The 144,179-nt window shown below is 42.0% G+C and overlaps 1 protein-coding gene and 2 long non-coding RNA genes across 3 annotated transcripts; 2 read left to right on the top strand and 1 right to left on the bottom strand.

Annotated features, from left to right (window-relative positions):
- Positions 1-66,277: 66,277 nt before the first annotated feature.
- On the bottom strand, positions 66,278-98,491 carry IRS2 (insulin receptor substrate 2). The gene is given in 5 exon segments (XM_076361137.1): positions 66,278-68,709; positions 94,712-94,942; positions 94,945-95,310; positions 95,313-97,315; positions 97,317-98,491. Coding segments are annotated over 5 exon segments (3,519 nt in total). The 5' UTR covers positions 98,231-98,491; the 3' UTR covers positions 66,278-68,704.
- A 2,418-nt stretch (positions 98,492-100,909) lies between these two features.
- Positions 100,910-116,865, top strand: LOC143155962 (uncharacterized). The gene is made up of 3 exons (XR_012994524.1): positions 100,910-100,956; positions 112,504-112,571; positions 116,709-116,865. It is a non-coding gene; the product is annotated as an uncharacterized LOC143155962 (long non-coding RNA).
- Positions 116,866-118,087: 1,222 nt separating this feature from the next.
- Positions 118,088-129,647, top strand: LOC143155961 (uncharacterized). The gene is made up of 3 exons (XR_012994523.1): positions 118,088-118,464; positions 122,654-122,771; positions 129,186-129,647. It is a non-coding gene; the product is annotated as an uncharacterized LOC143155961 (long non-coding RNA).
- The last annotated feature ends 14,532 nt before the right edge of the window (positions 129,648-144,179 follow it).

Raw genomic sequence — 144,179 nt, 5'->3', positions numbered from 1 at the left:
CCCTGTTTCTGCTCCGTTCTGCTACAGCTGGAGAGAGGCCAAGGCAATACGCAGTCAGGTGGGGGACGTGGAGGAAAGGAGAGAAGGGGGGAGAGAGAGAGAATCTGCATGTGTATCTGTGTGTATCTGGTTCTGTTCTCCACAGAGTTAATTTTGTATCCCAATAGCAGGCTTTTCCAGCCTCATTCCCCTGCTCAGGTTGAACCACATCTGCCCCTCATTTGTCTTGTCCCTTAGCAAAAGACAAGAGAAATGGTACTGTTCTTTTCCTGATACCTGCTTCTTGGCTTGTATTGTATTGCAATTCTGTCTTCATATATGCAGTTAATTTTCTTTGCTCTTTTCTAAAGTGAAGATTGAAAGCAGTAAGTGTACTAGGTCAAACACAGTTGGGAGCAAACAGCAGTGCAGATATGGGTGGCATCCGGAAAAGCTGCAGAAATCATACTCAGACCACCTACCTACCTTATGCGTCAAGATTGCTGCAACATATAAATTCAGACAGCAGTGTGCATTCCTACAGCCTGCTATCCAGAGCTGCCTACTGTAGGTCACTCTTGTATATAATTCTAGGCTAGGCTTAATACAGCTAGGTTTCATACAGCCCTCTGAATTTTTACTGGTGTGGAATTTGTCTTCACTTGTATACAAGATAAAACACACTAAGCCTCTCTTTCTTTGCTCCACTTTATCTTTTCATTTTATTGCTTTAATTCTTCTGACAGTGATGAAATGAAAAACACCCTTTAGCTTGCTTTGTTGCAAAGAAAACTAAGATATGATCAGTTTTCTTTTTTCTTTTTTTTTTCTGTTAGCTAAAGTTTCAGCTTAAGTGTCTCTTTAACTTTTTTAATAGTAATTATTTAATTAAGCCACTTGGTTTTACTTGAAGAGCTTTACTGGTTCAGTTTTAGAAGTGTGACCGTGTCTACCAGTAGTTTATTTTAGGAACGCTAAAGCACGCGTCTCTTTAGTGAATCCTGCTGCCTTTGCAGTCAAATGGCTTAAAAAGCTTAATTTTAGCTGTCTAAAAGCTAGGCATTTAATCTAAGCTAGTTGAATCATCTCCCTTTACAGTCAATGAAAAAAAAATAAGCATGTCCAAGAGACAATTCACATCTCTCTACTGATTACAGAAATAGTAGAAGATTCTCTACTAGACTATAAACAAAATTTTTAGCTGGCTAAAAGAGATCCCTCACTTCATAAAAATGAGGTAGTGCAGCCATTTTGAGAATGAAGATGAGGAAAAAGGAGGTTGTTTTCTGAAGAAAGGCTTTGATTTAAAACGGTTGCACAGGATCTGACTGCAATATTACTACTCATGCATATACATTTCATTAGAAATAAGTGATTTTGTAAGAAGAAAGAGTTTCAGGGAAGAGTTATGTGCACAAGTCCTATGAAGCTCTCTTGTATTCCTGAGATATTTGACTACACACAGAGTAGTTTCTCCTGAAATATGACCCTCATGTTCCATTTCCTCACACAGTACAAGATAGCAGTCCTAAATGGGATCGTGGCAGTTTGGAAGGTAGCAAGATTGACACGGGATGTTTCATCCAACAGTTATCCTGGGATGTGGAGGTCATGCCAGATGATCAGTTTTCTGGTGTGTGTCCCTACCAGAAATATTTCAGAATTGCTAGAGCAGTTTATTACCCCCATGAGCAGTACGATCAGACTGAGAGAGACTTTTCACAGAGCAAAAGTCTGTGCAGCAAGTGCAAGAGTTTGTTTACTGTTATTATTGTCTTGCTGTCCACCTGGTTTTGACCCTACCTTCCTTCATAACCTTCCCTCTCCAGTCTTGCCATAGATATTGGGTCCCTGACTATAAAGCTTTTGTGCCTAGCCCCTGAGCACTGTGGTGAGAAGATCTCTCCGTGCCACCTTCTAGCCCTTCCCGTCTCTGTGCTGTCTGTGCTGCATCTTTCATTGTGCAAAGAACTGTGAACTAGAAATGACAAATGATGCTTCAGGAAAAACCCAGCACCCAAAAACCTGCCTATTTATTTATACTCAGTTCAAGGTTAATTCTTGGACTATTCTTGCCTACTCCGCCATCGTGTCTTCTGACCCCAGAAGCCCTAAACATACTGAAGCGTTATTAACCGTTCTTAAACCCAGATCTACACAATAGCAACATAATCTGTTCCGGAAGTGCCATGGGATGCACCTCATTCACAATACTTTCCTTCACATACCACGTTAAGCATAAATAAGGGGACAGTGTCCTTAAATACCAGTTAGTGAACGTCCTAGAGTAAAATAAACAGAAATTGCCAAAAGAAATCATATAAAGGGTACATGCTTTTGTATTTGAATGTTAATTAGTTCATTTCCAGTAGAGGAATTGATTCTGCAGATTTGATTTATTGTTAGCTCAATTTAGATATTGAGCATGATATGTGCCACTGCAGTTATTGTTTCCCTGAAATAATTTGTTTTGATATATATACATTGATTAAATTTTTACTATTTTAATAGTAGCAGTCATTATGGTACTGGCATGACACATGCAAGCACAATATACTGGTCTTTATTTCCTGAGCTAGTGATATGATATGGGTCAGGCTTACCAGAAGCTGTGCTTTTTACTGTTCTGTATCATGGCAGTCAGCAGTCAGCACCCACTGCTACACTGACTTCTTATTATTTTTGAAAATCAAATGGAAATCACACATTCATTACCACCTGATACATCCAGTTAATACCACCTGATAGAGCAGGGAAGACAGCTTGACAGTCTCAAAAAGGAAAGTGTTCTCTCCCTCTTGCAGTACACATCAGGTAACTAATGCTTCAAAATCCCAGGTCTCCTCTGGTCTTCTTCTGAAAATGTCCCCCTCCCCAGCCTGACTACTGCCAGGGGATCTGTCCCCCTGGACCTGCACGTGTTGTTTGTTCATGTCCCTTTACCTTCTCAGGGACTGTGGAGGGAGGTGTGATTTTCAGAGGCGCTTGCATGGCGTTCTGGACAGTACCAACAAATTCTCAACTTTGGTATCTTTTCATTGTCTTCTCATTATCGTATCTGTGAAAGGAGAATACACAGCAGTTATACACATTTTTGGTACAACTGAGAGAGGTATTACCTTAGATTGCCAATTACTCTGTCTTTAAAAACTAGTATTGTTTCTAGATGATCTAGAACTATTAGTTCTAGCATGAAGGGCAACCAGCTTGTCCAGATGTTCCTTGACTCCTGATTTCCTCACATCACCGGCTTTTGCAGCCACTTTCCTCACAGGGTAGGGAATCATCAGATACTTTCTCTTTTCAGACAACAAGTCTCTGAAACTATGACCTTTGTGATATTCTGTGTATGGCTTTCTGGTAATTTGCTATGTCTTTTCCTTTTTTAAATTAAGAGTCTGCAGGGTTTGCTTGGGACTTGCTGGTTTTTGCTTTGCAAAATTTCAGGTTTTATTCAAAATGGAGTCACTTCCCCTTGACGGTGTTGTGCACCTGCCCTCACATTTGCTGCAAGCGGGTATTTGCCCTTGTTATCTGACTCTTTTTCTTTGTGTATAGTTTTCATTAGCTGCACCTTAACTGTTCTTAAACACTTTCACTTTAAAGAATACAATCTTCACTGTAAATCTTCACTTCTACCTGTTCTGAGCAACATCATGTCCATTTGTCTCAGGGAATGCTTTGCTTTGATCTTATTGCCAGTTCTAATGCTTTTAATTTGATCTCTAATTATTCCCTGTAACAACTGTTTCAGTTCATGTGTCTCAGCTTTAATATAAGGGTGATTAAGCACCCAGTGATCCTGCTTGGCAGCCACCTTCTAGTAAAGAAACATACCATTCCCTGACAACATTCCTACAGGAGTCCAAGTGCTCTTAAATTTTATAATGATTTTAGGAATATATATCCTTCTTCATGTTCCCAGGGCCTAAGGTATAGCTCAGCACTGTGCTGAGCCCGCCATAAATACCCATGTGAAATACTGCTGGGCTTTATAATTGCACTTGCTCTGCAGTGTAACCACTTTTTCTTGATCTGCCTTTCTGAATTGTTTTTAAACATTAAGGAATGATTGTGTAATGCGTAAGAGTGCTCATTTAGGGAGAACTTTATATCCTGTTTTTCCCAACCTTCTATGGACCAAGATTGCAAAAGGTTATGGCCTTCTCACCTGGCATGAAAAACTCTACTGACTATTGTAATACTATGAAACATTGAACTACATACATTGTTATAGATGGGAATACCATAAAGAACTGAATTAATTATAGCTTGCTAACTTTGTCAGTGCATGTTTCTAGAGCTGTAGCTAATACTTTATTTTTGACATAGAATAAGCAATTGTAAGTTGCAAACGGGAATTGAATTTATGCAGCTGTTAGAAGGCACGGAGCTGTAATTTAGAGACAAAACTGACTCTCCTTTTTCTTTTCTTTTCATCTGGAAAGTGGTTTCATCTTTCAAAAACAGAGAGAGACTTTCACCTTAAGGATGTTTTCCCTTGCAAGTTTCAAGAAAATATAAAATTCTTTTACTTTAAATTATAAATTAGAATCACATAAGTCAATCAAATACATTTATGCAAATCAGAGGTACCTTTAAGCAGAGCTATGCCGAAGATATAGATAAGGGTATCGATATATATTTTTTAAGAAATCATTTTGTCTTTATAATCAAAGACAGATGTAACTGGATTCTTATTGACTCTATACTGTTTACAAAGAAATATTTTTTCCAAAAGCTGCAAACCTATCCATAAACATTTTCAAACACCATCAAGGGAAAAAGTTACACATTCCAACTTTGATACACTCTTTTTTTTCCCAGTTCAGCTGCAGCTTTTAATTCCTTCTGTGGATAAATCCTTTTGTCAAACATATCCAATGGGAATTTAAAACAGACACTTATTTCAATACAGGTTTATGAGGATGTGATAGGTCAAGGCAAATAGATTATAACAAGAAATAATATTGGATTAATGACACCTGTTCTCATAGATTAATTCCATGTTTGCCTCTCAGGGAACAAGATAGATTAATCACCTCTCATACATTCTAGACATTTCTACTTGTTCTTTTCAAGCGAAGACAAGAGTCAACATTTGTCGATATTTAATTGTTTCATTGTTGCTGGATATTTCCCTCTGTGAAGACTGTACAGCAGGAGAGTTGTAAGTACGGCAATAAGCACCTGCGCCTGCTGCTTTACCAAAACTCTTTGTTACCATTTATTCCTGGAGCCACAGGCAACAGACACTGTGCCCTTGTGGGGCTTCTGTCTGTCATCCCTCTCCATAGCCAGGTAATCTTCTCCTCATAAGGCAGTGTACCCTTCCCCACACCCCACCGCACTCAAGAGATCAGTCAGAAGTGTCGGCACTGGGTACGTACTCTTGACTCAAAGACATGGGGTGCTTTACAACTTGCAGCAAATCCTGACCCTCTTTTCCAAGCCTCTGTCAGAGGGAAGCTACATCCCAAAGAACAAATACAGCTTTTAGTCTCTTGTCAAGAAAAACAAAACACTGAAATTCAGAATCAGAGCCCAGTTCAGCAATCGGTGAAATACTGGAACACATATGTGCTTTTAAGAGGCATTTAGATTATAACTGCCGTGCTACAAGGACAATCTCTTTCTTCTGTGTTCGTAAGGCTCTCAGCACTGCAAAGTCCTGTAGATGTACAGTCTGTTGCGATAGAAAGGTAATTATCGTCTTAATGGCAAGTGCCCGAATTGTCCCATTGACCTTCTTCAGAGCAAATACGCAGATAATATGCTGCTCCAGTCTTTTGGAAAGGATGGGGTCAAGGGCAGTCAGCACTTAAGAAAGGAAGTCCAAAACTAGTCCATGAGGAAAAAGAGGTGAATAAAAGGAGATGCACAGGCCAATTAAAAGAGCAGGTAAAGATCATATCTGGCCTTGTTTTTTACAAGCCTGTTTTACATGTAAGAGCAGGTACTGATGACCACAGAGTTAGCACAGTATTGTAGAAGAGTGGCACGCATGTAAATGTTTCTAGAGAAGAGCTCACAGACCTTGCAATGGCTGTTACTTAAAGCAATCCTCAGTTAGTCTTTAAATTCCACCTTTGCGGTAGCTGACTGGAAATGTTCTCATATCCATCTCTCTGATGAATGTCTGGATTTACAAAAGCAAACTTGCACTTTCTTGGGAACTTCCTGGTTGGGCAGGAAACTTTCAGACCCATCACGTTGGGATATGTCTATTATTTTGAGTAATTTTTCTCTTTGTGTTTATCTCTCTGCCATTCTTCTGCCTTCAGCTCTTTTATAAGCTTTATAGAGTGTATCTTCTCTCCAATGGAAGAGAAAGGAATTTCAGTTCTCTCTCACGGCTTTTGTGCTTCTGCAATCATTTTGTCCCAGACCTTTGCACCTCACCTTCCCATTTATGTCCTGTTGCTAGTGTCATAGAGGAGCCTATTTGCTTATTTTCTGTACTAACGTGCAGGTTGATTTCCCAAACTTTTCATAACCTTCCTTCATTCCGCATCAGATTCAGGTTCCTTGCTTCTGTCTTTGAGGTCATATCATTCTGTCCTGTGGCAAGCCTGGTTTTATTTTTTTTCTCTCCCTTTCCCACTATTTCACTTTCTTAGCCTCCTTCCAGTCTGCTTTTCAGCTTGTTCATGTTATTTTCCCATGTGTTGCAATTTATTTTAAATTCAGCTGGATAGGAATTTTTTCTTCCTATTTTTGTAAACGGCTCTTTACAGATGGAGATATAAGCAGTGCAAATATTTATTAATACTAGCTGTTAGTTATTCATCACCTGCATGACCAAAGTCTTCTGCATTAGCAATACCAGTAGGTCCTTTTCCTCTTACAAGCTGCAAATAAAACTAGCTCATGATCAAAATTTTTGTTCTACAAGTCTTGAAAATTTTAACTTCTGATTTCATCCTAAAATGGCACCTTACCTTTTGATACTAGCTTTGCAAAGGTCAAACCACAATTGCATTCATATGCAACCTGACTCAGGTTTCACTTGTCATGACTATTTTTGTGTCCTAAATTCATCCAAAGAATGTGGCTTTTCTGAGCAACCCAGCAACAGATATCTTTCAAGTGATCCCTAATTGCTGATCAAATAAAAATTCCCAAATCCTTTTTTACAGTGTCTGTCTAATGTCAATGCATTAAATTTAAAAGAGATAGGTATGAGAAACAGCTACCTCTATTTAAAAAGACGGTAAATTGTTTGTTTACAATGGCTTTTTTTTGAAAAGGAGTTTTCCCCAAGTCTGCACCAGTCTGTCAGAGAAAAATGAAGAGGTAGACATTTTCTAGTTAATAATATTTGTTTACCTTTGTATATATGTGTATGAAGCTTACAGTGTGCCTGCAAGGCTTATTCTGAAATGTATGGACCCAGTCTGGGATTGCTTAACAGCAAGAGGAATAGTCTTGCAGTTAAAATGACATCTCTAGCATTTTGCTAGCTATCTTTCTAAATCTATATTTGGTTGATACCTATGCCCTCTTGAAACTGGCAGAGAATTTTCTGAGTGGGCATAGTGCCACCCCAACAGATGGTCATAGGCAAAGGCATGCCAGAGAACCAGTATGTGCATCACGTTTGAGTATTAAGTGATGGATTTCCATCCAAGAATGTCAAAACAGCGGTCAATGCAGAACATCTGAGCCTACGGCTAAGGGGATATGCTGACTACTCCTGCTCAGAGCTGGATTAACTTCTAAAATGATGATTTTTTAAAAAAAGAAGAAGAAGAAGAGAGAAAACTTTCTCCAGCTGTGAGATTTTGACACTAACAAATCAAAAGTAGAAGGAAAGAGAAGTATTTAATGAAATACCCAGCTTTAACAGCTCCCTACACATCAGGCGCCTGAAATCTCTCCAGGTAAATAAAAATAGGCTTCCATGGCATGGCTCAATTTCCTGGTGAATAGTCTGACTGATGGCAGAAATTAGACCTGCAGGTTACACATCATGGTATCTCGCGTCTGCTTTCCGTTAAACACAGCTCAGTCCTGTTCAGGGTATGTCACACATCATGTCAATTCAAATTGGCATACGCTGGTGAATAATACTGTGTTCGTGCCAAGAAGGTTTAGTGCATCTATAACCGACAACACTCTTTGCACTGGGAAAATTAAAATACTAGTGTAAAAAGATTAATTCTAAATTACATATTCTCCATCTTTCTGTTCATTTCTTATACTGATCTATTGTAGAAGTAAAGCCCTGAAAGAAAAGAAAGGAACACATTGGGTAGTTTCAGTTGGATCAGGGTTAACATTTATTTTCAGAAAATAAAGACATTGCTAATCAACAAGTTGTACAGTTCTAAGGATTATATTGTGAAGGTAAAAGCTGATGCTGTTTGGAGAGAGAAATATTAAGAAAGTTGGCATATGCTTCTTCCAGGACTTGAAAACGAAATTATTTTTGGAATTTATTTTAAAGTCAAATCAAATTTGTGGATAAGAGAAGACGCTGAGTACCAGGATGAGAATAAGCTTCCATAACTACTACGGAGGCCTACAGCCACTGGGAAAGGGGGACTACTGTGCATCCGCTTAAGCTACCAACCCTGCACCTTGCCTGGCTCGTTTTGCCTGGTATCTCTGACATTTTAGGCTAAATCTACACAGGAATATCATGCTGATCTATTTATTTCAATCTAGTTGTGGCAGCTCAACTCTAATAAACTGTTCATTTCACTTTGCTATCTAACTTGATCTAATTTCCTCATTAATCACAGTGTCAGTGAAGCTTTGTGATTGTGCTTCTTAATTGCAAGGCCTTTGCTAAAAAAAACAACAGTGAAACTATTTGGTTCTGCCAAAAATCACTGTTCTGATTTTTCTTGCCATTAGCCGTAGCATGGGTACCTAAAATTATGCAAAACCTGAGGTAGGAAGTTAGGCTAACAAACTGCCTGATTGCTTTTATTTTTGCCAATATCATTTCTGAACTACTAAAGCCTAGTGGAAAACAACACTCTGCTGAATGTCATCATCAGCATAATCATTGTTAAGAACTGGATAGAGCATTTAGGTCTGCTGAAAGCAGATTTTTTTGCTAACAAAAAGCAGAGGTAAAGTATTGCTTTTTCAATGCTAGCCTAAACAATTAAACAAGAACAGGCTTCAAGGTTTAAAGCATAGGAGGACTATGGGGAAAAAAAAAAAAGAGCACTTGCAAACTCCTATATGTAATATATCTTTCCCATTACCCACAGGGTTAATGTTTGGGTTGATCCTAAAATAGACATCCTATAGGATAATTCTATAAGGTGCGATCTCTGTCCCATGCAGGTTAAGGGAAAATTGACATTAGGTTTTGTCCCATGCAAGAAAAGGTGCTCCAAACCAACTGTTTACATCAGTCTCTTCTGCCTCCAGAGCGATGCAGGCATTTTTCACCTTTTCCAAATTCACTGGAAAAGTACCCCTTCACAACTCTGCTTTCACAGTTGTCTGCAAACATGGCCACCTAAGTTCCTAAAACAGCTCTTCGGCTGCTTTTCTTCCATCCTTCCTTCTCTCCCCTACAGTTCATGATGTTTTAGATGCTCTCTACATGACGACTCTCCTCTTGCACTGGTTGAGGAATGGCAAGTAAAATGAGTGGCAAGGAAACTGGAAAAACAAGTACCCATTCTAACTCCTGTTCCTAGGAAACATTTGCATTACAGTTTAAAGATGCATTTGCAGAAACACATGAAAGTAGTTAACACAGGTACCAATTTCATTCAAACATTTCATCTCAGCAGCCACTGTAGGAAGGAGACTGACTTTTAGCCAGGGTGCAGATGAGGTTTTCAGCTGAGCTCTGTCCTGCAGCACAGCATACTGTTAGCTGTGCCTGCGTTAGCTGGGTTACACAAGCGGCTCCAGTGCAGGCATCTCCCTTGTCTTTTTGCTGTGAGGACAGTTTTCATTTCTATAGATTTGGAATTCTATTTCCAACTACTCCAGATGTGATAATTTCCATGTTAATTCTCCCAGGATAGATTAAACGTTTGGGAAATTCTGTTGATTTTAGGCAGATGAGATAGCTGCGAAGCAGCAAGACAGTAAGTGCATACATAAACTCGTAAGTTGTCTTTCTGCAGGGAGATATTTATTACCCAGAAAACATAAAAAGATTCAAACAAGGCTTTCAACTCTCCCCAAAATAGTCTGAATGCTTAACAGAAATAGTTCTCCTTGCAGTTATACCGTGAAATAGCACATAAATAATGTTCCAAGTTTTCCTTTGCAGCAGTTCCTGCAGAAACTTGAATTTTCATATTCACATTATATGAAAACCAGGGGCCAGGTAGCATTTGTCCAGTGGCCTACTGTTGAAGAGAAGGGTGAGAACTGCTGTGTTATAAATGTCTTCTAGAAGAAGAGAATGAAAGAAGCGAGATGAATATGAAGCCATGGGAACTGAGCTGCAAGGAGAAGGAGAACACTACTCTGGGTTGAGTGAGATTGCCTGTATGCAATATTTCTGTACCATCCAGAGTTGCTGGGGATGTAGTTTTTGATTGCCCTGACAAATTCTCTCCTGTTAGATCTCCATATCAAATAAACAACGTTGAGAAAGCTCTGGGCAGCTTGTTGAAGGCAGGCATTTTGCATGGGCTGCTGACTACAGCCTCTGTGTCCCTATCACAGCACTCTGCTTTGCAGATGGCAGCGTTTGCTAAAGAAAGGTCTCCAGTTCCTCATAACAGGCATATTGTCAGAGCTCCTTTTCTGCCCTCTTCTTTCCTAATACTCTTTTAGCCTTTCCTTGCTCTCCTTTCAAGCAGTGCCTAGCTCCAGGGGTGCTTCTGCATCTAGATATGCTTTGATATACCAGCATCCACATCCTACTGACTCTGGCCTAGATAGGACTGAATGAACAATTCTCAGAAGCCCAGTACTTCCAAAATAGCCTAGGTCAAAACACATGGGAATTCATTAATGCATTATATCAAAAAAAAGGGGTTTCTGGGAAGAAGTTGGCAGTTGTACACTGTCATCTGTGAGTCCTTCTGAGTTCTTTTCTTTTTCACCAGTTGGTACATTGTGCAGTTTTTTCACATTTCTACTCAAAACTGAGCACCCTGAAGTAAGAAGACACTTGAAAAAGCAAACCTTGAAGGTTCAAGAGCTGGTATTAGGCTTCTGAAGCTCTTCCCAAAGATTTGACTTTTGATAAGGACATTGTCCTCAAATCAGGTACCACTCATCATTTGTCCAGTGTCCTAACGTTGAAAAGACAAGAGCTACTCCAGAGAAGTGCCTCTTTCTGGAGGAAAAGACTGAAAGAACAAAAATGAATATGAAAGAGAATGCACTGAGCTGCAAAAGGGCAATTTCAGGATGCGTGTTTATGTTCCTGAGGAGCTCAGAAAACTGGGGAAAGGAGTAATTGAGTAAATGTAACTGCTCTCTTACTTGGAATAATGGTGGTTCATTTTTTCCATAAAGAATAAAAAGATCTGATACAATGGAAGCACACATCTGTTTATCTTACTTTCATGTGCTAGATAGAAAATGAACCTGACTCCCCACTGCAGAGCTCCAGTTTTACAATAATATACCTCCGCTGATTTTTCAAGCAGTTGGTAACACCCTTGAGTAAAATGGTTGTGGAACAGATCCAGAATATGTATTATTTATTATCCATAAGGGACTGTAAATGGCAGCAGGCAGCATATACAACCTTTAAGAGAGTGGAGCTGTGTAAAGATTTGAATAGTTTTCATAACATTTTCCCAGTTTTGTTTCTCACCTTTCAGGATTTTCGTATTTCAGCAAACATTCACAAAACAGTAAACTGCCTGCAAATCCCTGCAAAGTCAAAAAGATCAGTTATAATGATTTAACTTGAAAGCTGACACACCTCTACTGGAAATGATCCACTTTTAAGATGAAAACTATGCAAAAGTGGAATTCATTCGCAATTTGCAACAAATGCCAGTATTCTCTATGTTTGAGGATTTTGAAACTGAATCTGAGCAAGGACTTTCCTGTAAAATATGCATGTTTACTGATCAAACTGTTTACATGATTTCCCTACTCCTTCCTTGCACCTACTAACACTTTTTTTTCACTACAAAAATAAGAAAAAAACGTTGTATCTCTGCTTTATTTATAGAAAAAATAATATAAAAGCAGGTGTGAATCTCTACTGACTACTTTTTGGTTTTTTCCCAAGATTTTGGTTGCTAGTTTCTGAGCCATTTATAGTGTAACCTATTCACAGCACAGAATCACAATTTCGAAATCCTGATATGTGAAAAAAATTCACTTCTAAAGGCTTAAAGTACCAGCATGCCTGAGGGTCAGGAAAACAGTATGGGTCCAGTGATTTAAGGGATAAGAAAGGTTTTTCTGGATTAATATGTAGTGTATGTTTTTTCTTCCAACATTATATGCCACTTGCCAGAACTGTTTGATGCTGTGAATTAGTTGGGATTTTTAATTTCATGAATAATTCACAACTCACTGCAGTGATTCCAGAAAGTCATAACACCTTATCATACATTCATATCAGTGCTCAACACTGAAGGGAATATTGTTTTGTTTCTAGAAAGTGTTGTGATATCTTGGAGAGTAAGTGTAGTTCAGCTAAACATTAATAAAAATTCTTGTGTGCTCACATGCATTTTCTTCCTTCTACTCTTCTGTATAACCCACAGGTAAACATCTTTTTTAACCACGGCACTCAGTCGAAAGCTACTCCATGGCCTGCACCCAGGATTTCATCACCTGTTGTGCCTTTCAATGGCATTTCATCCATTTTCTTGAGTTACCAGAATTTTGTCTTCAGGGCACCAAATCATCAGGTACTGTAGTAGCTAAAGTAGATTTTGCAGATCCCATCTGAAACTAAATTTAACTTCAAAAAATACTGCTGTCACCTTTCCTTGCAGACATCTACAGAGAACAAGACACCCAAGTAAGAAGGCAGCATAAATCAGGAGAGAAAATGATCCTGAAGTGCAGGTTTTACCACTGAGAGCGCCAAAATTTTATCTCTGATAATGACGGTCTGAGCTAGTACGGAACAGATCTTCAAATACTCGAACAATGTTTCTAAGCCTTCTTTTGTGAGATACAGAAAATCCATGCTGTTCCAGGGCAAGGGCTGATTAGATTAATGCAGGACAGGACAGGAAGCATCGTCACAGAGCATGTGTGAAATGAAAGCTTAATAAATGCAGTTACGGACCAAAGAGAGAACCCTAGAAATGTGCAGCCTCGCAATTCTTATTTATCCAATTATCTTGGACAACTCCCAGAGCAGGGAAGCACAAATGTACTAACTTAGAGCAACTCCAAACTGATGGCTTCAGGGAGTACAGATGGGGCTTATCCTCATGTGTTGTGACAGATCAGTTCCCCACCAAAGACGACTTGCTAAGTTCACAGTAGGTCTCAGAAGTCTGAAAGTGAGAGAGTCAGCTTTCAGCATTCAAAGAAAGACTTGTTTTTAACTGCATAGAGAGGAAGAAACATGTATCTGTCCTTCTGCCACAGTACGTGCAAATCAGGGTCAATGGGAAAAGTACAGAGGCCAGATTATCTGCATTTTGCTGAATCATGTACAACTCAGCAAAAGGAGGATAAAATGCAACTAAATTGGAATGGCAGCATTTCATGCTCTTTTTGCACTGGTGCCAAAACAAAGTACAAAAAAATAAAGGTTTTAGTCCAAGATACCTAGCTAAATACCTGAAATCATTAGTACAGAGCCTAAGAACTTCTTAGTTATTCTTAACTCACTGTTATGAATAGCCTTTTGACTGTTTTCCATGTTAATGGAATTATTTGCCATCGATGACTATGAATAAATTAGGCGCTATTTGGAGTAATAAATATCCATACTGGTGGGTAAATGGTAGTGAGTTTCAGGGTCCATGTAAATTATTCGATGAGTAATCAGGAGTTAGATCACATTTTTAGTCAAAGCAGACACAGGTTTGCTTAAGAAATTCAGAAATGCTAGAAGAAATCTACCTATAGCACTGCAAAACTGTTCATTGGAGCTAATAAGATTGACTCAAACCAGCAGATAATTGAACTATTATTCCTTTGAAAATAAAGGATTAGAAACTCGTGCACCCAGATGTGGTTTCAGATGAAACAGAGAGACAGAATTTGGTTTGATAGACAGGGAAGGGAGTGCCTCTCTGTTCCTGACTCTAAGAAGTTAAATAAGCCCCTAGAATAGCATGCACGGCAGGTTTTCTCTGTGTCTAAGACAGTGATAATGATGAGAATAATACATTTCCCTGGTAGGGTTCCACTTAGAACACAGTGTTCTGTTCTTGTCAATTCAGATTAAACAAGATATTGCAGAATTTGAAAAGTATAGAGGGAAAGTGCAGTGAAGTATAAAGACGGAATTGTACAAAAACAAGTAAACGTGTGTCTTAGAGGTTCAGGGAAACCTAAATAGTTAACATCTTGAACATGTGTACAATAAATCCGACAGGTGTGACGATACAGCTCCTGTAGCCATGTGCGAATGTACCCATCCATAACAGTATTCTTTAAATATTATACACAGAAAATGAATACAAATTATGTTTAAGGTTGCCCAAATACCCATTACAAGATAATGTTTTCAGGGAATTACTAAATGATCCATTCAGATATACAGTTTTATGGTTTTTATTTTTCAGATATACATTATACACTTGCCCCACGAAAGTATCAGGGCACATTTCTGCTAAGGGTTTGACAGTTTCCAAGACGGACTGAAGAGTCCATTTTCACTGAGCGTTTCATCACAGGTCCTCCACACGGTCAAACTGTGTTTGCACTTTTTCGCAGAGCAATGTAACCCCTGGGTTCACTACTAGACTTTCACCTGCAAGGAGGGTTGCTGCACTCAGCTGCAAGAGGCAGTCCCTGGTACAGAGAGCAAGCTCCCATTCCTTCTTCTCTTGGCGGCCTCCAAGTGTGGGGGAAGATGGTGCCGGATGAGGGGTAGACGAGCAGCAAGTGGGAGTCGCAGACAGGGAGAAGATCTGCACCTGGAGATGTGAGCTGGGGGTTGGGAAACAGAGCTGGGGAGAGAGGCAGGGAGGAAGAGTGGAAGAAGGTGGCAAAAGGTGGGCCAACAGGTAGTCTGATTTGGAGAGAAGGAAACAGGTGGAGAACAGGAGCTGTGTTGAACGGCCACTGGGCAGGAGGAGAACAGGGATGGAGACATGCTGTTTGCACAGGGAAGATTGCCTAAAGCGTGCTCTTTTTCAGAACTAGAAACTGAGCCCAGAGGACATGTCTGTGCAGCGTGTGGCAAAATACGTTGTCTTATTCCATGCTAGTCTAATCAGCTGCCTAAACAGCCATTAACGGCTCACAGTTGCCACCGGCTTTTTCATTAGATGATACAACAGAAACCTAGGGAGCCAGGAGTCCGAACCCCACTTAGTAAATCCTAGATCAGAACCCAGTATTATTTTGTCTAATTAGGTATCTATGGGAAAGGGGCTGCTTTTTCCTGTGGGTGTATTATCTGCTCATTTTTAGGTAAAAAAAGGTTACGCCTTTTAAAGAATATTAAGCTCGCAAAGTCAATTCAAAGGTTGAGAAAGACCAGAACTAACACTGCTTGTGCAGTCTGATTTTTACAATATATTTAATCACAGGATCACATATCATCTTCTGCAGAGCCCTTGTCTCAGTCAGGATGGACACGATATGTGGATGAACCAGGCTGTGTGGGGATTGAGTTATGGTGCCATTAGTGTCTGAGTGTGGATTCAGGCCACCCTGATTGCAAAGCAAAGTACATGCATTTAAGACACTTGCTCTGGAAGCTTAAAGATACTCAGCAATGAAGGTTAAAGGGTGAAGATTAAGCCAGCAATGTATAGTAGATACCTTTACTTAACAGCAAATATTCCCATATTTGAATTAAATTAATGGTGTATGTTTCAGTTTTATCTACAGGCCACCTTCCTAACCATCATTAACTGTCTCATTTCCAGAGTCATGCCAGCAATTGTTCTTGTGGAGAGTTTTTAAGAGGATATCCCATTATACGCAATAGCAAATGTCCATTAAGTCAGTAATTGAGGAGACCTCTGTCCAAATTGCTCATTTCTCTTGAATGAACTGTTTTACCTAACAGATCCAGAAACCTTTACCCAAGACCTGCATGTATAAAACACATTTTCTTTTCATTTGAAACAGAATACTGAACTCCAGGAGCTGAGTTCAGCTTCCAGTTACCTTTTTAAATTAAAAGAAATCACAAATTGAAAGAAGACCCAGAAAAAACATAGAAATTCATTTCTATTTTCTGTGCCTTTCTATCCACCCAGCTGTATTCACAACTACAGCTGGTACAGAGCCCAAATAAATGTTGCTGCAGAGAAATGTATCCTTTTTAGTGGAGTAGCTTGTGTGATTTCTCATAAATGCTTTACAATAATGACAGCCACAGCTCGGAAGCTATCATGGTCTTTTTCTCTGGAGAGCAATATGTGAACCATACTTAGTGTTTAACCTTTTCTGAGAGGGCAAATGAAACAGGAGTCAGGCATAATCAAGAACTAGAGGGGGGAAACTATATAATCAAACATGTTTTTCAAAAATGTCATTCAAATAATTTGTTCTGGTTTGTTTCAGTGGGTCCTTTTCTTGGTTTTGGTGGGGGGCAGCGGGGGTGGAGAGACGGGCGCTACTTGTAAAAACACTTCATGACAGATCCAAAAAAATAAAGCTTTTCCACATTAATTTCCATATTGACCAGACAGTTACCTCACTCAACTGAATCAGGGACCTCCCTTCGGAAGGTCTTTTCCCCACACGGGGCAAAGTGAGAATATTAGTTTTGTACAGGCACATGCCCTCCACCTGCATGTGTCCGCAGTGCTACCGCACATTGGGGATCTGCTTGCGCATTTGGCCTTGCAACAGCGAAGTCTTCGGCAGCTCTTGCAACTGATTTCAGTGCATGCAAGATGAGATCACTCGTAAGTATGCAAAATACCCATGGACAGCTCTAAACTTGAAAGAAAGAGCTCAGCCCCTAAATAAGTGATCCTAGATTCATTTGCAGTATACTGTAGTATACTATGTTAATAGTAGTCTGTCTTTAATGCTAAAGAGCACATGCGAGTTTCTAATCTGAATACAGATCCTTTATTAACTCACTACTGAGCATGAGCCTTTGTGTCTGGAACAAAGTGTTGCTGCGGCAGCCAGATACATATGAAAGACCTTTGTGCGATAATGGCCACTGCTAGTGTGTTTTACCCTCTCAAAAATCAGAGCTAGTGCTATATATTTAGCATGTTACAAATACATATCTCACATCTAATTTGACATTAAAATTGTTGCAGTCGTCGTACTGGGGGGCGGGGGGATTTATTTGGGGTTTTTTCCTTAAGTGCTAGGGAGGTAAATGAGAACATAATTACATTGTCAAAGTCAATAATAGCAAGCAGCCTCTGTCAGGTCTTGCTGTGCTCAGCACTGTTTCACAGGAACTGCTGGGGAGATCTTCCGCCACCAATCCATTTGGCTCCATTTAAGAACTGAGCACAGGAAGGTAGTTATTGTACAAGATTAGTTTCCTGTATGCTGCAAATTGGCAGTAGCAGAAAAATACAGGATGAATTTATTAGCTTGCAAGGTCAGCTAATAAAAAGAAAACTATGTAACTCGGACTGTTGTTTACTTTATGCCGGATCGCTTATTAGACTTCATGCAAAATTTAAACTAGCTAACTCCTGCATTTCCAGCTTGCAAAATCATCACAGAAAAAAAGCAAAAAAAAGCTTTAATACAAAACCTAGTCTGGATGTTTATATTCAAGGAATTTAGCAGGGTTAGAATGCCCTGCTCTTTAAAAAAACTGTACTAAATATACAGACCTTGAGATCCACAGGCAACTGTATCATCAGTTGTGTTTTGTCACTACTACAGAAAGAATATGATGATAAAGATGATCCTATAATATTTCATTTGTGCAATGAGCACTAGTATCGAGTTTTGGGAGAGATTGCTGTTGCTAATGAGACTGAGATTTTGGCCTAAAAAACATTTTTTTAATTGAAGTTCAAGGGAAAAAAAACATAATTTTTGGACAAAAGATAGTATTTGAAGATCATAATAACATTGTGATGTTCCTGGGGAACAATATATGATGTAAATTTGATTTATCGGTGCCTTTTCTTGCCACAGACTGCAAATGGACTGATAAAACAGTACCACCATTTCAGAAAAAAGTAACTCTATGCTTCAAACAGCAGATAATTGGGGTCAGTTCAGCTTGAGTTTTCTCCAGAATCTGGACACACACACGCACTCTTACTCACACAAGTGGAAACCTGGATAAAAAGAGGGTTTTTGAACTCTGTTGTAATACCTGTACAATAAACTTACTCCAGATTAGCAGTTAGAAATTCCAAGTACTTAAATTGTTTAACTGGATTTTTTTAAAGCTCCTAAATATGTTAGGTAGTCATAGCAGTTAAGTAAGTGCCCAACTTACTTTGAAGCACTTTGAAGTATATGAGGCACCCATTCACATCACTCGTTTCCTAGGGGAAAGATTTAGGCTGAAGCCTTTAGGCACACTAATGTGGGCACTTTTCAGCAGCCCAGCCCGCCTAACCTGTGCTCCTCACTGAGGCACAGTTTCACCTGCTCTTTGGGCAGGAGGACACCAGGACTTGAACTTTCCATACAGCCAAGGAAGGATCAGCAAGTGCTTCTGAAGAGCACCAAAGGGAGAAACGATCTGCCTATGTTAACCACTGACTTCTTGCCGCTGGTTATAAGGTGGAACAATGGGACACGTTACCTGCCTCCCTTTACGGAGTCCTCCTCATCTTATCCAGGGATCAGCACTCAGATCTGTCCCTTTTAAATAAGCAGGTCGGTGTCTCTGCCTCCTCCGCCTAGTACAGGCATATATCCCTCTGCGTGTCATGGATGCGTCCCTGGAAAGTGCAGTGGTTAGAGTTTTGACAGATAGCAAACCATTATTATTTTTTAAATAAGAATTAATGTAATACAGGGGATGCATGCAGGAACTTCATACACAGTTTAAATACACATGTGGTGGAGCAGCAGGATCAGGATCATCAAGACCATCAACTGCCAACTCAACATCTGATAACAACACATGAGCTGTTGGAGATGCTGGTTCGTGGTGACCGGCTTTGTGGTGGTCAGAGGCACTGACTGCTTTTTAAATGAAAAGACAAGGAATGACTGCTTGCAGGCCTAAAATGTTGACTGGTAGAAGTCTTAACAGCATGAAAGCAAATTTTGCTGTGCCATGGTGATCTTGGTCAACTGGTCTTGCATCAGATGGTTATTCTGAAAGGTCTCCTGAGCCACTGCATCTGTGACACCAAGCACCCAAAGTCAGTCTTCAAGAGCAAGCATTTTCTCTGTCTCTTTCTAAAGAGAAACATCCAAACAGTTCATCGTCTACCCCAGAAGCCCACTGCTCATCATATTCAATTAAGTCAATGAAGGGTGAAGGATGGAAAAATAGGGTTATGATGACAGCAGATCAGAGTACTAAATGAAAGCAGTAGATACTGTGGGTTACTGTGCTTAGAATACTCTTTAGCACTGTGGGAGACTAAGCTTTCCTCTTCTTGGGGCCCCATGTCCCAGCAGGGTGTTATAACAAGACCCAGAGCACACTGATCTGTCTTTGGGAATGAAAAGCTGGGCCACACTGTAGCCAAGAAAGTGAGATCCAAGGCAGAGCAGGCAAAGACGAGGCTGACTTTCAGTGGGAAAGGGTAAAACCAGGCTACGAGCCTCTGCTTTTTGGATGTTAACATCAAAGTAGTACAGAAAAACAAACCCAGACATTTTCCTGGGCGTAGGAATGACCTCCCTTTCTGGCTGAGGAAAGCTGGTGCTTCAGTTGCCTACACTGCTGTCTGCCTTTCTGTTGGGTGCCTACTCTTGGGAAAAAAAAAACAGTTAGTGTCGTGAAATGCAAGAGGACAAAGGCACAAATTCCTCTGTCCTGTTTAAACACACTCCTTCTAGGCTGACTTCCCACAGCTGATGAAGGTACATAGTCTGCCTCTAAGGTAAATGTGCAGCTCCATTGCTCAGGCAGCCTCATTCAGCTTTACTGTCCAGCCACACGCAAAGGACCTTCTGTGTGCCCAGGTGTCGGGGCATGCCTTGGCTGTGCCCTGACCTCGCACCTGAATAATGCCCACCTCGCAGTGACACCAGCCTGCACTCAGGGAAAGGAAACCCAGGTGGGAGCCGCATCATCAGGGAAACAGGACTTTGACATTCACTGTGGTGCAGCCAAGCAAGTAAATCGGGGCTTACCCTCAGGAACCCCACTAACCCTGCAGAGACCCTCCCTGCTCGCCACCACTGCGCTTCGGTGGTGAGGCTTCCCTGCCTCACTTAGAGGTGCTCTGAATCACCCTCCCTACCTGAGCCAGCCCCAGGGTGGGATCCAGCCCTCTTAAACTGGGACTGGAATCAACTTCATCTTTGTCCCAACACTGCCCGCTTCCCCATAGACCCCCCCACACTCCCATGGAGGAAAGGCAAGGGGACAGTTATTTTCCATCCATCCATGCTGAGTACCCAGCAATGCGAGTGGTAGGGGGCAGTGAGAGAGTAAACAAGGCACTGTTCCCGGCACTGCTTATGCGTTTCTTAATTAAATGTCATCAGATAAAGAGCATCAGGAGCAGGGGCAAGAACCCAGTCCCTCCTTTCTCCCAGAGGAGCACCTTCATGGCTACAGTCTCAGATGCCTTCTTGTTTATTAATCTCTCCCTTCAGCTCCTACAGTCCCGGGCTGCCTCAATCCTGAAGCCCCAGCCATGCCTCATGCACTTTGCGTGCCCACCCTGTATGATTTATTCGTGAAGACTTTGCCAGGCAGTTTCAGATTTGCTGATCTCCTGCGGCAAATGAATCAGAGCCGGAGTGGAATGCGAATCTGTGGAAATAAGTCACCTAAAATGCAGTTTTCTGAAATGTCTCAAGCCACCTCTAAAAAAGGCAAGGAAGACAAATGTAAACTCTTTTGAGAGTAAGGAGTGTAATGTACAGCATCAGATAGGGGGGCTAGAGCAATTTGCAGCACACAAGACTTCAGTGCTCAGTCTCTATTATCTGTAGTGAGCAGAGGCAAATGCTGTGCCCTTAGCACTATCACGCTGTAAAACTAGAGATTAAATGTAATGGTGTCAGAACCAAACACTGACCCAGGGTTTCAAACTGTTCCACAGACCAAAAGCACCAGCCAGCCAGGGTTTCTCATGGGGAATCAGCAACTACCTTAATTCAGGATCCAAAGATTACAGTCTTCAGCAAAATGCAGCTTTTCCTTGTCCAAGTCATTTCTAGGAAAGGGGAAAAAAAAGAAAAAAGGAGGGAAATACTGTTTGGTGGCACATGGTTACCACAGATCAGATGCAAATTCACTGATGTAATAAAATTATTCACCAATGTCAGTTCATACTACCTGATGATCTGGACTTGGTTCCTGGGATGTCCAACGCCTTCTGGAAGATCTTGAGTGAGTCACAACGTGTCAAGAAGATTTCATCGAAATGGATTTTGGGGGCTACATTTTTAATGTAAACTAAGCAGATTTAGGGGCTTTGGTAAGTGAGGGCAGTCAAGAAATCAGAGGTAACTTTCATTTTCACATGGGTCACACTGGGAGGAATATTGAAGAGTGTTTTGCAAATGCTGGTCCTGAGCCAGAAATCTTTCACTTACATACATAGCCCTGCTCACTGAGGTTCCCCACCAAAAGAAATGAAAACACTCATTTGAGAGTTACCTCTCAGAACGAGAGTTGCCCACAGCCTGCTGTCCGACAGAGCCACATGGCTGTAACCTGCAAGGCAGGAGGGCAGCTGCCTCTGCCTGCTCCTCTCCATCCCGCAAAGTGGGAGCCCTGGAGCAGGATGGGAGTGAGCAAGTGTGCCCTTCCTTCCCCAGTTCTGTCCCAGAGGGAAGTGAGATGGCATCTTGAAACCCTACTGTAGTGACCCACTAAGGCATTTAGGATTTCAACCTGTAATTTAATCTGGGTAAGGCTTAACAATGTAGCTGAGCTGGTCTATGGCAGGAAGTAAGGCAGGTCTTCCCTTGAGCCATGGTGTGCAACAAAGCGATTCCCTGTTCGGGTGAGAGGAATTGCTGTAAGTCTGCCTTCGTCGGAGAGGAGAGTCACAAAAGAAGAGGTCTTGCCTGGTCTCCAGGATGGTCAAGTAATTGTGAGCAAGCCATGACATGATGCTGAGCAAGTAAGATAAGCAGGAAAGGGTTTGTGTTCTCCTGAATGAGGATTGCATAAAACTTCCTTTCTACTCTTTAGTTATTTTGGTCCTTACAACTAAAGTAAGTGAAAACGCCAGCTCTGAGGGAGCAAGAATTTGATTCAGTTTTTAATCCTAACACAACCTGCCTTTTAAATTACAAACTAAATCCAAGTTTTATCAATCTCTGCCCCACAGTCTTGCTGAGATATTTCACATTCCTTTGCCAGCCAGTTTAATTAGAATTTTAAGGCTTTCATGTTCAAAGTGTCCACTTTGAACTGATGGGGTCAGCAGAGTTCAAAGGAAAGGATGAAAAACTCCAAAGTCTGAAAGAGGAACAAGCCCCAAGCCTTATCCCAGCTTCACAAATGCTGAGAAAGTTTGGATTTGGAGGCAGAGATTGCAATTTGAGTTTGTAGGCAGAAGGGAAAGTTACATTTTTCACACCAAGGGGCATCTCCACATGTTGTGAAGCTGATAACCTTTCCACAAATCCTGAGCCGACAGAGCTGCTCCAAAGATACTTAGTCTGGAAAAGAGAATATAGCTACTTCTCTTGCTTGCTTAGTCCACCACTAGGCTGAAGATTTACACCTGGAGAATTTTCGTTAGCACTACTGAGGTATACATATTTATGAGGGGGCGCTTGAATATAGGGGGTCACGCCAGGCATCGTATGTGAGAAATATTAGTGCTATCTTCTTGTTTGTAATTATGACATCACATTTCCCACAAAAAATGAAAGATAATATTAAAAAGTATAAGAAATCATTAAAAAACAGAATATAAATACAAAAATTAGCTTTTACAATGTAGTGCAAGTTGAGTGACCTGTTTGCACATACATACCCAAATTGTTACTAGTTACATGTCTGGTTTTGAAATTCCTTATGTTTATAGAGTAATAAGGGACATGATAAACTCAGGTGGCAGCATTTCTAGTATTATTCAACAAATACAATATAAAGATTTATTCCTACCCACTAGTGCAGAAACACAGAGCTAAATGAATAAAAGAATGAATACATACACTGTAAAAAACACTCTTCCCGCCAGGCGAGATTAGATGTCTGGTTAAACTGTTCTGCATGAAGTCCATCATGCGTAGCCGTGCACACTCTGCATATAAAGAAAACACTCTCCCCGTCCCAGCAAAGAGGGGGCTGAACCGTACCTACAGGGTGTGAATCACCACCCAAGACAGTCAGGTTTGAGAGGTTTTTACCCATTCCCCATTTACAATTCCCTGCCAACTAGAAGTGGATATACCTCGTGTTTGCCCTAAACCAAAGTACATGAAGCAAAGTACAAAGTGCCATTGGTACATAAAGACCAATATGTTACATCAATATACACTTTCTGTAAACACTGGTGTAGCAGCAAACGTTACAGTGGAACAGCAGAGCTACATCCCGCAGCTGGGGTCAGAGCAAGTTTAGCCAGGATCATTGTGCATATACCAAGGCTTTTCGACTTTTGCTGGCAGAGCTGTATCGGTCAGATAACTCACTTGTTGCTGCCACAGGTGTTTATTTGGGTGGAGTCTATAGCGTTACCTGGCTTAAGAACAGGAGAACAGCCACAGTAAGGTCATCTATCTGGAGATGGAGAAGACCCAGAAAGTTGCAGTACAATTACTGTCATCCCAGTTTTCCTGATCAAAAGGCGTATAAACTCTCCCAGCTTGTGAGGAGGACACTCAGAGGAATGCATCTTTTGGCCCTGAAAACATACACAGCAGCCAAAGCCCAAGAAAAGGAATCAAAAGGCTAAGGAAAGATGTTGATGGAAAGAGATATTGAGGAATATTTGGAGCAGAGGAAGACTGGCAGAAAGGGAAGTAGAAAAACTCTTGTCACAGTCCGGACTAGTCACATAAGAGCAGTAAAAGGGATGAGGAAAAGATGTAAATGGTATCGGGGAAAGGGATATGGTTTTCTCCCTTTGGATCTATTACTCTCCTCTTCCTTCCTGTGTCCCTTTTTTTCCCCTTTTTTTTTCAATAGATTGTTCTATGGATGTAATGTCACAGATGTAAACTTAAATAAAAAGCCAAAACAAGGTTTCAGTAACTGTAAAGCTGATCTGTCCTGCTCTGTGAATAACTCTACAGCAAGCTGGCCCCTAAAAATACTACAGAGAGCTGTGACTCATGCTCACAAGCATTGGCTGATCAATGGAAACTTTGAGGAGTCTTTTGTAGGTATTTGTGTATGAGAACATGCACGTAAGAGAGACAAAGAGCAGGAATGTGTTGCTATTAGATACCTCACTGTGTCCTGATGAATCCAATGTGTGAAGGTAGCACTTATTCTCCACTCCAGAAGGCATGCTGTGTTATTCCTCTGGCACAATTGGCTTGGTCCTCTTATCAGAGCATATGTTAATAGCTTTATGCTACTTACACTGAGAGCTGGAAATTGCTGAGAATTTCAAAGCTCCATCAGGGAGGAAGTAAGAATGGTAGATGCCCCAGAAACACCCTACAGAGAGATTTAGCTCCTAGCTGCATTTTTACCTTGAGACTGTTTTTTCAGGCACTTACTATTTTCCCTCAACCTGCAGAGACACCTATTTTCAGTAACATCTCCCAGTGCAGGAAAAAAATGCTATTCATGTTCACCTATATTAATTAACTGAGAGTAAAATCTGCTTCTGAAATAACATCAAATTAGTAGAGCAGAATAGCATATTAGCTTGAACACATCAAAGTGCTGAATGAAGCTGCTCAGCTTCTGTAGTAAAGCATCTTATATGCTTGCTTTGTAAATCACAATAAAGAAAAAAGTGATTTGTACAGTACTTTTGGCAGCTTTTGTGCTTTCTGTCATATATTTCACCTCTTTATTCCTGTCACAGAATACTGTATTTATATTATTAAAGCCTTTAGAATAATGAACAATGTATCAGGAAATATCAGTAAATACAATTAAACACTACACAGTTGCATTAGAGCACTTTCTCAGAGAATTAATGAAATAATGTGATCCACAATGGCATATTTCTTTCCGCCTTTTCTTTTCAGCATTTCATGCTTCTTGATCACCCACTGCAAAAGTCATCCCTGGGAGGAAAAGAAAAAAATAAAAAGCTTCTTCAAAAAGTGATGAATCTGTGAGACATTATAACCCCTCTGAGAGATTTCACAGTCGTGTGTTTAGAAACACAGTACAGGCTAACAATGTCAGCTGATGCGATATGGAAAAAAAATAGTTAATGATCCCAATTCTGTCAGGTTTTAGGAAAAACTGGGAGGCATATGAATGCTGTGCAAAAGCATTATCTGTGACTGCAGTGGATAGAATGCCCTCACATGCAGCTTCCTTGCATGGATCACTTCTCAGTGCAGCGTAGACTTCGTTAGATCAGGAAAACGGTTCTCTTCTCAGGCAGCCTGTATCCCTGTTTCCTTAGTTGACCTTCACAATCTCCTGGTTAGGCTTTGTTTTTGAGGGCATGGTGGGGTGGAAATCCACCCTGCCGAAACGCAAGAAATGGGGTGAATTGCTATCTCTGCTGAGGTCATGCTATCTTACCAGAAATCTTCTTTGACGAGGGTCAGCAGCAGGAGCAATTTGCTCTCTTTTAGGAAATGCCTACATAAACTATCAAATGAACCCTACTGGGGCCAGGTTCAGACAGTTGTGGTTTTGATTCACTGTCCATATTATTTGACGCAAGAGAGCAAACGCCACATCAGGAAGTGCTACAGCAGAGGGATGGGTAGTAAGTGAAAAGAAAGGGGTTGCAGACATGCCCCCAAGTAAATCTGCACCTGATATTTGATCTCCACCTATAAAAATCTGTATGTCCTCCATGCTCAATAGCATAAATCCATGACACCACTGCATTTTGGAAGCTCCATGCAATTCCAGGCCATCGCCCTGAGAAATGATGAGGTGGCCCAGGAAAGGCTCGCAGAAGGGAGACAGGGACTGGCAAGGGTGTGGAAGAGCTGCTCTGCCAGAGGGAATTAAGTTGCCTGTGACCTCTCAGCCTGGGAAGGAGGCAGAAGAATACGACAGGGGTCTTAGGAGACAAGAGTGGCATAGAGGATTGAAGAGGGAATGTTATAGTACAAAAGCTATTGTTTCTTCAAAACAAGTGAGGGGTTTTTTTTTCAGGTAGCACGTCATTAAACTATGGGACTTCTGGCTGCTGCAGGATGGTAGAAAGACAAAAATATACATAGCTTTAAAACTAGCTTTGCAGACTCACAGAAGGAAAATCTATTGTGAGCTACTAAAAGGCAAGATATCACCTTTGTGCCAGGTGGACTCTAGCCCAGTGCTGATGAAAGGCATAGCTAAGGAGTATTCATCATACTCTGCTTGTTCTTATACCCTCCCCTCATCACCAGTCGCTGGACTGTGTCAGAGAGAGGATAGGGAGCCTATCAGATCCCTATGGTCTGTATCAGTACAGCTTGTTCCTTACATCCTTACATTAACTATATTTACAATGCAGGAGCTCAGATCCAGCCAGCTCCTGTATCCGTAAAGACTGGCTGTTGCTTGCACAGTAAATGACCAGGAGGCATGGTTATACCTAAAGAGCCAGTTCTTTGGCTGCCATAGCCTCAGAAATTTCTGGTAATGAGAAATATCTGTGTATATAGCACATATATTCGGTATATATCTATATACCAGTTACACCTTTGGCTCGGAGCAGCCAATCAGTGTGCAGGTAGCTCCAGGCCAAGCACTGATGCCTCTAGTCCACCAAGCAGCAAGCTACATCATGTAAGTGAGCAATGAGAATGAGAAGACAGTTGGTGATGTAGTCACAGCAAAGCAAGGGAAAGGATGTGTAGGAGCTATGGAACTGCACTTTGAGGAAGGCAGATGTTTGATGAGAGTTTGAGGTTTTGTGGTAGAAGAAGGAGCTACAGCTTGGAGCTTGTAAATCATTTCATTAACTAATCCCTTTTCGCGAGTTGGAGAGTTCAGTTTGTTGAATTAGTATATTTTCAATCAGTATTGATATTACTATCACTAAGAAAACAGGACCAAATCCTAAGGACATGGGATTTATCACCAAAACATTGGCTAATTTAAGTCCATTTAAAATCTATCTTCATCAATTACCCCATCTGCAAAAATGAAAGAATTATTATACCTCACTGTGATACCATTCTGCTCAGCTCCTATCTGTTTTAAATAATTTGGAGATTTATTGTGTTTATTGCCATTGAAAGGAGCTTCATGCAAGTGTAAAATAACGAAGAAAGAAGAGAGTTCAGAACTTTAGAAAGGAGTATGTATTTTATTTTGTCCAAATAAATTTTTTGATAGATTTCACATAAAAAATAGCTTAGTAATTTCCCTGTTCAGCTCAATTTTCTCTGAAATTAAAAAGGACCAGAATACAGCTGAGAAAATAAGCTCTGGCTAGTTGTACTTTGTTTACATTTTATTTATGTGGATCAGCTGCAAAACAGAGTGTTAATGCCATCCATCTTTAATGAACCTTTGTACTAAGGAAAGGGAGTTTATGAGGACTAAACCCTGCAAATAATATTGGACTTCATAACTAAGTCAGCACAGTAGGACTAAAATGCTTTATTGGATCTTATTCACAAGAGGTTTATACTATACTGCTGGTATCTTCCATTTCACTTAATCACTTTTATGAACACAAGCCGAGCCCCTACTGCAAACTGCCACCAGAGAGCTTAGCAGTCTAAATGATACTTCACTGAAGCTTCAGAAAGTCTCTTTGTTCTGGAGAAAACATACTAAATCACAGCAACCTAACCCTCTTGGTTTCTTATTTGCTTTAGAAGGTATTTGCCTCCACTCTTCTTTGGTGGGATCATATGCATGAACAGAGACATTATTGAAATGTATCTGTCATTCCTCTGTACTGCCACAGCCTGCATTGTCTTTAGGTAACTCAGTAAGCGCAAGGTCATTTATTTGCATTTCCTGAGGGCAAGAAGTTTAGTAACAAGGTTTTGTAACCTAGGTGACTTTATATTAGTAATATTATTACCTCACTTTTATATTCTGTAGACACCATTATGGCACTTGTCATTGTCACAAGTGTCAATAGTTATCTCCCAATTTATGACAGTAGTTGGACCTTTAAAGTACTTTTTACTTACCCAAGCACCCCTTTACTTGAATCCTTGTGTGAGCAGGGGTCTGAAGGATTTGACAGGACACCATGTTTATACTAGGGAATTAAACATGCCATGAACTGTACTCTGGTATCAAGACCAACCGGCCTACAACTGATCGTGTTCATCCACCTGAATGCTCTTGGCCTCCAGAAGACCTTGCTCACACCCAGACTGCCTATGGGAAATGATCCTATCCCCATAAAGCTCCCAAACCATTCCCAGAGACTGGGAGAGTGCCAGCTGATTTAGGCCAGAACCAGGGCATGAAGCACCCTAGCAATTCACCAGGACAAGCAGGCTCCAGACTACTAATAAAGACATGGACTTCGGTTGCTCTGAGCTTGCACCTCAGTTCTCTGTCAGGGGTCGTGGTACTTCACTGGAACATTTTGAACCTCCAGATAATGAAGATCATAAGGTGCTCAAACACAATAGTAATGGGGAGGGGCAGCAGGGCCATACAGGTACCAAAAAAATAAGACACTCTTTCCCTACTGACAATAGACGCACCGTGCCTTGTAAAAGTAATTGAGAATAGCAATACTGTCAGCTTAGCGCTTCTTGGTAGTATAGTGAAAAGCATCAGCATGCTTTAACTTGCACGAGGGTGTAGGAATGCATCTCTAAGGAGCTACAGTGCATTCAGATCACAAAGGGAATACCCCGTGCAGTGCACCACTAAAGAGATTCCATTCCCTGTTGAAGGGCAAGGAGAAAAAAATGCGTACGCTATCGTGAAGAGAACCTTCTTCACAGAAGTATTCATTTTAGTTGGCTTTTCGTAGTCATCCTCTTCAAACAACAGTGAAAGTGTCTTCTGACAGTAGCAAAACTGCTCCTGCATTTATTAATTGATGACAGTGTAAAAGAAAGTAATTAAAAATTCCATGAAGCTATTCATTCTGACTGTCCCACATGTAGCAAGACATTCTTTCCCACTGTGCTAAAATTAACTGTTTCAGAGAAACGTATAAACAACATGAACTACAATCAATAACATCCTCATCTGCCAGCAGCATTACCAAGTGACAGCCAATCTAGCCAGCGCTGGGACTGACTGCTCGGATAACTTTCATCAGATTGAGTGCTGGTGATCAATACCAAATATTTAACACTTGTACCTCCTGCTTTGCTCAAGCACTAAGAGGAAAGACTGAAACCAGTTTGCTGTACGGTGCTCTCTCATCACTGGATTTATTTAGTCACGAGCATACCTTATTGGTTCCCAAGAACTTCCCAAGTTTGATATCCACATTCCACAGATTTTACAGGGAAATAGCTGGTGAAATCTCTAAAAAACAATCTGTGTGAGGATTCTTAACATATATTCCTAAACCCTTATGTCTGCTTTTGCATGCTCTGTGAGTAGCGTGTGCTTTTTATTTATTTATTTTTCGGTAGTAATCCCATTACCTTTTCTACTGATCAGGGCAGTCTGAATCTGCCCAGCTGATTAGCTATTATTATGTCAAAATACTTTGTAATCCTCTCTGATCTCTTCTTAGCAGCTATGCCAGGGCAGTGATACTCTCGTTTGAATGTGCTTAAACATGCAATCATGGGGACAACGCAGCATGTTTACCAGTTTCCTGTTTTGATTTCTTTACGTCCAGAATCACGGGGCAGTCTAGGAAACAGTATTCATTGCTTCTGACTTTCCACAGGGGCGAGACAGACTGGGAGGCTGCTCCAGAGCTCCCTGGGGCAGGGGGAGAGGGGACTCAGAGCTGCCTAAGTGTCTGGTCCTCAGCTGCCCACGTGTTTCCTTTCCTCGGTTAACAACGTGTGGGAGATGCGACACACCCATGTCTTCCCTTGGTGCGGAGCTGGGATCCTGCTCTTGGATCGGGGACGTGGGAAGCAAGCTCTGATTCCCTAATCCTCAGTGTTTATATTTCTTGTGTTTCTGTGCCTCAGAATAAGTAAATCAGCAGCTGTCCTGCCTGGAAGTTACTGCTGGGTAGCTGCATCCTGGGTCTTAGCCACAACAGACAAAAGATGTAACACAAGGGGAAGAAAACAAACAAAAATTAATATTAAATCTAGGAAGACAAGAACACTGCAGTGCCAAATTCTCCTTTGGTAAATCAGCACAGATTCATTGTTGTTTACATCAGCTAAGCAGAATGGAAACTGCTGACAGAATGGGAGCTCAGAGGCACATGAGTCACCACCCATTGAATTTCCATACTCTCGTGACCTAGTAATGTTGTCGGGGCATTCAGCAGAAGATGCTGCTTAAGATATTTTTTCTTCCCAATAAATGAATTTTTGCATTCATGGTACATACGGGAGGTTTCCAGAAAGCTTTCTAATAGTGAAGAAACAATTCAGACTATCAGCTTGAAATCAGTCAGCCTGCATCTCAGGCAAAAACTACTTGCCGGGGAGATCTGCTAGGGTAAAACAGTCTCCTAAGGGAAGCGGTGGAAATTTCGTATCTTGACACATCACAAGCTACCCTGGATAAAGCACTAGTACATGCATAAGAAGCAACAATCTTGCTTTTCACAGGGAGATAAGTTCAAACATTGAGCTGCTGAGATACTTCAGAGACAAGTGTGATGTGAGGTCTAAAATAAACAGAGTACTTCATCGCGCTATCAGTAATGAACTGTAGAGAACTATCCTGGTTGTTGTACTCTGCCAATAGGGTTCCGTCCTGTAAAATACTGAGCACTGTAAATTCTTGTTAGAGAGAACATACAGAATTTTTTAGGGGAAAAGAAGAAAAATCCCTGCAATAAAAAAAGCACCAAAAATAATTACTTAGGTAATCACACTTCTGAAAAGTAACTAAAGAGCAAACACATGAATTGAAAATCCACCACCAAAACAATGTGTTATTTTAAAAGACACTCCTCTTTAGTGTACGTTTCTGTTGCCTTCATATATACAATCCAATTACCCATAGTTTCAGCATGTTTTTTCAAATGGGATTTATGGTCAGTATGAATACATTTCAATACCTCACTTTAACCGATTCATAAAAATGCCTTCAATGTGCAAAATGTTTGCTCTAATTTGGGTTCAGCGTGCACCATTTTTAGTAGGTCTGACTCTAAGTACCTCAAAAAAAATTTCTTCTGCTGCAGAAGAAGTTGGAATAAACATTCCAGCTGTTTCAAAAAATTAAGTGAATAGAATATGAAGGTAGAATATTGGACTGGCTCCTGAAGCACTTACACATAGTTTGCGGAATTTCTCAATATAAAACATTTATCCTAAAATCCCGAAATCCATACCACGTCCTCTGTTATTTTCCAATCCTTCAGTAATGTTTATGGTTGCCTGAAAAGCCTTTCAAGGAACATGGGCAAGACAGAATAACATAACTTTTGCTGTAATTAAATGTGAAATCAGGAACTTAAGAGTTAATATACACACAGGAGAGAAATCCCTTTCCATTTCTTCTGCTTTGTCATCATTTTTCTTCAGGTAAGAGCAACCTTTCTTACCAAATAATTTATCAATAATTCTTTACTTAAACTTATACTTTCTGTCATAGACTTTGGCACATACAGAGCATATTGTTCCAACTTAAAGTTATAACGCAATAACTTCAAGCATTTTATGAAATAAATAGAAGTAGCAGTTAGACTTCTCCTTTGCATCATTCGTAAAGAACAGAGAACTTGGCAATTCTCTGCTAAGGAACAAGAGACTGAAATGGAAAATACTTCTGAGATCCTTTCAGCTGCAGCATATATGGGTACAAGCCTTAACATTTCTGTGCAAACATGATGACAAGTTGAAATAGCCCCTGAAATCTTTCAGCCTTGCTTAAGCAGTTCCTGCCTTCCCCATCCCAGACCATAGCTTTGCACTAACGCTCATTATTCCCCTGGTTGTGTCTACACCACTGTTTCTGTCATGACACGGTACTGCAGCAGTGTCAGTAGCATAAGGACAAGAACTATCAGTAACAGTCGTGTATTTCCATGGCTTGAGACATCCATGACCACAGAAAAAAAAATATTCTCTCAAGTAAATCTTTAATTATTTTTTTTAATTGAGAGAACGCTAATATCATGTTTGCAATATGTAAAGCCTCGTCCCAAAAAGATGCATCATTCTAGCTATACATGAGGCTGGGAAGCTAGTGCTTCTTATTTCCTGTCACAGTCAAGTGATCTATTGGCATGACAGTGGATGAAAATATTTTTGGTTTTTGCAGAAAAAAACACGTTATTTACTGTATTTTCACATTTCTTACTATAAATTTTTTCTCAACTTTTTTTTTTTTGAGTCACATTAGATTCATTTTAATCATCTGCTCCATTTGTATGCAGGCCTCCATCTGACAGTCTGCTGTAACCAACAGAGACGCTTCTGTATATATTGTGATATGTCTTACGGTAATCACTGCTATCTGACCCATGCAAAATCATTCCTCTGCTGCTTCCACGAAGTGACAGTTTCTGCCTTTCAGTTGGTATACCCCAGCTTCTCGTCAGAACATGGCCACTGAGTCAGTGGTCAGTCACAGTCCACAAGAGACTATAAGAAGTCAGCCAACCGAAAACACAGAAATTGTGCCTCAGCCCAGTCTCAGATCCCTGTCACTTCTATCTGTTTTGCATTGCACAAGACCGATTTATCCCAGACACTACATATACAGCAAGCAGCGAGTATTGTTCCCATACAGCCAGTTTTTAGCCTGTGTTAGACATATGGAAAGTGGCAATCTCCATGTACCAGAAGAAGTAGAGCATAGAGGGGAATCTAGTTACAGTTCTCCTGGGCAATACATTTCTAGTTTAGCTTTTCAGGTTTCAGCAATGATTTCATCATTTCTGTATAAAGTCTGCAAAGAAATATAACAATTTTTGGTTTTAAAGGAGTTACATAAAATGTAAACTGCTGTTGGCTGTTATCAAGTATCTAGACCTTGATTTCAAGCCATAATGTGGCTTTGATAAATGAAATGGCATTCAGCAAAGGTAGCTTAGATCAAATCACTCAAATGTTGCTCTGAGTGAGCAAGCACTCCTGCTACCTCCCTGGCTTACCCCCCGTTCCCCACCTCGCTCTAGCCAGATCCTTCAGCCTTCGAGCAGCATGTCAGCATGGAAACTGAGAGACTCCGACCACATATTTTTTTACAGAGAATATTTTACCCCTGTCCTCTGCCACCCTCCCCATGTCATTGCCCGGAGATGCAGGGGAGCCAATTTCTCTCTCCAGCTGCACCCCAAGCTTCAGACCCCACAAGGAGCTGCAGTTCTGCTCTAGCCATGAGCTACTGAGCCAGGTGGTGATTCCAGGGAGCTCCAGTAAAGATCCTCTCTTAAAACATCCCGGTTCTGACAAAAGAAGCTGTCTGGACACCACATGTCAAAACTCTACCTTGCATACAGTACTCACTCACTTCACAACTGACCCTCAGCTACCTGGGTATGTCAACCATTTGCTCTTTATATAGCTGTTAACAATTTTTTTTCAGCAGTTTCCTTGCTTGCATGAAATTTCTTGTATGGATTACAAAGCAGAACTGTGAAGCAATACTGCGTTTTAAGCAGCAATCTGAAACATGAAGCCAAATCCATGATTTTTTTTTTTTCCAAAGCATTCAATTCAGTGTAATCTTCAGACAACATAAAAAGAAGAACCGTATTTCTTCTGAGCTTGGTAGTTACTTTTTGTTAAAGAATATCTCCAGGCTGAATTTTGCACTAAGAGCAACATTTAATCAACACTTATATTGCTTAGCATTGCACTGTGAATGTCTGATCATTTGACTGACTAATCCGATCTTCTCTTTCCCTGTGCAACACTCAAATGAGGGACATCTTTTAAAATGGGGGAAGGCTAGTCCCCTGAAGGGCCCAGTTCAGTAGAAAAGGCCAGCCTCTTAGCGTACAAGACTGGCAGCCACCCTAAGTGACTCAGCTGGAGTTCTGGAGGGCACCCCACCTGAAGAAGGCACAACATCCTCCATACCATAAGCAGACAGCTACAGCAGCAGCACAGAAGATGTGCTGGTTCTGTTCCTTGGCAGCCTACAAACCTCTGCTGGTGGTCGGGAGGAGAGGTAGTGGGAGAGACCTCTTACTCTGCCTTCTCACTCTTCTCTCAAAGTTGCTAGCATCTACTGCAGCAAAAGACCCTATTGTGGCTTGCACTTTGCACAGAGGCACATAAGACAAGATTCTGCCTTCTCCTTCTGTCTTCTCGTCTGTACGCTGTGGCATCCCCGCTGACCTAGCCTAACCTTCCTACTTCTGCAGCCCTGGCTCAGTCATGCAGCCACGTGGCGCTTCTCCTTACCTGTCTCTGCAAACAAGACACTTCCCTTCCCCACAGAATGACTGTGAGACTCATTTAACATCTGCAAATCACTTTGAGTTCATGAGGAGCAAGGTATAGTTTAAGCATAACGATATATCTACACAAAGCTCTATCTAACACTGCATATTGACTTATTTAGATTTTCCATTTAATGCTAGTGTTCACGTAATTTACAATTAAACAATTCAGTTTTGTCTGCCTGTGGAATTTCTTTCACCCAGGTGATGAATCAGACATACACTATAAAGTGTTTTGAAAAACCGGCAGACTCCCATATGCACACCTCTGTACAGGCACATACAATCACAGAATCGCACGTGCAGGAAGGGATTTCTGCAGATCATCCAGTCCAAACCCCTGAGTTTTGAATATCTCCAAGGACAGATTTTCCAGTCATCAGGAACCTCCCCCAGCTGTGATGATCTCTCAAAGGTGACAGAGAGGGACCTCACAATGACACCAAACAGCTCCACGAGCACCTTTGGGTGCTTCCCATCTGGTCCCATGGACTTGTTCATGTTCAATTGGCTAAAAGGCTCCCCGTCTACATCCTCCTTTGTGTTTCACTCCTGCAGACTCTGCAGAGAAAGGAAACAAATGTTTCTTCACTGTTCCTTCTAACGAAAAATTGGGAGGACAGAGCTCTGAATGGGTTCATAAAGCAATTAAACCAAGACATGGAATAAAAATCCACCAGGACTCTTCCATGCTGAGATGCTGATACCACCACCTGATACCAGGCAGTCCTTATTTCAAAGATTGCCAGACAGTCAGATGCCAAGCACGGGAAACCTCATAATATGGTAACAGTATTGCTTTTCTTTTCCCTGTGCACCTGTGCCCGGTCACCATTCTGGCTGGCTTACACTGAAGAAGAACAGATCTGAAAGACTTCCCCACCACCAGACAAGGTCCTGGACTACAGGACTTTCGGTCCAACCCAGTAAATTCTCACCCAGTATGTTTAATGCTTTTTCTCTGCAATTTAAAGCGTAAGTTTTAAAGCTTCCACTTCTGGTGAAGAGTAGTATATTACAAGTACTCCAGTGATACAGGCCTAGATGTGAAAGCCTGGTCACTCAAATGAGCAACGCTGTTAAAAAATGCTTTTATTGCTGTAGCTGTTCACCAACACAAGCTACATGCTAACTAGACTATAGCAGCAGAAAACCAAAAACATTTTAAAAATAGGTTTTAAACAGCCAATGTAAACTGCACTTGCAGCACCTACAAACACTGAAGCTGATCATGGTTAGCTGTAGCCTCTTCCACCACTTTCTCCTACCCCAGCAAGGCTTCTCAGGTAACTGTTGTCAGCCATTTGAGTGCTAGGTAATTGCAGAGGGACCTTGAGCCTTTACAGCTATTTGTTGATTCCTGACCTCGGCAAAACCACACAAGATTTAAATCCATCTCCACTTTAAAATATTGTCATACCCTCAAGCAACAAGTGGGGAAGTCTTCTCTTCTCAAAGCTAGTGGTTTCATAAGGATGGCAGAAAGTGGAATATGAGGTTGTGGTTCATACAGATAATTATCTGAAGTCATAGTGACCTTTGTTGAAAGCTGCACTGAAGAATAAAGAAGTATTATATAAACTGTGCATCCTTAAGAGAAGGCGAAGGTACATAATGGCATCAAAGTCCATTAATTCCTAATAGATCCCGTCACAAAGGGGACTTTTGCTATTAAATGACTAATTCAGTCCACTGAGTTATTTTTATCTCTAAAACTCTACTACTACTTTCGCAGTCATTTTCACACAAAAACACCTATTACTTCTGATTTTCAGGATTTTTTTAATGTCTATATTTAAAATCTCATTAATATTCTGAGGGCTTCACATGTGGAGGTCAGCAAGGGACTGTGCTAGCACTGCCCTCTTTAATATGTATATTAGCCACTGGTGGTTGGAGAGATTGCTAAGTGTACAGCATAAGCAATTTGCTGAAGCCACAACTCTCTGCTTCCCTGCCATCGAGTGTAGATGAAACAGGGTTTTTCTTTACCCTGCAAAACAGACTGTCTCCGAGACTGGAAGTAAATCCAGCTAAGGAACAGATATTAGAAAGCTGCAAAGAAAATGAGAGTGAAAGAAGTACAATGAAAAATAGAAAAACAGTATTAGTGTTAGCCAGTTAGCTATATGTTATTTATTCTCTTCAGTATAGGTTTCATTACAACATTGACGGAATACAAATTGACACAAAATTCATGTAAATTTATGTAAATGCATATATAAATGAGTTGCAGCCCTCAGGCTCCTGGCAAGTTGCCACAGTGGCTCTGAGCAGAGCGGAGACTTTGCACCACTGTAGTACTCTGAGAGGTGTTATTGTGAATTAGAGTGTGGTTTTCTGAGAAACATTAGTAGCTTTATCAGTTTCTACATGGAGCTTGCCAGGGGCGAAAGAAATACCACTTTGTGAACTTTTGGCTTCTTATCTGAGTTAGTAATAGCACTGAGCCTAGAAATAGCTCATGTGTGACCATTACAAACTCTTTCACTTTCTCAGCAGAGTTTATAGTTACTGTGAGACAGAAACACCCAGCTCATGAACATTATAAACTTCACTGGCATTTCTTTGGAACCTGTAATAGCCATGAACTCAGAAATAGCTGGTTCATGACCATTAGAAACTCCTTTGGCTTCTCAGTGGAGACTTCCTAATAGCCATGAGCACAGAAATAGCTGGTTCACAATCATTAAGATCTTTGTCAACATGTCCATGGGGAATATAATGGTTGTAAGCCCAGAACAGCTAGCTCACAATTTTTACACATTTTTTTTTACTTCGCCATACTGAAACACTGCTGTGTAGCCAATAATTTGCCGGTAACAAATAATGCCATCATACGGGCTTACTTAGCCATTCAGGGATAATGCAACAGAATAAAATATAATACATTAAGGTAAATGGCAGGACTAGATTTGGGTAGCTTTCCAAAGCTTGTGGCTTATATCTGATGATTTTCTATCTGTCATGGTATTTAGACCCACTGGATTGGCATTCACAGAATCTAATCCCATCTCCATTCACAAGGGGAAAGGACAGCTCACGGGAGGTGTCACAGACAATGCCAAGAGCAAGAATGGGGTACCAGCCTGAAAGTGTGATGGGCTGTTCAGTGGGGCAGCTGTTCTTATTTTTCCATATAAAGGATCTCAGGATGAACATGACACTTCTATGGCCTGTCTACAAAAACACCTGTGGCCAGGTCTATAGAGGTACTTGCTGGATTTTTTTTAACTGAAGATTTATTGAGTCAAGCTGGTTGTTTGTTGACCATATAGGCAGACTGAGATAGCTGACGTGATAGCTGATAGTCTGCATGCAAACCCCCACCTCGGCCCTTAACAACCTACACACATAGCCTATGCTCAGCCATGGCATAACTGGAAGGGAATCTGCTCACATCCCTCTTGAATCTCCGCAAAACACCTGGTTTTTGCAAAAGAACCTCCTCCCCTTCAGAAGTCTTCTAGAGCAAGTGTGGGAGGCCTTCGGGGTCCTCACAGGTCCTTGGCTAGAAACTCTGCATATTTACAGGTGTCTACATGACAACTGAGTATCATTTGCAGGTTTCTACCAAAGGAACAAAAATACGACAAGACCTAAGTTCTAAATTTCGAAACAGAAAGGAAGCATTGAAGCACTTTTCCTTTGTGACCCTCCCCACAGCCTCTGGCTCCACACCTTTTCCTTCAAATTGCCCTATGTGGCCCCTTGTCACTGATCTCCCAGGGTTCCCATCTGAAAACACCTCTCTTATCAGAGAGAGAAGATTTTCTGGGGGCTGAAAGTCTCTCCTTTTGAAAGGACTGAGTGGGGGCAACAAGGCATAAAGGTACTGGTGGCACAGGGGGAAGCATTTAAGTATTTATATGCTCTTCTCCTTACTACTTTGGGGAATGTATTATTTCTTCTAATAAGAAGTGTTTGTGTAAATCAGCCCCTCTGAGGCCATGGGGTTGTAGTCTTGGGACCTAATTCTGTTCCCACTGGAGTCAGTGGCCAAATCTCTACTGATTTCAAATGAAGCAGCCCTGGGCTCCTTGGTGTTTTCTCTGTATTTCCCACTAAGAAATTGTTTTCTTTAAAGCTCTGACATCACCTGATGCAACCCACTGTAAAAATAAAGCTCTTGGTGTGTACAGATGTACAGAAACGGAGGAGTGATTTTTCAGTGATAATGATAATTCTCTGTGGCACAGCGAGCATGGGAGCTGAATCACTGCAGGATAGAAAGCCTCTGGAGGAAGCATGTACTAACACACCAGGCTTCAGTGAATAAATCATGTTCCAGCAATTAAACATAACAGGAATCTACCATTTTAATTAATTTTACCTGAGTTTTCACTGTTTAAAAATGCCCAGCCTTTGGGAAGGAAAAGGACAGATGGGGCTTTCAAGGAAGTTAAGGGATGAAATAAAAGATTGAATGGGCAAACTGGCAGGAAAACAATAAGAGAAAGAGATGCCAAAGAGTGTTGTTATGGTGGTGCTGGGAAAGGACATTAGTCCCGAGAGAAGAGAGGAGGCGAACAAGTGCCTGATCCTAGAAATCTTTATTTGCTTATGTGAATGATCTCATTGATCTTAGCTGGACTCTCTGCCTGGGAAACTATTTGTGGAATCAGATCACAGAGTGTTAGAGAGCAAATCCTACCTCATTCATTGCCTAACCTGTAAACATTTAGCCAGAGGGACAGATCAGGGGGTGGAGGGAGGAGGAGGAGGAGGAGGAGGAGGAGGAGGGGGTGTCGGAGTAAGAAGAGAAAGTAACACAGCAGGAGAGATTTTGCTCTGGTGTCAGCAGAGCGATGTCATTGATGCCACCTTGTCACCCCTCGATCTAAAAGAAAAGGGAGATCCAGGTACTTAAGAATGCATTTTAAAAATTACATGCAGTTCCTGGGTTGAGGTTTACTTCACCCAAGGCTTAGCCCAAGGAAAGTTCTGACACTAAAGTTGTAAAAACCATCAAAAAAATAAGAAATGTTGACAGAAATTTATCTAGTCTGGTGTAAAAGCCATATCCTACTGATATATCATGCTAGGCTATGATGTATGATGCAACTGCTAAAAAATAAATATCTACTGAAGAAATAAACCTGTCAAAGTAGAAATTTTGTGTTACATATTCATTTATTGCATTTCCCTTGCACTCACTACAGTACCTGCACAGTCCCAAATTCTAAAAATGTATTTGAATGCTTGATTCCTGCTGAAACCAGTAGGAGTTAAGCACTTAAATGTCTTTGAGGGCTTGAGTTCTAGTTCACTAGTATTATAAATTTAACGGTGCTCTGCCTATTTTCCCCTAATGATGCTTCATCCAGTTTCTGATTGTTTATTTTGTTTCACAGCACTGGTAGCACATTAATAATAGATATCAAGAGCTATCAAGAATGTTTTCCAGTGAAAAAGATTTTCACTTCCAAAAGCTTTGGACTGAGTAATAAGTTACATACACATTAGTTACTGCAAAAATATGGTATTTATGGCAATTGTATTTTCTCTAGATCACAGATCTATACTTGTTATTAGGTGCTAAGGTGCTCCTGTCCTTGATGACATAAAAAGTTACTTTACCAGACCTTAGAGAAAAAGCAAAATGGTAGATGCAATGTCTTCTATTCTGTTGCATAACCTGCTGCTAATCGCAGAGCAGCTTAATTGCCACAGTGAGAAAGCTGATGCTTTTAGCTCTAGCATTATAGACACTGGTGTTTTTCAGAAAAGGCTAGGGAAAGGATTTCTAGAAATTTAAAACAAGAATAAAACTATACAGAGGTTTTTCTTAACAAAAAAATGCAAGTTGTTTAATTTGACTATAGGATCTACTGTGCGAAAATACATCTATGCTGAAACAATTGCAATCACTTGCTGATGTGCAATCAGAAGAAAGGCAGACAGAACAAAACTGTATCATCTATTTATAAGTCTGGGAAATAAAGAATATTCACTTCTAATCCTTTCCGTGTTGTGGGCAGGTTGGAAGGTGGACAGAAAAACAGGAAAACACCGGTAGGTGACAACAGTGATTTCTTTTAATGTCCTGAGCAGTACAAAATAAATCTTTTTTTTTCTGCATGCAAGTTTAGTTTCAGAGAGAAATAGCTCAATAATGACATCATGCCAGAGAAGTCTGTCCTTTCACCACCTGAAGCATAGTTTAATCTGTCTAAGGCCATAAGGATCAGATCTATTTTTAGTAAACATAATGCTAAATAACTTTCTTTGCTTTAATTGAGCTCATTGGACTAATCACTAGAGATAGGAGATCAAGGCACAGTTCCTTAAGAACTACAACTGTAGTAAATATTGACAATATTGGTAATCTTTTCTAAAATAGAAAAGTGTAATATTATTGATTCTGATCTCTCCCTGGTTTTGCATGAATGTAAACGTAATTCCATGGCCTCACTAGAGTTTCTCCACATTTACCCCAGCATCCGTAAGATCAGAAACAGACTCATTTATTCACCATTCTGAGGAAAATATCTGGCTTTTCATAATGGCAGATTTTTTTTTTTTTACCCGATATTTTTGTGACCAAACTTCTTTCATGAAATATTTAGGTCATACCGGAGAATCATATAATTTCCTGTTATTAATGTGAATAATTATTTGGATTTCCTTTCCGTTATAAGGTTTTGACTATTCAGACTCTAGATTGCCTAAATGCGTGAAGCCTGAAAAAAGCACGAATCAATACAGGGTACAGGGTAAAGAGATTGTAAGGGATAAGGTAAAGTCACGGTAAGAGGGCAGCTTTCTGTTTACTTTCTGTGAAGGTGTATCCTGGCATTCAAAGGGAGACGTGGCTCCGGGAACCCTATCCGTGGTCAGTTCAGCACCACGTTCAGCACCAGCTGGTGGCACAGAGCAGAGCTCCACATTACTGCCACCAGAAGTAGGCAGACCAGTAGCACCTCTTTCTTTTCCATTGCGTAAAAGGCAGGACACAAAATGACAAAAATAGTGAGTTACGCATATGCAGAACAGTTGCCTGTTGCCAGTCATATTGCAGGTGAGGCGAAGTACAAAATAGCAGATTAGGCCTAAAAAGCAAGTAAGAAAGTTGCACTTTGATGGTCAATATAGGACCCACTGTGCACCTAAGACAAGCGCTGAGAACATCCGCATTTGCTGGTAAAAGCTTATTCAGATACCTGAAATGTTGCTGTTCCGTATGTCTAGAGGGGCCACCATTGTGGTGGTGACTGGCACCCTCTCAAAGGCTGTTTGGAGATCACTTGACTAAGCACCGAAGTCGTCTCTGGGACCCAATCCAACCCCTCCCCACATATCCCTCCTTGACTACTCAGAGGAAGAAATGATGGTCTGTCCCCAGGCGTTTGTTTTTTTTTTTAACAGCCGAGCAGTTAGACCACTCAGTCTTGTGGCAGGAAATCTGGTATTCTTAGACCTTACTTAATCAATACAGTTATCCGTACTTCTTAAAAGCAGCTCATTGTGATGAAATGACAGGGAAAGACTTATGATGAGCAGGAGTCTCCACCTCGAATTAAAAATGTCTCATTCTCTCTGTGTGCTGTATAAATCTGGCGTGTATTTTGGAAATACCTAATATGTGTCAGTTTCAGCTGAAGCTTCTAATGTAAATAAGCATAAGAACATTTGGCAGATAACCCAAATTACAGCTTCGCCACTGCAATTTCATTAGAAAACAGATATATTAGAAAACTAATCTGCTAGGAGGTGCGTAACAAACTGACACTTGCCTTTAAGCTCTTACAATGCCTGAATTATAGAATTTATTATTATTATTATCTTAATGTATTTAAATTAAAGTCAATCAAGTATGTATCTGAACTCTAGAATGAATTATTATCACTGTGACACTGCCTTGAAATCTGTTAATTATCTAGGAAGAATCCATTTGGAGACTTGCTGCACAGATAGATATGTACCATATGCCTGATCTGAAGACTTTTCACCTGTCATTTAAAATAAGATTAATCTCTTGAATATCAATACATGAGTGCAGGGTCATGAATCTGAATGAAATGATTCTAAGGCAAACTCATAATAAAATTAAATGCCAGTTTCTTTTTCTGGAGCCTAAAATGATAAATAGACTTTGCTGTCAGGTCTGATGTTTGATTTAATCAGTAATAAATAAACAGCCCCTATCACAAGGAGACCAACTGGCTGCCAGCTCAGACTCTGCGTCAGTCTAACACCTGTGTGCAGAGTACACTTATTTTCAAAGTAGTTTTCAAAGAAAGTAGCTTAAAGGACATGTGACAAAGAGGGATAGGGAATTAAAGTCTTGCAGGGATCTACAAGATCTGGGGACATTAGCCACTAGAGAAAAACTGGAAGCATCTGCTCTGTAGTGCAATTTAGGACATCCAACAGGCTAAATATTCAAGGTGAAATCCTGACTCCAGTCAAGTCAGCAGCAAAAGTCCCTTAGACTTTTAAAAGCCAAGATTCTTCCTTATCTCACTTATAAGTATCTTTGAGCCCAACTTTTTAAGATGATGAACACCCAGAAGTAATGACTATTCACAGTGACTGCCGGAGTTATGACTTGATTTCAGTTCAGGCATATCTGATACATTTCTTCATACCTTATAGGAGAGGAGATGCTCTGTACATGTGGGAACAGGTCCTTCATAAACTAGCAGTAAAGCCTGTCTTCCTTATCAGGGTATTGTTTAGGTATCCAGAGAGAGGAACAAAGCCTCAAAGGACGGAAAATCCCCTGCACTCATTTCTTCCATCCACCCTCTTCTGCCCAGGAGCAATGAAAGAAGTTCCTTTTGTTACCTGCACAGAACAATTTTCCTAAGAACCTGTATTTTGAATTTTCCTTTGACTAAGAGGAAAGGGAACAAACAAGACAATTTACGTGGTTGGTTACTAGTCTCCTAATTAAAAAAGAAAACAAAAAAAAAATCATAGGACAGGAGCACAGTAAGGAACAAGGAAATAAAGCAGCCCTGCAAGGAATAACAAGCAATAAAACGTTCCTATTGATTTCGTAAAACCGTTCCAATTGTTCTTGGAACCTCATTCAGGGTCGATTGTGAGTTATGGGAAAGGGAAAATGGATAAAGTCCTAGTAACAGATAGAAAACTCTTTCAAATATGGTCTTTACACCCTGGGAGAAAAAAAAAAAGCAAAGGATACTGTGCAAGCTGAGAAATCATGCTTTTTATTTAAAGGAGAAATATGATGGATCGATTTCATTCATTGTTTACTTCCCTGGATTAATCCACCAGGATTCCATAGATGTTAATTCAAAACCACACAGAATCCAGTTTCAAAATCTATTAATTTTTTTGACTGGTATAAAAAAATTCCTAGTAATGTTGTAATTTCCTGCTAACTCTCTCCTGAACAACTTCTTCAAGAAGATGTCCAAATGGGGTACGTTTTCTGCGTTCCTACTCTCACGTCTTCGCCTGCTCTTATTTCTTGAATGTTCAGTCTTATCTCTATTTGTTAAATCTTTTTATCCCTATCTCATCTGGGGATTTATATTCACAAACACAAAAGCTTTCCCTTATAACAAGGTGTCTAATGTGGAATATTTATAAACACAGGAAGATCTGAGCTAGAACGGACCAGAAAGCAGTAGTAGAACCTGTTTTGACCAGCCATCAGCAAACCATGTCTCCCAGTCACCACTAGACTGGCTTTCTAGCACCTCCTCCCCTACAAAATTACCTCCAGTTACAGAGCTCGCTCAAATCCTACAGTAAACTAGGTATCACCCAAAGTAACTAGGCGATATCCCTGTGTCTCCACATGGTTAATATCTCATTTGTCTTAGGACAAAATGTTGATTCTATTATGTTTCTGCATGGGGTTGGCTAATGTGACCTGGTAATTCTGTAGTAAAAACACACCTCTGTCAGCGGCGACAGCCTTAGTGTTCTATGCCATTTCCCATCACGGCAGCATCTAAGCGCTCTCCTTGTCAAATCAGTCGCATTAGGAAAATAAATCTCCTGTGAACCACACAGCTGCAGCCGCTTTTTTTTCTCCTCGCTTTGAAGTTTTGATAGCACATACTTTATATCTTTGCTAGCTTTTAGTGATGACTTGCATGTTTCTTGGGGCTTGAAAAATAAGTCTTCATAGCCCAAGAATGCCTACAATAGTTCAAAGCGGCAGATCATACACATTTTTGGAAATAGCCAAAGAAATTCTTCCAAGAACTTCTAAGATAGATGAAATAACCTTGCAGACACTGTTTTTTCTGAATTCCACCTAGATAACAGTCATCCTAAAGCATTAGGGTGTGTGTCTTTGATGTTTTTTAGCCTTTACAATGCCACTACCGTGGTTCTATTATTCATAAAAACTACAAACCTTATTATGACTCCTTGGAAGCTCTTGGTTTCTACAAGAAAGTGCTAGACAGACCTGTTCAAACAGAGAGAAAATTAGTTCTAACCTCCACAGAAGCTTTCCAAAAGGATTTTGCTAAGGTTCAGGTACAGATCAAAAATTTAATCTTAACTCTTTTAATAGACCTTAGTATAGTGAATAGTGTAAGATAGCATTAGAAATAGTCTGAGATAACAATATCAGTACCAGTTTAGCAAAGCATGAGTAGCAATTGTAAACAGTGTGTGCCTAGCTTAGCTTTAGTCATGGTAACAAGAAATAAGATGTCTGGAAAGCATCAGCAGTGAGAACATTCAGATTTTTAAAGCTGAATGAGAGCTTTCAATGGGTGAAGGTCAGAAAGCAGCTCCGATAGTAAACAAAGGCGAGTTCTGTCCCCTCTGGCACTGAACCTGTATTCCTGATTAGATTCCCATCTGCACAGGCCCTAAAACCGCCTTGAAACTCAAATGCTGAACTGAGGTTAAGTTAGGTAGAATGCGTCCTAAATGTCATAAACCTGCAGCAATTTCTGGAATAAATACTCTTCTTTTTTGTTTCTTATTCACACAATTACAGATCTAATACGTTCCATATTACTGTTACATATGCTAAGAACAACTAGCCTGCACTGCATTGCTCTTTATTTGCTTATTTAATCATGCGTTTGAGATTTTAAACAAATTTATTTTAATCTCTTACTATAAGAATATGGTTCATCTACGACCAGTTCTTTGAAACTTCTTTGTTTCCAGTTATATCTAGGGTTCAGCACAAGCGCTCTCTTGTACCAGTGCAAGACTTTGAGACTCTGGCTAACACTGCTTATTGAAAAGAGATTTTATTTGCAGTCATGTTCTATATTTCAAATAATTTCAATAAATTAGAGAAGGAACACTAACTCTTCAGTCCTCCAAAACACGTTCACTGTGGTGATGGCACAGAAAAGTGATAAACAATCCAAGATTTAAGGGTCACCACATCCAGAGGAAAAAATGCCTTGGTGTTTGAGTTACCCTCACATCAACTTTATCCCAAGACAGACATTAAGAAATAGGTACAGAAGTAGATGCAGAAACAGTTATGGTTACAAATAGTTACAGACCGATTACTTGGTTTAAATTCAAATTTAAAGGAATAAAAGGGAATAATGATTATATATGTCTGTACTTTAGATCCACTCAAAGTCTTCTTTTCCCTTGCCTCAAATACTGCTAAGATGCTCCCATGCAAACTATTCTTAGGATGAAACTCTTATCTTTCAATCTCAGAAGAAAATCTTGTTGAAGACAAAGACTCCTGTTGAGGTCATATTCAAACTCAAACCTTTACCCCACCACAGACACCTGTGATCTGCAATTTAATCAGAGCGATAATTTTGACACTTCTCCTGAAGGGTTATTGGCCCTCCCCATCTAACTTTAAGACTTACTAACGTCCCTTTCAGAGAGCAAGGTGGAGTCATCTTCCCGTAAACAGAAACTTGCTGGGGACTATTTCTGTATTTAATGTAAACAAGTCATTAACTCCCTGGGGAGGCAATGTTCCCTCCTGCCTGGTGTTCAAAGAATTCAGCTCTCTGTATATATTCGTTACAAACAAAAATCTGTATCACATGTAAACATCTAAGCTGACAATTGTATTTTATACAAGCATATAAACTACAGCATGAGGTGGCTTATTACGTGTTGTTGATTGAGGGTGGACGTAACACTAGACAAAGAACTATTAGGAGATAGCAGGTTTGAAGGTTTCCTTAATCTGGACTTTGGAGAATATCATACTGTACTTCACGTTCTCCTATGCCAAGCAATCACGGCTATGATGATGAGCACTTCTTTCATTCCAAGCCTAGAAAATGTTCTTTATTATATATTTTCTAAGTACAGGTCAGTCAGGTGTAACAAATAAGGCCCACAAGCTCCCACAGCAAAATTGCTTCTTTGTTAAAGTTGGATCCCAGGAAAGGCTGAACTGTTCCCAGCTGGCACCAGTTCTCAATTTATATGATCAAAGCTGAAAACATAGCTGTCGCCTTGATGTCCTCAGCCTTTTGTTGTCACTGTAAAAATTTGTACTTACATCAGTGCTTAGAAGTTCTGCTTCATCTGTTGCTGAACATTACCCAGTTGTGTTCACTGCAGCCTTTACTGAAAACAAAAGTGAAATCCACGTAACTTAGACATTCGTTTTCTCTAATGGCAAAGCAGTGTAAAACAGTTTGTCGCTTCCCTGTCCCCGGGCACTTGGTTCCCTTCTTTGCAAACTCACCTGGCTTACAGCTGCAGCTCAGCGCCCTCTCAGCTCTGCCGACTGGAAGGGCTGTAGGGCTGCTTTGGGCTGCTTTGGGCTGTGCTCTGATCACAATCACCAGAAGGATCAGAGGGCTTTTTATTTTTTAAAACTACTTTTGAAGGGGGATTTTGATCATCTCAATGATCCGTTTTACAACACGTCTACAAATAGTTGTAACAGTACAGCTAAGAAAGTAGTAGGAGAAACATGGCAGAGAATGGGAACAGGTAGGGGAATAGGAAAAATCAGAACCTCTTAAACTGGCTTTGCTGATGGGAAAAATGTTACTGGGATGAAGTTTTCGGGGTACGGCTTTGCTCAGCAGGATGAGCCAAATAACTGTTTTGCTGCAGGAAAAGAGAAAGCCTGCACTCCCTCGCATGTCTGGACACCCACACCTGTCACTTAGTTTGTGCCAGCTGTGCTGTTTGTCCGGTGGCACGGAGGGACAACCAAGAAGTTTAGTGAATTCAGTTCACTGAAATGATACTCAAACTCAGTGAAACAAAATAGGTAGGGTTGTTGTGTTTGGTTTTGTTTTTTTCCCCAACTGAGGGAGTTAGCTTAAAGAGGAAGAGAAGGGAATTACGCTTATGAGTGGGAAAAGAAATGAGAAGAAGTGGGAAAGAGTCAGGGCAGGAAAAGAAAGAAGTGGAGGAGGAAAAGGGTGAAATGAGGTCTGCCCCTGCAGGGGTAGCAGTTATTCATTTGGCTCAGCTGTATCAGGAAAATTTGCCATTACTCTTTGAAAAAATAGCAGCACTAATAAGAAGATAACCATTGCAACCAATAAAAATTATTCACTTGCAGTCAGGCTTCCTGTTATAAAGACAGAAATGGAGCATCGTTACTAAACAAAACTCCTCTGTCTGATGTTGTTTTCACAGACGTGTGTGTTCACACTGCTGGCACTTCAGCAGGTGGAGACGAGGGGCTGCACCCCAACCTGACCAGGCTGGACTTTAGAGCACGGGGAGCAACAAAGCTGTAAATGTGTCCATCGTCTGACATAATTTTTAAATCTGTCTGATTTAAAAGGCAACTTGTCATAAAGGCAACTTTATGACATTGAGCCATCCTTCAGGGACCCATTTTCCTTCCAGAACTTCCCAGCATACAACCTGCATTGCCTTCAACTCCTCCTAACCTTCATTTAAGCCAGCAGTATTTGTTGCACGTGGCTCCGAAGCCAGAGCAAATAGCAGGATGCCATTGCCAGAAATCACTGCAATGCTGCTCTTCAGACAGGTTTTGTCTCCTTTGCATTACCTACATGATTCAAAATAAGGATAGACCAGGCTCTTTCCTTTGCAACAGTAAGAGCCTTGCATAGGAAAAAGCAGTAAGAAGCCTAAAATCACTGACTTCTCACTGATAAGATGATGTTATCATTGCTAAGTTACTAAAATTCCTGTCTGATACATACCTGCCCTTACATGAAAATACAGCTCTTTCTGATTTTTGCCATTTTCATAGAAGAGACTTTTTTTCTCATTGGCATGCTCCATTTTTGTACTGTGTTGCATTGGAGTTAACCCCTGATGGAGCAAACAGTAGTCAAACACACAATAATTTAGCATGGGGTTAAGAAACCCAAAACGGATGACAGAATCCAGGCAGCCTGAGAAATGAAATGGAAGCTTTTTTTCCACAAAGAAGCAAGATAAACAACAGCAGGGCCAGCAAATTACTGTGTCCTTTAGTATGACTCTGCAAAATAGCTTTACCTATTGGCAAAATTGTGCATGGGTCTGGAGTTCCTCGCCTACAGCTTATTAATGATAAATCCGGGAGTCATTGCCTAAAGCACCGCCTCATCCTGCTATTGGGCTTGATTCTGAGAGCATCATCTAATTTTCTACTGATCTCTTTGAACTTGGGGTGCTCAGCACTTTTCCGAGCAGGGCCATAAGCTGGATAATGTCCAATGGTTTTACTGCAAACAAGTCTGCCTTCTGGTGGATTATTGTTATTATTATTGTTGTTGTTGTTGTTGCTGTTGTTGTTGTTGTTGTTAAGATCAGCCTGCATCCTTTAAAAAGATCATTTTCTTCCTGGAAAAAGTAAACAAAGCCCAGTAATTTCCTCTGTTAGGAAAAATTTCTTCACTCTCTTCCTTTTGTCAGCACACACCTGGCTGCTGCTGTGGCTGACACCGATAGCCTTTGCTCTGTTTACTTTAAAGAATAAGCCACTGCTGTTTGATTTAGTTTTTCATTTTTAATGCATAAGCGCTCTCTTGATTCTGCATTCCAGAAAAAAGGAACCAGAGTTCCTTTAAATATCATGCAGGGTGCCTCTGAAGCCAGAGTTGTAGATGTAAATCTCCCTAGCAAATTTATATAAGTGAGATTTGGGGGGGGGGGGACACACCAAACATGTGAGCACCAAGTTCCCCTGGCAGCATTAATGTGACAGGTGTACCTCTGCCCAGCCAGTCACTTTTCATTTAACTGTCAGTACGCTTGTTTAATGCTTCTAGCTGCATTGAACCAGTACAGCTTTTTATTCTAAAGGTCGGCCACCCACACCAAAGTTCAAAAAGACATTTAATGCAAACAAAAAATTAAATCAAAGGTGGCTTTCATTAGACCTGACTTGAACTAGCTAGGCAAGATGAGGTTCATTAATACACAGGTTCCAAATTTTAAAGAAAAAATTCTTGTCAGGGCCGTACGAATTGCAAAATGAGTAAGATATAAAGAGCTATGTTCTTCCTTACACTTGTATCTGTTTAAAGTACTCAGGCTATCAGAATTACACAAGGAGGGATTTGTATATTCATATATGGAAAGAAAAAACACTGAAGAATGGGACTTAACATTTCATTCTTAAGGGAGAAATAAGGACCCTGATCTTCCCTCAGGAAACTCAGTGCAGTTGATTAGGGTGGCCAGAAACTGCTTTTAAATTATCGATTATGAACGTCCAATCCCAGGTCCCTGATCTCAAAAGTATTCTCCAAGTCATCGTACTGGAGGTGCCTAATAAAGCTGTGACGGCCAGTCCGGCATTTAATATCAAGAGAGTGGTGATCAATCCAGAGCCCTGCTGTCCGAGGCTGCCAGATCCTTCCCCCGTATCTCTGAGAGAGGCAGAAAATGAGCTGCAATGACTAAGTCAGACGTCAGCAGAAGATGTCTCTATACGACTCACATAAAGCCAGTCTAGAAGGAAAAAATATCCCTTCCCCTTCTCTTTTCTCTCCTTTCTCATCTCTGGAAGGAGGTGGCAGAGGAAGTACAACAGCACTTCCCAAAACGTGGGGATCCCGCTAGGTGGGAATATTCCTTCTCTGGCCAAATTGCCTGGTTTTTATGCTGCCAGATGAACAAAGCAGCCACTATGTCCAAGAGGATTTGAAACAGGGTAACAAATGTGAAATTAAATAGGTTTTTGTTTTGGTTTGGTTTGGTACAGGACCAAAATGCAGCAACAGCTGCTCGAGATGTAAACACAGTCCTCTTTAGCATGGAAACCACTTATACAAGTTGTTTGAATTGGCTGATCCTCAGCAAGGGAAAGATGATGTTTATATAAATCCTACACTTCATCCCAGATACCAACATAGAGACATCTTAATCCAAATGACGGCGGGCCTGATCTTTCAGACTCTTTGTGTGAAGACTTCCTGATGAATTCCCTGCATCAGAAACAGGTTACTCTTCTATTTCTAAGTGCATTCGTCTGATGCAAATATTTACAATTCTTCATTGGGCAGCTCCAGACCTTGGGCCTCTTAACCCATTTCATGATACTCTGCCCGCACAGTGATCCTGGACACACCTCTAGGGGTGTACAGCAACCCCTGACACCTATCTGACTATGCTAAGGTAGAAGAAACAGATTTTCAGGTGGACTTTAAAGCTTATGCTGTCATTTACAGTTCCAGAAAGCAGGCATTGCAAACCGTCCTTCTAAAGAAGAGAAGAACACTCTGAAGAAACCTGAATTATCTAACACAGCCACTCCGAACGTGGGGAATTGGACTCTGTCTCAGGAGTCACCATATCTGATCTTCAAACCTTTCAGGCTCTTTTATATAGAACAAAGCAGGAAAAACAAACGAACAAAAACTCAACAGACTTTTTTTTCCTCTTCATTTTCATGTCATTTTTTAGTTTAGAACCAGGGTTAGTGGTCATCTTTTTTTTTTTTTCCTGGGGAAAAAAAGAGTTCAGCTGCAATTTGCTTAATTTTTCATGTTTTGTGAGAATTAAAAAAAAAATAGATTCCAGTTGGAAGCTTGGCTTTGGGGAGATTATTGTTTTTCTTCTTGTGGAATGTTGAATGATGTGAAATTTTGCTATCAACTGAAAAGCCATTTCAAGTGAAAAGCAACTTTTAGTGCAAAAATTTCGTCAGTTCCCTTTTGAATGCAAATCTTCAGAACATTTATACAAAAATTCTGTGCATTTCAAGGTACATTCATACTTCTTCACCTCCCTCAATAAGGCTATGCAGAGGCTTAACTTTAAGTGTTTGTTCAAGTGTTTTGCTGCAGAGGAGCCTCTGAGACCTTGATGGCAGAAGGCATTGTTGTGGTGATTTCAGACCTGGAGGCAGGAAGCAAATTGCACATGTGGCATCTTGCGAAGGACAGAAAATAACACTGGCTTTTTTGGAAAATATAAAAGCGGGCTTCTCCTTGGATTCTAAACGGACAAATTAGTGGTCATCAGCAAAGGCAAGGAGGGAACAAGAAAAATGATAGAGAAAGCGAATAACGGAAGAATAGATGTCTTTCTTCCTACAGGCTTTACTGAAATGCTTTCAAACAATTGCCTTTGGATCGAGAAGAATTCCTGAATGATTTTGCAAAACAAAGTAGAACTGCAAATGAAAGCAACACTCTGACAATCAAAGGAGATGTTTCCCAACTAAAATATAGTAAAACAAAAGGTCAGGGGGCTGGGAGCAGGGGGAATGCGTGACTGTATAAAAGAAAAGAAATAGAAAGAGGGTTTTAGATGGCTGGAAATGGCTGTAAAGATGGGAAAGTACTTTCATTCCCTGACGTTTCAGTGGTACATCTATATTCTCAGAGTTTCACAACCCTAACATTGACTGGTGTGGTTTGTAAGAGAATTTGTGTTTTCATCCTACTGCCACTATCTTGCATATCAATAGAAGCGTTTTCCTCCAACCTAAGATATCCATATGCTCATCTTATTGAGCAAAGCCAGAGGACGAAACCAGTCTCCCATCGCTGTGCGGTCCACCTAGAGCTGTCTACAGAAACCCAAGACCGTTTGCAATGCCTTCAAACATATCCCCTCCACACACCTGAGATGCCTGCACTTCAGCTGAGCAGCACTGGGCTACCCTTCTACCCATCGCTCAGCCTGTTTTCGTTAGGGGCTGTCTGCCACCTATGCTACGTGCTCTCGTGAACAGGGATTCACTTCTTTGTCACTTTCTTAAGCCCTTACCCAGCCCGTAAAACCAATGGTCCATCCCTACATGTGGGGCATCTGGATTGGTTTTTTATTTGGGATTTCTGAGTGAGCGATTGTGCAACGTTTGGAAGACTTTCATTTTTGTGCCGAACTGCACATATTTCCACTGAGGACTGTCCATCCTGGACCTTGCCTCATACGCGGTTACCTCACTCAGACGCATTGTGCAAATAGCTCTAGTCTAACAGTGTGGGGCAAAAGCTGTGCTTACCCGCGCATAAATGCCACTAGTAAAGCCAGCGAGTGTCTGAATCATAACCATCCAAGTACCTGACAAAACGTCTTTTACTGCAGACCCTTACATTAACCTCATTTTCCTTTCGGAGTGGAAGACCATGGGAAGAACCACTCAGAGAAGGGCAGCAACCAGAGCACCTTTCAGAAGGGCAGTAATTTCTGCTGCTCTCCGCTTGTCTCCTGCCCACTACACACACGCAAGCACACCACGCCGTAGGCTTCGTGCTGGGAAATACCCATGACCCCAACAGTGACCACTGCAGGGCACTGTAGATTCATGGGGACAATGAAGGACCCCAAAAATGTGCCAAAATGTATGTGTCAGTCCCTAAGATCTCAGTTTGGAGTGCAAGAAAAGGGAGTGCTGCCTGACTCAGACTGGAAAAGACTTGCTGCAGTCAAGCATTATTATACAAACTTCCACAAAAACAATAAAAAAGAAATATATTTATTGACTGTATTCCAAGAACCTGACTGAATAAGCAATGGATGTTGCTTACTGTAGGACAGAGAAAGTTCTCTGCCAGAATAAGATTTTATTCATGGTTTAACTACATTAATTCAAGAGATCCAGACCTGGCACTGGGAGGCTTTAGTTCCACAAACATTTTGGTCCGGCACTGAGGCCAAAAGAAGCAGTCCCATTCTCCCATCGCCTTCATTTTTTTCTGACTCAACATTGCCCTCTCCCTTATTCTGGCATCAGAAGGTGGGTGTCGATGCAGTGGACCAGAGCAGGTAACGGACCCACGTTTCATCTAGCCAAGCCCCTTTTCCTGGCAAAGCTTTGTCCTGGACGGGTCTCCCTGCCCAGCACACTGTGCAGCTGCACGAAACCTCGCGGTGGCACCAAGGATGGCATGGCATAGGGTCGAGGGGGAAATATGCACGGGGCAAGGAGAAAGCAGGACTGCTTATTCCAGTGGCAGTGGTGTCTGCTAGCTTAACTTGGCTGTGAATGACTCTGTGGTGTCAGAGTCATTCTTTCTTGCTGTAGCCTCCAAATTCACTGACCTGTTTTGGAAGTGCATCCTCCACAGTGCCTTGCTGTAAATGGGTAAGAAGATGTTACTTATACAGGATATTTATTAAAGCGACTGCATACAGCTTACACAAAGAAAATATACAGAACATGCGGAGTATGCAGCATACATATTACACAGGTTTATAAATGTTTTTAACTATGTTAATGCTGAATATCCAAATCTGGAACTCAAAAGGCTGCATTTTACAAACACTGGCATAACAATGTGTGATCCAGAATGGGAAATGGACCTAGGTTACGGCTGATCATTTAGTTCTCCCAAAATCTATGGCTACCAACAGATACAGCAGAACTGCTGCTGAAGACAACAGTGAAAAATACATGCCAAAATAATTCATCTGATTTTAACAAACAGTTTAAATAAAGAATATTTGTTTTTCTCAGCTAACTTCTGGATAGTCTTTAATAAGGCGGAGGGGGGGAGCAATATTTTTCTGGGACCAAAAAGCAGCAGTTCAGCTGCTGGCAAGAGTCCCTGTAGAGTACACGGAAGAAGAGTGAGGCATTAGGCTGTGCTATTTTAAAAGGCTGCTTTCATTGACTGGAACTTTATTCACTGGACTGCAGCGCATTAACACCAGGAGAGTATTTGACTTTTTTTTTACAGTTCTTAGAACTTTCATATTTCCTAGTACTAGTCAGACTAAATATTAAGTATTTCCTCTGTGACACCGATTGTTCTTCTGTGCTTCTTCCTCTGCCCAGGACGGACTGATCTGTTGACAACCAACTACCTGGGCATACACTTAGGCTTACACATTGCCATTTGAATCTTTCATGATAGAGATAACTACCAAATGCCATGGTGCAGGTGGCTCCGGGTGAGAACAAGAGTTTGGTTTCTCCTCATTAACACCTCTGTTTTCCAGACAATGTCACTTTCCTGGTGGACTTCACTCTGGAGTAGAGACTGCAGGGAAGTAACACCATGAGACCTGCACCTCCAGCGCTTTCTCTTCTTTCTGTCTCCTTCTCTTTTCTCCCCACACCTCTTTCTTTCTCTCTCTCAGCCCATGCCTTACTGAACTCCCCTCTTCCAACCTGGCCACCTGCTTTTCTCCTTCTTCTGGAAACATGGCCCACCTTACCCCTACCAGTCCCTCTGTCCCTACAGCCCAGGTCCCCATCAGGACTCACCCTAGTCCCCCACAACACCCTCCTGGAGAGTGGACCAGTGACGTGGTTGGGGGACAAGCAAGGGCACCCACTTCCAGTAGATCCCCATCATGCTGAGGAGGCAGAGGACTGTGCAGGGTACATCTTACAGATTCAAAGGTGTAAGACCAAGGGGGATAAGGGTGGGGAGAAAGGCACTGAGGGCGGACCATGTGGCTAGCACACCACAGAGCAGCAGACTGGTGTTGCAAAGGCTACACAAGCATCAGCACCTAATAATTTCGGTACTATTTGATGCCATGTATGTTTAGACCTGCAGCATGCTGCCTAACACTTCTGGAAATAGGGGAGGGGGAGAGAATTGTTGCTATTTGGGATTTTTACTGTCTTCTAACTGTTATTTTCCCTTGTAGTAAGCAAATAGAGTGGTTACTGTACAACATAAGGCTGACTATTAACTGACAAGTAGGCACGCTAAATCTGCTGCTTGTCCCCTCAGGCAGTGGTCCCTAACTCCTGGCTCAGAGACAACATGTTGAGCACCAGATTCCTCAGCATTACTTGCAGCCATGAGGGAAAGCAGAGTACAGCATCAGACATCACTTGCGGTGCATTGCGTCTTCAGTACATTACCCCAGGCTAGTGGAAGTTGGGGATTAGACATCGGACAAAAGACATCAGAAAGAGAAAATAACAGAAGATGGAAGAGGAGTTGGGTGATCACAAAAATAATCTTGCCCAGTACCTGAAAGCTCATCTTTTCACTGCAGCAAACCCCAAAAAGAAGACTGGGCAATTCTTCACTTTCAGTGCCTTCCATAAACTCCTTCCTCAGGTTCATGAGAAGAGAGAGATCATCTCTGCACTAGTTACAGGCTCCTGGTGCCACGCTTCATTTCATGGGGTAGCTAGGAAAGCCACGTCTTTGTTTATAACAAAAAAAACCCCAACCAACCAAACAAAAAAAGGCTGGAAATATAACAAAGTAATTCAGATCACACAGAGCTATTCACCTGGTTTGGGATGATAGTTTTCTTCGGTTTATAAAGAATTATTTAAAACATTCTGGAGTTCGGACTGGCCCTACACATCTATTTATGTTTTAAGTTTGAGCAGAAAAGAAAATTATCCACTAAATACTAGTTAGGTTGCAGTGTACTGCTGATCCATAGCCACTGATATGGCAAATTCCCACTGACCAACTCTGAAGGTATTTCTCTCCTATATTCAAGTATAATAATGATGATGGAAACAGGCTACCTGCTCCCCTGGTGTAAAGGGCAGCAGCGGTAATGCCTATTCAGCAGAAATGAAGGGCTGTCCAAGCAAAGAAGACAGATACACAAGTTAGCCTCACAGATAAAATAATCCTAGTCAGCCAGACTTGAAGCGAAACATACATTTATGGATGGTATTGCGAGCATGCATGTGCCTGACACTCTCCAGATTTGGACTGTAAAGGTTACACACAGATGAGTTAATCCTCTTCACTGCACAACCCGATTGTGGCTAAGAGAGAGATGATCTATCTTAAGGGATCTTATCTTTGAATCCCTACTCTGCATTCAGGAACACTCCCCAGGCAGGGCTAACAATCTTGTATAAATCTCCTACACGGAAGAGGAGGAGAAATACCTTTACTGGCCTCTTGCAGCTATCTCACTTGGGTCAATGGCTCTCTTCTCAAGTGTAATGGGCTCCCTCAGGTTCACCCTAGTACACTGATGACATGCTCTCCTTCCTACCGAGTAACTTTTTAATACCCAGCAAGCTCCACGCGTCTCTTGGTTGTGCTGCGAGCCGAGTACCTGCACCAGCACAGCTTGCCTTGCAAGTTGCCAAGGCTACCCTGAAAACTCTTCCCTCCTTCTCTCTGCTTCATGTATCCTTTTCTTGGTACACAAATGTCAGCAGTTGTAACCTACTGTAGGGAGGCATCTGGCAGCGATGGCTGCCACAAAGGAGGAGGCTCTTGCCGAAGATACTCTGCCAGCAGCGTTATGCAGACTCCCCTTCTCAATTCACATTTTCTTGGCACCTACACCCCTGTCTGACTGACTTTTAAACGGGCGAAGAGTCAACCCAACAGATGGGCTGGGTGGCAGGCAACCAAGAGGGTATGAATGTACGTTGTCTGGGTGTGGAGAGTCAAATTGCCAGTCAGGAATATGCAAGTAGCTGCCCGTCACACAGCTATGTGACGACAGCGCAGAGATATGCCATGAATAGCCAACTTTGAACGTCTGCCGTAACAGCAGCATTCGTAGACAGAAAATGTACAGTAAAGTGGTGTTGCAGCTGACCATACATACTTGGGAGGAATCCAGGAAGGAATTGCGATGGACAAGAGGCGAGTCCAGCGGAAGAGCAACTTTCCTCTTGCAAAGGGCTGTCACCATCCCCCGTCACGATACCTTCCGGCATCACAGAAGAATATTTTTATACAGGGCAAGGCAAGCAGCACAGAAAGTTTATCTTTTGTCTCTCAGGAGCCCTTTAAAATTAGTACAAAAATCTAATGCATTAAACGTTTTTGCTAAACGGCTCAATAAGCTTTGGACGGTATGTGGTGGCCTCTGCATGCATGGTGTGAGCAGACTAGCCTAGCAAGTCTAGTTACCAAGGAAACAGGTTTTAAACTTGAAACATAGGTAGTCAGGATGACAAAGAGATCTTACACTTTTTTGGAGCGTGTCTCTCTTCTGAGGAGAGAATGTGGAAGCTGGCTTTCAAAATCCTCCTCGCTGTGGTCACGGGGCCGGTGGAAAATGCTGTTGCATTGCCGACCCTGACTCACTGATCTAGCAGAAGAGGAAACAGAATATATAACAAAAGATCATTGCACAGCATCTCCTAACACTTTACCTTGAAAGAAAGCAAATGGGGGTGTTAATTAGACAAGGACTTCCTTTCTTTGAGGGAGCCGATCAATCACATTTTGCCTGTCCTGAAATGAGGATTTTTTTTTTTTAACATAAATCTTTTAAGCCCCAGTGCTATGGCTTTATAGGAATAGGAAATTGATCTGAGCCATTCCCTGACAGAGTGGCACTGAACGTAAAGTGTCTTTCTTCCAGAATGTATTCATTAGTTCCTTCTCTCAACCTGACCTTGAATGCATTTGATTAAATGATTAAAATAATTTCATCCCAAAATGACAGTTTGTAGGACAAACTTAATTAAGCTCCGGGACTGAAGAATGGAAAAGCACGTGCTCCGCTTCTTGCTTTGCATGAACTCCTATGCTTAAATAACCACGGGAGGGCCATTGTAAGCCCCTGCAATATGTCGGGCATCTGGCCTCCCTGATTCCCTCCACCTGAGGGGCTCTCCAAGCCCAGGCAGCGACAGGTTACTGCTCACTGCCTGCCGCGCTGCCCCAGCCACCGCTCCCTTCCCTAAAAAGCAGCAACTCTACCTGCACTGTGAGCAGGGTCACTCGTTAGCATCTTCTCATTTCACAGCCCCTCCAGAATACACAAACTGGCTACGGGGAGCTTGAAAAATCATTTGGTGCTTGTAACAAAAGGGAAGGAATTCTGCTAACTTCATTGTCATCTCATCATTTAAAAATACAAAAAAGTTACACCCTCTGTAGGATAGTGCAGTGAAAGTTGTGAAATTATTACTTTCTTGCCACTTTGTTTGAGCAGCCTGTCTGCACCGTCAAAAACCTGAATCTGATTTCTCTGCTAAAATAGCACCACCGCTTTTGGCAGCAGTGTAATATTAATGCAGATTGAGATCTTCAGCATTGTTTCTTTTAAATTTCTCAGGTTATCTTATCCTGGCAGTTTAGAAATACGGGGCTTCATTTGCTAACGTTCACACTGCATCTAGTCCTTTTGCGGGGCCATCAGTGCTAGCAGTGGTGGATATATGACATAAATACACCCTTTTAAACAAGGCTTGAGAGAAAATTACAGTGGGCCTTAATACGATGCTCACTCATAACTAAGCAATTCTATTGACTTCAGTGGGGCTGCATAAAAATAACTGTTAGCAAAACTTGGCTCAGAAACTTAAAAAAAAAAAAAAAGAAATCCTTAAACCACAAACAGTACGTGGTTCATTTTGCAAACAATTACTTAACTCACCAACATATCAACGATAAAAACAAACCTCCCCCATTCCCCAGCCAACAACAAAAAAAAAGGACTAGGAAAGCAAAATTGCCTACGCAGGGTAAATGACACACAAATAAACCAGAACAGGGAAAACATATTAATGAATCTTCTTTTAAGAGGTAAACAAAATGCTGGCTTCTCGCCAAGGAGGCATGCATCGAAATCAAGCAGGGGATCCCAGAAAGCGCGGCAGAGCAGCCGATAAAGCCTCTTTAGTGCTGTAAATGAGGCAGACACAATCCGAGCGATGGCTGCACCACACACACAGTGGAGGGGCGAGTGGAGGGGCGAGTGGCCCGCCTCGGCGCGGGGAAGCTGTGCGTGCGGCCCGGCCGGGGGGGCTGCCAGGGGCCGGGTTCCTCCAGCAGCCGCCTCCGAGGAAGGGGCTAAAATACCTCGAGGGTCCCGCTCTTGCCCTCTCAGTGGGGAGAGCACAATGGCAGAAAGAATCGGCAGAGGCTGGGTTTGATGTTTTGTGACATTCCCCACTGGCGCGTCTGGTTGGAGCGGGAGCAGCTTGAGCGGAGCCCGGCAGATGATGCATCCATCCCATTAGCTCCCCCCGTCCCAGCAGCCGGGGGGGAGGTCGGCGTCCATTTCCACCCTGCTTCTGTACCCACCACCGTAAAGGCTACGGGGTTTCCTGTATGATGATGCACGTCGCTCTGTGCTTAGATGGAGGTTTTTATTTCTTCCCTTGAACGGCTCCTGAAAAGCCTGAAATGCAGAAGGAAATACAAAAAGTCTCACTTTTCCTCAAGTCAGTCATCTTCCAGAGCCACCTTGCAGACTAATGCAGTGAGACAGGGGCTCAAAAAGAGCTTTTCAGAGCCCGAGCCCTCACTACGTCTCAGTCACACGGATTAATGTGACGATTTAAATGGATGTGCTAAGAGGTGCACAGCTGGCAGTTCAAGCTCTGAGGCAGGAAGATGAAGTCTTTGGTGGCTGACAAAAGTTGGAGGTCGTTTGAAATTTCTGTTTTCGTTCAGGGGACAACAGATTTTTGCCTTGTGGATCTTCTGTGCTAGAGGACAAGTAAAGTAGTCGTTCACTCATTAGCTAAACAAAACAAACAAACAACATCCTCCAAATACATGTCAATTGGTAACACTGACATCTGTCAGGCTATATTTGAATGCACATGAAATGTGAGATTTCTTGTGTAGTAACAAGTATAATTAGGCCTTTATCACAGCATCCGTCGATAAAAATGGAGTGCTGCTTCTGCAGAAGAGGAGAACCGGAGCATTTCGCTGAACAGCATGGGAGAACTTCACCCAGAGAGTGATGATGCACCTCACACACCGAGAAAGTGCATCGCTGCCTTACACATCGAATTGAGGACAATCACAGTGTAAAACGGCAAAATTGCTGGAGCTTATAGTTTGTAGCAGGACAGACAGTTCAATGGCTGGAGAGTCTAAAGGCAAGTCCAAACATAAATGAGGTTCTTCTGACCATGACCTCTGGATGTTTCTCCTAATCTGCATGTCTGTAAATGAAGAGCGAAGATCACAGATACAACCAATGGAGTTCTCCAGGTACATCACATAACAGGTGTGCTTGTTAAACAGTAAATGAGCAGGTTTCCAAAATGAAAACTATGCTGTCTTGAATTTTTTTGCAGTACAGAATTTCTGATTTTGAAGGCATTGGGCTACAGCTGCTCAATTAGAAATCTCATTTTCTTCATTCCTTTAGCACAGAAAAAAACTGGGGTCTGTTACCTTCTGAGAAATACAGACAAAGTCAATAAAGTAATGAAATGTTTATATTGTCCAACTATTTCCTGTGAAATAGTAGAACCATTATTTGATTAAAATAATATAGAATCCAGCACTGGGATATTAATCATGCTGCATCAAAGGCAGAGAAGGAAAATATTATTCCTCTTTTGTCCAGTCTGTTACTAAGAAAATACTCTACTCAAAGTAGAAACACTTCAATATTTGTTCTTTAGATAAATAAGATTAAATTTTAACCTTTACTCTTCCGAAACCCTTAGAGAAACATTCATTTATCTGCAGCTGAAATTAATATTGGATTGCTTTATTGATTCATTGGCTAAAGGCACAGACTAGCTGTGAAAATTCCTCTCTGCTTGCACTGACACATTGAACAGAAACAAAAAAAATGTCATTTAAAAGCAGTTTAGCCTTGAGAAAATGGGCAGTCATTGTGAGGTTTGGCATTCTAGAAAAAAAAAATGTTCTTCGTGTATCCCACTTAAGAATCAAGACATTTAAGTGGAACAGCTTGACAGACATGATAAATAACTGACTATAATTACATTTCTTGAGGTACTGCTCAAAGGCAATCTTATACCACAACACAGAAAAGCCTTCAGAGGACATAAGGTTTAAAAAACAAAATTTCAAAAATATATAAACAACCTCCCAAACGACTCTGAGTCAGAGCTTCAATTGCAGTAAATCACCATGAATGCAATGGTGGCATATTCCTAATCTGCGGCCACCGAGACCGGGGCCCCAGCGTTTATCTTTGTGCAACAGCTTGTGATACTTAGACTGCAAATTGGCAGCAGTAAAAGGGCAATCGGTGGGTATGTTCTAGGTGATCCGGGTGACCCTACTAAGGGCGAGCTCGGTGTGAACTTACTTCCCAGTCTCTGTGTTTATACCCTGATCCCATGGTAAGTGCAAGGTAATTTGAGGTAATCACTGCTCCGTAGGGAAGGGGTAAACACCTCACAGTTACCTCTGGGTCAGATTAAGTAAAATGATAGATACGGTGGTGTAGTTGCTGTATCCCTTAATTCTCCCCTATCTCCGTAGCTTGTTTAAGTATATACGCATTTGCATGAACCATGACAGCTAGGTTTATCACACAGCTGAAGTAATGGCATAATACACCACCGCCCGCACTTTCTGGTCCTTTCGCAGGATGGCAACGCTCATCTGAAAAGTTTGATGAGAACAGGCTGCTTTGTCACGCCGACCAGCTTCACCCCTAATGCCCGGGAGCGGTGGGAGCCCTGCGTGGAGGACTCGCTCTGCCCTGAGCCTCCTCAGCACGGGGGAGTTGCCAGTCTTCTGTAACACGCGGGACGGTTCCTCTCCTGATACGTGGAAAGCATTCGTGTCTCCTGGTAGGAAATTATACTGCCCACAACTGTCAGAGAAGACGACCATGGTGTTGCTTTGTTTTTTTGGATTCATCGTGTTGAATAAGGAGTTTCATCTGCAGTCGGATAAGAGCACTCTTGAGCAAATGATCTGAGTTTTAATTGAGAGTAACCAGTCTCACCAGTTCCTTTCCGTCAACATCTGCATCTAAACCAGATCAATTGCCAGTAAAGGGCCAATGTTACAGAAATGATCATTATTCTTTTCCCGGAGTAACTGCTCTGTCAAATAGGGTCGTAATGTATTATAGCACCACAAATTTAGACTATGCCTTGGAGACCTCATAGGGGATACCTGGGAGACCTTTCCACAGTCATTTAGTGTACAAATTTGTCCAAAAAGCGATTATGCCTGGGTGAAAGGAAACTTTTTAAAGGAATTAGGAGCATATATTAACTCTACTGTTTTAAGGTGAGAGTTTTCACACAAAAATATTCTAGTGGAGATGTAGTAAATTCATCCCTTTATACACAAGTTTCATCATTTGATCTGATATTTTGAATTAAGGGTACACTTCAGTTCACTTTTTTTTGGAAAATCTAAGTCGTATTACAAGATCTACGTCTGGACCCTTTTGCTGGGGCATAATTTCCACGTCAGAGTTTGTCTGAGGTAGAATGGTAGGCCTGGATGTTCACCTCTGCAATAGACCTTACTCAGGCTAATGAATGAATGGGAAGTAATAACCGCATTGTTGGGTACACCCACATTTTCAGACAGGATCCCTACTTAATGAGAAGGAAAACTATTTTTAGGAGAAGTGGCAGAAATTTCAAAGGTTCAGACAGAATAATATATTAACGTTTAATTCCTGTCAAATGTGGGAGTTCAATTTGACTGGTCCATCTGCAGCAAGCATGTTTCCAGGTAAGGGAATCTTGTTCCTTTATCTACACCCTCCTCGTATTCATATTAATGGATGTTTCAAGGTGTGTCTAATTCCATTTTCCGCCTCCTCCATTTACAATGTGTAAACATAGCCTGATGTTTATATCCTCTTCCTTGTGTAAGAGCTAGTATTTTGGCAGTAGTGCTCCTCACCTTCTAGACACACCTTCTACATTCAGTTTAGCACTTACTGATGCATTTTTATGATTGTGTTTATTACTCACTTTAAGCAGAGGGGAAAAGACAAGATGCAAAGAGGCCCTGTAAAGAAATACTGAGGATCAAGTAGACTTTTCAAAAACTTTTGGCAGCCACACATTCAACACATGACACTATGTTGCCTAATAATACGAAAAAAATTATGAGGCCATGGCTCATATGAAGCAATATTATGTGTCATATCCACCCCGCAGGCCATAGTTTCCCCATCCCTAGCTTGAACATTGTAAAACATATATTTAGTCTGATACATAGATTGGACACCTCACAATAATAAATAAAAAATTTTTAAAAAACCCAGGGTTCTATATTTTCAGAAGTAAATGGTGACATCTTCTGTCTCTATTACTTTGGTAGGCCATTGAGATACTTCAGAAAAGTCCTGTTTTCAGAAGTCAGATTCCCACTAAATGTCACAAAATCGTACCCTTAAATAAGAAATACCTATCATCGATGGAAAGTTAAATATTTAGGGCTCCTAAAAAGCAAAAACCCCAGTCATTAAATATAATCCCTGTTTGCAGACCCTTTCGGAGACTCTTGTCACCCAGGAAAAGCCATGTCTCTGCAAGAGCTGGCTGAAGTTCCTCAAGGTGGAAAAGCCATCTGGGAATGACTGAAGCAGTAGTAATACACTGAAAGATTTGGTAGGCGATTTGCCTCGCACAGAGCATGAAGGCTCGCACCTCTGGCCAAATCTGTTCCCTTTTGTCGTGGTTTAACCCCAGCCAGCAACCTCTATTAGACCTTACCTATTAAACCTTTGCACTGTTCAGCAATGGCTCTCCCAAGAGCAGACTCCAAGTTGCATTTCCTCACTCAGAATACTCGCAAATGAGTTCAGAATTAGCATAGCAAAGACCTGAACCCTTTCTTCTTCCCATCCTCTTTGAGAACGGAAAGCAAGTTGAACGGTAGGAATAGGTGTTGAAGAAGGCAACTTGCTTGTCTTAAAGGCTATTGAAAGATGATGCCTTTTATAGTGGTCTCCAGGGCCACTCTGAACTGGAGAATTTGGGAATGCTTCTAACCTCCAGGGCACAGGTAAGCGCTCAACCTCATTCCATGCTGGGGTGACACCTGGACATGTATCAACCCTTCCCTGAACCCTGTACCACAAAAAGTAAACCAAGGTTCCCAAGGAGGCTGGGAGCCATGGACTGCTTTGAGGTCCTTGAGAAGGATAGTCACTGGACAAGGACTTAAGAGCACCACTCTCACGTCAGTGCAAATATTGCTCTGTTTGGAAGCAGCCTACATCACACCAAACTGTGCTGTGGGTGGGCTGAGTATCCAAAGGTTTCCTTTATGCTCCGATGATCAGAAATTGAATCCACCAGAGAATCTGACACTGGATTTCCAGATGTCTTATCAAACACATTCTTCTTCTATGGTATCGTAAGGTACCACTCACGTACGCTGTTGACAGCAGAGAAGGAGAAGATACTTTTTGATAGTTGTATTTCTCCAGAGCGATTTCAAAGACTAAAGCAATTGCTCTTTCTCTTCAAGGATGCAGGCACCATAAGATCCACAATGTCCCATTTTGTCTCCCATAGCTAAGCCAGCAGCTAAGACGGTCAGGACAGATGAGAGAAGGAACTGAATGTTCTCTCTTGGGCAGCATATACATTGTCTGTGATTTATGTCTGCAGTCTGTGGCTTACATGGACACTCCAGCAGCCACAGGATGATCCTACTGCAGCGACAGAATTGCTCTTTTTGATTCAAGCCACTTTCAGAGAAAGAACCTGAGCTTGCCCCAGTGAGCCAGGTTTTATCCTTTTAAGACAAAGTTGTATAAGTATGGTCCTTCAACCATCCCTAAAACATAAGGTAACCATGAAAGTACCAGCCCACTTAGTGGTAGATGTGGCCAGGAGAATGTAACGTGTCCCAAGACAGGATTTCACTCCAACTGACTTTAAATGTGGTACATAGAGAGATGATGTCTCCTTCTGCATCAGAAGGCCTTTCGTGTGATTAACAAAGATGTGTCACTTAGACACTCCTCAGCTTAAGCAAAGGAGATCTCAGCAAGACTCTGCTGTGAAATGGACATCAAGCTTTTTATGAATGTACTGTTCTTGTCCCCTGCCCCTCATCACCACAATCCCCGTCATGAGTCAGTGACACTCACACAGGTCATTTACCTGGGTGCAAGAAACATTGAAAAAGGGTCATTTACACAGGTATAAGGGACATTCCTACTGCCCAGGAGCAGATGAGGCTATGGTGACCCCATGGTGTCTATGACTGTGCCCCAGAGCCCCTGCACACAAGCCAGCAGATGAAGATACCTACGTAGTGCGTTAGGTTCCCGTCCACCTTGTACCAGTGTGACTATACAGCATGCATAGGGCAAGTCTGTTCCCACTAAATAGACTCCCATAGTCTTCCACTCACTTTTAAAACTGGAATTAAAAATTAAGACCAAATTCTGTTCCTAGTTAGTTCCTCAAATATACAAACTTTGCCTTTATAATACTGATTTTTTTATTCTTAAACAAGATTTAAAATTATTTCATTATTTTTCAGGAGTGTTACATGCATTAAAAGGAAAGCAGGTAAGCATGTGCAGAGCAGTAAGATTTATTCAAAGAAAGTGTGTTTCCGTTTAAAAGAGAATAAACTGATTTTATGTAAACAACCAGAAAAACCACGCCTCCCCTAGAGAAAACAGGCACACAAATACTTCACTCCTTTCATAAATAATGTATTTTATTGCATATGGCTATTAAGGAGAGCATCCATGATCAATACAGACTAAATACAATACACTACTCTAGTTCCATTTATTCTGGTCTCCAGCAGCATCACATTTATCCTTATATACAGCGTGTACATTGGAAGACACAGCAAGATAAGTTAAGTCTCTTGTCATATCACAATAGCAAGAAATATATTTAACATCTTGATATCCAGAAACAATACGTACCCAAAAAGAAAACACTGCTTAATAACTGTTAAGGTTATATAGCAAAAAATATTTTAAATTTAAGGTAAGTCAGGCAAAATGTACAAAGACCCAATATACATTGTGAAGTTTTAGCAAACATAACATTTATACATTTTGGTTCCATTCTGTAAACTAAATTAAGAATGTAAGTATTGCATATGCCTTTGTGAAATATACAGGATAGAGAAGAATTGACTATATTGTCAAGTTTTTGTTTTGAAGTTGCTGTATGCGTTTTAGCCATTTGTTTTAGTGGCATGATTTCTTAATTGGTACAGAGGGCTACTTCAAAATAGAAATTCAAAACATTGAATTCAGCAGGTACCACACTCAGTGCTATGGGGGGGGTCAGCCAGAAAATGTCAAAGGTGTTTCTTTTTTCTAGTTCCAGACTTGAACAAGCAGCATTTTAGAATGTCTTAGAACCATTTATAGTATTATTATTAAAAAAAAAACCTCAAACAGATAGATTAGATATTTAAATTTATTTTAGATCTAATATTGTATTAGCCTATGCATTGCTGTGATTTAAGACCCCAAAAATAACACAGAAAAATAAAGCGTGTCATGGGGTAGGGAAGGAATTAGTTTACATTCATCTTTGTCTTGTAATACAATCCTCAGTTCTAAAAATTCAGCATGTAAGCAGGAAGACCGCATTGCCATTCGTTATATTTGTAAGACGTTGACTCTCTCGTCTTCCTCAGAAAAAAAATCCCAAGAGATAATGCATCGTTAATAGTGAAGTACAGGTTCCACCAGCACAATGATTTAAAAAAAAAAAAAAAAAAAAAAAAAGTCTCACGTAACTCAAATAACTTAGTAATACTTACATGTCTATCAGAGCAGGCACGTGGGAGGTACCCTTAAAATGTATACGAACTCTTCAACAAATTTATCGAAGGAGAAACAAGGTGGCGTGACATTCTGCTAGTCTGGTGCAACAGTTGTATGTGACATTTATGACAGTAGCCGCCACATCACTCGGATTTTCAGGCTACTGGAAATGTGATGAATGGGTAGCCTTGAAAAGAACTCAGGATAAGTGACTGCAATGGTTCTTCTTCCCTGTAATAATGCCTGCAGCTGCAATGGTGCTTTCCTGGAAAAAGGCAAATATCAGGACTTTCTAGATGGCAAGATAATACTGTGTTAATATTAGCGCTTGAATCTGCCCGATACCCATTATCATCCCTGCATTCCTAGCATGCCTATGTGGATTTTTGGTTACAAGAAACGCAGCTAAGAAGAGGGTTAGCTGACAGAAGTGAGCTTGTAAATAGGAGAAAAGGCTTTTGCAATCTGAAGTACCTACATAAACACCTACATAGAGAGGATTAAACAAGTGTGTCAAAGGTAAAGAGAGATACCCCCAATACAGTTTGATGTTTTTAACCTACGTTGCTTCAGTTATACTGTTTGTTTGTTTGTTTGTTTTAACTACTCTGAATCCTCCGTCCACGTCCGATTCACAGAGTTTCATCCCATTTTAGACTTTTCAGGGCCCTGGTTCGGCTCTGTCTGAGAAGTAAACCCTGCGGCTAGTGATTCACAACCCAGCAGCAGCAGCAGCTGTACGCGTTGCAAGTTCAGTAAGGCTGACGACCGTTCTTGAGAGAGACTCAGCATAGAGATAAAGGAGGTCCTGTCGTACACCAACACCGCAAATCCGGCTTTACTTTGAACTGAGGTAGTACTGTGGTAGGCTTGAAATTATGCCAGTAAATACCAGATCTTACTGCTTCAGCAGGTGTTACAGAATCCCCTAATATGCCAAAGAATAAATACAGTTTGTCTTTGCAGAAAAAGGAAATGAAGGCATTGGCCGTTAGTTAAAGAGGCCGGCAGAAAAAGTTCTTACGATCTAAAGAGCATCTCCAACTTCTGTCGAAACAGCAGCAAAATGATACCGTAGATGCTATGGACAGGTAATGAGTTAGGCAGGTTGCTTTCCCTTCCTCCCAGATTTGTTGCACAGTTTAGTCCACAACAGTTAAGTAACTGTCCGGACCAACAATAACAACAACAACAAAAAGTAAACCTTAAGCAGCTTCAGTTACAAAAAAAACCCAACAAAAAAAAACAAAACAAAAAAAAAGTGTATGCCGAGCAGCTTCTTTGAATGTTGTACTCTGTTGTTTGAGGTCATGGTGAGAAAACTAACTCCTTCACTCTGAAAAGAAAAATGAAAGAAAGTCAATAAAAGCTGCAAAAAAAAAAAAAACATAGCTATTATTCAGAATGGGTTTTCATGGGAAAAAAGCTATGCAATAACTGCTTTTTATATATGTATACATCATAAGGTATTGCAGAGGCAATGAAGGGAGTACTCCCCAAACCAATACCACCTCCTTTTTTTTTTTTTTTTTAGAGCTTTTCGTCTGTGGGTCTTCAGGCCAGCACACCACGGGAGACAGAACTGGTTAGAAAACCCGACACAAAATCCCCCCAGTTCAAGTTGTGACCATCACTGTTTGTATCAGTGGAAAGGAAAAGGGGTTGCAGAAAGCAGGTACAAACTCAACTGTTTTTTTCAGTCAGATGGGTGTTATCAAAAGCTGTCCATTTCCAGACATTAAAAACAGGTTTCTTGGGACTACATTGTCCTTAGGGAAAGAATCTTCTAAAAACATCAGCAAAGTATAAAAGAACCTTCTTCTAATTTAGTTATTTGATTTACTAAATAACTGTTATTCCAGAAGTAAAAGTGGGTAGGTATGCAAATGAAAGGAATCTTCTCCAGATTACTGACTACAAAGCTGCTTTAAACAGTCAAGGTGAATTATGCAGTAACATAGAAACTGATTACAAAGTGACCGATCTTATTTTAAAGAATGCAGCTGACTCCCTTCGTGGTTTTTTCACCGCAAAGAATTAATGGATAGTATGTGCCACCACCGTAAAGGGACATTATTATATTGATTAACTCACAACATTAAGACGATTTGTTAACACGGTCATTTAAAAAAAAAAAAAATCAAAATTTCCTTAGTATGTTGCTTATTGTGTAGATTTTTCCTGTTTGCTCTAATATTTGGAGAGCAGCAATGCACAAACAGTAGTGATTAAAACACCAAGACTGTAAATTTTACATGACAAAACACTGACACCTCATTTCGAAAGGTGCCAGCTAAGTGGTAAATCCTGATACAACATCAGGCTGCAACATTACATTCTCGCTAAGTGCTATTAATAGTGTCTAGTTCATTTAATAGTTTTGTTCTATGTTGTCCCCAAGTTTACATGTTAGATGGAAATTTTAGTGAAGATGTATTACACAAGTTTTCCTAAAAATTGAAGTTATTTGGAACACTTCGGGAACTAACATTGTTACTTAGAACTAAGTCTATAAAAGGACATAACCCATTAATTTTGACTGTATTGATACAAGAAGTCAGTATTCCTGTATATTTTTAATTCCTTTGGGACCATAAAACCAAAATAAATTATATATGAAACCTGGATGTCCAAGTAAGCATAGTGCTTATCTGTGCAAGTTTCAATCCATACAGGCCTCTGATAAGCCAATACAAAGGCTTTTCCTTCAAGTCTACACAAAAACAAAGGTTGACATATCTTGGCATATATGTGAGAATTGCTAAATTGCTATTGAATCTCTCAGAGCTAAGGTTTACTTAAGGAATTAGTCCTGCTGGAGTCAATTGGAGCCGCTATGTGATCAGATACTTAGGATATTACTCAGGATTTTGTTTCATGACACAGCTTGAGATGAATTAATAGCTTGCCAAGACCAAAAGGAGAACATCCCATTGCCCCCACCCATTGCCATTTATTTGCTGCCACTTTTCTGATCAGAAACTAAGTCAAATCTACCCATTCAACCTTCAGAAAATGAGCTTGCTTTCTTTGGGCTGGGAGAGTGTTTCAAATTAAGAACTTGAATTGACTTACAATGCAATCAAGGGAGCCCCAAAACTGCCATCACCATCCAGTAAGGCTGTGTGGGAGAACGTGTGGCAGGATGGATGGCTCTCAGAAGGGAGCAGAGATCCCTCATTTGAGGAAGAGCTGCCTAACAAACCAATTTGTTCCGACTTTTGTTCAGGGGAGCAGGATAAACACATCATGTAGGCAAACAAATGAGTGTTTAAAGATACATGCTGACTCTGTGTTATTGCTTTCCTCCTCCAAATGGAAACCAACCTGACAACTAAATTTAGATTCCCGAAAGTGGCCACATGATAGTGAAAGCCAAATAAAGTTAAAAAAAAAAAAAAGATTCATGTGTTCAGATAGGGAAATCAGAGGAAGGTATTTTTGTACATGCAAGAACCACAAACGAGTATGTTTCCAGAAGTATGCCAGCCTAAGGCGGTCATCGGGGAGGATTATTAGCAACTGAGTAAACCTGCCATTGTTCTTACAGTACATCAGGTACTTTCCAGCCAGAATTAAACTGGAGCAGGTGAAGTGGCCGATGCTTCAAAGCACTTCCAAACTTGGTTCACAGGGTTTTGTAGGTGGACGATGGGACTGTGGGCACAAGCCTAAGAGCCTATCAGCAATAAACACGTCATCCAATGAACCTATAATGCTGACCTATAGCTCAAAAACTAACCCAAACGTAGTCTTCAATAATGAAACAATTTCCTCTGACTTCAAGAAGCTTTGAATGCGGTTTCGAATAAGCTTTTCAATCAAGAAAGGAAAAATAACTACTGCTACCACTTGCTCCACATAATGGCAAATGACAGCTTCAGAAGAAGCCTACTTGCAAGAAATAAGTTGCAAGTTCCATGCTAAAGTAAAAAAAAAAAAGAAATTACATCAATATCACTATTAATTTTTACTTCAGTGATTAGTATCTTTTACTTATTTCCAGTCACAGGTCAACATTCCACTTAGACAGCAAGTGACACCAGTATACATTGTCTTTATCCAGGAACTAAACAAAATTCCTACAGAACACGAATATATTCTTTGATAACCTCATTCCCCGTGGACACGCACAAATCAAAATACAAAGTCCAGCTCTGTGTCAATACTGAAGCTTCCTCTTCGTTTTGGGCTTTATTAAGAAAAGCATCCACGATCACTGCTGAGTTCCCAAAACTACTTAAAGTCATCCGATTCCACCAGTGCTTCTTGGGGAATAAATCAGATAATAAACACACACACACAAATTGCTAGGAAACTACCAAATACTCAAAGACTTGTTAAATATACTGTGAAGAGAATACAATGGTTAGTCAATTAAAGAAGATCTAGTCTGCTTATTAATTTTCAAAGTCAATAAGCAATGAATAAAAATTTTCTTAATTCCTAAAAAGAATTCTCATCTGCTAACAAGCATGCAGACAGAAACAGCTATTCGTGTGGCTCACGGCAAAACACACTGCTGGTTATTCATAACCAGTAAATTTATTCCACTGGCAGCGCGACTGCCAGGGCGGATCAGGCATCGGATGCAGAACCCCCAGCTCTGCCACGGGCTTCTGCCCTGACTCTAGGCAAATCACTCGGTGGCTTTGTCCCTTTGTTTCCCCTCCCCACGCTGCCTGCCAAATCGATTAAGGCTCTGATCCCGCTAACTAACTTTTACTGGAAGAGCAATCCTACTGATACAACCGAATCTGGAGGTTAACACCACATATGTCTGCGGGCATCAGGCCAGGCCATTAGACGGCACAGCCCAAGGAACCGAATCCCACCCGCAGGGAGAGGTCTTTGGCCGCCCCGACACCCGGGAGGAGATGCGTGGGTGAGGCAGCTGGCCGGTCAGAAAAGGCAAGTGTCCGTCCCCCCCCCCAGCAAGCTGCACTGCCCTCCCTACCCTCCAGCACCGTGCACTGTACCTGGCCAGGCACCCCGCAGGAGAGGGGCTTGCAGGCACCTGCACGGGCTGTAGCCTTGCGCCTCAGCAGCACCTTCCCTACGCCCAGAGCAGTCAGTGTCAGGAAGCAAGCGGAGCAGGGAGGCAGGCGGCAGGGGCTGAGGGTGGGGAGGGACAGCATGGGTCCTGATGGCGATAAACCTGTGCCGCCCTGGCACCGACGGCAACGGGAGATGGTCTGAACTGCAGTCTCCCAGGGCTTCTTTACGGCAGGGATTGTAGGATGCACACCCACACATGGTAAGGTCACAAATTTGGCCAGGCATCCCAATGCGAATGCAGCCTGCCTGCTCCCTGGGATGCTACCGGGGAGGTGCACAGTAGGAGCCAAATCCTGACCCGGCTCTGACTCTCATTAAGCACTTTAATGAATACTATACTTAAGCACATCGGTAACCCTGCTAAAGATAACAGAACGACTCACGTGCTGAGCTACGGCTCTCCACAAGTAATTCCAGGGAATCTGAGCTCCGCTCAGGGGGACCGCTCATACCAAATAAAGCCAAGCTCGGCCCTCGTCACAGGAAAAGGTTTCAATCAGAGCGTAAACATTTGTCTTACCAACACTTTGCAGGAAAACATAAAGTAGTATGCTCTAACAGTTTACAAAGCCCATGAATAACATCCATCCAAAGTAAAATGTTTCCACATTTGATGGGAAAAACAAGTTAAGCCATGAAATGAAAAAGTCATGTTGTTGTTATGTTTTTTTAAACAAGTCATGGTTGGTCATAATTGGGAGACATGCTGCCCCAAGTAACTAGGCTCTTTTGTTATGTTATGCCACTAAGAAACAGTACGTAATGTTATTTAGATATGTCTCTGTTGTTTTATGAATTTAGAAAAGCAAGCATCGGGTCAACATAGATTCTTCATGACTGATAATAAAAAAAATCACTGAATTTCTTTAAAGTAGTAAAGTAGGGATTTTGCAGCCACAGTTATCTATATTAAAGTGAGCTTTATAGTACTTTTAACTCTCGTGTCAAATAGTTAAAAATCGTAACATCTTGAACTGCATTAAGATAACCATGGGGAAAGATATTATCTTCTAAAGTGGGAAACAAACCACTAGATTATCTGGAAAAAGATGCTGCATGTCAGCACCCGCAAGTACTTTTTTTTCTTTGTCCTAGCATACACACGAGAGGCTAAAATGTTAATCTGATGGCATGGACAAATCCCCACAATTTATAATGTCAACTTTTATCCAAAGGTACTAAAAATCAAAGTAATCTGTGTTTGATACCATATATTTACACGACTAACATTTTACCTGCAATCTTACACTAGAGTTTAAGCAGCTGAGTCTACAGTAGAAGTACAGATGACGATGAGGGCTATGCTTAGTTGATTTCAGAATTTGATATAATTTGTGTTTCATATCATTTTGTCAACGTTCTTATAGATTTTGTAGTATGAATAACTAAACATTAAAATGTAATTATGTGGAAAATAAAGGATTAAAAACTTACAAATGTCATTATAACGAATTTATAGCTAAAGTGCTGGTCCAGAAATACATTTCCAATATCAATTATAATAAAAATAGGCACTTCAAATTTAAAATTAAGAAACTAGACAGGCTCATTTTTCCAGGATTAATTTAATACAGTTGCTATTATATCTCTTAATTTCAGAGCTACAGCCACTGTGAACTATTAAACAAGTTTGTATAGATGTGATTTAATGCCATGATTAGGGATAAAATAAATTAGACAAAAAGCCCTCAACATAGTACTATCTGAAATTTGTTCAATTATCCTCTCCATTGCAAGTTGGGTATACAACCGTTCAAAAATGTTACATGAAATTAAACAAAATCAAGCTGCTTTCTCTGAGCAAACAAAATGCTAGGGGGAAAAAAAATGTTTAGGCCTTTTGGCCTTCCATTGGGAGTTAGTAAGAGGGACAGAAACACACACGCAGAAGCAAATGTGGAAACTATATAGAAAAATTGCCATTGAAAAGATTAGTCTGTGGCAGCCAGCCAAAGAGCCACTCGACAGTTCACGTGCACAGGATGTGAACATGGAACAAGTCGTCACATTCTTAGTTGATGACCATTATCATGCAACTGGAATTGCCTCCCACCTTACAACCATCACACCATTCCTTTATCAGTGCAGCTTCGAAACCCAACACTGCAAATGTGGCCTCAATTAGGTGGTTGGCTTGATTTTTACAGCTCCTTCCACCACACCAAGAAGAGCACAGAGCTCTTCCCAGGAACAGACTGACAGCAATATGCAAACTCCAGAGACACCACTTTGCATACAAAGTGAGGCTGGAAGTTTCTTAAGAGACAGAATTTTTGCAAAACAACTTGCTCACCTTACAAGCAATGAAGGCCAAGGGAGGACGGGATTGGTGACTAATACAGTGAACCACCTACCAACCCCACCTTCGGAGACGCAACAAAAACAGCTGAATTAGCATGTCTGCCCCTACAGCTTACACCAGGCAATACCCAGCTAACTTCTGCCATCCCCAATGTGTACCTCTACATCCCTGACCTACTCGCCCAAGGAGGAGCTAGTCATTCTAGCTCCTTATAGTCAAGGAGAAGAAACAGGCACTTCTAAGCAACAATTCTCTGCCCTATTTCGTTAGGCTCAGATGAATAAGAGTTATGAAAGATCTCCAAGGCTGTGAGGTGTATGACTTGGTATTCATTTTAGGAGCAGAGACCATATCCTTTTACACACCTTTACGATTGCTGGGAAGTTTGCTCAGCTGGGATGTCAAAGGCATATTCATCCCTCTTCTAGTACGTATCAGTAGTCATTAACAGGGGCAACAAGGTCTGACAAGAAAGAAGAGTTCTTTTAAGTGGAGCTTGATATTCTCACACAACTGCCGACTGAAATTTCATTAGTGTTGGCGGACCTATTTCAGGCAGGTAATGGGGGGGATGGACGGACACAGTATAATCAGACTTCTGGTTAGATTGTAGAAGTGAGAACCTGACTCCCATTCTAGATATCAATGGCCAATACCAAAGTCCAATCACTTCTGAGCCACTAGGTTACCTCCATCCACATGCCTGAACACACAATGTTAGAGTGCTCTCAAAGACCTTAAAAGCATGTTTTTTCTCTCTCTCTTTCTTGGGAGAAAAAGCAATCTTTTCCAGTGATTACATTGAAGAGTTATTAATATTAAAAATTTAAATATTCATGGAAACAGGGATAAGGACTCATGTAAGTTGTGGGAAGTCATGTTCACTCTCCCCTTTCCATTACAGTGGATATCTAATCATTCCATGAAAACAGCTTCAATAAGAAACGACAGCACTCTACCAAAGAATATATGGCTAAGATGCGCTAGGGATGGGGAGGGGGGAAAGAGGATTCAGATTTTTTTTTTCAGCAAGAAAGGTATTGGATGCTGGTCAGTCCTGAGTGAGCGCTCTAGCCATGGAAATATTGTGGGCAGGTAAACAGAAACACTTCATCCAGGCACTCTTTTTGAAAGACTGATCCCTGCCTTCATCATTGCCAAAAGGGCTTAGGCACCTAATATCAAAAGAGGTTTCAGATTTACAAAGTCTTTATGGAGACTGGAGCATTCCTCCATCCCAGAGGAAGACATTTATCTTCCAGAGAGCAGCATGTTTTAAAACAGAAGGCTCTCCTCAACTTTCACGGTCAACTACCTGCCTGTTTTGCAAACTGACTTTCAGACTGCTTTACCAAGGAGACTGAAACACACGTGGCATTACATACATTCATTTATGCATCTAACCTGGCATCTAAATGCACTGGATGGTCACACACTAAACGTTAGGTTGGCTGCTGTAGCTTCTGGACTTTCAAGTTAGGAGATATATCCAGAGAGATGCTTCCTCTCACAGAGGAGATACATGGGGAGCGAAGGGAGAAAAAAAGCAAGCAGGGAAGGACTAAGGAACAGGCCAGGAACAACCTGGCATGCACGGGAGGGCAATCTTTTCCATACTGCTTTCTCTTGTTGTCACACCCTCACTTAAAACTCTGAGCATCTGGCAGTAGGATAGAAAAAGATTTTAAAGGATGATTTTCAAATTTCAGTCAATGCTTTTCTAGAAATCTTTTGTGTTCTCACCACTGTCAATGTGAATCAGTCAGTAATAGAAGGGTGAGGGAAAGATGAAGCTAGGCAAGAAGTTGCAGACTTCATGTTCTGTGATGAAGAGACACCACCACCCCCTAACCTCCCCAAAACCATTTAGTGAAATGAGCAACGCAGCACAAAACAGCTGCGCTGAAGCAGGCTAAAGACTCCTCTAATCCAGTTTCCTCTCTCTGACAGTGGGTCAAAAGCAGCTGCTTAAGCAAGACTATGAAAACCAAGAGAAGCATACAGAGATACTTCCCCAAATTCTCATCTAGCTTCTAATGATTCACCTATCAAGGACCTCCTGCACTTTACCTCCCTTCATGGAAACCTTTAGTACCCTGTAGCCTGGAGTTTCACACCTGAACTACCGGGTGCAAGAAGAACGATTTCCTTCTGCTTGTTCTGAACCTGCCACAGGTTAGCTTAATGCCCCCAACAAAGCTGAAGTCTTACTTCCCATGTACAGTTAAGACTCACAGTCCATGTATCATCATATGTTGTCCTTCCTTTACTGTATATATTGAGACACGTAGCAACAGGAACTGCAATTCCCCCGTATGGACGTTTCCTATCTACAATCTGAGAGCACAATGGAAAGGCTCAAAAACACGGTGCCCAAGCATTTCTATACAACCCTGCAAAACTGGGATGAAAAGCCCTGTACAGCTGGCCAACACTTTCTGCACGATTCTTGGGAGAAGAAAAACTATGCTATGTTACCTGAAAAGGTTTCTAACACTTTGATGGGAAATCAGTTGCACTATGTATGTGGACTACGGTAGAAGGAGGAAAAAGAAATTCTCTGTGAAGAGAGAAAAAAGTATCCACAGATGTACAGTGTTTCTCAGAGGTCACTACTTTATTTTGGCCATTTGCTTAAAGTCTGCTCTTTAGCACAAAAAAGAAGAAAAAGAGGTATTCTCTTTTTACATAATTGCCCAATAGGTTCTCAATATTTGACACAGATAGCTCCTACAATTTATTTTGATTTTAACCAAACCTTTCTCAGTAGGTTTACACGAAGAAGATTTTTTTTTTCTCTGTTTTTTTTTTTTTTTTTTTGAGGTCTGTTCTGTCCAAGTTTAAAGAGGTTTTTTTCCATGAGACCAGGTTAGGATCCTTTTCTCACACTGAAAGAAGAATGAGCAGATGCATTTTGGGTAATATTGCTTAGAAAATGTGAGAACAATTTACTTTCTCAATTTTGTATCTTTTGAAGTATCATTACTGAGTCATTAACAGCTACATATTTCACTTCAGCTATTAATCTTGTTGCATATAATATTACCCCTGTTCTTTAAAACTATGTCTCGTAGTTCAGAGTTGTTAATACAGTAGCACAAATCAGGTTAAGCCCTTAACCTTTTTGCTTTATTAATTCCACTTAAACAATAATTCAAGCTTCTATATACAAACGTTTGGATCAAAAAAAAAAAAAAGGGTAAAATATTTCCATGAATAAAGCCAGAGTCTCCTTATTTTAAAGGCTTTTTTATTCTGTAAACTTTGGGGTTTTTATATTGCTGTTGTTAGAAACCTCTATTAATGGAGCCTATAGTTCCAGGCACTGTAAACGAACATAGGCACGATATATTTTTCTAATAACCACAGTAAATTAACTGAATAGAATCATGATTATGACTTATCAAATGTATTGCTCCTGTTAGCAATACATAAAAGAACTAAAACACACCAACACTCCAGAAAAGTCCTTGGAAACAACACTGCAAAAAATCTGGAAGACTAAATTTGTGAGAAAAAGCTATTACAACAAAACCTTGTGAAAAGGTGAACTTCTTCCGACTACCAGACCACGTACAAACCTTTCGTGATGAGGGGGAGCTAAAACCAAAGCACAGCCTTACCAGTTCATCACTGTGTTAGGGACACAGCTCCCAGCTGCCGCTCAAGCCGTAACCAGCAGGTTTTCCTCCAAGCAGAGCAAGCTATTCCTCACTGCATCATGCCTGAGCACGTTCCTTCACTTCATTTGCAACACACCTTGGTACTTACTCTGCTTGTGACACCCAGCCACCAGTGATCGCCAGGTTCAGTATGCGGTCATGGACACACTACACAACACAAAGATGAGAAACTACCTATTTTATGTGAATAATTTTTTTTTAAGCCTTAAAAATATTTCTGCAGGAACATTATTCCTGGCTGTTTGAATTACAAGTTTAGCTTATCGCTGGTCAAAAACATTTACAGATCTATTTCGGCTCATTAGAGTATTACAGTTGCTATTTTATGATCATCTATGTGTCTTGCTGTATTCAGCTATACTCCTTACCCCTGTCAACATCTGTTAAATGCAATCTATGTAACACAGAATGAAAATACACAAATTCAGTCTCAGAAATAGATTTAGGTAGAGAGAAAACAGTCACAATTTAAGATACTCAGAAATTACTATGGCTACACCTGGAACGAGGCAAGTGGGCTCGGCTGATAGCCCTGAAGTCCTGAGCTGTAAGCAAGATGATTATGGGAAGCCACCAGAGAACCCACTGCAGTGCTCAGGGACTCCCTCCCTGCCTGAGGCTGGGTTTCCCCCCTAGATGAGTATCAGGGGACAGGATGGGGGTTGGGAGGTGACGCAAACCTGGGCCTTTTTCTGTCACCTTCCGTGCAGTCAGAATGTGACTGGAGTGTCCATGCCATGAACCCAGGGCCTGGAAAACGTCCTCGTCCCACAGTTCAGACATGGGATTTGGGAGACAGATCCTGCCCAGAACCAAAAGAGTTGAGTTTAAGCAAATACTTTATAATACCTCCACAGAGAACGATCAAAACATCTTACCCTTTTCTCAGGTACACAATGATCATCTCTCCAGATAATGTTTATAAAAGTACTCCTAGCTAGCTTGTTAACGACCACGAGCCGAGCTCTCATCAACTTCCTTGGGACTGCAGTCTTGCAACCCACAGCTACGCTTGGCACAGTGGATACTGTCTGAAAGCCAGATTCACAGATTTAGCCGGGTGCCCTGTCCCTGCTGATTTCAACACCTTCGTCCGCTTGAACCTTAATACTTATCACTCTACAGCAACCCACTAAGCCTCCTTGAAAACAGCCAGTCTTTCTCTAACACAATCCCCCAGCAGACAGTTCCTACTATTCCTTCAATAGACAAACACCCTAATAATCAAAGCAAAGTGACGTCTCAAAGAACGTCATTTGCAGGTTTTGTATTTACAAACTGGATTGTATTCTCCCTTGCATCAAATGCATTTCTGAGAATGCTAGAAAAACAAAAAACATTTTTATTCTGCATTTTTAAAACAAACAGGGGTACCTGTAACTTCCTGCTCTGAATTTAATCTCGAGGTGAATTAGCATTTCCTTCTGAAGCTGATATGGGTTGTATTGCATACAGAAGCTAGTATTATGTTAAGACATGAAAGGAGAGGATGTATTTTTGTCACATGGGCATCATAAATATCATCCACATACCACTCTTGGAGGCTAACTGACACTCTGTTGGAAAGCAGAGGCAAAAAGCTTAGTAAACTGTTCAGAAAAGTAACTTTGGTGATTAAAATTTATCTTCCAAGAACACCAGTTTCAAAACTGGAAGCTGGTTATAAAATAACTTGTGATAGCAGAAAGCATATAGAGTAATTACCTCCTCTGTCTTACTCATATTTTACTTTCTTTCTCAAGCAAGAAAGACAGATTTGTACTGAATGAATGAGATTGTTCCCAGCTCTGCTGGATGCGCCTTGAATCCTCCCCATCTAATAGTTTACTGCAGAAATGAAGTGAAGCAAGCCCACATTCATTAGCTCTGCAAGACCAAACAGATGCTAAAGCTTCACTTTTAAGAAAGGCAGCTAAAGGAGGTGAATGCAAAATGCCAAGTTTTACCTACCCTAAGGAACAAGAATATCTGAGACATGCAATGAATCTCAGCTTAGAAAACAGCACTTCTCCCATTGTTTTTCAGCCATGAGACCTGCAGTACAGAATGTTACCTTCCCCAAGAAAAAAAAACTTATTTCTTAAAATATGAAAAATACTATGGTATCAGAGCAGTGTGCTTTTACAGCACTTTTCTCAAAACTTCAGAGACTTTAAAAAAAAAAAAAGACCAAAAAAATTAGCATCATTTACGTGCAATATTGCTACCTCCAGAGCAAGATGCACTTTCTTGTGTAATTATAAGAGCTCTCGGTAAACGCTTACACAAACAGAGCTGTACTGAACTGTTTCACCAGTTCTGTTTTTAGTTCCTCTCCCAAGTGCTCTCACACAGTTGTCTTTGGTTTTTTTTGTTTTATGGCTCCCCTGATTTGTTGGCAGTAAATATGTTTATAAGCAACCAATAACGCTTAATTTTTTTTAAAAAGCATCACCGGTACCTCTTAATAGCATTTTTGAAAAATACATTTTACTTATAGCAATGTATCTGACCACACGACTATGTAACTGACACTGCCATCTTTTTGAAATTGTATTATGTTGCTGGGACTGCTTCCATAAAACAGATTCAAAACCATCTTTGTCACTTAAGATGGGACACTTAAGAGTTTGGCTCTAGTCCCACGACGCTCAGCAGAGAATTCCCCTAGACTTCAGGGAGGCTTTCCAGTCCATAAAGACCTGCGTGTATTTTCTCCCATTGCCAGCATCCCAGCTCTTTAAAGCTGCTTAGGACATCTCAAATAGGTGTGATGAACACTTCAGGACGTCCCATTAAGGAACTATAACTTCCCGTAGGATACCATGCAGTAGATGAGACTTTATAAAGCTAAGATGCTGTTCTAGAAGGACACTCTGTGAAGAACGGAAAAGGAAAGACCGCAGACAACGCGCATGAAGAAATACTTTGCAAAATACCAGTATTTCCCCCAAGGCATCTGCGCCTTTAAAGTCCAAGTTTGCTTCCAAGTGCTAAGGGCCTGATACCATTGCATATTTTACATATTGTGATTGACCAGGAAATATACAGAAAAGCATTCAGCCAACAGTGCAGCGGCTGCATAGCTAGAGAAAACACAAATCCCTTTTAATTTCACATTTACTGAACAAGTACAATACATCATCAACTAACTAGAGTACAGTCCAGGTCAGGCAGGAATACTTTGCTATGCCAGCTGATCCACATATGAATATCAGTCTCATTTCAAGTCCTTCTGCTTAAAATAGACTCCACACAGCAAGTTTGATCTCACAAGCCACAGACCTCTGGAAGTCAGATGTTCTGTTTATGCCAAGCATATAGGCTCCCTCTATAGTCAGGGAAGACAGGTTTGTGCCAATCTCCAAGTCTGGCTTCGACCAACCTCTTCAACACTCAAAAGGCACCTGTATCCTTCCAGTGACTACTTATGGAAGCCAGATCCTTATTTTAAGAGGACTGTTTCAGTAGGGTCCTAATAAGGTGCAGATGAGGTGTCTACAGACTGGGACAAACCTCTCAGTTCTATGTAACGTGCAAGAACACTGGCTAGATAAAAAACCCACCATATATGTGGAAATCTAAAACAGGAACGTGGACCCTTAGGACATACTGGAGACACTTGAGCTGGAATCTGCAACACAGAAGGCATTAGCAGCTTCACTCAGAACACCTACGTTAAGGTCCCCTAAGATTTTTGAAGTCCTGAGGTCATCCTGTGGCCTCAGACGAAGATATTTCTGCCCTTTAATTATACTCTTGTGTCCATTAGACCGAAACAGGAGGCCAGCACAGCTGAATTCCACAAAACCTGTTAGGAAAACCATAGATAAAAGGCCTCCTCTGGAATATCCTCCCTCAGCTTGCAAATAATCCCATCCCCTCTGTGCTAAACAATCCTATCAAAACTTTTCTGCAGCAGTCACAAGATGCCTGTTTACAAGGAGGAAAAACCAACCAACCAACCTGAGGCACTAATGGAAGACACTGTCAAAATTGTTGTGCCTTTTACTTTCATGCCTCAACCTCTCCAACTGTCATCAAAAAAGTCTCTTAAGTTAAAAAAAAAAGCACAAAGCAGATTCAATCTACGTTTGAGACCACAGACACACTTTCCTATACAGCAGGAATAAGACTTGGGCAAAATCACTTAACCACTTCCACAAAACACATAAAATAAACCCAACATGACAGGCCGTAAATGACTGGTTTTCTCCACATCACAGCATTCCAATTACAGTCCACAGACTATTTTACACTGTATCAGTGGTCCTTATTTCCAGTAGCTATTTTTAATTAAAGTACATTGAAAAAATTAATTGAAGTAATTAATTATTACTATTCCAGAAAGATATTATGTGGTCACAAATGGCCCAAAAAGGGATCTAAGACAATCCATGAGAAAGAAGAGAAATGGTTCCAAGCCTCCCTATTAATATCTCATCGCTGCTATGAAAAATCTTGGAAACCTCTGTCAAATTAAAAGTTACCACATTACAGAAGCAGAGGAGAAGTTTGAGAAAGGTGCCACCATATATACCAAGACAAACACACATACTAGGAAAAAAACACTCCGGTAGCATCTGATCCAATGAAGAAACAGAATTTCAGACTGAAAAGACAGGTGGCAATGCTGTTTATTCCAACAGTTACAGTCGTAGCCCCACTATGCTATATCCGGTACTAATATGGGTACCACTTATTTCCAAAGTTTTTACTAAATTAAATCACAGAATTTGGACAAGAGCTTTCCTGCTCCTGGATTAACTGACAATTACCAAATATAATTCTTTTTAGCACAGTGCTTTTTTTAAACTGATGAGACAACAGGCTTTTATTAATCAAATACAAGCAAAGCAAATTCTTACCTGGAAGAAGGGAATAAAGTGTATCTGATGCAAATAACGAGTTAATATATTTTGAGACATACCAAAATGTGAAATGTTTCTTTGACTACAGAAGCAAAATGAAGATCTTACTCAGGTACACACATATGCACAAAAACGCAGCTACACTAATGAGTAAGAAAAAGCCACTTCACAGTCCAATAAAACAATGGGTTTACATGATTAAAAAACCTAAAAGATTGCAAAGAAGAAATTGAACATACAGTTTCAATAAAAGAATTTTGTCTACTGTTTTGCCATCTTCAGCAGAACTTAATAGAACTTTGCCTCCAGAGTGGAATGAAGAGTCGGCTGCTCAGGTAGCCCTTTACAAAATGTATGGGAAAATGCCTCAAGAAGACAAATGAAAAACCAGTGTCTGATAAAGGGGCTGGGATCTAAAGCAAACTAAGAGGAAATAACTAAGAACACCTTCAGAGTTAAGATACCTGACTAAGGACAAGATGTATGCACTTCATTCCGCTCGGGGTGGAGAGTCTAAAGTTGTCTCCTATGCATCAATCCTCAAAAGAGCTCACTATTTCCCAGGTACATGTTCTAAAGTCCCAGCACCTTTTTTTTTTTTTTTTTTTTAAAAAAAAAAAACACAACACACACAAACCTTCAGCATTCAACTTCTCATTTGCTTAATTAAGGAAACAGAGCAAGCTGCACTATAACGATATGGAAATTATTAGTAAAAAAATCAGTAAAATTATATTCTTCGGCAAAGTAAAAATAAGTAGAATACAAGCCTGAGTCTACATGACCAAAAATATCATGTAAATAACTCTCAATATGTTTTTTAAAATAGTATGGTTGAAATGTTATCACCCTGTAAAAGCAACAACAGCCAATCTATGAGTACAAAGAAAATGGAAAACATCTAGTGAGGAGTGAGAGGAATAGAAAATGTTGCAGTATTTTCTCTTAACGTGACAACATAGCATCCACATGGCCTGTATGGCAAGTTAAAGCTTGACATGTTCGTGACTGACAAAGCAGACTCGGGGAATAATTTCAGACTCGCAGGAGACTCTGAATGACCTCTCGCAACACCACCACCAAACAGCAGCATGGTATCTAAATGTCCTACGTAGCTCATTCACAGCACAGACCAGCTCCCTCTGCATTCAGGCACACCAGTTTGACCATGCTCACTCAAACTGCAAGATCCAAGTCTATTGTTTCCACTTCCTAGCATAGTCAAGTATACATTTATTAAAATAAAAGTTCATCAATTTATTTCCTGAGGGCTGAATTATAGTTCTACTAAAAATCAGTAACAAAAAAGTCCAGCTATTTCACTACTATCAAGTTCTGACTTTTTTTTTTTTTTTAAATAACAGATGGACTATCTCATGTTACCGTACCTTACAAAGCTTTTAGTTTACTGTCACTTGAACATTCATGCTAACAGAAAAAAAATTAAGGGAGGACCTGGACTAGAAATCATTTACAGTGCTGAAATACATTGGTGCATTTCTATCTGGAAATCATCCTACTGGCTAACGTTCAACAACTGAGTACTACCAATTTATTTATTTAGAACCCACACAATCTACTATTTATTTAAAAATATACCAGTTACGGTTGAAGTTAAAAGCTTATCTTGACAGGGTTTTCATTTGACATTTAAAGATTAAAACAGAACAGTGTAACAAGTTACCTTTCTGTAGATATCCAAAAGAAAGCAATATCCTAGCACTCATTGGTGCATGTTAGAATCTCTCACCGGTATTTCTGAGAGTAACTGCTAGACTATTGGGATTATAAAGTCCTAAGTACTAACCATTTTAAGTTTATGGCAAATTCTCTCAAGTATTCTGTGCCTCAGGATCATAGATATATGTTTATTCCTAATGCTCCTCCACATAGTAATTTCTCTGTAACTATTGTTAAAGTCATGAGCACTAATCCTGTAACTTCATCACTGAGGGAATTATGCACCCTTGCATTAAGTTATACCAGTTTGATTCCAAATCCAAACATAAATGTTCAAAGCTTTATGCTAGATCAAAACTAATTAGTTGTAAATAATTTTATAATAAAGTGACCTTTCATAGTTCACAAACAACTTATTAATATTAATCACCATCACAAATCTTTATCAATAGTTTCTGTACAAGATTGTTACAACAAAAGCATAACTTTTCTTTTTGTTATGTTAAAGAGAGTATTATTGTAGTTGTATTTAATTTTGGCAGAAATAATTGCTCAGGACTGAAACCTGTTGTAAAAGATGCAAGTCCACCCTCCTATAAACTTTTCCAAATGTTTACATTGTAAAAAATGAATGATGTTACAACACAACCGAGTGCAACTGCCTTACAGAAGAATTTTACCTCCACCTTCCAGATCCAAATCTCGTAATTCCCTTGCAAGAAGTCTTTTTTGGGTTTCAGTGAAAATTTTGGTTAGACATGTCACCTGACATTTGGTCTGCCTTTTAAAGTAAAACCACTTACTGGAGTTTTTGAAAAAAAAATCAGTATCAGAGAAACTGGTAAAAAGACTACAGAAGAAATTCACACCATAACTTCTCAATAATTCAAGCACTGGAGAGACCACAGTAGTTGAAGCAGTCAACTCGGTGATGTAAAAGGGTTTTGCATTAACTAGAAAACTGATGGGGTTTGCATCCATTTGTCAATTCTATTCTTATTTCTTTTAAATAATGCTAAAATGTAGCATTACCAGTTATTGCCAATAACTTTCTACAGCCTCAGTTATCCCCATCAGTGAAGGCAGACTAAGCCAGCATCATTATTGTTTTCTTATTCTCGAGCAACTGTTCAACACTACCGTCTCCTACGTAAGGGTTAAGCCTAACTCTCCCCCAAAAGACTGTCACACGTCTTGCTCAATATTGTGAATTCTGGTGAGCAAAAGCCTAGATCCAAAGGAGAGAAAAAAAAAATCTTCCGATTCTCATTCCATACATTATTTTGACAATGCTACCCAATTTAATGAGGGGTTAAACTGGACATTAGGACTGTCTTAAATACTGTTTTTAAATAATAGACTGCCTGGGAGGACACAATGCAAGAGCCAAATCTAAAACTGCTTAGATCTTATCTCATTGACATGATTTTCCCCACTGTTACTGGAATGATTTACTGATTTGTCATTGGCTGAAGAAAAGCAAAGTCCTCTGCCTCAAGTTGCACTTACAGTGTTGTTCTTAGTCTACTTTAAAGTACCTCTGAAACAAATTTGGAAATTGAGACCCAACAGAACAGTGAGTTTCATACCTTACACTCACCATCATGGCACATATCAAACAAATTTTACTAAAGCATCACTTGGAAAAGCTTGGAAAATTCTCCGCTGCGCTCCACTGTTTCTAAGAGACTTCTGCTGTTTCTGGGATCAGCAAGTTTGCTATCTTGGCATCACGCTAAAGCCCCAGTGCCTCCATTTCTGACCCCTTCAAACAAAAACAAGCTGTTCAACAATGTCTAATCCGTGCGTCATGTAATCCTGCTTAATACTCTACAAACTCTGGGTAATATTTGGGTAGTTTTTAAATTTAGCAAAGAACATCCTGGCCTACTTCAAAGATACCCTTGCCTTGGGTAGCGTCCCCTAGAAACATCGCCCACACTCATTTCAAAGAAGAAAAGCCAACACACATAAACGCATAAGAGAAATAAACAAAAGGTAAAATAAGAGATCCTGGTCTAATGACATAATAAAAACATATAATATCACAAATCAAATGATTGAAACAGGAATGCATTATGCAAGCACCAAACACAGCACTCACAAACAATTAAAGAGACATTCTGACTTTCTAACACCGCTTTGGCCCCATGTACAAGCACAAACAGAGACCTGCACAAGTACGTCCAACCCCCTGCTTCCAGCGAGGGCAGACTCCGCTGCAGAGGACTGTGGCACGGCCAGCTAAATCACGCAAGCTTTCCTCCCATCGACACAGAGCTATCAATATTAAGTCAGCTATCGCTCCACCGGAGAAACAGAAAATCCCTTCTTTGAGACATCATTCACTTTCTGCAGCATCATTATCTTAAAAGTGGCCTAAAAGAGGTCTAAATTAAATTCCATTATAATTCTTCAGTATACCATCCTGACTGTCCTTCCGAAGATCTCTCAGACCCTCGCTGAAGGACAAATACGTTCCTATTTTGTTTAGGCTGTCAGGCAGACAGTCTCCAATCATTAGCCTCTTGTCAACAGCGATGCTGGGATAGATTACTAGTGCGTAGTGCTTGTAATGGCAGGTGCATGGCCCTGGGGCTGCCATCTGCCAGGAAGGAAGAGTTCTCCTCTAGGATGCTGAAGAGATTGACAAATAATATAAACAAAACACTGAATCATTCCTAATCTATGGAATCAAGCTATTGCATTACTCTTCTGCAGTGTAGATGCTACCATCAGAGGTGGGGGGCTTAGCTCTGGGGCTTAGGTTCTTTTGTTTTGGGTTGTTTTTTTTTTTTCCTCTCAACTGTTTTTGCGATTGGTTTACTGAGATAAAAAACACACTCTAAAATAACTTTTATTTAACCGAGACAGGCAAATCTGGATTTGAAAACAAACAAAAAAACACCCTAGTATCAAAGATGTTTATTTTGGAAAGTATTTCCCCACTGTTAACTTGTAACATGCCTCTTTACAAAGTGTACTGCCCTTCACTGTGTGCAAGAACTGGATTTTTTTTTAATTACTATTTTTGATACACCTATACACAATTTTGGGCCATCATCACTGATAAAAAAATTGGAAACAACTGTTTTGAAAAAAATTTTTGGAAGTAAAAAAAACCTGGATAGTAACAGAACTCCAAGTATTGTCTTTGGTCTTTTATATCGATTTCTGAAGGGATTTCTCATCATCAGATTGAACATCTTTTCGAAACAGTGCTAGTTTAGTGGTCCATTTTTCACCTCAGCTACCAAGCAATAGCACAACTCCATGCAAATGTGCACGCACTTACCAGACCAGTCGCTGTGATCGTACCTATTCTTCAAGGAAGTTATTCATTACTGTCTAACTGGCAACACAGAGGAGATTACACACTGCTGCTGTCTTTGAGCGAGCCTCAAATGTTACCGTAGGTATTAGCACTTTTAACACTCCATTAATTGTATTTTTTAGGTGAGCCCCTGTAAAGATGTAACCAAACTTCACATTGATTTCTCTGCGTTTTGGATCAGGCTTACACTACCTAAGCCTTAAAAGCTTGCTTTAAATACAAACACAACCCTACAACTAAGGGATTCACCCTACCTAAATTAGTGTGGAAACTGCAAATACAACCTAAACCAGTAATCCCGGTTTCCTCTATAGCTGACAGAGGCGCAGGGGAAAATTTGCGCTACTTCGTAACTTGCATTTAAAAGACATGGGAGCAGTCACCCTTGCTGGCTCTGTTTACTGCTGTTGGTTCTAGAGAGCACCTGGCGGACTGACTAACCCAAGATGCCCACATGCTGGATAGCTAAAGGCAGTTGAGACAAACACGAGTGTAAAAAAAAACAAGCAAAGTTTTCCTTTGGAAAGGCTGCAGGAGGAAAACCAGCCTTTTCAACAACCGGCAGCAAGGGGACTGCTCAGCCGAACTTGGCTTTTCAAGGCTGCCACTCTTGACCCCCTACATACAGATGCACAAAAACTTTAAAAAAAACTACATGCCAGACAACTGACACACAAACAAAACATATCTGAACTTTGGGGTCACTACACCGTCTTCTAAAAACTCAAGGGATGCTACTGATTTCCATGTACACACAGATTGCTTCTAAGCAAACATTGTTAAGAAACTACAACAAAAAACCAAGGAGTTGTGACACCCTCATAATTACATGCCTTAATTTATCAAATCAGTCGCTACACTCACTTTAAATTGCTGTTACACACACTGCGCCAACATAATGTTAAAACTTCCACAAACTGCTGAAGTATATCATGACTAATACACAACACACCTAGACACAGAGAGAAAACATATGGACGACCAGTACAAAAGCATACTATACCTCCAGAAATTGGGAAAAAAAAAAAAGACCCCAGATACAGTCATTTCTTTATGTGTTTATTACTTTAAAAGGAAACATATTAACGGTGCTTTAGGGAAAATCTGATACAAACAGAAAATACCTGGACATACCTATGTTGCCATTTAACTGCTGAATAGGGAGGAAAGTTAGATTACATACACTAACTCTAGCTTAATTTTTCTGTGGATGCTTGCTGTGTTTCAACTTTTAAACCACTTCAGCATTCCAGTGTAATTAATGCTATTTAAAAATAATAGCAAATCAAGTGTAAAGAAACCCATGGTATTCTCTCCTTATTAAAAAAAAAAAACACCACCATATAAAACATGTCCTAATACTCTTTCTGTTCAAACATTCCTTTATCCATTTTACTTACAAGTGAACGTTAGTCTCTGTAGCTATCTTGAAAGAAATCAAGTAATCAGAAGCAATCATCAACCTAAGCATTTCCTCTGCCTTGAGCAATGACTGTACTGGTTCATTTTAGAACAAACCCACCATTCAACTTGGTCTATAACAATTTATCTTAAATGACTCAAAGTAACCATGACATTCTTTCTATGAGCAGTATAGCTGAACATAATTTAAAGTATAAAGCAAAATAAAAGCCTAATAGAAGTTACATGTTTTAATATTCTATCTGCTTGTAAAAAGCTGACATCCGTATAATCAACATAACTTAAAATATCAAAGGCTTCATTTAATCTTAGATAACTTCAGTTTACATTTCGTGTTTCACCAGTGGCACTGCTAGGTTCAGACCTAAACGTTTTGGTTTGGTCAGTTGTAAAATGCAATCTGAGAGACAAGAAGTGAATTTTTAGAGGTTGTAAAAGAAAACCTCAAATTTTCAATTCTAAGCGTAAGAGGTTTAAAAAAAAAAAAATCAAACTATGTAAGGTATTAAAGGTAGTTCAGTTCTTTGTGCTGTTAATTTTGATGTTCCCACAGAACTTATCAAGAAGAGAAACTACAATCGATTTATTCAGAAAAAGACTTTAAAAGATGTATAGATTTCTAACACGGCATATAGTTCTTTTAATACTTTTCAGAAGTCATTTTAAAATGAATACAAGTTTTGTTAAAGAGACCATTAACATTCTCATGCTGCTCTGTGAACCAAAACTTGATGGCAGTTGGCATATTGGGGGGGGGGGGGGGAACCACCTTAATAATATAATTCATCATGCAAAGTAATTCCGAAGAAAAAGGAAACAAGGGTTATGTCTTCAATAATCTAAAATGCCATTAGAAAGACACAGGAAGAGATTTCTTAAGATAGGCTTTTTATTGTTTAGGTGCAATCATAAAACCCTCACAAAAGTAAGAGCTAATTGACAAGGTGGGGGGGTCATTATTATCAAAAATCACCTTATTACGATCTTAAGTAGATGCATTACAGATGATGACTTCTTTAAATAAATCAAGACAAAAGAAAATAACACAGGAGGAAAACAACCTTCAGGGTTTTTTTGCACCATTACACATAGTATCTGTTCAATTTTAGAAAGCTAGACCAACTAATAGAAACATTTACAAGTTACAGAGCATTTTGTTAACAGAAAAAGAAAACAAAATTAAAGATAACTCACTCAAGTCTGGTGTTTTCAATTAAGCAAAATTCCCCTATTACACACCCACTAAACTGAATGGGAATTTTACTTAAGAATTTCAGGATTACACACAAAGGGTAACATCTTAACCCCACCGAAATAGAGGCAAAACTCCCATTTGACTTCAACAGAACTAAGATCCACCATAAAAAGTCACATCATTATTGGATATAATCTGTCATAAATATACTGGAATAAATAATTTACACTATATGAGAAAAATGAGTGCAAATGTCTCCATAAATAATGAAAATCATACACAGTTCATACTTTTTAAGCAAAAAAGCAGTCATAATTTAAGAACAAAGGCTAATTATCAGCAAGTAACAAGTTTTAACCAACCAGTAACAGTATTATTTTATTGACACATCAGATGAAGGCAAGTTTTTCTCCAATTCTTAAATATTTGCACACTTTCAGAACACAGTAAAACTAAATGAACCGATAATTTCGAGCAACCTTTTAGTTTTTCTGCTTTGACAGCAGTTGTGGATGCACTCGCTTGCTCTTGCCACGACAGGATAGTATGGACAGAGATTTCCAAAAGCACAGCACTCCCTACAGCAGAGGCAAGTTACTGATAGCGGAGAGACAAGCTACACGTGAAAACCAGCCACCTTTAAATGATACAAATAATTTCCCTTAAAACACTTACCCACACAAAAACACATCTACTGCTACAGACCTTCAGGAAGAATTCAAATTTTTTACATGTATTTTACACAAATCAAAATATTAATTTACTGAGAAGGTAATTACAAGAAGCTTGTTTGTATACCCTGTATCTCTGAGATTCTCCTGTTCTAAATATTAAATATATGTGGATTCTCCACTGTTTTAAAATTGCTAGAAACCTCTCTCGGTTTTTGAAGAAGTAAAGCTTCTCACTTCGCTAATACAGTTAAAAACAAAATTTGAAAACAGTGCAAGCAACTAAGTAAACAATGTTGATATATATAAGCTATCTCTTGCGCAAACTATTATTTTTTACAAAATTAGATTCTCTCAAATCTACCTGAATTTCTACCGTGTTAAAATAATCCCGCTTATGCTCAAAATACAGTTTTCTTTAAACTGCGTATGTATTTCTCTGTAAAACATGAATTTCTTAGTAGTCTCCCCAGTCACAACGTTTGAAATTCAAATACACTGGCACAATACTCAGTGATCTTCTCGGACGGTGGCAGAAGTCCTTCCGTAAACAAACTTCGGTGTGAAATCCCAGTGAAAACCAAAAGAGAAACTAGGAAGTCTGCGAAAGTTAATGACTTGATTCGACTTACACCGATAAAGTCCTTCGTGCCATACGTCTCCTTCCCCCATGCCATGACTCTTCCAGTTTGCCCGCCACAAGCCCAATTAACCTGAAACCCTGTTTTTGGTACCCAACCCCGCACACCGCTGACCGACGATGCTTGCCCGAGCTTCCTCCTTACCACCGTGGCCCGACATTGGCCACGGTCACCCCCGAGCCCCCCAACCCTGAGCGCAGGCCCGCACGCTTCTCGGGGAAGCAGGGTGGTGGAGAAGACAGCCTGGCCTCCTACAGGGAGATCCAATCTCAGCGAGCTTCCCCAGGACGCTTCTCCACGGGCTCTGCGTTTAAAAGCTTACGGGAAAGAGGAAAAGTAAGCACGCGTGCGAATCAAGTATTAAAATAAGGCAAGCCTACAACCGCCCCTCGACAAATACGTAGCAGAACTGAACCCTCTCCTCCGTACGCCGCGTGCCAAATTAACACGGCTGTTATGCCGTGTATGTTATGTATGTTAATGTTTACTGCATTATCCTTCTGTTTACCGGGTGGGAAGGTCAGCACTCGGTTCCCCCTGCTCATCTGCTCCTTCATTCCGGCTCTTCTCCCGGGCGGTGACCGTGCTCCCATCCACTCCAGGTTTTCTCGGTAACTGGTGCCCGCTCCCCTCCCCCTGCCCCCCCTCCCACCCCCCAACCCCCCCCACCCCCCCCTCCGCCTTAGGGTCAGCAGTTTGGGGAATGTTGTGGAAATAGCTCTTTCCCAACACGGGGCTCGGTTTGCAGTTGGGGCTGTAGGTGGCTCAAGAGAGACTCCTCGGTTTTGGGGGGGGGGGGGGGGGGAAGGGGGGGAGAAAAGGAAAAAAACCAGTTTGCAAAGCACGGGGCGCGGCAGTTTGTTGGTGCCCGGGACCGCAGTCCCGCGGCTGGGCACGGAGAGCGGGACCTGCAGCATCCGCACGGGACTAGGTCAAGCCACGGGGACCCCGAAAACCACCCCAGCAAAAACAAAAGCGACAGACAAATAACGCTCTGCCCTCAACCCTTCCAGTCATTCAGAATAAGCGTTCACCCTTTCAAACTGACATTTCATTCAACAATCCTCTCGTCTTAATTAGGTGCAAAGCTTGCTCTGCAAACGGTGGATCTCCCATCTTTTCCATCTTCCTGTACTTCCTATCAAAAGAGAAAATATTTCCTTCTTCAAAATCAACTAGCTACTAAGAAAACAAGAAAAAAAAACCCTGCAAGTGGCTCTTACAAACTGTCGCTGTTTGCTTATCGTTGATGACCTCTGTCAGCCCTGTGAATGCAGAAGCAATACCTGTTCACCTCCAAGCAACTACTTTTACGTGGTACGTCATTTCACCTAGCTAGACCCACAAACGTGTATTACAGCTATATATGCATACGGGTTTAAAGTACCACGTCTTGCATAAATTCAAGAGCGAAGAGAATCCCTACGGTGCCTCATCATTTAACTTTTAATCCCTGACAGACTGGCTGTTCTCTGCCCTCCTCAACCAGCCCCCAGTTGCGTAGAAATTTTCACTCCTTAAGAGGAGGCGGGTTGCTATTTTTTTTTTGGGGGGGGGGAAGGGGGGGGAGCAGTGATGGTGGTGTATTTCTTTTTTTTTTTTTTTTTTAAACAGCATAACTAGCACCTCAACAAAGGAACAGCTACATAATTAAAACCTAAATTCTCTCTCACCCTAAGTTTCAGATTTCTTCGGTTTGCTTTTGTCTTTGAACACCCAGCATTTGGAATCCATATAAAAGCAAGCCAACAAACTGGTCATTCACGCTGGGACTGAGCTGCCAGCTGGAACATAGTTACACACTACCATAGGGTGGGCCTTTACGTGAAATGTGCGATACAACATGCAACAGCTCATGCATATAGTGACTTCTGGAAAGAATTTTCTTTTTTTTTTTTTTTTTTTTTTTTTTTAAATTCACATTCCATGCTCACCATGATTTATTGTTAAACTTTTGCAAGAGATAAGGTATTTCAAAACCAAGATATTAAATTTATCCTTCTCATTTCGGTATGATTGACCTTCCCAGCTAGACAGCCAAGGATTTTTTTGTAATCTGATGTCCTCAGTCCAACAATCCTGTTTTTCAACTCAATCATTTTACATTTTTAAATAGTATTTAGAAGCTGCATTAACATAAACTATTTTGGTCACATTTTCCAAGCACTTTCCAAAATCTTACATAAGAAAACTCTGAAGTACAGCCCAAACATAGTAACTGTGTAAACATTAGCTTCTATTGGGGTACCCAGAAGTATACACTCATAATAATAGCACAGTAGAATTCAAACGTGAAGAAATATCCCCAAATTAAACTTTTTCTCATACAAAGAGCCAGCGAGTTCCTCCGAGACTGTTTATTACAGGACGTTTTGGGGAAAAAGAGATTTTTCAGAAAGCAAGGAGGGATAGTGCTCTACCCGACAAAACACAACCCCACGGTGAGAAACGAACACTAAGCACAGACACGCGTGGCAGGCACTGTCAGACGTAGCTACTCACCTTTCACAGCACTCGCTTCTTTCAGGTTGTGAGACAGAAAGTCTATGCTGGCATAGGCGCTCATCTCCACTCCGTTGATGCCCCCGTTCAGGACGTGCCTGGCTTTCGACCTGGCTTTGTCACAGTTTGCCAGGGTCCCGTCCACCACGTCGATGGCGATGTAGTTGAGGCCGTTCTGGAAGCCAGCCGAGGTCTCCCGGCACATGGGGCTGCTACCCTGCTCCTCCTCCAGCCTTCGCTTTTCCTGAGGGACACGTTCTCCACCGAGGCCGAGTTGTGCCGTTTGGGGTTGTGTGCGAAGGAGGGGGACACGGGGGTCACAGTGGTGGTGGAGGAGAAAGTTTCTGAGCTGTGCCTCCTGCGCCCCTGGGGATCGGCCCGGATGACCTTGGCCCCCCGGTTCGGGTCGGGGGGAGGGCTGGAAAGAATGAAAGCCTCCACCCCAGAGAGGGTGAGCCTCTTCACCCCAGCCGTGGGGCTGGTGACCCGGGCACTTTCTGGCTTCTGAACAATGGGTTGGGGTGGGGTGGTGGCCATGCCAAAGGTCATCTCGGTGTAATCCCCACCGTCGGACGGGCTGGACGAACAAGCCACCCCACAGCCGCCTTCAGGTAGCGCCCATCAGGCTGGCTAATGCTGGAGGAAGAGCCTGGCGAGAGTGCTTCCAGGGAGCCCACCGAGACCGTGCCCGACTGGGAGGGCGACTGGGACCCAAAGTCAATGTTCATGTAGTCAGAGAGAGGGGAGCGCCTCTGCCCCGTGCCTGAGCCCAGGGAGGAGGCCGGGCTGTCGGCGGGCAGCGAGGGGGGAGAATAGACGGTAGTATCCCCGAAGTCGATGTTGATGTATTCGCCGGGGCTCTTGGGCTCAGGCGGCAGAGGGTGCTCATTCATGCTGGGCAGCATCGTCCGCAAGGTCTCCAAAGAGAGGCGGCTGGGCCGGGCCGCCCGCTGGCACCTCTGGCTCAGGAAGCTCTCGGTCCGGCTGTGCCGCAGGGGCGAAGGCACCGTGTGGCTGGAAGGGGCGAAGGTGCTGGCGGGGGACTGACCCGCTCCGCACACCGCCTCCTCCGGGATCATCCTCCCTGGGGAGTTCATGAAGACGTACTGGTCGCTGTCCTTCACCAGGCCCTGGCTCTTGTAGGAGCGGGGTAAGGAGCTGTACGAATAGCAGCCAGGCTTAGGGGGCTCGCTGGACCCATGCCCCGAAGGGGTGAAAAAGAAGTCAGGGGGGGTGAGGGAGGGAGCCTGGGGCCCATGCTGGGGGTCCCGAGGGGACATATTGATATAGTCGCCATTACTCAGCCTCCCATCCGAGCTCTCCACAGACAGCTTGGAGCCGCACCACATCCGCATGTACCCACTATCGTCAGGGGAGCTCTCCCCGGGTGAGCTGGTCTTGTAGCTGCTCCCGTTCCCGGGGGACCCGCCACCCACCCCCGCCCGGGGCTGCAAGATCTGCTTGGGGGCGGACACGCTGGTGGGGCTCATGGGCATGTAGTCATCGCTGCCCCGGCTTCCCTGCCCTAAGGCTGCGGCCACGCCGGGGGTCATGGGCATGTAGCCGTCATCATCTCCCCCTCCCCCTCCTCCTCCCCCCCCTGCCGGCGGCCCCAGGTTGGTGCTGCTGCTGCCGGAGCTGCGGTGGGAGCCGATCTCGATGTCCCCGTAGTCCTCGGGGTAGGGGGTGTAGGTCACTTTGGGGGAAGCCCCGGCTTGGCAGGAGGGGAAGAGGCGGCCGGCGCTGCCGGCGAAGGTGGCGCGCATCAGCGTGTACTCGTCGAGGGAAGCGGAGGAGACCTGCGGCGGGGCGGGCCGCTGCCGGCACGGTGTGGTCAGGGAGTAGGTCCGCTTCCGATGGCCCCTGTCGGCCGCGGCGTCGGGGCAGGGCCGGTAGCAGAGGCGGCCGCTCGGGGGCCGCTCCATCGCCATGTAGCCGTAGAGGTCGGTGCCGCCCCCGGGGTCCCGCACCGGGGGGGTCTCGGCCACCGACTCGGGGGTGTTGCTGCGGTTGCTGGCGGTGGAGGAGGAGGAGAAGGGCCGCAGGTCGCCGCCCGGGCTGGAGCCGTACTCGTCGAAGGACATGAAGCCGGCGTCGCTGGGGGAGCCGGAGACGGAGGCGCTGCCGCTGGACGGGCGCTGCGGGTGATGCGGGTGGGCAGGCTCGGAGCCGAGGCCGCTGCTGGAGGAGAGGCTGATGGGGCTGGTGGCGGAGGGGGGCGAGTGGGAGGCGGGCATCGACATGGAGCGGCTGCTCTGAAGGCCACCACCGCCGGCCAGCACCGGCAGCAGCTTCCCCGCCTGCCGGCCCCCGCCGCCGCTGCTAAGCGTGTGCGAGCGGCTGAGGGGGGTCCGCACGGGGCCCGGGCTCATGGGGCTGCCGGCCACCGAGCCCACCCGGCAGCCGTCGCCCTCGCTGGCCGTCCGCACCCGGCACGGCGTGCACTTGGTGCCGGCGCCGGCGGCGAGGCTGTCGGTGCGGGAGCGGCGGAGGAGGCCGGTCTGGCTGGGAGGCAGGTTGACCAGGTGGTGGTGCCGGCGGCCGGGCACGGTGATGGGGTGGGTGGCGGAGGCGCCGCCGCCGCCGGGCCCGGCGGCCCCCCCCGGAGGAGGAGGAGGAGGACTGGCTCTTGCTGCGGGGCCGGAACTCGGACAGCTCCTTCAGCGCCTTCATGGCCTCCAGGATAGTCTCGTGGATGTTCTGGGCCACCACCGAGTCGTCCGCCTGCATCCAGAGCTCGCCGGGGCCGGTGGCCGCCGAGCGCCCCACCTCGATGAAGAAGAAGCTGTCGGAGTGGCCGCAGCGGCGGATGTTCATCAGCTGCAGCGTGACCGAGGGCAGCTCGCAGTTGAGGCGCACGAACCCGATGGTGCGGGCCGAGAGGCAGAGCCGGTGGACGCCGGTGAGGTTTTTGCTCTGCCCCAAGCCCTTGGGCTTCAGCGTCACCTGCCAGACCTCCCGGTAGGCAGCGGCGGCCGGGGTGATCAGCCCGTAGTTGAGGTCCTCGCCGGCGGCCGCCAGGGAGGCGGCGGCCGCGCTGCAGGAGGCCGAGAAGGGGGAGGCGAGGTGGCGGTGGGGGGACCCCTGGCAGGCCGCCTTGCCCTCGTTGAGCAGGTCGGTGAGAGCCCGGTACCAGCCCTCCTGCTCCTGCTCGTTCTCGGCCGCCACCGCGAAGTACTCGTCCTTGGTGTAGAGGGCGATGAGGTACTTGTGCTTGGCGTCCGCCCGCTTGTTGATGTTGAGGCAGGAGTCCAGGGCGATCACCCGCTTCGGCGCCCCGGACTTGTTCCTCCATTTCTTCTCGCTCTCATAGTACTCCAGCCGGGCGCCCCCCGCGCCCGCCGTCTCCTCCCCGCCGCCCGGGCCCCGCAGCACGAAGAAGCGCTTGTGGCCGTGCTTCTGCTTGCGCAGGTACCCGCACTTCCTCACGCCCTGGTTGTTGTTGTTGTTGTTGTTCAGGTTGGGGCCGGGCGGGGAGCTCAGGGGGGGCAGCAGCCCCAGCACGGCGGGGCTCGCCATCCCCGGCCCCGCGGCGGGAGCGCCGCCCGGCTCCTCTCGCTGCCGCCGCCGAGCGGGGCTGGGGGCCGAGCGCCGCGGGAAAAAGAGAGGGGGGACGCGGGTAATATAAAGTTATTCCTGCGCAGGAAGAGCGCGGCTGCCCGGAGCCGCAGCGGGGTCCTCCGCCGTCGCCTCTAGGCAGCGGGTGCTACCGGCGGTCGCCCGGCGTCCTCCCCGGCTCGGGTACCGGCGGCGCCGCTGCCGCTCCCCGGCCGTTGCTGCTGCCGCTGCTGCTGGTGCCGCCGCGGCTGCTGCCGGCGCCGGCGGGAGTTTCGCCGTAAGTAACACATCGCGCACCGAGTGCCCCAACTAAAGAGCAAAACAACACGTGACCGCCGCCTTACCGAGACGCTCACACACCGAGACGGGGCGGGGCGCGGCCGGCGCCGGCACCGCCCCGCATTGGCCGCCGCGCCGCGCGAAGGACGGCCCCGCCCGCCAATGGGACGGCGGGGCGGGCCCTCGGGTGCGAGGCAGCGCGACGCCGTTGGACGGCGGGAGCCTCGCCCCCCTCACCCCCCTCCCGCCCCTCCGCGGCGGGCGCGTTCCCGCCCACAGCCTCCGGCCCCCCTCAGGCGCAGCGGGACCCGCCTTCCCCCCGCCCCCCCTCCGCCGCTGCCCTCCGCGCACACAGCCCGGAGCGTGCCGGGGGCGCGGGCACGGGGGGGGGGAGCCTGTACACCCGGCGGGCCCCGGTGTTTGTCCCTCGCCATCCATCGAGCCGCGGCGGGCGGGACACGGGGAGGGTATCGGCGTAGCTCGCCGCGGCCATCAGGTGCTGCCGACTCGCCTGTCGCGGGTACCCCCGCCCCCGGAGAGGAGCTTCCGGGCGTGCGTGTGCGCCAGCCTCCCCCCGCACACCCACACACACGCGTGTGTGCGTCAGCCCTCCTCGCACACGCACGCACGGCGGCCCCCCCCGCCCCCCCCCCCCCGCCGTACGCGCACTCCTCCACCTGGTGTGTCAGCCCGCACCCACGCGGCACGGCGTGCGTGGCCGCCCCACGCGTGCCCCCGCGCTGCCCCCACCTCACGCGGCACGATTTCCCTCCCCCGCCCCGAAACACTCGGGGAGCCGCTGTCCCCCATGCCCCGCAGCTCCCCTCGGGGCCCGGCTGCTCCCGCCCCCCGCAGCGGCTATTTACTTGCGGCGAGGAAATGCCACCTAGGGCGGGCGGGCGGGCGGGCGGCACTGTTACTCGGGTTCAACCAAATAAATTAATTTATCCGGGCGTTTCGCGTTAGCGGTGAATAAGGGCAGCGTCCGCGTTTCCTCTGGAAACGAACCGGCCCCGCCGTGGGATCACAGCACGGCGCGGCAATTAAGTAACGAGCGGCGGAGCGGGGAGCGCGCCCCCCCCCCCGCCGGGCTGCCCGCTACCCCCGGCGCCCCAAGCGCTCCTTTACGCGGTGTGCGGGGTCTCCGCGGGTCCCTCCCGCGGGGCGGGGGCTCGCCGGCGCGGGGGAGAGGTGTCTCGCTTGTTTACCGGGGACCCGCACGTTAAGTCACCGGGCCGGTCGTGCCCGCCGCGCCCGGGGATCAATGGGCGCCTTTCTCTCCCTGCCGCCGGAGGGAGGTGAATGGCGGAGGGGAGGGGGCGCGACTTACCGCCGCGGGGTCGGGGGGGCGGCGGGCGTGCTCCGGCGGCGGGCGGGGACGGGGCCCCGGCCGGGGTGGGCGGCGGGAGGGGCGGGGAGCTCGCCAGTCCCCATTTTCCCGCGTGCGGCGGGAGCGGGGGAAGGAAGGGGGAGCGCAGGGGGCCCGGGAGGGGGCTGCGGGGCGGAGATGCCCGACTGTCGCCCCTCCGGTGAGGACGGTGGCGGCTCCTCACGAAGGGCGCAGCGCTGAGCGCAGCGTGGTGCGGGGAGGGCGGTAATAATAAAAAGTGGGGAGGCGAAGGGAAAAGGCTGTGCTGAAAAACGTCCAGCCCAGCCTGTCCCCCATCGCAGCCACATCTCCTCCCGCCCCGGGAGCGGCGGGGGAAGGCTCCCTCTGCACATGCCCGGGAGGAAAAGTGAGGCTGGGGTCACGTAAACATCCGTCCGCGCTTTCCATTCTCTCCCCTGGATGCCGGCGGGACACGCTTTCATTTCCCGCCCCGCGACGAAGCTGAAGCAGCCGGGTTTGCGTGTAAAGCCGAGGGGGAAAAAACAAACCAAAAAAAAAAACGAAGAAAAAAAGACGAAAGTGATGCGGCGCCTCCAGCTGCCGCCGTGCGGGGCCGTGGCGGGGGCCGGGGCCGGGGGCGGGCGCTCCCCGTGTTCCCGGCGGAGGCGGCGGGGCCGCCCGCAGCCTCCGCGTATCGCTGCCCCCGCCGCACGGCTCCGCTCCCGCCTGCCCGAAATTCTCCGCGGTTTGGGTCATAATAACCCTTTTAGAAATCAACAGCTGTAACCGGGAGGAAGCGGGGCGGGGGGGGGGGGGGGGGGGGGGCGGTGGAGGGGGGTGATTGGAAAGGACCACTTCACTGTAATACCGGTACGCTGCAATAAAGCAGCTTTTGAAGAAAGACCTCTCCCTTCATCTTACGGGGAAACATTAACACTTACATAGACGGTAGTAGTTACCTGGTTTTAATTTTTTTTTTTAAAGGGGGGGGGCGGGGGGAGAGAAGTAATTGGAGATCTGAGGCACCGACCTCTCCGCAGGAGCAAGAAAAGAGCGCCTGCAACGTGCAACCGATTCAGTGAGTAACCTTGGGCAAGGTGCCGGTGACCTCTCCGTACCTGAGCGACTCCTCACAGAAAACGGTGCTTACAGGCTTTACTGTCCTGGTAATGTTCTTTGATTTCTGTGTCTGGGAGAATGCACAGAATCGGTAATTGTCAATTTAGATTATATGTAATGATTGCGTAACAGATCTCAACGAGGAAAGTTTGGTACGAAAACTCGGGGACGGTTGATGTTTCTGCCTGTGGCTGTAACGGGACGGACTATCCGCTGTACTCGCACTACTGAAGACATGAGGGGAGTTAGCTATCTGAACAATTTCTTGCCACCCTGAGCGATCTGGGCCCATAAACACCAAGAGGAGCCTTTTGTCTGGAAACCCCTTGGAAATTTGGAAAGATTTTTCCAGACGTTTATGAAATACGCTCGGTGACCTTGAGCAAGGATTCTTGGGTCTGACATGTAAAAAAAGATGAATATTAATTCATTTACTTGATATTTCCATATGTGTTTTTCTTGACTGTGTGAGCAGTACACATTTGATACACTGGCTATAGCAGCAGAACTAAGTTTGCAAACAATTTCTAGGACAAAGGCATTAGGATAGACTAGAATTCAAGGTTGAAGTTTATACTTTTTATTTCTGTATTGGCATTGATATAAGGAGCATCTTTAGCAGTTCGTTTTTAGCAGTGGCCGATTCATAACAAGTATTTTTTTTTTTTCCATAATTACGTTCGGGTTTTGTTTTTTAATGCGTAACTGGGGTACAGAGCAGAAGAAGTGGGACTCAGGTGTGTGTAAAATTCAGGTTAAAAAGCACTATTGTTTCATGACCGACACTCTAGAACGAATGACCCCAGTTTACATAGGTGATCTGTCTTATTCAGAGTTTTCTCTGAACTCCTCTGAATTGCTTTTCAAAACTACATCCCTTCTGGAAATTTTTTCCGGTCATTTCAATGTAATTACAGGGGCATTTAATTAAAATAAATGCACTAACACCACTCATCCATCCCACCTCTCAGCTACAGGTTGCTGTTTCTACAGGCTGGCGTGTCTTATGCTTCAGCTATTCCTATGCGTCGTGGAGCATATTAACTTTAATTTCTGAAATAAGTGGGTTTTCAGTGATACGGCGGGCTGTGAATTTGGACGGTTGAAGCATAGTACATGCTCTCCTGTTCCACCAAGTAATTTCAGGCAGAACGTAGGGGTAGACAAATAGGTAACTGCAGTAGATTTGCCAGAGGATGTTTGCTTAAATCACCTCTCTAGAGTAATTCCATCATGATGAAAGAAAAAATGATCTCGTTTTACCTCTTCCGTTCCGTTCCGTTCCTTGTCATATCACCCTGCTCCATCTCTATTTCACCGCATTTATCTTCTAGTTTGAGGTCTCTGCAGGGAATGTTTTGCTAATGTACGAAGTAGACCAACAGAACAGTGCTAATATTAGCATCTTTCCTGCCTGCTAAACTATGCTTTTGCCAGCATACCTTGCTTCAGCCATCTCCTTTTTCCTCCAAGAAAAATAAACTCTGCTGGGTAACGGTCAGATTTGTCAAAATACACTATCTATGTGAGGGGCATTTGCTGTCAGTTATGTCAGTCATGAAATGTTACCTCCATCCACCCTAAACTGGCAGAGACGTGCCTAGAAAATTGTAGACGTTGCTTATGAAAACGATGACGTTTAGTCTAGATACAGCAAATACAGTTTTGCCGGTGCAGACCCCTAATGATTTCACATTTCTATGCATCAAGTGCTTGGGGTTCCTTTGCTATATGTCAAAAAAAAAAAAAAAAAAAGAGTGTGATTATTTCATTTATGTATAAATGTATTTAAACTCCGTGTTTTGGTTACTGAACTGGATGGATGGATGGATGGATGGATGATCCAGTGGCCAGCAACACTCTTTTGCAGGCAATGAACTTCTCGAGCCATCAATGAATTTCGCTTGGGAAGACTGCCCGAAGAGTAGTTAAATGGTCAGATAAAAGTATTGCCTCTAGGGGCACGCAACTGGTTTTAGTTACATGTGGAAGCTTGATTCTGCAAGCCCAACACACACAGGATCCAGTTGGTTTTTTGGGTTTTTCTCCCCCGCATTAGGGGGATTGGAGCACCAGGCCCTATGAATATGTAGCTGTGTTTAAGTACTGCCCAAAGTCACAGCCAGGCTACTCACAAAACACTTTCTGAGAGGCTGGATGCATGAGTAGGTTGAATTTCAAAATTTGTCACATCCTTTAAAAATACATTTTTGTGTGTTCTTAGTCTAAATCTCATTTTGAAATACCTTTTAGTTTCAGGATAAGGAGTAACAGTTGAAAGGGATGTGCTTGATGTTTGGCTTGGCCATTGCCTTCTACCTGTTGCCAGGATCACAGAGCTGATGGTAGTGAAGCCATGGGAAAAAAAGTGCAGAGAAAGATTATGTGCGTCAGCAACGCTTTCTTATACTATCAAGAGTACAGTTATCTGTTCCAACAAAAGAGAGTGATATGTATTTTGATGTCCTTGAACTTCTACATAAACAGGTGAAGTCAGTTTATTCCCTTGTACATTTATTTGCATACTTCTGATACAGTGTCATTCTGGTTGTACATTTCATAACCTTACTGTAAGAGGACACGAACTCCCATCAGCTTCTTTCTCTCTAACCTTTCTCAGCTCCTTTGAGTGCTAATGTACCACGACTGTGCTACTACCCGCTTGTGAAGTCCATGGTATTTGGAAGGGAGGACAGGCCATCTTTCCAGATAGTTTTATAAAATAGCTTGTTGATACTACTCATTTAGTAACTCCTAACAGCATGCTTTATCCCTCTACAGCAAGAGTAACGCTAAGGGATACGGTTGCCTTACCCCCTTAAATTGGGGCTGCCAGTTTTCTGCCAATCCCCCCCCCCCCCGGTCCTGTGAAAACAATTATGGGTGGCTTTGTACACGAGGGAAAGATATTCAGAAATCATACTCTGAAAATACTTCTTTCTTAAGTAAAGATTACTTCCCTGAGTGAATGTTGCACCCACAGATTTCCAGAGAATTCCAGGTTAAATAAATTGGGGTTACAGTTATGCAACTCTGTGCATATTCAGTAATTCTTGAAGCTAATAATACTTACATTAATTATTTTAAATATATACTGAAACAATGTAGGTGTTACTAGCTTGTACATTCTTATATGGGAGGGGGAAAAAAGCTGAGGAAAATCTGGAGCGCTCCTTCTACGCAGTTTATTATTTTTTGACAAAGATTTGGATATTTTTCTGCGTTTAGATCATTTCTCCCTCAAAATTTGTATTTCAAGTGGCAAGCTCAGAACCCCGTAGTCCATAAGCAGGCCGATGATACGTTGGGAGTATTTTGGAGAAAACGCTGAGCAAAGTTCCGGTGGTCTGAACAGGGAGCCAATTCTTCTTCATGTGACAGGTGTACCCGAAAAAGGCCGTTTGGGGAACACGCGTGGAATTCACCAGCGTGTCCCAAGGCGGGCCGGTGCTGCGCGCTGCGGGGCTCGGCGCCGGGCTGGGGGTCCCCGGGCCAGCCCCCCCCCCCCCCCCCCCGCCCGGCAGCGCGCAGGCGGAGGGGGTCCCGCTCCTCCGGAGCCACCGCGCGTTTGCCGTCTCCCGTGGAAATCGCCGCCTTTGTTAAACCTCCCGGGGGCGATCCCGGGCGGGGGGGAGGGGGTCACCAGCTCCTGCCCCGCTCCCGCCCCTCCGCTGCCGGTGCGAAAATTACGCACGGGGGGCTGAGGTGCGTCAGCGCGTCGCCATCACCGGGATTTTCTTCCTGGAACATCTTTTTTTTCTTGGTTGCGGGTTTTATTTTGGTTCGGTTTTTTCCCCCCCTCCATTCCCGCCTCCCCAGCGCGCCGGCGGCGACGGAGGAGGCGCAGCGCGCCCGGTAGCCGCGGGGGGAGCTCCGGGGCGCCCCGTTCCCCCCCCCTCCCCCCCCTCCGCCCCCGTCCGGAGCGGCGAGGGGCGGGCGCCGCGCTTGTGCCTGCTGCCACCCGCTGGCAGCGGCGCGCCCGCCGCCCCGCTGGCCTCCGCGGCCGGCGCCGAGCGGGGCGAGCCCGGCCGGCCGTGCGGTCGGCCCCGCTGCCGAGGCGCCTCTGCCCGGGCGGGCGGGAGAGTCAAGCGGAGGCGCTGGGAGCGGGGAAAGCGGCAGCGCCCGCTGTCCCTTCGGCGCTCTGCTCGGCGGCAGGTGTCGGCGGATCAAGAAACAGTTTTGAAATGATGGGGGGGGGGGGGGGGGGGAGGAGTGCTCTCTTTTATTCCTTCTGGAGTGATCACGAATCTAAAAAATATTGTTGTTTATTTGAAGAAAAAAGCCCGATAGAATATAACCAATCCTGTTTTAGAAAAAAAGTGTTCGTGAAGCAATAGAGCCAAATATTTTCAAGGCGTAGCTGAAGTCTGTACCCCCCTTGCGTCTGAGAAGAACATGTAAATGTCTAAGAATCACTGAAAACATGCCCTTTTTTTTAAAAAAAGAGATTTTGTAATGTGCCTTTCTGACCTGCATGGATAGCCAAGACCTAGGGACCTTCAGGGTATTTCTGTTCAAGAAACCGATGATAGAATTCAATATTTCTTTGATGCAGTATTTACAGAAAGTTTGCAAAGACCTATTTGCCCAAACACAGTAGGACTCCAACAGGAGAGGGGTTTTTTGTGGTCTGCTTTTCCCAGCCCTGTTTCTTTCCAGGTAGCATTCTGTTTGAAAATATATTCGTTTACTTTCTTCCCTAGGCAGGTTACTCCAGCCTCTCTTTCTGTTTGTTTCTTACTGCTCTTGGAGGCTGTTCCCCGGCAAAACAATCCCAGGCATTCAGCTTTCCCCTCTGCCCTACAATTCATTTGGCTATTTGTCTTTATTTCAGACGGCCTTTGCATCTGCTTTAGGTAATAACCCTTTTTCCACTAGCTTTTTTTTTTTTTTTTTTAAACTTCAGAAGGGAGCCTAACTTCCTCCGTCATTTGTCTTGACATCAGGATAATTTTCCTAACAGCAGGGGTAATGCAGTCCTGGAGCAGATTGTCAAGGGATTTTTATAGAGTCCCCATCACTGGAGCATTTTAAGCTGTGCAAATATTTATCGGGAATGACACAAGTACAGTTGTCCTGACGCAGGGCAGTGTGATAGTCTAGATGATCTCATGTTTACTTCCAGTCCTGTTTTATTGGATTTCTATGATATATACACTGTATAAATAGCCCCAGGATTATTACTGCTGAAAGGGAAAAAACAGTCTTCTCTCTCTTTTTTCTTTTGTTTTTTATATACTGTCTACTTATTTGATTGTGCAAAATAAAGAGTATAAAACTATGATTATGAATCGTCGCTTACTCTTACTGTTTGGGATAAGCTATTGGTGCAATTCTTCCTCGTGCAATACATTTGCTGGTCTAATTTGTGCACGCACAAGACCACCAGGGAGATAAAGAGACATTTGGGGAGATAGAGTCACTACAGAGGAAAACCTTGCCTGCTTTTTTCAATGTACCCCTTCAGTGGAAATTTTATGTGAATAAAATGAGGAAGGCTTGCCCTCCAAATGGGCTGACTGCTTTCAAGGAGAATTATTATCTGCATTATTTAGACAGCGTCTGGGAAACTCACTGGAGCCTCAGGCTCCCATTGTGTTAGACATTGTGTAGATGAGTAATTAACGTTGGGCCTCCTTCTGTTTTGTTTAATGTATATATTGTACATATACAATGAATTGAGGGAGATTGCCGATGTGGGCAGTCAAATGGGAGAAAGGCGATTCTGCAGTCCCATGAACGGTGTGGCTGACGAGCAGCGGATTCAGCTTGCCACTTGCCTAACTGATGGACGCTGCAGGCGTGCCCAGCATTTAAAGAAGAACTGAAAAGTGTCAACCTTCCGTATTTTGGTGGGCTCATATGCACGGGGAAAGCACGAAAGGCAAGACGTGTGCTGGAGGAAGAGGTGGAGTGTCTTTTTCAATATATTTTTGGAAGCGTGTTTTTTCAGACATGCAGCTTAGGTGCAACTATTAATTTCAAAAAAATTAAGCATCACAACAAGATGAGTACAAAACTGTTGGCACTAGAAATTTATACAGTTTCATGTGCCTGCGAGAGAGGTGGAATAAAACCTTCTCCCAATTGGTGGGCATCATGGCTCAAACGCCACACCCGCTGTAACAGACTCTGTCATGGATGGCTGGATTGTAGGGCAGAAGAAGGAGGAGTGAGTATCTCCAAGATCCGTGTTGTAGCAAGCACTACCGTGGTTGGAGGCAATTTATATGTCTAAATAATACTAGTAACTTGCTAAAAAAATTACTGTCAAGTAATTTCCACAAGAAGAAAGAAAAAAAGATTCATGGATGTTCTGCTGAGTGCTCATGGACACAAAACAAAATGGTCACTTAACGTTAATAAAATATTCATGTGAACATTATGTTTTCATTACTGAAGTGGGAGACCACAAAATCGAATACAAGTGAAGAGTGTGCTTTCAGTTAAGCTGCTGATTAGGCAAGGGAACGGCATTTGTAACAGGAGAGAATGAAGTAATCATGGCAAATGAACATGTTTTTAATTTCATCTGTTGCATTTAATCATACAATAAGGGAATGTTTCTGGGTGCCTCACTTCATTCCTACACACTTCTGTTTTTTTCTGTTCTCATCTTTTAGTTCTATTCCTCACTTTGTCGTTGTTTTCTTCCCAGTGTCTTTATTGATATGCAGCAAAGGAGGTTTAGAATATTTTCCGCAAGCCCCACAGGGAATGGGAAACATCCCTTGGATCACTCCTTAGTCTATTCAGATATCTAATAAGGAGAGGTAGGCTGCATATTGGAAGCTCAGGATACATTTGAGTTTAGAAATTCACTTCTTTCTATGACATGATGGGAAATCTAATTGTTTTTGGCTAGGGAATTGCTGACTTGTAATATCTTTCGAGGCTACGGAAGTAGATTTTTTTAAAGGTGAATAACTCCAAATGCAGATGTTGCAAGAGTTGCTGTCATCTCTCGAAAGCAGCTGTCATGGAAGTGGATCAGTGAGCTAAGATTCGGTCCACTACCTCATGGTGACCAAACCAAAGCAAACCGTTTCTTCAGCTGGGGTTGTATAAGGACCTGGAAGAAGCCTCGGAAATGAAGCCTCCTGGGGGCATCTTTTCCTTACACCCTCCAGTGAGCTGAAAGGGCCTTTCGTTTCTGCTGCAAAGCGTTCTGAGTTTGTTTGCTAACAAAAACTTCTTCTGTCCTAACCAACTTGGACATGGTGAGAGATCCTTGGACTGCACCGTAGTTTGGCCTTTGGTTTACCTTTCCCAGCCGATATATCTACCCAACAGTTTCCTCTGTAACGATTTCCTGAGAAGGTGTCCCTCTTTGTGACAAAATGACCTTCTCTGCTTTGTTTAGAAACGCATAAGCACTACAAATGTGCTAAACATGTAACTGCATCGCAGTGGCATAAATTACACAGATGCCATTTATTGATTGCGGAAGGATCAGATAGTTGTAAAGTCAATGGTTGGGCTGTCAAGTTGTTAATTGAACATTTGCTGAAAAATGCCTATGGGTAAGTGATCTAGATATTCTTGCAGGATAATCAAGTTCAAAAACAACAGTTGTCTGCCACCCTCCTGTGTTGGCTATATTTAAAGAAATACCAACAAGTTAAAAATCACACTCCCCAAAACTTTCACGCTCAGACATCCTTACATTATCAATCCTTTAGACTGATAATACTGAAATAATTTAACAACCCAATTTAATGACTTGTTGATTTTAGTTGCTTTTTTACTTTCATTTGGGGAAAAGGAGGTAGGTTGTTCAGTTTCTCACTTTCGAAGGCTGTCATTTTGGTTTGCTTTTTCCATGTGCAGGTTCAAATTTGTAACCACCCTGCACACACACATCAAATTAACATACTACTTTAAACAAGTATCTTGCCTCCAGTTGGATTTCAAGAATTTAAAGAATCTTAAAATCTTACAAACCACTCCCTCTGAATTGTTCCAGTAAGATTCAGGAACACACAACAATTGATGAGGCTCCCTTCTTTTTGAAAACAACCCCACAGAATTGACAATATTTTGTCTCAAGTTCATTAGTTTCAGTGAATTAATTTCTGTCCCTCATTATAAATAAGCTCAGGAGAATGCACCTTTTTTAGTGCTGTGTAGACCAGGGGTATTTTACATAAATGCAGCAGCTGTACTCTGTATTTCCAGAAGCGATGTTATATCTGTAGAAAACCATCACAATCCACAAGACCTATTTTCTGTCAACAAGCATGTTCTATTTTATTGGTTTTCTTGGATAAATTTTATACTTTTTCTCAGGCTTAACGAGTCACTTAAGAATAGATATTCACAATCAAAGTTGTATTTGTTGTAGCGGTATGGATTTTAAAGCAAACTGTAGAGAGTTCAGTGATCTGATGTCCTCTACAGCACAAATAACTTGTGATCGAACTAGGTCATAATATTTAAGTCTTCCTTTACAGGCCTCAGGTGGCCATTCAGTTATACCCGTAAGTGATGGGATAAGGGAAGAGATGCTGTAAACTCAGCTGGATTGAATCTCCCTGTATATTTGGTGAGGTGGTGTTCATCTCAGCTAACCATAGCTATCTAAAAGTTGGATGACTGATGCATTTTAGCCTCTAGAGTTCCTCCGAAAGTGATGGAGAGTTACTCATCCTTTCTTCAGATAGAGCTGAAGCCTAACAGTGAGTATATTCACAATATAGTGAATCTAGCTTTATGTTCCTGTTAATATTGGAGGAGGTAATATGTAGCCATATGATGTAGGTGTTGATTTGTACAATTGCAACTACTAATTCAATTTTTTTACAAAAAGTTGAGACATTAACTTTGTACCTGGAAGTTTATGCCCAGTCAGATACCATCCGCTCTCAGCACTCAGCTTCATGCCAGCTAGGGCATCTTTAGAGCTTCTGTAGGCAGCATAAACCCCTAATGCCAGCATGGACTCAATGTTGTGTGCTCTGCTCATTTAACAAAAATGTTCAACTTATGTTAAAAGAAACGTTCAGGTTATGTTTAACATCTCTTGTGTTCATTTGCGCGCAGCTCTGGTATTGATGATCACAAAACAGTGGCCTAAAACAGGTACGACATATTTCCATTAGAAAATAACTGTCCCTCTCCATTTGCTGTAAAGGGACTCTAGAGGACTAGCTTACTCTTGCCCCCTCTCTTTTAGATGGCCAAGATGAATATATGCATTTGATTGCTTGCCTGTCTGGATACAGTGTGACCACTTTGGAATTTATCGGAAAACTTCAGGAAACATTTTAGGCTTTATGGGGCAAAACCCTGATGATTGTGCTGAAAATCAGAAAACGGGAAGACATTTGTACTTTGAAGTTGCTCATTGCTCTCTGAGTGCTGTGGGACAGCTGTGGGACAGACGCTTAGCCAGCAAGGGAAGCCAGGGGGGAGCAAAATGGAGACATTTCATTTTTTCCCTCTCCCTCCTCACAGGCGGTCTGTTGACGATGGTAGAGAAAGAAGGAAGACACCAGCTGTTGGGTCATTGTTTTAGAAAGGGCAGAATTACAGCCTATTTAGAAGAGGGATTAAAAACAGAAGCCCACAGTATCCTTAGTGTGGTGGTGAAGACGCTGAGGGGCAGGGATGTTATTCATCGGTACTTTATTTATAACCTATCCATTTTATCCCTTTTCATCTGTATTGATCTTCACATTCCATACGAATGTCAGTGATTATTAGGTGATTTTTTGACTCCTGCTGTCTCCCAGACCTGATAGAAGTCCTGCCCCACATTTGCCTCTCGCTTCCCAGTCTGCCAAATCTCATGCACTAACCACGATATTTGTACGCTTGCTCCTGCCTGACACTTCTCTCCATTTGGCCCACATCCCGCACATTTTTGCTGCAGGCTCTTCTGCTCCATGAACTGATGTACTAGCTGCAGCTGATTGACAAACCCCTTGTTTTACTGATCAGATATAAGATCACGTGTCAGATCAGAGAGGAAAGGCTGCAGGACCGTAAGGCAGTGAGTCACCAAAGATACTTTGCACCCTTAGGTGTGTGGGGTATATGCCCGTGTTGCAGGGCAGCATGAGGGCTGCTTCCTCACAACATGACCTGATGCACCAGTCTGATTCCCCATCACTTTATCAGCCGTTACTACTATCTTATCCACAGGCACTGAGTAATAACAACAGATACGCATCTCCCCACTTATTTCTCTTCAGCTTCATCTCTGCTTCCCTACAGCAGCCTGCCTAACCCTGCCAGGTTAGCAAACCCCAAGCAGTTTCTTCATCCCGAGTTGGGACTTCAGGTTTGGCTCCATACAGAAATGAACCCTAAACGTTGAGTGGCCCCTTTTCCTCCTCCCTGGTTTCCATCTAAAACCCTAGCCCTGGAGACTGGACAAGACTAAGAGGTCAGGGTCCTGGGGCTGGCTGCATGCAATCCAGTATAGCTTCTCAAGTCAGCATCAAACTGCTTTGGTATATGCTTTCTCCTTTCCAATCTACAAGAGTGGGGTGAGACCTACAGAGATTCTTTATCATCTTTCCCTTTTAAAGCATTCCAGGAAGGGAAAAAGGAGTGGAAAATTAGTGTCTTTCTCTGATGGAGAAGTGAGACCGGAGGAAGAGGGGGGAATTGGGGACGTGGGGTGAGGGGGGTGGGCAGACGGCTCTGTCCTCCCATGCCAACGATGACTGCCCTGGAGGGGACCAGGGGAGCATTCCACCTCTTACACATCAAATTCCTGGGGACCAGGAGACAGGAAAATAAGCAGGACACTGCCAGGATGGGTTTCCCATTAAACGTCTCAAAAATTTCAGCACTGTCTCGAGCTTCTTGATTCACTCTGAGACTTGCTTTGTGCTTACTAAAATCAAAAAACCCAAAACAAAAACACCACAAGGGCTAGCAAAGTTGTGCAATCTTATTTACAAATAATGTAGCCAAAATCTTGTTTCCCCAAACACAGCAAGGAAAAACTCCCTGCTGTTCTTCTGTGTCTTATTTATGCAGATGTACGTAACCCCTGCTAACCATTTCTCCACGCGCTGTGTTTGCAATATATCCCAGAGAAACTGCTCTGTTCGTATAGTCCAAAGCAGAGTAATGTGTGTTTGTTGGGTGGTAGCTTTCCTTGTTTCTGCCTTTCTCTACGGAGAGCTTAATTTGGGCTGACCACCATACCCATTAGAAGACCATCTCTGACCCCTTCCAGAGTAAAACTGTGGATCACGTTAGCCAACTTCGTGCTATTTTACACTAAAAAACTGACCATCAGCCATTGCCTTCCCATTTTTTTAGAGCCATTACACTCCTCAGTCCTGCAAGTGTAATCTATATGTCCTCCTCTCAAAGTAGATAGCCTTTATTTCGCAATATTAATACCCATATTGTTTCTGCTTAGCTAGAAAGTTGTCTAAATCACTTCTTGCTCGTAATCTGTCCTCATAATTTCTCTCCTTTTGTCATTTGCATCACTAGAAATGTTACTAGAATTTAGTTTATGGTTTTTTTTCTTATGCTATAGGTGAAAGCATTGAATTGCACTGTCTCAGACATGAAAGGATCTCTGTAGCACCACACTGGCAATACTTGGTAAGTTTTAGTTAAGAACTACACATTGAATTTCTGAGTTTAGTCTCATTTAATATATGTTTTCTTGGTTTTGTTCCGGTGCTAATATTTTAATCAGGGTGTCATGTGGTATGAAGGCTTAACGGAAGTCTGAAAGACATTGTTTTGTCAGCATAGTTACCTTTATTAAACAAATCAAATGATCAAAATTCTTGTCTCATAAAAGTACTATGCAGTTTGTTTAACTTAACCTGTTTTGCATAAAGTCACGTTGACTGGCAGTAATTATGTTACCATTTTTTATTTCCTTATGGACAGGGTCCCATGTCAGCTGTTCCATTCTTTCACACGGAACCAAGGTCAGGTTAACTCATCTACAGTTACCCTGGTCATCCTGTTTACGCTGTTGAAATATCAACACGGCATTAGATTTTTCCAGGCCTCTCGGACTTTTCCAGTGTGCCAAAGCTTTTGGCCGATGAGCAGCAGTGCGAGATTCCTTTTAAAAGCTTTAAATCAAGTTACCTGGTCCTGCCAATTAAAAAAAAGTTAATAGATGCTCTTTACCATCCACTTAGGAGAATATCAGAATAGATGATACTTTGGCAATGCAGACTCTATTTTCCTTTCTAAATGCAAAACAGAAATATTCAATGAATGCTTTTTCTTTTCCACAACTAGCAATGGAACTATGTCATCACTAGGATTTCTATTGTCCTGAATAGTGCTACAGAAACTCAGAATAAAACAAAGACATGTTCTTATTGCCTTTATCCCTACATTTTCATAGATATATTTAATTTGCATACCCATATACTGCATTTCTTAATGTGTGAAATTTATTAATTTATATGACTGTCTGCTGGCTTTCAGTTTTTCTTAACTACAGTTATTATCTATAATTGTCTTTTAAGCATTCTATTAGTATGTGTATATACACATATATGTATACATACACTAATATACTGATGTACTGCTGTATGCACTAATTATAATACACATACTAATCAGCACTGAATTCCGCGTGCACATCTTTAATTGGATCACTGCTATGTACTTCTTGGCAAGTGTTAGTTTTAAGTTTAGTGAGCAATCACTTGCACGAGTCAGAATGAAAGCTAATGCAGTGTTACAACATGTTTTCCTCTGTGATAGAAATTTCAATCTGTAAGCTTTAGAGGATCCTAGGGCATTGTAGGGAATGTGGAACAAGAGCTTTAGCACATATCATTGTATTAGAAGCCTTTTTATAGAGGCAATGTTTCTTTCTTTATAGATATTTGTTCTTGGTCACAAAAGTTACATGGGGTGGAAACCATCTCACCTTACTTGATAACATAGATATCCACATCTAAGCTAGTGATTCCCTAGGGTGACCATGCCTCTGTCCATGGAGAAAAACAGACATTTTAGAGCTCAATGAATCTGACCTATTTTAGATGCCCACATTAGGATGGTATGAATCATGCCTTAAAGTGCTTTTTCTCTCTTTTTTCCCCCCTTTTTTTTTTCACAGACAATAAAAGGAGCCTAGGGCGATTAGTCCTGATCCAGTTCTTTGCACTGCAGACTTCTACATCTGGCCATCCATACTGCATTTTTCTTTCCTAACTGAAAAAAAAAATAGTTGGTTATATAATCATGAGGAAAAGAAGCAGCTGAGCCCCTGACTCTTCAAGATACAAAAATTATTTAAAACCATTCATTTTCTTCACCAAAATTGCAAGCTAGACTATGATTCTATGAGCGTTTTTTATTATTTTTAGTTAAATTTCATGGAAGAACTTGAAGTTCTTAACTAAACAGCTTTACATTGAAGTGATGATTATAAGTAGATATTTAAGGTTACTGTATGTTGAATGAATCAGACTAAATAAATCAAGACAGCATTCTCTAATTCGGGTAACTATTAATTAAATTCATTTAATCTCTTTTTATTTGCTTTACCTAAATATTATTTTTTATTTTTACTACACTTGAAAATGTTAATCTTTAAGTTTTTAAGGATTTAAAATATGTTCAAAACTTAAAGTTTAAAATGGATTTGTTTCCTTCTACAATAAAACCCTAATGGCATGGATGATCCATAAGAGAGCTATCTGAAGGGATACACTGAAGCTGATTTCAAATAACTCGTCTTAACCTACCAATAAATTTGGCAAAAGATTTCAGCATGCTGACTTGGTGCAAATAGCTAGCTAGGTACACAGATTGCTTCAAAAAGACTTTGGCTAGTGGGTGAAGAATTTCCTTTGCATTTGAGAATTCTGCTCTAGTGACAAAGAGACAGGAAATCCTCAAAAGAAACTGGTTTTTGCAACACAGGTTTTTAAATTCACTCTTGGGCTCACCGAAATACGTTTGATAATCATCAATGCAGCTATTAAGCCTGTAATTTGAACAAAGAGTACTCTTCTTACATCATCAAGTAGGAGACCTCCAGAAATACCAATACATTACAAATAGTGTTTAAGTGAAATTCCAGTGTTAGAAAATACCCTTCCTGTTGATGATATTTGCTTGTCTGCTCTAGCTATTGAAAAGCATTTCAAATAAAAGAATTTATTTATTTAAGGCATTTGCAATATTGACCAGTTTCCCTCTTTTTATGCAGGCTATGCCAACAAAACCTGCGGACAAGGCAAAACTTTCTCACTACCTATCACCATAGATAGGAAATCATGGCATGCAGGCCTTTCAATGAATGTCCCAAAGGCTTAACCATGCACAGCGTCACAGGTTCTTGTTGTGAATGTATCTCTAACAACCAAGGACTTGAAGCAAGCAACAAGTCTTAAGACATGTATCATTTGTTACAAATTATGCAGCTATGCCAGATGCCTGGATACCTCTGATATCTTTTGAAGCGTAGAGCATTGTGCCAAGGGCTACCCACCTAGCCGAGTGGTGTAGATCTCAAAAGCAGTTGAATTTGTTGATGCTCTTATAAAGTACAGAATTCTTTTGTGTATGCAGCTAGCTACTGACTGCTGATTCTCTTGGTGTTGGCTGTACTTATGCTGGAGCCTTCATGTGCTAATCTGGTAATGATCATACTGCATCTTCCAGTGAGTATGGTAAGAACTAATACGTTTAAGAATTAATGCATGGCCATGTCTCATTAAGACACGTTTCTTTATATCTAATATACAGCATTTCTACCATAACAGATGCTTTGTCAAAGGTTACAAAATACATATGCATCACCATTTTGCACAGTCTTCAAGAAAACTTTTGCACATCTGTGTGGCCTCCAGGATTAGTTGAAGTGCTCCTACCTTTCATAGTTAGGAGCATTCAAGGGGTATTATGTGCATCGTGGTATCTGATCGCTTTTGGTTCCTTGACCCAAGTGACATATTCCTAACTGAGCTGACTGTAGGTAAACTTCACCACAAATTCACAGCAGTTCTTGAATTTATGTCTCCTGATGGATAGCAAGATACCCATCCACCTCTGACTCTGTAACACATATGGCCTCCATACTGATGTCATCTTCCTTGAATAGCTAGTGTCTTACATCGCTATTGGTTAATGAAAGTTGACACTGAATTTTCTTTTCTGAAGAACCCACAGCAAAGCACTTAACTTTGGAGTTGAACGCTAAAGTGCCTCAACGTACAAGACCTCATTGCCACTTCTTATAAATGTGAAACAACCCTTAGGTGAAGTCTGCTGAACAGTCTTTCATCGTTGCTGTCTTTCCCATTCTACCATTTACCTGAGAGTCATACGTATCCAAGGTGGCAACTCTGTATGGCCTAACAAGTAGAAGGCAAGTTTATTGTAACAGCAGGTACAGGATAGAAAAAATGCTAGAATAAGTTTTCTGGCTTATTTTCATTATGCCTTCAGCTTTGGACTGAGTTGTTACAAAATAAATCACCCAACTCTGACTACACAAATATTTTAATAACTATGGTGATTCTATGCATTTTTTATCTTTGGTGACTGCAGAATCCTGTTTATTTAACAGATGACTTTATACTGATCTACGGGTATTAGAAAAGAAATCTTCAGGCAAAGCTAGTACTCTATTTTGGAATGGATATTGTGCAATTAAGGAAAGCGCAATATTTATTATTCTTGGCACAGAGGCTATTTCTTGGGCATGACTACCTGTTCCTTTTTATCTTCCCCACCCATGCCACATTGCAGCAACCATGGCCGCAGATGCCTACACTGGCTGAACACCTGTCCGATCTATGTAAGAAGGAAAGGAACTCAAGGGATAGCATGTTTACTGATTTTGTGTACACAACACAACAGAATGATAAAAAGATAGAGAAATGGAAAGAAAGTTAAATTTGGCATGACTAAGAGGAGAGAGAGTAGAGGAAAATTGTCGTGACCCTTCAGAAACAGCTTTTGCAGGAGTCAGAGAGCAGGTAAGTCTAAATACGCTTTTTTCAAAGGCAAAACCCCGCTCTCTGTGTCTATCAGCCTTTCTCTAACAATGTATCTACTGACGTAGCACCTTTTAACAGCAGTCTGCGGGTACAAGTTTGTCCTTCCACATTCCACATTGCAAAGCAACAAATAAAATGTGCATAGCGTGAGACCCCGTAAACTCATTCATCTGCCCAAAGGGATAGTGTATTTCTACAGTTCCACGGAATATTTTCCCCTGCTCTCTTGCCCTAACTAACATATCTTCTGAAATGATTTTCATAACGTTGCTTGATTATATAAAAATCTTTGCAGAATTCAGTAAAATCCCTGTGTATGATACATTAAAACCCTTCATGTGTACAAATTTCCCTACTCCTGCCCTAAGAGGGCATCCATTTTGTTCACAAATCTGCACTCATTTCACATTTGAATTGTAGGGCATCCCTGACTGTTGTCTTCCCGATCAGATGGAGGAGTGCACCATCACTACTTCTTTTACTACTCAAAATGTCTCAGTGTTTCTCTGTTTACTTTGCTGTGAAAGAATGTGCATAACATAGAGGAAATAATTCTCACATGAGGCAGATATTGCCAATCAAGCATCTAGTTTTTGAGTGTTGTTAATGCACGATCTAAAATCACCCCACTTGGTTGGGTATAAATGAGCCTTTCTTTAATTAAGCATCCAGTGAAAGGCTTCATAAACAGGGGAAACATAGGTGTATGGGTATGCTAAGTCTTTCAGACACACAAGAATAATCATAGCACTAGTGTTTTCTATATTTTCCCTTAAAGAAAAAAAACAGCATTGAATAGTCCAGCGTTTCTAAAAATGTAGGTTTCTTGGACCTACCCATTGCATCATTCTAATATTAGTAAGTCTCCCATGGTGTTCATCTGTCTTTGCTACATCATAGAAAAATGCTGCCTTCTGTTAAGTGCCATCTGAAGTGAGAATAGCCTTATCGGTCACATTAATGACCTAAACACAATTAGCTACCTTCAAATACTTAAACTCATGAATAAATGCCTGTGCATTGCCCACTCATATAAGCCAGACAGTTTTTTAGTTGTTGCGCATAACTCCTTCACAATAATCCTGACCATTTTTCCTGTGGATTTCTTCTCTCTGCAGAAATGGTTACCAAATGAGAACACGAGCCTTCAGATGAAAATGGGTAAGTATATTTCACCGTGCCAAGAGAAATTGTTATGACATGTTCCATTCTTACAGTTGCGGGGCAATTTCTCCATTTAAGGCTCTTGAAAGTTAATATTCCCAAACCCTGTTGAAATTGCTGGCTGTCCCTGTTCTGCGTCACTACTGAGTCTCACCATTTCATGCATTATTTTAGTCAGTTGTCTCTGCTCAGCTTCAGCTGTGCACATGTCCCTGTCCCTAAAGACATACAAATAGCACCAGGAAACTCCCAGTGGTCTTCAGTGCTTCTTGCCTGATGCCCAACAGTCCTTTGAAAGCAGAGCTCACTTCGAACGTTGTGATGAAATGAGAGAAATCGTGGTAAGTACTCCACTACCTTCTGGTGGGATCTTTCACAATGAGCAGCATGGAAAAAAACAGGGGCAAAGCACTAAACCATGGAATCTTCCAAGAATGCAAAGCAGCAGTGTTGTAACAGCTGTGTAGACATAGCGATTCCAGAGCACTGTGTAGACATGATTATTCCAAACGCAAATTGCATCACCAAGGATGACAAAACACTCTGGACATACTGCTCCCTGGTTCAGAGGACTTGTCATAGATACAGATATCCACAGCGAATTTCAGTCGTATGTAGGATTTAGGTCTCTCTGATAAGCTTTGTGCTGTGTGGAGGGTGGACTACAGAATTGCTTCTGAGGTAACACAAAAGCAGATTATAAAGACTAGGTCTTTGCTGCTAAAAAAAAGATACACAATTTTTGCATAAAAATCACTAATATATGTCAGATACGCCAAACTGGAAACACAACCAAGTGCTGGATACTTTAATTTTACCACAAGGTTAGTTCAGCAAGGTCAGCCCAGTCCTCTTGCCTGGGACTGACCTTGGAAAATTCACCTCAATACAAAATTAAAGCATCTTATCTTGAGAGCTGACACATGTTGGTTTCTCTGAGGTAAAAAAAAAAAAATTAGTTGATCTTTTTAGCCGTAAAGTCAAGTCCAAATCAACAGAGTCATCTCCATTAGGGTATCTTTGCAAAATCATGTGTTACCAATGTTCTTCTGTGTGTTCGCTGTTGCATTAGAACATGACTAGTAACCATGGTATAGACACAACACTGCATTAGTGTGGCTGGTGGTGGCTTTATGCAGGACTAGTCTTGAGAATGGCATAGTATGAAATAAGGTAGATGTGAATTTAAACAGACATAGTGGTTGGCATAACAAGTAACCTTGGCAGCTGTACAAATGGCCAGTAAGGTGCTTTGTCTTGCATCCTTTTTATACTGGTAAAAGCCCGAGGGGAAGCCCACTTACCGTGGCACAAAAGTGGTACAGCTTATTTTGCACTTTTGCACTGATGTATGTTACATAGGTAAAGGACTTTTCTTGCTCATACAGGCTCTCCCTGTCTTAAGAGGGCTTGCTGGGAAGGCTATTCTGACAAATCTTTCCTGGCATGGATTTGGCCCTAACTTTGTACCAGAACAAACTTTCATGTGTATACTGCTATGACAGAGTAAGAATGACTTTTCCTATTTATCTTGAATATTTTACTGACAGGTTGAAAATGAAAAACGTCCTCCTGTACCAAGAAGGTACATAACATGGACAGGCACTACAGTAACTATACTGGCTTCAAAGCTAATTAAATTTACCTCAGTGCAGCTTTCCCCCATAGACAAACCCAGAAGTGCCAACCCCATCAATCATTGCCTCACTCACCTCCCTGACCTATCTTTAAAACTAGAAAAAAAGCTGATCAGCTCCTCTCCATTTCAATTTTGTGCTCCCCGGCCTGAAGATCTTTTTAAGTCCTAGCTTCTGGCAAGATGCCTTCCAGTCACTGGTCAGATTCAGCAGTGCCAGCTGCTAGCAGAAAATCCTCCTATTCAAGAGATGACCTTATGTGCTCCAAACGGTGCTTTCTCATTCTGCCTAAATTGTCTCCCCATGTTCAATGCCTGCACTAACACTGTGATGCAGATAGATAGGTTGCAAGCCTTCTAGAGCAAAAGGTATTATTTGAAAGATAGGAGATTTTATATTTTAAATTCAAAATGATGGTGAGACAGTCTTTTTACTAAAAGAAATTAACAAAATTTCACACATAGCATCCAAATGATATTTTTAAATCAATGCCACAGTATCCATCCTGATTCCCTTATGAAAGATCCACTGTAAAATCCTGTAATGCCTTGTGAATAATTTTGGTGATTCACTTCCATGCAAATCTCTTATTTTCCAATGCAAATATTGCATAAGGTAGCACAGTACTCTTAAACACGAACAAGACATAAACCAATTTCATTCAGATTATGTTTGTGTCATAAATAAGGCTCTGTATCCACTCAGTTCAAATCGGCCTCCTTAAGCAGGCTTGCACTCGTTAAATCCTGTCTATGACCTCAGGCAGCCTGTTCTAAATGCATGACTCTTGCATGTGAAGAGAGGAGCTTGGAAAATAACACTGAACCGAGCTAAGGCTAAATCTATTTGGATTCATTACATCTATGACCGGACTGTCTTTATAAATAACACTTATTTACATATATTTTAAGAACTGTCAGTTTTGCATATGGTAAACAGAATCACAAGAATATGAAAAACTCATTCAAGTTTAGGGGACCCACAGTCACCAAAAAAAACGGCTGGTTATCCCTTCATATTTTACAGAAAATACACAGTCAGTGCATTCCTACTAAAATCACTACATTTCTTCCGTCCCTTTTTTTTTCACACCATTCTTTTTTGGTTTTCTGCTCATCATACTAGCTTGAGTAGATTTTACATATGCAGTTCTCTGTATGTGCGTATGTCTGAAATGACTACTATCACCCAGTGACAAGCCAGTATCCAGGCACATTTTGATGCCTTTTTTTTTTTTTAAAGAACTGTAGGAATTTTCCAGCAGCACAAAGTATGGGAAAGTAAAAAAGGTTACATACAGGAAGGTGACTGTTTTTAAATGAATGTCTTCAGATAGTTTTTCTCACTAAAGCGTACCTGTAAGGTAACAGTTTTTCTCGATGTTAACCTGGTTTCATTCCTGTTTGTTCAGTTCTGTCAGCTGTTTAATTTTTACATACAGGTTTTTTTCCTACTTTAGGCTTTGCTTAGGAGCCGCAATAAGGTGCTGTAGCTACAAATCTTCCGTGGCTCTGCTGCCACAGTTAAGGGATTTGACTCATGCTCACACAGGACTCTGACTCAGGAGCAAGAATGGCTTATGCTGGCGTGGCTGTAGTGTTTCCTGCTCACAGTCATCTTATTTTGGTCTAGCTTTCTCCCCTCTTTTGAGTTTACTCACTCCACTCCAAGATGGGCTAGGCTTTTTGGGAAGCAGCCATAACCCCAAAGTTTTTAGGTCTGTCAAAACAAACCGGCACTGATGTGCAGTTTTTTAATCCATGGCCATTAGCAACTTCATTCATAACTTAGTCATCCCCACAGTAAAGGTGAGAATGGAGAACTGTGTCTGGGAAACGCTTTATCTTGCCCAAGGTTGGTCACTCTTGTTCCCCAGTTTAAGACCTTAGCTTGTGGACATGCATCCTCTTCCAGGTCTGTCTGGGGTGCCTGAAATTACTATCATCCATAGCCATGTATTGGCAGGTTGTGTTAACCAAGCCAGTTTTACCTAAGAAAGATTAAAGGAGATAATGGGGGAAAACAGAGGGGTGTCTCTCCTGAGAGGATACTGAGGATCTAGGAGATTAAAACATTATCAGAGTGTGCTGCTGTTTGCAAAACAAAGTCCATTATAAGCAGTGTTGTGACCTGTGCAACAACTGCTCAGACAGAAAACCACCTCCCAGCCAGGAGTTAGGGGGATCGAATGCAAGTCCATATGTTACCATCAGTCCAAAACCTGACAGCTTATTTTAAGTTCACTTGTATCAGAAATTTACGTTAAGCTCCCCGACTCTGCTGTAAACTGGCTGAGGATCACTCACATGTTCTGTACTGCCATTCTCCTGAGGCAGTGGAGAGTACACTGCCATTCTGCCTCCTAGACCTTGGCCAGGGAGAAAAGGAGGGACGGAGGACCAAACAGCTACAGGTGACAACCTCTTTAAACGCTACCGTTCACTTGTCATCCCTCTAAATTTTCAGTGGCAAGAACAGGATGAAATGGACATCACGTGGCTGTGTAGAGGTCCTAAATCACATTGCACAGTTAGTGCGCAAGCTCCACCCTCTGCTTTTGCTAGAGAGTGGAGCTTGTATGTATGACATACCTACACCAGTGCAGATAAACCCGTTCGAATTATCTTGGCCTAAGGGCTGACACCCACTGAAATAATGAAAGATTTTTTTGCCAAATTTAATAGGTATACAGTTTGGTTCTAAGTGTAACTTTAGACAAGTCAGAATGGTTTTGTACAGTCTAGAATTAAGAGTAAATTGGCAACTCAAGTAAAACTTCTTACTGGGAAAGGTAATATATGAACAGGATGGATTAAATTGCCAGGGAAGATGAACTAGATGAGAGCCTCTAGAAAATGTAAATTTTAATATTGTTCTGTGCCTTGTTTTTCAGCTAAGAAATAGACCTTTTACACTACTGGTTGTCTTATGAGAACATATCAACCTCCTCAGGAAGAGGATTCATTAGAGCTATTGTGCTGGAAAGGCCCTGAAACAGAAAGACAGAGGAGGTAAGAAAATACATGTGATCACTGTACGAAGGCGATTTGATTGATCAGGTCACCACACATACCATTTGTTTGCCACATGAAATGCTGGAGACCAAGCCGCAGGCTCTTTAATGCTAATTTAATCCTCAGAAGAGAGTTAAGCAAAAGGATATTTTACTCATGAACAACAGCAAGCAAACTGCATAAAGGTGCCTTAAAGTAGGGTTCCACCAGGGAACCTTTGGTGATTCATGCTGGAACAATTTAAGCAGGTAGTGCCCCCAGCGGTCTGCTGCACCTCTCTGTGGAGGTTACCACACCTACAGCAAAAACAGCATGTTTGCTTCCCAGCTCCACCAGCCCACAGTCCAGCACATTAGGTTTAACTGGAATTGGTGGCCATTTAAGGTAGTACGCCAAGCTTGAGGCTGTGGCAGCTGAAGAGCACACACAGTGCCTGTTCTGTCAGGTTTGCAAAGGGGCAACAATCTCTTCCAGAAGAGCAGAGCAGCCAGCAGGAGCAATATACTATTCTAAGTTGCCCCAGCTGTGCTCTTTTTAAAGCATTCTTTTACTTGCTGCTATTTGGCATTTTCAGCTGATATCACTTACCTTTTCCAAGTGATACTGTGTAAACACAGCTACCGCTATTGCAGTTGGCGCGGCCATACCCAAGCCAGAACATGGGTCTGGTACTCTCCTCTCGGTGTAACCATAGCAATGTGAAGCTGTGCATCTGAGACGTAGCGGAAGATATGTTAATATCTTCTTCCCAAGGAGTCAGCTGATACAACGTGAAGTACAACAAGCCTTGTGTCCACTACACAATATGTTTTGACTGGGAAACGCTAGGGAAATGACCACTGCTGTGAAAAAACGGTTTCTGTAGACCATCCATAGTTACTCTGTTGGCTAGGTAGTGGCCACCTCTGCGCTGATGTATTTAACGTGTTTCAGGTGGTTTCTCCCTTCTTCATTATGAAGATAGAGTGCTTCCTCCTAGTTCCCTGGATAGGAACATCACATATTTCTTCTCCACATTTAGGAGAGGGGGAAATTTTTAGCTAGGGGTCCTTACCAGGCGTTGCTTCAGAGAAATCAGTGGCAGCATTCCTTAAAACAGAGGCAGACAAAAAAAAAACCAACCCAAACCTTCTTAAAACTATCAGGTAGGTTTCAATCAATTAATTTATTTTGATTCAGTCCAATGGATTGGCAGTCTATGAAGGTGAATAAAAGACTCTTCTGGCAGAGGTCCTGTTACCTTCAGGAGAAGGGCTCACTGATGAATCAAAACTCAGTTTGAAAATCCTCACACGATTAGAGAAAGGTGCTGATACCACATCAAAGGCACAGTATCATAATCACTTTAAGCCAGTTTGAAAAGTCATGTCCGCTGATGGGGCAAGTTCTTCCCCCTCGCCCTTGGCCACACGTGCCTGCTGCCCCTGCCATGCTGGCACACAAGGTGACATGGATGCTTGCTGATCTCACTAAATACTGATCTCACAAAAAATAAAAGGTTGTGTTTCAGCTGGATCAGAGGAGGAGAAGTGAATGCATTGTCAGGACAAAATTACCACTTTTGTGATACAGTGGTGAATAGATCACCGCCCCAACAGAATGACTGACTAGTGACTTTGTATTCAAAGAAATCTGGTCTGCCTGTGGTTAAAAGTCCTTTTGAACACTTTTTAAAAAAAGACCTTGTGTATTCAAGTTGCTTTTTATAAGCCCTGTGCTTTCCAATATAACAATTAGAGAACTTCTAATATTTTCAAATAATTACTAAAATTCTAAATATTCTAAGTCTTGGAATATTTATGACATTGTTCCACAATCATAAATACTATACCTTCTCTTTATTGGATCACTCAGTGAAGGAGGCGTGATTTAAATCAGCTGTGGGCCTATGATCATAACTGTTGAACTACTCAGAAAAAACAAAATGGGATTCAGGCTGGCTTTTAGGCATGTGTGTTGGCTTTATGCTAATTGTCAGCAATTAGCTTATACAATTAACAATTGTTAAACTACTCTCAGATCAATATTGAGTTCCTAATTATATTGGTAATTCTTCTGTCTCATATATCTGATGCCAGAAGAGTAGCTCTTCAGCATTGATAGATCAGAATTTCATGATAGGAGTAGCCAAGTTAGGAGTTAGGCTTGTCCTTTTGGTCCTGAATAAGGCTGGCCAAAAATATATTAAACCAATAATATATTGCTCAAAGGTACCATTACTTCACAAGGAAAATGTTTAAATAGGTTTTAATTACTATTTTACTGTCTGAACAGTGTTCAGATTCTCATCTATTAGTCACTGTTGTGCTTAATACTGTTTGTTCTGTGGCTTAGAAACTTTTATAACATATAGTCTACTGGAGTACATGTGTTTGAGTTAATTTTCCTCACTGTAAAAACTGGCAGTATAGACATGGGAATAGAGAGCCTGCCTCTGTCTTCTTGTCAGGATCCTCTGCCACCACAAAAACCTCATCACGATGCTCAGGTAACGCTATCACCCATTTTACATTGGCATTCTTCTTCAAAGCAGTTCAGGTTATTAACCCAACTTATCCCTATTAGAATATTGTTCCAGAGCCTTATGGTCCTGATAATTGTTTGATTTCATGAGATGGCGAATTGCAGCACGTTGTCCCATTTCACTGGGAAGACATTGCAGTATTTATGTTTTCTATGATGAACACTACGAATTCTAGTTACAAGAGAATTTTAGGTGAAGTTTAGTTAGAAAAGAACTGTAGCAGTAGTGAGACCTAAATTTCTTAACTCAGATTGAAAGGTAATGCATTCATCAACAGCTTTTTCTTTATTGTTATACCTCTGTAATAAAGTTAAACAACTTGTGAATTGTTCAAAACAATGCACTCCATCCAGCTTGCATCAAGTTATCTCTGTTGAAAACCAATGCAAATGAGGTGTAGCAACTAATGACATAGGTCTTCTCTTTCCTAATATGAGGCTGAATTTTGCATTGGTAAATCATAGTTTGCCTGGATTGCTGATGGCATAATGGGGAATTACATTTCAAATTGACTTTAAAATTAGTTATTTCCTTTACACTTTCAATCATTTAATAACTAAGCACTTAAATCTTCAAGTGATCATTTGTATTTCATTGTCCCTCCTTTTCAGTACTAGGTAAGAAATAATTAGAAAGCTATCTTCTTTGTGGTTCCTTTCATTTTAAAATAATACCTATTATTATGTGTGTAATCGGAAGTAGAGTGGGATCATTTTAAATATATAAAATTAAAATGGAATTACATCTGATAGCTCCAATAAATTAATAAAAGGAACACTATGACTGTTTTTGCACAAAGATTCCTTAAAATTACTCTAGGAAAAAAAACTTATATTTGTTTTGTCTTGTATTTTATTCTGTAACTTGTATTAGAAATATATACATATATTTTTTAGGTTATTTTTGTCTTATTAACAAGAATGCTACTATAAACTACAGAAAACAAGTGATAAATTTAATGTGTATCTCATAAATATATTAAAAATATAACATTAAAAAAATCTTTTTGAGTGACAAAGCTAGGAATAGTTGCAATTTCACATTTATGAAACGGAAACATTTTGTTGAAAACATGTTCTAGTTTCAAAATGAATGCAAAATGATTTTTTTATTTAATTAGCATGCATACTTGCAAAGGTTCAGATAAAATTAGAATTCAGTCAAGATGAAAAACTACTTAACATGCACAAAAAGGGACCCACAATTAGAGACTGGAAGGGGGTTAGGCACAATAGTGGGAATACATAATTTAAAATGTCACTCAGCAATCTACTTCGGAATAATATTAGTTGTACGCTGATTCTCCTGTTTGGCAACTCAGAACATACATTGGCTCAAAACAGGAAAATAAAAGGTACTGCACATAGTTCTGTTTGGGAGGATGGCAAAAACTGGAACATTTTCTGACTCTTTCAGGAGAGATCCCTATCAAATTAAATACAGCTGCTGTCTTTCACCTGGTTTTCACTCAAAAACCATAATACACCTAAGCAAAAATTCAGTGCAGATTTCTTAAACTCCTCAACACGTCTGCCCCAACATTTTAGTTCATTAAGTAAAAAGTAATGCAGCTTAACATGGACTAGTTTGAAACAGAGGAGAAAAAAAGCAGGGGAAAAAAAAAAGCAGAGGAAGCAACACATTATAGAAACTCTAAGTCTTCAGGAGACAAAAAAAAAAGATGCAGCTAACTTATTCTTAGCTTGGAGTTTTACTCAGATGTTTTCTCAAGGCTTTCAGAGAAGGAGAATTGGGAAGGAGAAAGAAACACACTGTGGAATAGCTGGAAAATACAGCAGAAAGGACAGTATATGTGGCATGAACAGTTACAGAAAACTGGCAGATAGTGACAGGAGAGTCAATCGACAAGAGCAAAGGTCAGCATAAAGAAATCAGTATTAAGGCCCTGAAGCATGGAGAAAAATGTCTACACACTAAAGAGAATTGTTTACTTAGTTTCGATTTATAGCTGCTGCATCGTGAATTTCAGTTACAGTTAGCTGCATAAGACATTTCTCTTCAATCCAGACCTTGCCAGTAAATGAAAATATCTGATTTTCAAAACAATCTTTCAGAAAGAGAGTATTAGGTAACAGGACTGCTGAGTGACTATAGTCTTGTTAAAATTAATATAATCTAATGTACTCTCTAATAGTCAGTTAGTTCGTTGTTCCACTCTCACAAGCTGAAATGAAAAATGAACTGACAAAAAACACATTTAAGAAAGGCAATTTTAAAAAACCCCAAAACATTATATAGCTCCAAGCTTTACCGCATGTTCGCAAGTAGCAATCGAGTTACTTGCTTATTGATGGCAAGTGAGGTGTCTGACCATTAACCTTCCCGGATGATAGCAGGCATTGAAAACGCCGTGAATCCGAACTAGTATCATCGCGTACCAACATTTATGAGACCTCTTTAGTTTCTTGCAACCATTCCACGCTAAACTGCTCTGCAGCCACAGATAGTTGTTCAAGCAGCTGTTCTGGCCAGAGGTGGTCCTTTCTCAGCTTCTTATTTCTGCCTTTTACCCATAGCTTTTCGTAGAAGTAGCTCTGGGGGTTTGCACTATCCAGACGGACTTTGACAGAAGTTAAAGAGCACTCACACAAGTCCTTCTGCAGACAGTGTTACAACAGTGGCAAGGCAGGGCCCTGCTGGCTCTAGCACAGTAAAGCCCAGAAAAAGCTGTCTGTTTACAGGCTGAAGTTTGCAGTGTGCATATGGGATCGACTTAATAATTTAATAAATTAGCAAAGTAATGTAAATACGGGTAGATAATGGCTGAGGGAAGGATTGTACAGAAGCCTTTGTCTTCATTTTTTCAAACCTGTGAATAGATGGGAATATAGAGAGTGCCATTACATGTTTTGGGCATTGAAGAGGTGGGACATCACATCACAGACCTTCAGAAAGACACAGAATGAATTCCAGCATTTAGAAAGTGTTTTTTCAGCACACCATCTGATGTGGTTGGGCTCAGTGGGACATGGAGAGATGTTCGGTGCAGGACACATGGACACAAGATTTTTTCACTTTCTAGCTGCTTTGCGTCACCTCTCTATGTGATATCACTTCCATGGCAGAACAAACCCTGTGAGTATTCTTCAGCCACTGCAGTGCAAAGCCATTTAAACTAATTTAAGCTAGTTTTTCACTGAAGCAAACGAGGTGTATTCATGTAGTCATTTCTAACATCTCTGAACACTAACCTCCGGTAAAGCTTTTTGACAACCAAAAGTGGAAACTTATTAAAATCAGTCCATTGAAATTCAGTAGTGGTTATCCAGTCTACAGATGATCACTTCCTGCAGGTCACTGCAGAAGTGTAAAAACCAGCAGTGTCTTAGCGATAGCTAGAAGTAGGGAATGTACCTCTTTGGCAATTCCACCTCTACACTTAGGGATACCAGAGGTGACAGTTGGAAGCCACGGTGGCTTCTAAAGCCATACTGAACATTGAGCACCAAGGAGTTATCTTTGATAATGTCTCCGTTGGTCAGCTCTTTTATTTATTGATTTGTTTTCAGCACTGATTATAGGATGCGGTAGACCTGCTTAGTGTAAGCAGGTGGAAAAGTATTTGCCTGATCGGGGATACAAGAAACCTAAGTGTTTAGTGAATGAAGACCAGCATAAAACTGTTATCTTGAGTTGCTGTTAGAAAATAAAATGCAGAACTTCACCTACCATGAAAATTTTATAGAATGAATATTAATGTTATGAAGAGAAGCAGGGTGGATTTGCATTATGTATTTGACTTGTCCCTGGAGCACAGAGACTGACACAGACTTGTGACTGCATTAACTATAGCAAAATTTTAATTGAAGATGATTGATTGTTGAGCATTCTGTTAATTAACCTCTTTATCCTGTATTTTCCTACAGAATCTGAAATGTCCTTTCAAAGTAAGTTTTCCAACTTAACCATCAGAAAATACGGGCACGAGCTTCATTCACAAAAGATGCCTTGTAATAGCAATCCATGAAAAAGAAGAGAACGAATGGCAAACATAATACAACTGGATTTGAGCTCAGAAATGGTTTCATGAAAACCAAAAGATATTTAAATCCAGGCTAGTTATTTGTCATTTCAAAGCTAGAAGCCCAGTCCTCAGAATCTCATAAGGGACTGGTCCTCATAATACAGAGGTAAGCTCTCACAGCTCCATTTTAATAACGAAAAGACAATAAATTAATTAAAAAAAAATTCATGCCCAGAAAAATATCCCCGCCCCCCATCTAAATGCAACCAACTTTGTTTCCTTTGAGCTTTTATTTCTCCCCGTCATCTTGGATTTAAAATTAAATACATGTTCAACCACAAAATAAAATTTCTTCTGCGGTTCTGCATTATTTGCTAACAGGTTTGTGCAATATATCTGATTTCTCACCCTGGCATAATACAAAGGTCGGATTTGTGATATGAATGATTAAAATAATTTGCCCAGGATAAGAAAGGATGCTTGTTTCCTAATGCAAAGCAGCCTCTTTCTAAATCACGTACTTTTCTCAGTTGCATGTACTATGAAGGAACCTTCTACATAGACTGACATAAAGAAGGGGAGGGATCTGTCTCCAGTCAATACCAGTCACCACAAGCAGCTGTTCTACATCTAATCAGGCATCACTCCATCACTCTCCAGCTGCCCCACAAACGGCATCTTTGAAGCGTCTTGTCAGTGACAGTCTAATGCAAATTTCAGCACCTTGACTTTACAGTGCAAAACAGATCATGATTCACAGAAAACTAGAAGGAAAACAAGGCAGTTAAAATGATTTACTTGTTTTGGGATGGCACACTGTACCGTTCAGATTGAGATTTAGGGCGGGATTAATCTAAACACTGAAGTCATCTCAGCGCTGGAGGACTAAGCCAAACTGTTTCTCTGCACTCCCTCAGTGTGTGTCCCTCAGTGTGTGTCCAGGAAAAGAGAGAGACACCACCAGACGGTGATCACCCCATCCTAACACGGGTGTCAGAGGTAGCGTGATGAATCGCCTCCTAAGGTACCTATCTCTTTTCACTGACTACAGGGGAAGCACAGACTAGGCGTCTTATTTTATAGGCTAAAATTAGGTGAGATTAAGGCTATCCAGCTGCTCCAAAGTCAGACAGCATTTATTTTCCTTTTACATACTCCATGGGAGGTGCAGATAGCAGGATCGGGAAAGGATGAACAGAGCTCAGTGAGTGGGTAGTTGTTCAATATGTCTTTTTAGACTCACCTCTCAACGCGTGCCCCATCCATTATTTACTGCACACCATCTGAATGCTGCACTGAATAGAGAATCACTCATTTTCTCGTGGGCTTTTCCATGGTGCTCTCATTGTAGTACTCTATTTCTCTGCAAATATTAATGAATTTATCTTCCCGACACCCTGGTGCTATTATTATCTTCCTCTTACATGTTGTGAGTGGAGATGCTGAAAAAAGTAAAGACGGTCCTCTAATATTGCTTCCCCACGTAACATGCTTTCCAGCTGGATTTTTCAGAGTACTTAGCAATTTTAGGCCTTCATAATGTCAAAAAGCAGTTCCTGTTCACTTCTGCTGCAATTATTGGTGCTTAGCATTCAGCTGAGTAGTCTCTAGGTGTTTTAAGAGGGATACCCAGAAAAATGAAGAAAAAACAGGGACCCAAATGCCTGCATTTGAAGTTCTCTGCCACATTCATGACACGCTTTCCAACATTTGCAACCAAGCAGATTCCGGCCTTTTTCGCTGTTCAGCTTTGACTCATTCCCTGTCTGAATGCACTTCCTGTATTCCCCCTCCTGGCTGGGAGATCCTTGGCTTTTTGGGCTGCCCGCTGCTAGACGCTTCATGTATCCTCAGACATAAACAGCTGCAATCCAAGCCATGTCCCAGGCCCCCTGCCGATGTGAACAAGCTCTGTAAGACCGTGCCTAGACGGAGTGGCGGGTGTATACTGTACTGGGGACAGAAAGGGCCCATCGACAAGTTAAATAAAGAGGCCCAGAAACCGAACTTGAGCATCAGACCCCTGATCATCGACATTGCTGGCTCTTCGTTCCCTAAAAGAAATTCCCACGTGAACAGGGGTAATTATGTCCTGGACCTCCGGGGCATCACAGAGGTCACAGGACGATGCGCTTCACGGCACGGACACCCATCCTGCTTGAGGAGCTGTGCCTGAGCAGCGCGGGCATAAACCTCTCGGTGCCACTTGGTTTCAGCAGCAGGAGGAGTTGGTCCCTGGTCCTCACATTTTGCAGAAATACTCCTCCAGGGCTGTGCGGTGAGAGCGGGCCCCGCTGTAAGACAGAATGACCTGCCAGTATTTGGCTGAAGGGTGTGACCCTCCTCTTTCCGCAGCTCTGCTTGCAAAGTGTCAGGCTTGAAATAAATGCGTTGAACAGTACACGCTCCTCTACTACTTTGTTATGAAAACAGTGGTAGTAGTGTTGTAGCTGGGATGGGCTAAAGACACAAGAGCAGCAGGGTTTGCAGGAAGAAATTCTATTTTTTATTAATGATGAAATAATTAAAAATAACTTTTAAATCACCTCGCTCTGTAAATTATGCTTGTATTTCAAAACCAGTCTTTTTTTTCTGTGTTAAACAGCCCCAACCCCTAAAAAATAACAAAAGAAAGCCTTTTTTTTTTTTTCTGAAAGGATTGCTGCCAGAAAAATGTTTTTACCAATGCTGCGATCTGTCCAGGCTGTGTGGCAAGGGTACACCAACTGGATATGTTAGCTGTATAAGTTTTATTATTTCAGTCAATTTCAATGACTCTATTAAAATAAAACAGACTGTTGCACTTAAGAATAAAAGAAAAAAGTTATAGGAAAAATTTAGAATAAAAGTCATCCATACCATGGTCTGATTTTAATTTAATGAAAGTTAAATCAAGATAAGCACAAATGGTAAACTAAGATAAGCACAAACAGTGTTTATAAAATCAGCATAAGTTTTGGCTTGTATATTGATATAAAAATAAAAAGTGAATAGGCTATTTGGTATTTCCACACCAGTGGATTTCCAAAGTTAAATACGGGATTAATCAGAGTCCATTAATCTTCATTTTCCATCTGACCAAATATAAAGAAATTTTATTTTATCAGCCTTATTGATCATTTTCACCATTTACATTTCTTAGCTTGCACAAGCCACTCATTTATTGCTACATTCCTGCTTTTAATGGGAATATTTTCTGTAGGAAATTGTGCAAAAGATAGATTTGACATTGCACTGCTTCTGCCTTTACAAGTCCTTCTTTATCTCCGCATCCATTAGCTGACTGTTTGCAATATGGATTTATTTCAGTCTGCTTCTTGCACCATCAAGGTCTTTAAATGAAGTTCTGCCCCTGTACATGAAAAGACTTCTTAATTCGTAGTTTCACATTATACAGAGATTAACAGGAGAAGGTTATTAACAGTGCAAGGTTATTAAGAGCATGTTTAATATTATTGAATGATAGCAGAATCCCATGGAATCCCATTTTGGTATAACTTTATTAGCAACAGAAGTATTCAGCTAATTCCATGCTTTTTCCTAGAATGACCGATAATAAATTACTGCAAATCAGTATGCATTTTAAGCTCCTTTTCAGCTAGCAGTCGACAATTTTGTGGTCTATTAGAGGCTGTGGTTGCTCAGCGTAAGCACTGAGTAATGAATGCACTTTACCAATGGCAAAGCTAATAATAGCATTACTATTATTTCACAGAAAATTCTTTCTGGTTTACATATAATCATCACAGAGACATTTGGAAGTTTTTGAGTTCAAGCCTAGCATTCAGTAGGCCGATTTCCTAAACCCTGATGAGAGCCAGATCCCGTCACGTTTCACTTCAGTGTAATCCAGGGAGGAGGAGAACGGGGGAAGCACGGAGGCTCTGTCAGCTAATTTGGTTTGCAAGGTGCTAGAGGTGATAATTTCTGGATCTAACTGGGGCTTACAATTAGCCACTCTGAGCTTTGTTACTAATCCTCAGCAGAAGGTCTTTGCCCCCAGAGCTCAGCTGACATCAGAGATAGCCCAGGAGAATCTTTCCCCCTGCCTTGCCACAGGCATCCACACGGACACTAACCCGACCAGATCTGTGACTAGGAAACCCTCTCAAGATCCCTTACAACACCTGTACTGGAGGATGGTTCCACCGTCAAACCACACGTCAGGTGTAAACATCTTAAACTGCCATGACCGTTTATAAAGTAATCATAAATCTAAGCTCTTAATCAGCACCTATGCTGAAAACACCATAGACTTAGAGTCAGCTAATACACTAAGAGCATACACCTACACATACCAAACAAAACTCTTCTTCTCCTAGCCCAGGTAATACTTTCCCCATAAAGTTCCAAAACCTCACAGTCGGTCTCAATTCTTATTCCTTTGTGATTTTCTCACAAATTTCTTGCAAGACCAACCTAGATGTGCAAATATGGACTTCTTTAAAAACACTTGTTCTAGTTTTCCACTAGAAAAATAAAAGGATGATTTTCTGTTGAAGGATAGACTTATTTTAATTTTGTAACCAAACTATGCTTAACCCTAGGAGCCTTGTTTTAACAGTACTTTGTTTATTTAAATTCCCTGCTGTTGCACAGCATCTGCAGCATATCCTGTGGGATGCTCATATAGATGAGCCCAGGGCAGCTATGAGTGCTTTTTAATCTTCATATTGTCCAGCCCTACTCAGACAAGGGCTGTAGTGTAGTTCCAGACTTTGTTTTCTCTGGTGGCAAAGCCAATTTAATAGATTTCCATCCTTTCTCGCCCCAGTTACTCATTCCCTCTCTCGTACAATTTATCACCTCCTCAGCCATGCCCATGTTGCAGGACAACGCGTGTTCAGTGCTGTGCTCTAAATTAGATGAGTGAAATAATCTGGGTTGAAAAGACATTTTTTTTCTGGAGGATTTTTCTTAGCTTAGAACGTTTTGCTAATCCTATTGAGTAAAATCTTATCGATGACTCCGCTGGCAGAACTGAGGAGATAAATATCAATGAGGGAATGGAAGCAAGCATCTAGAAAGGAGAACATTGTCAGAGGGAAGACTGTTCATGGACCTCCATCCTTAGATGCTGTATGTTTTAGTTCCTCCTCTGGAGAACCAGAACTCCTGCTTTCTATGATACAGAAGCGCTGCAGTGCAAAGAAATCTTGAAAACAAATTTAGTCATAACTATGAAATCCACAGATTTCACAGAGCTGTAAAAATCCACAGAATACTTTGGAATTTTTATTCAGACGAGAAAATTGTTATTTGGTTCCTAATTTTATTGTTTATTCAGCTTTCTGCCTGGCTTCTGAATGTGCAGCTCTGTAAGAGCTGATTTTGCACTTTTCATTTGAAAAACTATTTTTCTGATTGAGAAGAGGGTTTTGCTCCACCATTGCACATTGCACATTGTTTCCGAGCTTCTTTTTAGCCTAAGAGTATGAGATAACTGACACAGAACAGACAAAAGCTTGAATACGTAACCTGTGACATTTGTGAAATGCACAGTATTTCTGTACACAGTGCATAGGAATAGCCAAAAAGAAATTGTTCAGTCTGTGGCTAAGATCCCAACAAGCAGTGAAAATCCTGGAAACACCTCGCCTTTAGACATGGGCAATAGGTATGTAGGGCATATCTACCCAGTTGGAGTGGTAATATTTTTAGACTCGCACTGAAGTATGGATAGCTTTGGTAGCGGTTACTTCGCAAAGAAATATCTGGGTAGCTCAAGATAAACTGGTGCACGACGTGCTCACAGTCTCTGAGGAAGAGCAGAAGTTCAGCAAAATTACTGAAGGAAATGGTGAAAAATAGGACTACTTTGGCCAACGCATCACATGAGCAGAAATAAAGAGGAAGGCGAGGCCAAGGAGATGCCAGGCTGGGATGTCAGCCCACGGGCGGGGTCAGGATCAGGCCCAGTGAAGGGAACCAGGGCCAGACACGGCCCCAGATGGCTGGGCAGGGCCGTGGGGACGGGGCTGGGCCGAGGCCAGACGAGGACGTAGGCCTGCGGGTCAGCCAGGCTCGATGGGGCCTGTGGTCGGGCAGGGCAGGGCTGTGGGCAGCTGGAGACTGGCCCTGCTGCTGCGGCATGGCTGGGGCAGGGTCTGACGGCCCCGGGGGTCTGACTTGGGGTCCTGGGCCGTGGACAGGGTGAGGGGAGCCCTGGGTTGGGCAGGGACAGGGAGATCCTCGGTGCCCTCAGGGTCATGACAGGCAGAGAGTCAGGTCAAGGAGTCATGGAGTGAGGGAGGATAATGTCATAAGATAAATCTTCCAGAACTCATTTTCCATGGGTTAGGTGAGACGTTACAATGAAAAAAAAACCCTAGCATATTTAACAGTTTGCTGAATGCAATTTGTTATGATATTGGTGTAGAAATAAAACATACTCTACACTGCTAAGCCACTGAAAAGCAATCATAAAATTACCGCAACCAATAAACATACCACAATGGAAACAGAAATGTGAAGAAAATTTTTAAGGCCTCGTCTTGCCCTGTATGCAAGAGGAGGGGAGTCTGCTCTATTGTTAAAAAACATCACAGAAAAGATTTTAGAGACAAAAGTTATTGCAGATATGTTTTCATTCAAGCCTGCCCGATCCTGCCTCCTTCCTGCTCCCACTACATTCCTGATTAAAAAAAGAACGGGGTTTGATATGTGGCTCTCTCGCTGCTTGCCTTTCCCTCTTATCTCGTGGGTCTCTGTGGGCTATTAGCACCCAAGAGGAAGATAAAACTTTTGCCCCCTTCTGCCTTATTTTATGAATAGGTAAAGCTGTTTAAAAAAAAAAACAAACAAAAGAGTAAGTAGAGAGCCAATCAGGGTTTTTTTTCCTACCTTGAAAAAATAGTTTCTCATTTTTACTGGAAGATTTTCTGAAGGACTGAAAAGCTCTCTGCATCTTTCACAGCAGAGGGACGGGCAGTGGATTTCGCAAGGGCAGTGGCTGAGCGTTCAGGCAGGCATGCCTGCCCCGATCCCCCCGCTGCCCGTTCCCCACTCGTCCCACCTGTGTCTCAGTTGCTGTGTGTCAAAGGAGACTGAGGAACCGGAGACACTTACTCGCACTGTTACATCAGCTTGTCCCTAACAAATGTGTCCATCTACAACCCTCCAAACAGGAGGGCTTGGTCCGTAGAAGCAATGAGACGTGGGAAGGATCTGTCGTAGCTGTTATACAGCTGCCCGCTTTATTGTGCTTTCTGCTGAGTTCCCTTAATTCAAATTCTTTAAGAAAAGAAAGCATGGTCTTGCTTTTCTCCATTTTAAACCCAGCTGTACTTTGTTTGGAGGAGGTTATGAGAAGAAACACTTGTTCTAAGCTAGAGTTTTTAACATTTTATTTTGAATTTGAGGTAAGAATGGGTCCTCTGCAATTCTCTTACCGCTACTTTTGGGCAGTTTATATTTTATAAGAGGCTGGATCACATCAAATACCTAAAACATGTTTTTTCCCCCAGCGATAGTTTCTAATTACTGCTTAACTATAAAACTGAATGAGGAATTAGATGGGCAGTAGAATGACAGAGTTCGACAGAAACATTCGAAATGAAAAATAAACTCACCCAAGAGTGGAGGGGAGGAAAACAACAACATATGCAACCCATTTTATAATTCAGGACAGTCTTGAACATTTCAGCTATTGCTTCAGCTTGGCAGAACTAAAGCCAGAAAAAGGCAGATTACCAGAACTCCCCAGCTTTAGGGTTTGTATGAAGACAAGATGATTTATTTTGTTGACTTTCTCTACTGAGCTTTATGTTCTGATTTGTTGACGTATAATGATGATAATGGTTTCATAGGTCTAATGTAAAAAGTCTTTCATTTCCAGGTATCACTTTCAAGCTGTCATTTAACAATATGCTGTCCCTAACCACCCATTCCTGCCTCCCCATATTGTACCACCTCCACAGTTGTGTCAACACAACTGTTTGTGGAACTGCAATCTAAACTGGATCACTGAACTGATTTGGATTAAAAATAACATTTGCTTTGGAAGGGATGGGGCATGGGAATGAGCAACTGGGGGCAGAAAAGGGCCGACTGAGATGGGGGGGGGGAGAAAGGATGGGAACTCATTAAACTAGTCTTACCACTGAAGTTGAGCTATTGTGAAACTGTCAATTCATACTCACCTTTTAGCTAGCACAGCCATGCTTTTCACTTAGTATTAATCAAATTAGACACATTGAACTCTCATTCCCATTACATTTAATGCAAACAAGGGGACAAATGTCATGAAGAGCTTATGAACTGTCAGTCAAGACTACATCCATTTCATATACTGTTCATACTACACCAGATGAGTCAGTAGCAAACAACGCTACTGCAAATGTCTAACCCAGACCTCATGGAGGTCAGTGAAGGTACACCTTGCTAAATAAGCAAGAGCCAGGGAGTGAGCTCTAGCCCTGGTCTTAATCATCGCCACAGATGATTTGTTAGCTCACTCCCCAGCTCTGCACTGGCCTGTCACATCTTGCTCGTTCAAGGCAATTCTTATATAAAAAAACCTAACCTGAAGAAGTGTGGGTACAGGTCAGCAGAGACACGTGGGCTTCAAGCCAGTTACTCATTCCTATCCCACTTTTATTATGCAATATCAAGAGACCTGAATGCCCGTCCTTTGCTTTCAGCAGGCTTTAGGTCAGGATCCAGAAAATGGAATGCCAAAACAAGTTATTCATACTTGAATTTCACACAAAGAGATGTAAGCAACACAAATACATTTGTAGCCCCTCTGTATATTTTGCTTAAAATAGATCTGGAACTAAAGGAATTCAGGGACTGAATTAGAAACTGACTCAATGAAAAGATGATTCCTTCTTGTAAAAAAGTCACCATGATTACCCAGTGATCTGGAATAATAATTTAATGACATCAGTATGTCAAGTAAACAATTCCACAACCAAACACTGGAGTGACCCACATGTAATTCCCTTATTTATAGCACAAGTATCAACAGCACATAAAATTGTAATTAAATATACTAGCTCATTTGCCATAGATTAATCAAATAGCTGCTAAAATCATTGCTAATGTGTCACCAGCTTGCATAATGCTTTTGTCATATCTTAAAATATTATTTCATGTGTTTATGTCAGCCTTCTCCTAATGAACAATCATTTCCCAGATGCCCTACCAATACACATAAATAAAAAGCCCAAGTAATTTGCTAACTTGGAGCAATGAGGATATAGTTAGACTTTTGTTATCAAAACACCCTTGGGATTATGGCTAGAAGCAAAGTCACTCTCTTTAATAGAAAAAGATATGATCTTATGTCCTCTTGTGAAGAAAATCAGCACCAACAAATTAGTGTTTCCTAATTTTCTAGTAATTATCCTTTTGCTAGCTGTAGACCCACAAATAGTTGTGATTTGCAATCTAGCCTGTTCTGTGCTAGGATACAACCAAGTACAATATCTAAGTTAACGTATCAAAGTCATATTTGATGGAGAAAAAGAAGTCAAGATTTATGATTTCTCTGAATGTCATGCCTGTGGACACTGTTGGTAGAGTAGTGGGTAGTGGTTGTGGGCAGAGACATTCAAATGCTCTTACTTAATTCTGCTTAAGCAAAGGTTATGATTGTCACTATCGTAGACCAATTAGTGCCCCATGTCTTATGTTTTGCCAAAATTGCTATGTAATTCTTGTGCTGGTTTTGGCTGGGATAGAGTTAATTTTCTTCACCGTAGCTAGTATGGGGCTGTGTTTTGGATTTGTGCTGAAAACAGCGTTGATAACACAGGGATGTTTTCGTTACTGCTGAGCAGTGCTTACACAGAGTCAAGGCCTTTTCTGCTTCTCACCCCACCCCACCAGCGAGTAGGCTGGGGGTGCACAAGGAGTTGGGAGGGGACACAGCTGGGACAGCTGACCCCAGCTGACCAAAGGGATATTCCATACCATATGACGTCATGCTCAGCATATAAAGCTGGGGGAAGAAGGAGGAAGGGGGGGACGTTCGGAGTGATGGCGTTTGTCTTCCCAAGTAACTGTTACGCGTGATGGAGCCCTGCTTTCCTGGAGATGGCTGAACACCTGCCTGCCGATGGGAAGTAGTGAGTGAATTCCTGGTTTTGCTTTCCTTGCGTGTGCAGCTTTTGCTTTACCTATTAAACTGTCTATCTCAACCCAAGAGTTTTCTCACTTTTACTCTTCCAATTCTTTCCCCGATCCCACCAGGGTGGGAGTGAGTGAGCGGCTGTGTGGTGCTTAGTTGCCGGCTGGGGTTAAACTGCAACAATTCTTCATGTACTATGGCTCCCATAGGGAACATTTGACAGTGAATGAACCTCCAGAAATAATTAATCAGGCTTGAATTTACCAGGGGAGCTACAGGGGCAATAGGTTTCCTTCTAGCACAGGATGCCATGGTGCATAAGCTTTTGCCTCCTGTGTCAGAGGCAGAGCAATGTGACTGTGCAACTCCTCCTTCTGATCATGGATGTCCTTATTCTGTTAAGAAAAATCATCACTTTTCTCATATTATTCCAATTTCACCCACAGGCACCGGACAGGTAAATAACAAAACCAGAATTTACAATACAAAACTCACACTTCAATTTTCTTTCACAGAAGTAATTGTCAGATTCTAATTGGATGCAACCTGTATCGTTTTGGAGGAATGAATCCACAACCTCTGCCTCAAAGAAGAGTTGCAGAAGGGAATGACAGTCTTTGCCTACCTGCAAATGCCTCCACATTTTTATAACATCCAAACAATGCAATCATAATGGAGAAGACGATCCAGTGAACAATAGCTCTGTAAGTGTGTTGTATGACGAGACACAGAGTTCAAAGAATGTGATTTAACTGACTCTTAGAAATGGAAGAAACAGAGCAGGATGATTTTCCAAATTCTGGAACAGGATGACCTGCAGTGCCTAGAGTGACAAGTGATTTCTGGGCCATGGTTTCACACTACGAAGAGTTTATCTGCAAGATTTTCAGACCCATGTTCAACCTCACGGCATGGTGCCAAACAATTTTTCAGCAGAGCTGAGGGTCTGGTCTCAGCCACATGCCACAGTGCAGGGCAGCAGGAGGAGAAAGGAAAAAAGTATTTAAAGCCAGTGTTCTCACTGAGCACTTTATGCCATGAAACCACATCTTGAATGTATTAAATTTCAGATACTCACATTAGGCAAATCAAAAGACTAGAAAACACAAGCTCTTCTAAAAAATGAGGACCTTTTAATAACAGTTCAGACTAAACTGCCAAAGACTGACACACCAAAATTCATTAGTCACTCAAAAAAAAAGAGTATATTTAGCTCTAGGAGTTGTTTATCCAATTCCTAAAGGTAAGGTATGCCAACCAAGGAGTACAAAGATTATTCTTTATGGATTTTGGTCTGTCTCAGGCAAGAAATTTTGTTTTAATTAACTTTTCTGATGTACAGATATCAGTTTCTTCTTGTAGGCACTGAAAAATTGTGTAGGAAAGTGGTGGGTTCCATAAATAAAACAAAGGAATTAAAACCTGCAAAACGTTACTGGCAAGCCTGATCAGATAGTTTTTAAAGCTATAGCTAAAGTCATTGCAGACAGCAGCTGAAGTTACTGTGAAATAAGTTAATTGTTCTGTGGAGATAGCTGGCAGAAACTATATTCCCTTACACACGGAAAAACAGAGTGAGAATTATTTCTAAAATACCTAGAAGCTGTGGATTTAAGCCAGTTTTCCAGCAACTGCATAACTAATAAGATTTATAGAAAGCATAGGATGTCCCGTGTTTCTAAATTTATAACTAGAAAAAAATCAGCAAGACTGTCCAAATACATATATTTTGCTTCAAAATTTAGCCACAAAGTAATACTACTTGTTTAGATTCAGATTAAAAGTTATGTTTAAAAACTCCAGCATACTGAATGAGGACCACCATAACCCCTGTTCAGGTATCAGTGACAAGCTCAACACAGTTTTATTAATGGTTAATTAATGGTTAACTGTTCTCAGTTTCCCCAGCATGAGCCATGAAGCTGAGTATGCAATTATGTAAGACAGCTTTCGGTAAGTGTGGAATGACATAAAATGGATCATTTTAGTTACAAAAACTTAGGACCATTTTATGAAATGCTATGTTGTTTGCTCCCAACAGCTTCAGTAAGTATTAAGGGTTGTCTGTATCTCAAAAATTAGGACTTGTTTTGCTAAAAGTTATGTTGATAAATTTTATAGGTAGATTACTGCATATTACTAAAATTTATTAAAAATAAATTGCCAGATACTAATAAGGATCCAGGAGAACAAAGAAAATTAGATGCTCGAGGACAAGACTCCTGGCTGGTGTAAATCAGAATAGTTCCTAGATTTCAAAGAATGTATATTAATCTGTATCTGTTAAAGACTTCATTCTGTAAGTACACAGATGCAGACAACGCTGTAGTGAATTTATTTTTCCCCTGAGGGTCTACGTACAGATTCCTGCTCATCCCATCCGTTCTCACTCACAACAACCTGCACATTCAGAACCTACCCAATGTGATCAAGAGTGGGAAAACAAAGTCATAAATTATCTAGAATCAGAGACCTGGAACTTTGGGAAAGGAATTGTTGTGCCCAAGTTTTGTTGCACTTGAGGACTTACCTATTGAGAATATTTTTCCAGTCTTCAAGTAGGAGCTTGGCAGTTTCTTTCTGTAAAGCAGCAGTTTGGCTAGGATCCCCTGACAGCAGGAACTTCATTACTGCGGAGCGCATAGAAGCCCTGAGAAACCAAACCGCCACGCTCACTTCCCCATAGACAATGAATCGTCTTCTGAAATGTACCAGACCGACAAAACTGTAAGTCCAGATAAACAGTGGGCTTATAGAAAAACAAGTAGTTTTTCAATGCTTTTACAAACATATCTGAAAGGGGACGGTGCCCATGTATGTCACCAAAGACTAATTCCTCACCAGTAAATCCTGTAGAAGTATGGCGACTGGTAGAAACAAGACCAGCTTCATGTCTGAAATAGCTTGTGATACAGAGTAATGAGAAGGATAGGCTGAACTGTTAAGAAATTAACGTATTTCAAAGTACATATGTTTCATACATGAGGTCACTTCAGGAGAGCCTCAGGAGTAGGTTAACAGAGTCAGCAACTTCAGCGGAGGAGGAGAGAGAAAGCTAAATTGACCTGAAATATGAGGGTAAGTGCTTACATTTTGTGCTCTCAAACTAGCATATGCGGAAATAAAAAAATGAGCAAGAAGAGTCTGAGAACTGCGGTCCCAAACTTTTAGGATCAGATATGTCTGTTCTTAACCCTTTAATTTTATTTGCGGACTGCCCCATGCCCTTTTATTATTAAGGTTCACGGCAAGCAGTTTAAATGGTTCCAAGGACCAGATGTGGACGACTTACCACAGCCTTTCATTACACAGTCTGGGAGTAGCTTAATTTTTGTCTACTGCTGATTACCTTCTGAAAATGTTTTATTTTACAGAGACCTTATTGGGCTACTTTCAATTGTCCTGAAATAAAATCGCAGTGATGGCTTAAGGTCAAAGTCTTGAATAATGGTTTACATGACAAGGACTATCTCTACAAGGAAGCCTAGAAATGTCTTTCTAACCCCCCTCCTCCTGACCACCACCAAGTTGGTAGCTGACATACCAGGAATTTTATTTGCTGTCTTTGGAGTTGAGCAGTTATTTTAACACTATTGCTTATATTCTTAATAATCTTAAATAGCAGTTCACTCAATTATTCTTTAAAAAGTGTCTTAGCTATCCATCAGATGAGTCCAACAGAGAAAGCTTTATCTCTCTTCTTGCTTCTTTGCTAAAAATGAAAAAAAATTGTTAAGAGAGAAAGTGAATTCTGATGGGCATTTCTGTTTTGTGATATCAATATTTCACTTCACATTTGGTAGAAAAAATAATTATATATGCTTAATTTAGTCATTCTGAGGTAGATTTTAGAAGGGAAAAATGCATGGGTTTGAGAAATGACAAAACAAAACATATCACTGAAATTCAGTTAAAGGGTACCAACGTCACACCATGCAGAGGAGCTCGTAGGGGACACTTTACATTCTGCCTCTAGTCGCCTGGCATGTGTCAGCATCTTCAGGGTTACCCCTCGTCACAAGAGGCATCAGTTTCCACTGAGCATGGGGGCTACTATTACAGCAAGCTTAAATCCGGAATGGTTGTCCTCCCCTGTTCGTAACAGTGTTTAAAGCATTTGTGCCTACCTCGTAAGCTCTTCCTGACCTAAGGACTTTTGCTATTTTACAGTCCAGGGTACAGTGTGTGCTGTGCTCTGGAATATCTACTATCTGTACTCCACATACAGTCGAGAAATGAATCATTCTATAGTAAGTCAATTACTTATTACGTTACAGATTGTCCCTTGCCTATAGATTTCTTTCTACCCATGTTAGAATAGCTAAATCTTTTTGAATATTACTTTTATTAAACCTAAACCCTGCAGATATATTGTCTTAGTTGCCTTATATACTTTGTATTAAACTGTGGCATAATAATAATAATAAAAAAGAAATTATTTATCTTTTCTGCAAATCGACACCCCCTGCCACCCAGAAATATCCAGATACTTAAGAGACCTCTGAATGCATAATGATCTTGAAAGACTTTTGGCATACAATAAGAGAGTTTGAACTCTGAAACAAAATCACCTTACAGAGTCATAAATTATTGAGTGTTGCCATTCAAATCACACTGCCTGTTCCTTAAGCTCCAACAAACTGGTCCATTTATCTTTTGAACTCAAAGATCTTTCCACTACTTAGTTATCATAATACATTCTACATGATTTTGGGACAATCACTGAAGCGCAATAAATTCCACAATTTGCAAAAAAACCTATCCTATTTTCATGTCATGAATAGAAAGATGTTAATGGACTGCTTTTCAATGGTACTTAAC

Source organism: Aptenodytes patagonicus, chromosome 1 (assembly GCF_965638725.1).
Source record: "Aptenodytes patagonicus chromosome 1, bAptPat1.pri.cur, whole genome shotgun sequence".
NCBI classification, from domain to species: Eukaryota; Metazoa; Chordata; class Aves; order Sphenisciformes; family Spheniscidae; genus Aptenodytes; species Aptenodytes patagonicus.
Note: the sequence above shows the minus strand (reverse complement) of the source record. Positions and strands in the feature narration are given on the sequence as shown.